Source organism: Alexandromys fortis, unplaced genomic scaffold (assembly GCF_014885135.2).
Source record: "Alexandromys fortis isolate MF-2015 unplaced genomic scaffold, M_Fortis_MF-2015_v1.1 scaffold_212, whole genome shotgun sequence".
In the NCBI taxonomy this organism is placed as follows: domain Eukaryota; kingdom Metazoa; phylum Chordata; class Mammalia; order Rodentia; family Cricetidae; genus Alexandromys; species Alexandromys fortis.
Genome location: NW_026068091.1, coordinates 877453 through 1006751, shown reverse-complemented (window position 1 = coordinate 1006751; position 129299 = coordinate 877453). Strand labels below are relative to the sequence as shown.

The 129299-nt window shown below is 51.7% G+C and overlaps 6 protein-coding genes across 9 annotated transcripts in view; 5 read left to right on the top strand and 1 right to left on the bottom strand.

The window, feature by feature from the left end:
- Ptk7 (protein tyrosine kinase 7 (inactive)) overlaps positions 1-2388 on the top strand; it is a 66433-nt gene extending 64045 nt beyond the window's left edge. Inside the window, exons 18-19 of the mRNA XM_050122817.1 lie at positions 515-693; positions 1408-2388. Of these exons, the coding sequence (XP_049978774.1) occupies positions 515-693; positions 1408-1568 (340 nt within the window). The 3' untranslated portion in view covers positions 1569-2388. The remainder of the gene's footprint in view (positions 1-514; positions 694-1407) is intronic.
- Positions 2389-8152: 5764 nt separating this feature from the next.
- Srf (serum response factor) lies at positions 8153-17245 on the top strand. 2 transcript variants are annotated; one of them, XM_050122859.1, is made up of 7 exons: positions 8156-9006; positions 10514-10780; positions 12421-12682; positions 13192-13311; positions 14125-14316; positions 14694-14770; positions 14945-17245. In XM_050122859.1, the coding sequence occupies exons 1-7, from the start codon at positions 8488-8490 to the stop codon at positions 15038-15040; spliced, it is 1533 nt and encodes a 510-aa protein (XP_049978816.1). In that variant the 5' UTR covers positions 8156-8487; the 3' UTR covers positions 15041-17245. The 2 variants fall into 2 exon arrangements, with proteins under 2 accessions (XP_049978818.1, XP_049978816.1); XM_050122861.1 differs by lacking the exon at positions 14125-14316 and having other exon boundaries at positions 8153-9006.
- A 459-nt stretch (positions 17246-17704) lies between these two features.
- On the top strand, positions 17705-56383 carry Cul9 (cullin 9). The gene is made up of 41 exons (XM_050122827.1): positions 17705-17819; positions 19620-20223; positions 21141-21295; positions 22747-23247; positions 23985-24120; positions 24232-24425; positions 24697-25102; positions 25465-25657; positions 30706-30913; positions 34086-34282; positions 34621-34838; positions 35535-35781; positions 35859-35964; positions 36359-36586; positions 36853-36943; positions 37065-37236; positions 39274-39379; positions 39851-39946; positions 40131-40306; positions 40551-40684; positions 41026-41202; positions 41375-41484; positions 41565-41747; positions 41883-42043; positions 42271-42499; positions 42578-42767; positions 47335-47480; positions 47565-47694; positions 47845-48044; positions 48747-48997; positions 49994-50339; positions 52951-53091; positions 53192-53356; positions 53501-53664; positions 53944-54037; positions 54434-54508; positions 54628-54738; positions 54882-54999; positions 55318-55451; positions 55911-55984; positions 56062-56383. The coding sequence occupies exons 2-41, from the start codon at positions 19629-19631 to the stop codon at positions 56249-56251; spliced, it is 7548 nt and encodes a 2515-aa protein (XP_049978784.1). The 5' UTR covers positions 17705-17819; positions 19620-19628; the 3' UTR covers positions 56252-56383.
- An 850-nt stretch (positions 56384-57233) lies between these two features.
- On the bottom strand, positions 57234-60496 carry Dnph1 (2'-deoxynucleoside 5'-phosphate N-hydrolase 1). Its single transcript, XM_050122888.1, has 4 exons — positions 60261-60496; positions 57829-57897; positions 57557-57667; positions 57234-57419 (listed from the first exon to the last, which is right to left on the bottom strand). Exons 1-4 carry the CDS (start codon positions 60424-60426, stop codon positions 57271-57273), a joined length of 495 nt encoding a protein of 164 aa, XP_049978845.1. The 5' UTR covers positions 60427-60496; the 3' UTR covers positions 57234-57270.
- An 11839-nt stretch (positions 60497-72335) lies between these two features.
- Ttbk1 (tau tubulin kinase 1) lies at positions 72336-108681 on the top strand. Its single transcript, XM_050122820.1, has 14 exons — positions 72336-72443; positions 76707-76854; positions 77308-77381; positions 77577-77717; positions 78399-78503; positions 78735-78800; positions 79213-79305; positions 79390-79515; positions 81823-81977; positions 84468-84699; positions 84874-85052; positions 87619-88180; positions 105507-107062; positions 107657-108681. Exons 1-14 carry the CDS (start codon positions 72336-72338, stop codon positions 108036-108038), a joined length of 3927 nt encoding a protein of 1308 aa, XP_049978777.1. The 3' UTR covers positions 108039-108681.
- Positions 108682-126896: 18215 nt separating this feature from the next.
- Positions 126897-129299, top strand: part of Slc22a7 (solute carrier family 22 member 7) — a 5686-nt gene continuing 3283 nt past the window's right edge. The window contains exons 1-5 of one of the 3 annotated variants that reach the window (XM_050122736.1): positions 126900-127012; positions 127247-127378; positions 127979-128082; positions 128167-128321; positions 128444-128612. In XM_050122736.1, the coding sequence (XP_049978693.1) occupies positions 126986-127012; positions 127247-127378; positions 127979-128082; positions 128167-128321; positions 128444-128612 (587 nt within the window). In that variant the 5' untranslated portion in view covers positions 126900-126985. Of the gene's footprint in view, positions 127379-127978; positions 128083-128166; positions 128322-128443; positions 128613-129299 lie in introns of all 3 variants that reach the window. The other 2 variants (XM_050122735.1, XM_050122737.1) reach the window with 2 other exon arrangements.

Below are 129299 nucleotides of genomic sequence, written 5' to 3'. Positions count from 1 at the left end.
GAGATGGCTGTGAGCCACCATCTGAGTGCTAGGAATTGAACTCATGTCCTCTGGAAGAGTAGCCAGTGCTCTTAACCTTGAGCCATCTCTCCAACCCCTCTTAATGGAATATTTATTATTTTACATGATGCTTTTTTGTCTGCATGTATGTCTGAGCACCAGTGTGGTATTTTGTGTTCATGGAGGCCAGAAGAGAGAGTTGAGCTGGGCCCCTGGAAGTGGAGGTTGTGAACCACCATGTGGGTGCTGGGAATTGAACCTGAGACCTCTGGAAGAGCAGCCAGTGCTCTTACCCAGGGAGCCATCTCTCCAGCCCCTCTTAAAGGAATTTCTAAACCTTCAAACCTCAACTCAAATGGATCCACGTCCAGAGTTGATCCAGCATACCCCTGTGCTCAGCGTACGCTTTACTGATTCCTTTGAAGTCGGTGTTGGGGGAGGCCTAGTCTGAGATGAGGCCGGGCCAGCCTTGGCCCTCTCTGACCTCCTTCCCTGTGTTGCTTCTCTGCTTCAGTGAGTACTACCACTTCCGCCAGGCCTGGGTGCCTCTGCGTTGGATGTCCCCAGAGGCCATCCTGGAGGGCGACTTCTCCACTAAGTCTGATGTCTGGGCCTTCGGTGTGCTGATGTGGGAGGTGTTCACTCACGGAGAGATGCCCCATAGCGGACAGGCAGATGATGAAGTGCTGGCAGGTAAGTAGCCGTGTCTGAGAGATGATTCTGGATGGGACCCCAACTTCCCCATCCCACCTCTGCTTGCTTAGCCCCCAGCGCTATTGAGGCTACTTCCTCCCTTAGGGGTGGTACTTACCAGTTAGGAAGATCTGACTTCTCCAATTGTTAGAAGTACGTAAATATGGGCCAGTTAGAAGGCTCACCAATAAATGAGTAATTTTAACTAGGTGTGGTGGAGTATGCCTCTAATCCCAGTACTAGAAAGGCACAGGCAAGCGGATCTCTGTGAGTTCGAGGACAGCCTGGTCTACAAAATCAAGTTCAGGAAATCCAGAGTTAGACAGAAAAACCCTGTCTCAAACAAACAAACAAAGTAGTTTTAAAAAATACTGAGAAGCAGGCTCAGGTTGAATGGGAAGAGATAAACCCTGGCTAGAATATGAGAAGCCCTAGGTTCTTCCCCAGTCTACAAAACACAAAACTAACTTACTGGGATACTTTCATACTGGGTAGCAAATAACACTTACCTTCAGTGCCTCTGTCAGTCACTTCAGCTCTGCCAGAGTGAACTGGGGAGCAGGGTTATCTCTGTCTATGCAATGTCTTCCATACTCCTTAGAATGTGGTACCCACCCATCATTGACCACTACTCCCCAGAGCAGCGACCCATGCATGGCTGCTGGGGGAACTGCACACTTCACGCTAACACTCTGCCTCCTGTCTGCCCTGCAGACCTGCAGGCTGGGAAGGCTCGACTTCCACAGCCCGAAGGCTGCCCCTCTAAGCTCTATCGGCTGATGCAGCGCTGCTGGGCCCTGAACCCCAAGGACCGACCCTCCTTCAGTGAGATCGCCAGCACCCTGGGAGACAGCCCTGCAGACAGCAAGCAGTGAGGAAGCCTTGCAGGCTGCGCTTCAGGATGGCATGGACAGGGAAGAGCATCTCTTGAGGGGAGCCTGAAGCATGATGGACTAGAGTACCCCGTTCTTCTTGGCCTGGGGTCCCTACCCAAGCACAAAGCATTGTCGTGGACAGGCAGTGCCTAGGCGGTTCTTTGCCTCAGCCCCTGGGGAGGCTGATGCAAACCCAGGCTGGATGTCTAGGACATTGGACTGGGCATCTTTCTTTGCCACCCCTTTCCTCATCAGGGACAGTATGGGTGCCTCAGGTAACCCTGATTTCTGGTCTGAGACTTCTTTTGGCCGGGTCCAGCTCTGCCACTCATCTGCCAATGTTGCCTAGGGAGGGCTGGGCTTGGGCCGAGCTAGGTCTGGGGAACTTCTTTACTATACTAATATACGCGAGTTCCTGCATAGCTCGGGCACACCGGACCAACAGGCCGCTTGGCTCATGGGTCCCACCTGGGGGTCTAGCAGGTTGTGGAGGACATAGCAGTTGAGTCCTCCCCACTGTGGACTTGTGCACACTAACCAGACCTGTGCCCCCATTTCCTTTCCTCATCCCAAGTGCCTGGCAGATGAAGTGTTCAGGGGCTTTTGACACTTATATAGCCCGCCCTTTTTGTATGCACCGTGGGCGGCTTTTTTATGTAACTGCAGCGTTGGGTGGGTGGGCATGGGGAGGTCTGGGTGAACCCTAGAGGAATTGGGGAGGGTGGGCCACCCCTGCCTCATACTTTTATTGTTGTTGTTGTTATTGTTTGTTTTTTTTTTTTTTACACTCGCTGCTCTCAATAAAGAAGCCTTTTTTACAGTCTGTTTGTAAGATTCTACTTCTTCCTTTGCTCATGAAAGATAATCTTTTTTCTTCTCTTCGCTGATGAGAAGGGGTGGTGTGATTTCATTTAGTCAGGTGTGGACAGGACTGGCTAGTAGATACTGGCCCTGCTTTCCAGTTTCCAGATGTTTTGTGATCCGTCTTAACCTGTGTGTCAGCCGTTTATTCTTTGCCAGTGACTTGGTCCCCACACTCAGGGATGTAGATGGACGATGGGGGACTATCAAAACAGAAAAAGGGGTTAATGACATAAACAGGCTCTGAGTCCCTTTAAAACTAGGAAGGCCAGGGCTGGAGAGATAATGGCTCAGGGGTTAAGAGCACTGGCTGCTCTTGCAGAGGACCTGGGTTCAGTTCCCAGCACCCACATAAGCAGCAGTTCACAACTGGCTGTAACTCCAGTTCCAGGGAGGCCAATACCCTCTTTTGGCACCTGTGGGGTAAAATGGTACCAGGCACACGCTTACACACATAATGGTAAAACACTTACACACATGAAATAAAAATAAATCTTGAGAAAAAAAGATGAGCTGGGAAATAGCTCAGTGGTTAAGATCCCTTGTTTGCTGTTGTTGAAGAGGACCCAGGTTCAGTTCCCAGCACCCACAACACAGCTCACAACTATTTGTAACTCCAGTTCCAGGGAGCAAGACTCCCTCTTCTGTCCTCCTCAGGTGTCAGGCACACATCCATCCATTCAGGCAAAACACTGGTATACACAAATTGCGCGCGTGCGTGTGTGTATATGTAAAGAATAGTATATATACGTAAAGAATATCTAGAGTATATATTATATTATATTAATTATATTATATTTGGAAAGTACCTCAGGAGGCAGAGGCTAGAGAATTGTGAGCTCCAGGCCAGCCTGAGCTACATACCAGGCTCTGTCCCAAAGAAAACAAAAATCAGAGCGCTCCATTGGTAGGGTGCTTGCCTGGCATGCATGAAACCCTGTTAGAGCTCCAGCCAGAGACTAAGCATGGAGATACATTCCTGTAATCCTAGAATCTGGTTGGTAGAGGCCAGGATCAAGGCCAAGGACTGGACAGATGGCTCAGCCATTAAGAGCACATACTGGCTGCTCTTCCAGAGCACCCGGTGGCAATTCTCAGTACCCACTTGGCTGCTCACAACTATCTCCAACTTTAGTTCTAGAGTATCTGGCCTCCTTGGCACCAGGCATACACAGAGAACACCCACATATCAGCTACATAAAAAAAGGTAGCTCCTGGATCTTCTTCCGTGATCACTACCTCAGTCTCCATAGCCATTTTCTTCTTGATGTTTCCTTCCCTCTACCTGCATGGACCGACTCTGTGTCTCTCACACACACACACAGACACACACACACACAGTCTCTGAAGGCCACCAGTGTTAGGAAAGTCAGCCTTATTTGGAGGTAAAACTGACTTTAGTATTGTTAGTTTGTGTGTGACAGGAACTCACATGGCCCAAAATAATGGCCCAAAAATAATCGTCAAGCTGCGGTTGCTCTTGAACTCTGATCTTCCTGCCTCTACCTCCCAAGTGCTGGGATGACAGGCATGTGTTGCCATTCCCAATTCAAAATCTTAACCCTGATTTTTGTGTGTGTGTGTGTGTGTGTAGCCAACATCAAAGCCCATTTAACTCACCTCTGCTTTGTTTCTTGAGTTTTGCTTGAACGTAAGAGAAAATAGGTAAAAGTGTAATTCTGATGAGAAACCGACTGGTGGTAGGTACAGTGTATGTAAAGTACACTGTACTTTTCGTCCCAGACCTAGTCTAGAGCTAAGTACTGCTAGTGCTTGCACCACGGCTTTCTAGAATCTGCCTTTCTAGGAAGGCAGTGGGGACAAAAGTCAGTGTGGACGAAGTCATCCTAAATAGGTTGGGACACAACACAGTAGCCCAGGAGAAAGCAGCTCCTTGGAAGGAAAGCTGAGGACAGAGTAGGGTTTTTCCCAGGACCTCCCACTGTGGATGTGATGGGGTACCGCCTTGCTCCACTGTGGGTGTGATGGGGTACCGCCTTGCTCCACTATGGGTGTGGTGGGGAACCGCCTTGGTCCACTGTGGATGTGGTGGGGTACCACCTTGCTCTACTGTGGGTGTGATGGGGTACCGCATTGCTCCACTGTGGGTGTGATGGGGTACCGCCTTGGTCCACTGTGGATGTGGTGGGGTACCGCCTTGCTCCACTGTGGGTGTGGTGGGGTACCGCATTGCTCCATTGTGGGTGTGATGGGGTACCCCCTTGCTCCACTGTGGGTGTGATGGGGTACCGCATTGTTCCACTGTGGGTGTGATGGGGTACCGCCTTGCTCAACTGTGGATGTGGTGGGGTACCGCCTTGCTCAACTGTGGATGTGGTGGGGTACCGCCTTGCTCAACTGTGGATGTGGTGGGGTACCGCCTTGGTCCACTGTGGTCCACTGTGGATATGGTGGGGTACCGCCTTGGTCCACTGTGGATGTGGTGGGGTACCGCCTTGGTCCACTGTGGATATGGTGGGGTACCGCCTTGGTTCACTGTGGTCCACTGTGGGTGTGATGGGGTACCGCCTTGCTCAACTATGGATGTAGTGGGGTAGCGCCTTGCTCCACTGTGGATGTGGTGGGGTAGCGCCTTGCAGTATAGGACTTAAAATTCTTTGGAAGCTGAGTGGGGCTGCTGTGGATTTCAGGCTCTCCCACCTCCATGTCCCCACCCCCACTCTATCTGTGGCCCATGAATCCTTCCAGAATCTAGGTATTTGACCTATTCTGCCTCTTTTTTTTAATATTTATTTATTTATTATGTATACAATATTCTGTGTCTATGCCTGCATGCCAGAAGAGGGCACCAGACCCCATTACAGATGGTTGTGAGCCACCATGTGGTTGCTGGGAATTGAACTCAGGACCTTTGAAAGAGCAGGCAATGCTCTTACCCTCTGAGCCATCTCTCCAGCCTATTCTGCCTCTTAAGCTAATGCATTCCTAGGTTTAGTACCTGTGGAGCAAATTAGAGGGGAAATGGGAGCCAGGAGTGATCCTAGTTCCTGTTTTCAGAGATTTAGTGACTAAACCTATATTGTCTGTACATGTATAGACATACTTTATCGCAAATCTCTTGATATTTCTATGGTTTGGACTGTGATTCATCATAAGCAATGCGATGAACACTGTCGCCCAGTGCAAACATAAAGATGAAATCAACAATTTTATACCCTCTTGACCTATAAAATAGCACTTCTATATGGCTCAACTTGTATATAATTGAAACAAAGTGGTTGGTTTATACTTGTGTGTGTGTGTGCACGCACGTGCATGCACGTGTTTTGAGAAAGGATCTCACTTTGTAGCTCGGGCTGGTCTGGAACTCACAGATCGGTGCACGGTCATGCTCCACCACACCCAACCCATGCAGAAGGTTTTTGCAGCTGGGTGTGCTCCCGCTCTTTCTGGGAGCAGTAGAGGGCTGGAGTCGGGGAGGAGTAGATGTTCAAAGTCCCCCTCAGCTTTATAGTAAGTTCAATACCAGCCTGTGAGCACTGAGACTTCCATACTTCACTTTGCTCTTTGTTTCTGTATGTCTGGGAGAGGGTGTGAAGCCATAGGATAGTCTTGATTGCCGTTCCTCAGAATCTGCCCACTGTGGGTTTTTTTTTTTTAATTTATTATATTTTATTTGTGTGTGTGCACAGTGTTTATGCGAGGACGGAGGACAACTTTCAAGAGTTGGTTCTTTCCTTCCACCATGTTGTCCCAGGGGTTGAACTCAGGCTTGGCAGTAATTGCCTTTACCCACTGAGCCATGTCACCAACTCAGACTTGTTTTTAAAGACATTGTCTCTCACTCAACTGCCAAGTTGGGTAGCCTGAATGACCAGGGTCCCCAGGTGTCTGCCTGTATCCTTCCAGCACTGAAATAGATACAACTATGTGCCACCCATAGCTGCTCCCTGCCCCCCAAACAGGTTTCTCCATGTAGCCCTGGTTGCCCTGGGACTTGTTCTGTAGACCAGGCTGGCCTCTAACTCAGAGATCTGCCTGCCTCTGCCTCCAAAGTGCTGGGATTCAATGCATGCACCACCTGCTTCTCCTAACTTATAGCTGACTTTTTTGACGTGAGTTCTGGGGCTTAAACTCAGAGCTTCATGCTTTCTAAGCAAGCATTTAACTGACTGAGCTGTCACCTAGGTCTTTAATCTCATGGGGGGGGGGATGGTGAGCCATCACCAAAATCCTTAATCTCGTGGGCTGGTCTATTTCTAAGTCTATTATTAGTCTATTACTAAGACCAGCCTTTGCACCCACAATCATCCTTCTGATGACCCTGCCTTGGCCTCCTCAGTGTTGCAGCCACCACATCTGGCTAACTTGTTTGTTCAATACTTGTGCTGACACCAGTATAACGAACTAACCACTTTATCTTCTTCCCAAGGGCACTTAAAGGAAACCCATGCCATTGAACACACCAGGATGTTCCATTCATGGGCTGGGGAGACTCTCGACGGGCAGCTCCACGGAACTAGCCCCAGAAAACTATTGTAGTTTCCTTTACTCCCACCGTCGTTAAATCTGTACTCAGAACCTGAGGGATGGGTAAACAACGCCAGAGATGGACCAGGTCTCTTGTTCCAGCACAGGCCTACCAAAAGGCAGACAGACTTCATATTTCAATACTTTTTTTTTTTTTTTTTTGAGTAGTTTTGCTGTGTGGTCCTGGCTGGCTTGGCACTCACTACATAGGTCAGGCTGGTCTTGAACTCGGGGCAATCCCCCTGCCTCAACCTCAGGAAAAGTTGGAATTAAATGTGTGCACCATCCCCTTCAGCCAGATTTGAGTAATCTCAGTAACAGGCGTTCAAGCTATCTTCTCTATCTTGGAGCAAAGACTCAAGACTCTCAGACCCTTAACGTGGGCTTTGTAACGCCCACGTTTCAACCTTTACGTCTTTTCTCCTTACTCCTCCTATCCGCACTGGCCTGGGTGTGCTGTATCCTCTAGAACACCCCCTTTTCAGCGCAGCCGGCAGCTGGAAGTCTTCACTGACCTCTCGCTCTCCGCCCTGCCCCCATCATGGATGGGAGGCCGTCTCTGTACCTCCTCCTCTTCCAGATGTGTGCCAAAGACCCCCCCCAGTGGAGAGGATGAGGAATGATGTGACCTCGCAGCTAGACTTGTGGGAAAGTGTTGATCCTTTGAAAGGAGAGAAGGGGAAGTGGGGGGGGCGGGATGGGACGAGTGGAGCCGCTGGGCTGGAGGAGTCTAAACACTCACACTCCCTTGGCTCCAACCACTTTACCTTCCCCAGGAAGTGATGGAAGCGCTCCAGTCTATTCCTACACTCCTTCGCTGGAATTAGGAAGTGTTTTTCCTCATTTGCTTCCAACCCCCAATCCAGTCAGGGGTTCCCTCTTCCCGGCGAGCCAGTATTCCAGTCCTCTCCTAGGCTTCCTCGGTGCCAGCCCCTCTCAATACACCACGCTTCACCCCTTGGAGGCGGAGCTGGCTCGCCCCGACTGTTCCTTTAAGGAGTTGTCCCCGCCCCTCTCGGAATCGCTGTCTGACGCGGGATGACAGCAGCGAGTTCGGTATGTCTATGCAAATAAGTGTCCCCTTCGGGCCAATGGGGAGCGGAGGTGCCGGAAGCGCGGACCAATAGGGCGGGGGCGCTGGGGCTCACCATATAAGGAGCGGCCTCGCCATAAAAGGAAACATTGTATCTCTTTATATGGGGGGGGGAAGGGTTGGGGGATACCTCCGCCGCCAGCGCGTGGTCCCGGCCCCCTCCACCCGCGGTCTCGGCCGCGGCCAGCAGCCCCTGCCCCCCGGGGGACGCTGACGGCCGCAGGGCGCGCCTCCCCAGCACACGGACAGGGGGCGCTGCGCGCGGCCTGGGGCAACCCAGGCCATAGGGGCAGGAAAGTAAGGGCCCAGGTCGGCCCGGGCGTGCAGGGGCCGTGGGTTCGCAGCGGCGGCCGCGGCAGCGAGAGCGGCTCTAGCAGCGACGGGAGTGAGTGCCCGGTGGATCCGGGAAGCCGATGGCGGCGGCGGCCCCGATTCCTCGCTGACTTGCCTGTCCGCCCTCCTGCATTGAGCGCCATGTTACCGAGCCAAGCTGGGGCCGCGGCGGCTCTGGGCCGGGGCTCAGCCCTGGGGGGCAGCCTGAACCGGACCCCGACGGGGCGGCCGGGCGGCGGAGGCGGCGGTGGGACTCGCGGGGCAAACGGGGGCCGGGTTCCCGGGAACGGCGCGGGGCTCGGCCCGGGCCGTCTGGAGCGGGAGGCTGCAGCGGCAGCGGCGCCCACCCCGGCGCCCACCGCCGGGGCCCTCTACAGCGGCAGCGAGGGCGACTCGGAGTCCGGCGAGGAGGAGGAGCTGGGCGCCGAGCGGCGCGGCCTCAAGCGGAGCCTGAGCGAGATGGAGCTCGGCGTGGTGGTCGGTGGGCCCGAGGCAGCGGCGGCAGCCGCCGGGGGCTACGGGCCGGTGAGCGGTGCGGTGAGCGGAGCCAAGCCGGGGAAGAAGACCCGGGGCCGCGTGAAGATCAAGATGGAGTTCATCGACAACAAGCTGCGGCGCTATACGACCTTCAGCAAGAGGAAGACGGGCATCATGAAGAAGGTACCGGAGCCGGAGGTTGGCGCGCCCCGGGGGGACCCGGAGGGTGGGTGCGCGCTAGGGTAGCCCGGGAGCGAGACAGAGCCGAGGCGGAGGTGAGAGGCGGCGAGTCCGCAGAAGGTGTGTAGGAGGGGATGGTTGTTCACGGACCGAGCGAAAGGGGAGGGGCCGCCGGGGAAAAGTGGGGAGAGGGGAGATGCTGCGAACGTCCGGAATCCAGGGCTAAGGCGCCGAGGTGGGAGTGACCAGCGCGCGGGAGAAAGAGGGACCTGGAGGAGTGCCGGAGTGAAGAGGGGCCGGCAGGAAGGTGGATAACCAGGCGCGGGGGTCAGCCGATCCACTGTGTCCTGGTGTGCGGGAAGGGCGGTGGGAAAGGGAGCAGAAGGTTTTGAGATGAGCGGGCTGGAGTTGGATGACAGCAGTGAGCGAGCGTGAGTGGGAGGAAAGGTGGGCATCGCTGAGTTGTGCGGGCTTGAAGGACAGGCAGGGTTAGGGACCAGGTAGGAAGGCTGGGCGGGAGAACTGCTACTGCCTTGAGGACCGGCAAGCAGGGACCAAGTCCCGCCCTGGCCATGTGTCTTCCGCTGCTTTCTCTGGAAATCTCATGCTGCCCGCAGGACTGGCTACAGAATCACCGTTCTTCGGGACAAGTAGGGTTTCCAGCTCTAGAGCGAATCAGTGCATGCAGTGTTGGGGACAGAAAGATCTGTAGAGGTATCTTTTGCCAGTCAATAGCCTGTGAAAAGTGGTGAGGAAAGGGGTCGTCCTGGAGTCTAGGAGATACAGGAAGGGATGAAAGCAGAGGAACTGGAAGACAACCTATAACCTGGGAACCAGTCTTGTTATCTGTTCCTTGTAGAAGCTGGAACAGCTTCCAAGGTGGGTTGTGCAATTTAGCAGGGGATCCCATCCCTGGGCTCAAGGCAGAGTATCTGTTGCAAACTTGGTCTCATCGTTTTGGGCACTATCTTATCAGTAACCCTTGATCAGGTTTTGGGAGAAGGTAATAAGTACCGTGGGTCCTCCCTTGTCCTTCTATCCCAAGGCAAAGGAAAAGGCCAGTATAGCATTACAGGGCAAAAGGAGTTTGGCTGTGGCAACAGGTTAGAGCCCGTGCAGTGTCCTGGCAGGAAGCATGGGCAGTTGCACACTTAGATGACTGTTGTTACTAATACGATGTGTGAATTCAGCATGGTAGGGTCTCACAGTGAGGAGGAAGAGCACACCAGGTAGTGTTAGGGGATAGCTAACTGGGTCTTTCTGTGTCCCCTCGAGGTTATATGCTCAATCCCTGGAAGCTATTTCTGTTTGCTTCGGGTGTCTGCAGTCCCTGGGACAGCGTCTTCAAGGACATAGGTAGCTTTGCCACTGGCAGCTCACCTCCAGATATCTAGATAGGACCCTGCTTCAGTCACTAGAGGCGAAGGTCATCGCTGGAGATCACCACATAATTTCCCCAGGGAAGTAGAGAGGAGATTCTGACCTGCCCATCTCCCTCCCAACTCCCCAGGCCTATGAGCTGTCCACGCTGACAGGGACACAGGTGCTGTTGCTGGTGGCCAGTGAGACAGGCCATGTGTATACCTTTGCCACCCGCAAACTGCAGCCCATGATCACCAGTGAGACCGGCAAGGCGCTGATTCAGACCTGCCTCAACTCGCCAGATTCTCCACCCCGCTCAGACCCCACCACAGACCAGAGAATGAGTGCCACTGGCTTTGAAGAGCCGGATCTCACCTACCAGGTGTCGGAATCCGACAGCAGTGGGGAAACCAAGGTGTGTTGTTGGGGTCACCTGTGTAAAGGAGGGAAGAAAAGAAGGTCCCTTTCCTTTCTTGGCCTAGTACAGGTAAACAGATATTCTTTGGGATGTGGAGTGGACCAGGTTAATGGTCCTTATCCTAGGAGACAGGTGTCCATCCTCCATTCCTGACAGGAGGCCGTCCCCCTAGATAAGCGGGCGGCCTCCGTGCCCATATAAGGCCGGCTCGGGCTCCACGCCGGCCTCCCGCCCGCAGCCCGCCTGCCTGGCAAGGCCTTTGCATTCCTCCCGCCAGCTGTCTCCCCGCTGGGGGCGGGGGTGTAGTTTAGCCCTGCCCTCCTGGCAGGCTGGGAATAGGAAGGGAGCCCCCGAATCTAGGGTCCTGGGAACCCACTGCTGTTGCCAAGAGGCTGTCAGATTGGGCAAGGAACTACCATAATAGCGAGCCTCATCCCGGGTGTTAGGGATACCCGGGCCTGGGCTGTTAGGGAGAGCTCTGGCCTGCTACTAAGGATGCCTGCTCCTAGTTACGCCGCCTCCCCCTTATTCCTGGTAAGGAGAGAGGGGCGGGTCTTCCTGCTTGCTGTCTGTGGAGCTCCACCTTCCGGGTGCTTAACTAACTGACCAATGGAAGGAAGCGGCACTGTTTGCCTTAGCAACGCCTCTACCAACCAAAGGCCTTGAGGCCGGTTGCTTAGCAAACATCCCGGGCTGACCCACCCCGGGTTTTTGAATCAAGTCGGATCTAGCCTGGAGGCTTGTTTCTCATCTCCTGGTTTCTTCCCTACTAGAAGAACAGAGGCCCTTAGAGGAGAGAGTCAATACTCCAGGTGTCCCCTTGTTTTACTTACCTGTTATCTGCAGTCATTTTCTGGTGTGTAGGCCTCATTTCTGTCCTGTGGGTAAGTCCCCTGGTAGTTGGTCTTTGGCTAAAGTGCATCACTGTCAAACCTTCATGAGCTTTCTTTGAAGATCCCGATCCCTGCCATAGAGCCCGTCAGTTCAGAACCATAAGAACCCTTTTGAAGAGAACTTAAGTCCGACCCTCTCAGGTTTTGAAGAGGATATTAAAGCTCATAAAAGGGTCACCCAGACAGTCACTGCCAGAGCTGAAAACAGACCATGAGTGAGATTCGTGCAAGTCCCTGGAGTGGAGAACACGCAAGAGTTCTCACTGTGTTTGTTTTTATCTTGACGTGAGCTTAGATGCTTCTCTCTGAGTGATTTCGGGAATTCCACCCCGCTTAATCTTCTTAACAGCCTCCAAGTTAAGTAATTGTAGTTTTTCATTGTTTGTTTGTAATATTTATTTATATTGTCCTGGAACTCATTATGTAGACCAGACTGGCCTTGAACTCACAGATCTGCCTCCTCTGCCTCACAAGTGCTGGGATCAAAGGCAAGCGCCATCACACCTGGTGTTATTTTTAAGTTTTGAGACAAGGTTGCACTGTGTAGATGAGACTAGACAACTGTTAGACTTAGGCCATGCCATCGTACCCAACAGCATTATGACTTGCATGGTGCAAGTAAATGGTATAACTAGGGTTTTAACTGACTGAAACACAGTTTCTGCCTGAGTTCTCAATTCACACAAAGCTACTGCAGGGATGAAGTCTTAGAAGCTCACTGCTCCATCTTCACTCTGGGTATAGGACACACTGAAGCCAGCATTCACAGTCACCAACCTGCCGGGTACCACCTCCACCATCCAAACAGCACCCAGCACCTCAACCACCATGCAAGTCAGCAGCGGCCCCTCCTTCCCCATCACCAACTACCTGGCACCAGTGTCTGCTAGCGTCAGCCCCAGTGCTGTCAGCAGTGCCAACGGGACTGTGCTCAAGAGTACAGGCAGTGGTCCTGTTTCCTCTGGGGGCCTGATGCAGCTGCCTACCAGCTTCACCCTCATGCCTGGTGAGTTACGAGGGGCAGGGAGAGGTTGGTTCTCCCTGGGACAGATTGAGGCTATAAGAGTGACTTTAGGGCTAGCCCCAGGAGGACCTCTTTCTTTGCTAAGAGAAGGTGGACATGGGTTAGAGTCAAAGAGAATCCTCCTATGTCCAGTGAGTCCCTGCTGGTGGGGTAGGCAATTTGAGCTCTTCAGTCTGGTCTGGTCTGGCTAGCTCACCCCTAGACCTCTGTCACTGTGGAGATAGTTGTTCTGCGGCTTCTCTGATGTGACTGGAGGGCAGGTTATGTCCTTGATGGGTTAAGGATAGCTCTGGGTCAGCTGAGGAAGACGGAAGCAGGAGAAAGAGGGAAGTCACTTCATTCGGGACGTGAAGGACCTTTTCAGGTCCCAGGGGAAAGTGATAGATTTGGGAACAACTGTGCGGGTCCCTGGGACTATAGTACTCCAGCATGTTTGGTGAAGGCGACAACCTGCATGGGATGGAGCCCGAGTAAAACACTGTGTCTTGTAGGTGGGGCAGTGGCCCAGCAGGTCCCTGTGCAGGCCATTCAGGTGCACCAGGCCCCACAGCAAGCGTCTCCCTCTCGTGACAGCAGCACAGACCTCACGCAGACCTCCTCCAGCGGGACAGGTATAACTCCTTGTCACCCCCTCCCCTCCATGTCCTACCTTCCCACAGGAAGTCTAGCAGAAGGTGCTTAGCAGTCTGGCTTCTGTATTGAGGAGCCCAAGGGAATTTACTAAAGTTAGGAACTGGGGTTTTGGTCTCTTGTTTATAGAAAAGCCAAGTGAGTGGGGCTGGGGTTTGAACCCTGCTGCAGTGGGGATGTGGAGTCAAGGAAGAACTTAGGAAGTGCTGGGAAATTATTTGGTCACTGCCAAGGAAGAGGCAGTTGTATTCGTCACCAGATGGGAGGGCATTGCAGGTCTTAAGTGGCTGTGATTTCCCTCAGCTGTCTCTGGTCATTTCAGAAATTAGAGCGAACTCTCACGTGTAAGTTACTGCCGTTCCAACCTTACTTACTACAGTGTGGTCTAGGACCCAAGTACCTAAGAACTTGGGGTTTTCAGAAGCTCCAGTGTTACCTCAAACCCAGTGAGTCAGAATTTGCACTTTAACAGGTTCCTGTGTTGGCTTTGGAGACATGATTGTCTCAAGGATGGACTGGTTAGGTGTAAGTTCAGGAAGGGGAGAGGAAAGAGCAGGTGGAAATGCAGTGAGCAGTGCAGTCCCCGGGAGAGGGAACAGAGAATCGGATCCTAGCATCCCGCTCAGAAGAAAACGTCAGGCTCTTTTTCAGTTGATGGCAGGGAACAAAGAAACAATCTTTTGTCAAAGTTGTGACGCAGAGCATGGTCCACAGATCCTAGAGGCTGGACTCCTGGGGCAGGATGAGAGAGAGCAGTGGGAATCAGCTCCCTGATGTGTATCTGTGTTTTCCAGTGACGTTGCCCGCCACCATCATGACGTCGTCTATACCCACAACTGTGGGTGGCCACATGATGTACCCTAGTCCCCATGCAGTGATGTATGCCCCCACCTCGGGCCTGGCTGATGGCAGCCTCACCGTGCTCAATGCCTTCTCCCAGGCACCATCCACCATGCAGGTGTCCCACAGCCAGGTCCAGGAGCAAGGTGAGGGAAGGGTCAGGGCTGAAGACAGTAGGACCATTTTCCCTTCTACAGGCACTCAGATGTGCCCAGCTCCAACACTGAGATGCATTCTCCCCTCCTATTTATGTCTCTCCCCAATGCCCACTTATATTCCTGCACAAATACACAAACTTGGATATTCTCACACTCACTGGACAATTGTACTTGTTCATTTGGACACTCACGCACACTTAAACGCTCGCACTACAGGCACCCTCATGCATTGCATGAGACACTTTGGGGCACACATCCTTTGCCACATGTCTGAAGCTCCCCAGTCACTTATATATATCACACCTCCGCTATCTAGAGATCCTCCTGAGCACGAAAATGAGTATTTCCCGTGCTTTTCGATGCAGGTGGTGTCCCTCAGGTGTTCCTGACAGCACCCTCTGGGACCGTGCAGATCCCTGTTTCTGCAGTTCAGCTTCACCAGGTAAGTGGGCGAGGTGGACCGCCACCCCCTCTCACCCCTTCCCACTCAGCCAGTCTTCCCTAGCCAAGGGGCCCAACTGTTTCTGCTCAGGCCTGTGTTGGACGGCAGGCCAGCAGGGGGCGCCTGAACCTGCTTGTCTTCCCTACTCCCTCTCATACTCCTCCCTCCCTGCAGATGGCTGTGATAGGGCAGCAAGCTGGGAGCAGCAGCAACCTCACCGAGCTCCAGGTGGTGAACTTGGACGCCACCCACAGCACCAAGAGTGAATGATCCGCCCGCCACCCTGGACAGACGGCCACGGGACGGCACCACTTATTTATTGTTGCCTTTTCACGTTTTCTTTACACACATTGACTGGCTGAAGGAGGGGGCAGGGAGGAGGAGTGGGCAGCCACAGGACTATGCCCTCTCACTCCAGCCAAAGAAATGGGCCTGCCTGCCCTCCACCTGCCCTCCCTCACCCTCCCCTCTTTCCTGCTCCACCAGTCATGCTGTTGATGGTAGAGCCATCCTCCCTCCTCAGACCCCTTGCCAGCTTGGCTCAATGTTTGCTATGAGTATTCGCTTACCCAGTGGGACTGTGCCCACCTTCCCACTCACAGGCCTTCTGTGGGACTGGGCACAATGTTGCCCTCTGAGGAAGCATTTGGGGCCCTCTCTCCAGCCTCTTTGGTGACCTCTGGTTAGTTCTGTGTGCCACAGTCTGGGTCAAAAGAGCCCTGCCCCTGCCCCTCAGGGAGCCAAGTGGGAGAGATGGGGGTTTCTTCCCTCATGCCGCCACCCTCTGCCCCCTTCAGCTCCCGAATGACTGGGCCTGTGCACTGGACAGGTTACTGGGGCCACCTGCCCTGCCTTGCCGCTCTTGGGTTGGAGGGAACCTCCTACGTTCTCTCTTCCCCTTTGTCTTCCCCCTTCTCCCAGCTGCTTTACTTAAAAGTTGATTTTGAACTTTTTATTTGAGGAGATGAAGTGAAAACAAATCTATAAATATATATTTTTAAAATATTTAACTTTTTTTTAATGGCGTTTTTCTCATCCCCCCTCCCTGCCCAAACTCCCCTTTCCTGGGAAGCCCTTAGGCTCTCTAAAGCTGGCTGGGCCCCTGGGGACAGCCACCCCATGAGCTCGGGGTCCACCAGTGTGTATGGGGGAGACTGGGTTTGCCCACATCCTGGCTTCTTTCCAGGAGAAAGCTGGGGGAGGGGCCCTCAGGCCATGCCCCCAAAGTGGGGGGAGGGTGACCCACAACCGTAGGCCTCTTTTGTCCTGTAGGGTTGTGACTAGGAAGAGGGAGACCAAAAGTGGGGCAGGGTGGGGGTCAGACAGAGGAGATTTCATTTGTGCCACAGCATGGTCATTGCAGTCTTGCGGTTCCCCAGACTTGCAGCTACCTGGGGCCCAAGTTGCAGTGAGCAGGATGGGGTCTGGGAGGTGGGGAGACAGAGGAATGGGGGTCATATAGGAGCAGCTCTTGTGCTGAGCGCAGCAATGGAGAGCCAGAAGTGGGCAGCTCTCCCAGGGAGTGAGCAGCTACTGTAACTTTTTTAAATTAAGACAAAAAGCCTTGAAGAAAATGACTTTATTTTTCTAAGTGTAACCTCAGTATTTATGTAATTTGTACAGGGCCATGCCCCACCCCCGTAGAACCTGCTTGGGGACCTTGAGGGTGGGCTAGCATAGCGGGAGGGTATTTTACCCTGTGTCAGAGCCAGCCTAAACCACCTGCTTCCAGTGAGGGAGCTTTTTCAGGATGGCACTTGGGGTGGAGTGTTGTTAATCCCTTGCTACTGCCCTCAGTAGGCACATACCTGCTTCTGAGGTTAAGTGAGGGGTGGGAAGGGGTTATGCACAGCCTAGGTATCCCGGGTATGATCTGCTGACATGTTGGAGAACCTCCCAACCTCTAATTCCCATTTCTATCTTCCCCAGCTGGGGATGCCACCATTCTGGGCTTTCTCCTGGAAATAGCTGGGGCCTCGGGTGGCTTTCAAGACTGGGGCATGGTAAATCAGGGGTCAGAGTGGGGGAGCTTGGGACTCAGGTCTGTAACTGCCCAGCCCCTTTCTCTGCTTTTGTCCACTCCACCACCCCCTCTCACTCACCACTCCCCCAACACATAGGAGGAGATGTTAGTTCCTCCTCACAAAAGGTAGATCCAGTGAGTGAATCAGGCAAAGTGCTTAGAACGCGTGCTGTGTGACTGTGGCCTTGGGAGAACCTGCTTGTCGGGATTGAGGTGGCATTTATATGTGCAGCAACCCTTGGTGTTTCCCTTCCTAAGTGGCTCTGGGGTGTGTGTGCTTATGTTTGAGTGAATGTCTGTGTGAATGTGGGGTGTATGTGGGTATATCAGTGGTTTCTACTTCCCTGGGATGTTGACCCAGGAATAGTGGACATGGTCACATCCTATGTACAGAGCTTTCTTTTGTATTAAAAAAATACTCTTTCAATAAATGTATCATTTTTGTGCACAGACTGGGATCTTTGACTGTGTCTCTGGGATCTTCGCAGCATAGGGAGGGAGGAGGGAATGCAAACTCGCCTAAATTCTGCTCCCAACTGAAGAAATCTGGGCTAGGGACTTTCTTGCTATGCATGGTTTTGCTAGCAGCTCAGGGCAGTTCAGTGGTTTTACCTGAAAGTCAAAGCGGAAGAACTAACAATACCTACCGCAGGGTTTGGGTAGTGCTGGGAAACTTAAGAACACAAAAACCATTGGAAGGACATAGGGTGGTGGGAATATGGGTAAACAATCCAGGAGTGGGTGCTAACCATAGGTGGATGAGAAAAATGGATCCCCCGTAGAGAAAGGTTGCTTCACACCTGACTAGCTGGAAAGGACACTGGCTGCGGGCTCCCTCGGCTAGTACGCATGCTCCATTCACGCGCTGTTTTGCCACGCTCGTAGTGGGCCACGGTGGGACCCGTAGCCGCCGCCGGGCTTGTGCGTGTACCCGGCGTGTGACCCGGAAAGGAGTTGTGGAGGAGGCGAGCCGAGCTGTGGAACCTGCTGCTGGATGCCAGAGAGGGTCGAGCCCGGCGGTGAGAGGTAAGAGAGTTCTGCGCCGACCGATCCCTTCCCCTTCCCCAGCCTCACCCCCTCTCCCTGGGACTGGAGAGGGAAGTGAGGTCTCGCTGGTCCTGTCAGCTCGCGCGCCAGCCATCCTCACCCCCTCCCCCCAGACCATTCCCAGAGCGGTGCTGGGCCAGCTCCTCCATCTCTGGAGTCTAGCACCGGGGACGCGGTCCCGAGGCCAGGCGTCACCTTCACGCCGGTCTGGGCGCTCCTGGTCTAGGTCCTCTCTCTGCCGTCCCCGCCCCCCAGGCCAAGCGGGTAACTGACTAATGAACAGCCGCTGTGGCATCAATGATTATCCCCTAGCCTCCCTGCCATGCTAAGTGGATCCATCCCCATTGAGGCTCACGTCTTACTTGACTCCTCCTCCTTTCTTCTTTCTGTGTATCCTGGCATGCCGGCCTGCTCTGATCACCATTTCTTCATCGTGGTTGCCTTCCATTCTACTCGCCCCATTGCATCTACACTGCTTCAAATCACACAAACCTTTTTTCTCATCATTTTATTCCCAATAATAGTCTGCCTCAATACCCATTCCCATCTGCTGCCTGCTGCCTACTGTCTCCATCAAAGAATAATATTAGATTATGTAGATTATGTAGTAGCTTTTAGTGAGCACTTATGGGCTTGACTATGTGCAGTATTTTTTTTTTTTTTTAAAGATGGTCTTACTATGTAGTTGGGGTTGGCCTGGAACTTTTTGTGTAGCCCAGCCTAGCTTCAAAATGGTGATTTTCTTGCCTCAGCCTATAGGCATGTGCCAGCACACCATGCTTAAATTCATAGCCTTTAAATAAGAGATTTATGGGACGGGAGGTGTAGTTCAGTTGTTAGAGTGCTTTCCTAGCATCTATGAAGCTCTTACTCAGTCCCCAGCACCCATATAGTTCTGACAACATCTGTAACTATAGTTCCAGGGGATCTAATTCCCTCTTCTGGCCTCCAAGGTCACCAGGCAAGCACGGGGTTCACAAACATACAGGCAAAACACACACATACACACACACACGCATATCACATACAATAGATCATAAACAAATATTTTTAAATAATAAATATGTGAATGAATGTTTTGTATGTATGTATGTATGTATGTGCACCATGTGTATGCAGTGCCTTGGAAGTCAGAAGAGGGTATCAGACCTCTAGAACTGGAGTTACAGATGGTCTTGAGCTGCCACGTAGGTGCTGGGTACTGACCCTAGTCATCTCATATGGTAGCAAGTGCTTTTTTTTAAAAAAAAGATTTTACTTATTTATTATGTATACAATATTCTGCCTGCATGTATGCCTGCAGGCCAGAAGAGGACATCAGATCTCATTACAGATGGTTGTGGGCCACCATGTGGTTGCTGGGAATTAAACTCAGGACCTCTGGAAGAGCAGCCAGTGCTCTTAACCTCTGGGCCATCTCTCCAACCCTGCGGCAAGTGTTTTTAACCCCTGTGCCATTTCTTCAGTACTCATAGCCCCTCCCCCAGTGCGCAGCCTCTCACATGCTAGACAGGGCCACTACTTTTGAGCTCTAGCCCCAGCCCTCTTCCATTCCTGAAATGCTTCATCTCCTTGCTCTTTTCATTGTAATCTCCTCTCATGGAATATATATCTTATATAAATATAGCTGCTTATTTTATCCTGTCCTATACTTTGTCTTTTCTGCCCGTGTTCTAAATTTCGTCCCAACCTACCCCATTTTGCTGCACAGTCCCATCATGTTCCATGTGGGGGTTGTCTCTTTCACATCCTGCCTATCTTTCTCCCTGTGTATTCCAGGGGGTCAGGATGGTAGGGGAACAACGAGCAGGGAACCCCATGGTACCCCTGGGGCCCCAACTGCAGGCATACCCTGAAGAGCTCATTCGACAGAGGCCTGGACATGATGGACATCCCGAATACCTGATCCGATGGCGTGTCCTCAAGGGTGGAGAAGAGGGCAAAGTAAACGGAGAGGAAGACAAGCCGGAGCACCTCCTCATGTGGCTGTCAGCCCCAGAGGTCTATGCCAACTGCCCCTTGCTATTGCGAGAGCGAACACTATCTAAAGGACCTCAGGATGATTCTGCCGGAGAGTTAGGAAGCTTCCCACAAGATCCAGGAGACCTGGATGAGTTGGCAGTGGCAGAGATGGAGGCTGATGTGCGGGCACTGGTACGCAGGGCCACCCGGCAGCTGGCAGAAGGTGGGAGCTCAAGCCTGGTGGCTGCTGTGCTCCACACTGTCCACGTGCTGAGTGCCTATGCCAGCATTGGGCCCCTCGCTGGAGTCTTCAGGGAGACCGGAGCCCTCGATCTGCTTATGCGTATGCTGTGCAGTCCTGAGCCTCAGATCCGCCGGAGTGCGGGCAAGATGCTGCAGGCTCTGGCAGCCCATGATGCTGGTGAGGGAAAGTGCCGGGGGCGGGGGCAGCGGGGAGAGAAGGGGCCTATGAGAGGAAGGAAAGAGCTGCGGACAGTTACAGTTCCCAGCCGTTACTAATGAGAGCAGCTCAAGGTAAAGGAAATATAATGAATGGTTACACACAGGACAAAAAGACGTGGGGTTTATCTGTCACTGTGTGGTAGAGAGTAAAGTGGGCAGACTAGCATTTGTTGAATATTTGAGATGTATTAGTTGGTTATAAAATTAGTATGGGGAGGGGTTACAGCCAACTTAAAATATTAAAATATCTGTATACAGTTTGGTATAAGGGCACATGTCTTTAATCTTAGCACTTGGAAGAGGCAGTTGGGTCTCTGTGAGTTTAAGACCAGCCTAGTCTGGTAAGGGATCCAGGACAGTCAGGGCTACATAGTAGGACCCTGTCTTGAAAAAAACAAAACAGAGAAAAAAAATGTGTGTATGTATGTATCAGTACACAGAATTTAGTAATTTTTAATTACTAAAAGTTAAAAAAATATTTATTTAAATATTAAAAAATATTTATTTATTGTCTATAGTGTTCTGACTGCATGTTTGCCTACAGGCTAGAAGAGGACACCAGATCTCATTACAGATGGTTGTGAGCCACCATGTGGGTGCTGGGAATCGAACCCAGGACCTCTGGAAGAGCAGCCAGCGCTCTTAACCTCTGAACCATCTCTCCAGCCCTGAATTTAGTAATTTTAAGTTTAATAATGTGGTGTTATGTTTCAGTTCTGTGTGTGTATATGTTTGTGCTAGGTTACATATAAAGTGTATTTCTTGCCTTGGGTCTCAGTCACAGAGAAGTTTAAAGCCTCTGGGGAAGGAAAAGCCTAGGATAGGCAGGGAAAAGCAATGAGGACTGAGAAGATCTGGACTGCGTGTGGCTTGCAGGGAGTCGGGCTCACGTCCTTCTGTCACTGAGCCAGCAGGACGGCATCGAGCAGCACATGGATTTTGACAGCCGCTACACCTTACTAGCGTTGTTTGCAGAGAGCACCTCCACTGAAGAGCGCTGCATGGCCTTTGAGGGCATCCACCTTCCTCAGGTACTCTGCCAGTTGTGCAGGAATGCTGGGTACATGGCGCTGTTTCTCAAGCTGTATCCAGGACTGTGGACTAGCACCTGAGCACCCTGAAGGGCTAGTCAGAGTAAAGGGTCAGCCTCCCCCATTGAGGATTTCTGATACCAGGAGCTAAGGCTAGAATCTGGGGAAGCAGACCAACAAGAACCCACGTAAAGCTGGGTGGTTTATGGCAGCCTGCCTCCAGTCCAGCCAGCAAGTGAAAGAGCTAGCCAGATGAGCTAAAATGGGGAGCTCTAGGTTCAGGGAGAGGTTTTGTATGTAAGGTGAACCGTGATCAGGAGAGATACCTGATGTCTACCTTGGGCTACTTCAGTTGTGTGCACACATGCACATGTACCCCCCCACACACACGAGTGTCACAATGCAGACAACACACACAAATATACACAAAAGCAAATACAAGAATCTGTGTTTTAAGATAATTACTTTGTCAGCTAGAGAGATGGTTCTGTGATTCAGAGCACTGACTGCTCTTCCAGAGGACCCAGGTTCAATTCCCAGCGCTCATGTATTAGCTAACAATCACCTGTAACTCTAGTTCCAACAGATCTGATTACCCTCTTCTTGCTTCTACAGGCACTAGATACAAACATCCTACACAGACATACATACAGGCAAAATACCCATGCACATAAATAATTTTTTTAAAAGGTAATTCTTTTTTTGTTTGTTTGTTTTTTAAATTTTTTTAGTTATTTTCTTAATTAATTAATTAAAGATTTCTGCCTCCTCCCCGCCACCGCCTCCCATTTCCCTCCCCCTTCTCTGATCAAGTCCCCCTCCCCTGATCAAGTCCCCCTCCCTCATCAGCCCAAAGAGCAATCAGGGTTCCCTGACCTGTGGGAAGTCCAAGGACCACCCACCTCCATCTAGGTCTAGTAAGGTGAGCATCCAAACTGTCTAGGCTCCCCCAAAGCCAGTACGTGCAGTAGGATCAAAAACCCGTTGCCATTGTTCTTGAGTTCTCATCAGTCCTCATTGTCCTCTATGTTCAGCAAGTCCGGTTTTATCCCATGCTTTTTCAGACCCAGGCCAGCTGGCCTTGGTGAGTTCCCGATAGAACATCCCCATTGTCTCAGTGTGTGGGTGCACCCCTCGTGGTCCTGAGTTCCTTGCTCGTGCTCTCTCTCCTTCTGCTCCTGATTTGGACCTTGAGATTTCAGTCCGGTGCTCCAATGTGGGTCTCTGTCTCTGTCTCCTTTCATCGCCTGATGAAGGTTAATATTCAGGAGGATGCCTGTATGTTTTTCTTTGGGTTCAAAAAGGTAATTCTTTTGTGTTTCTTAGACAAATCAACCTGAGAAGTGCAGGCTGAGGAGTGAGGCTTCCTCATTTGTCTGTAGAGGAAGATACCGAGGGACAAGGAGATGACTGAGCAGGAGAAGACTTAAACCAAGGCTTGTGTCTTGCAGATCCCTGGGAAGCTGCTCTTCTCCCTGGTGAAGCGCTACCTGTGTGTTACTTCCCTGCTGGATCAGCTGAATAATAGTCCAGAGCCGGGAGCTGGAGACCAAAGCTCTCCGTGTCTCTCAAAGGAAAAGAGCCTGGGCCAGCGGGAACTAGAGTTCAGTATGGCAGTGGGCAACCTTATTTCAGAGCTGGTGCGGAGCATGGGCTGGGCCCGGAACCTTAGTGAGCAGGGCACTGTGCCACCCCGGCCATCCCGGTCCATCTTTCAGCCCTGCATTTCAGGCCTTCCACTGTTACTGCCCACCATTGTCACTACTCCCAGGAAGCAAGGGCGGGCCTTCCGCCATCGCTCTGAATTTTCTAGCCGTAGTGGTTATGGTGAATATGTTCAGCAGACAGTGCAGCCTGGCATGCGAGTTCGGATCCTCGATGACTACGAGGAAATCAGTGCTGGTGATGAGGGCGAGTTCCAGCAGAGCAACAATGGTGTGCCCCCTGTGCAGGTGGGGGTCAAACAGTGGCGGGCATAGCCTGAAAATACAGCTCAGTAGATAGAGTGTTTGCCTAGCATAGCTGAGGCCCTGGGTTTAATCCCCACCACCATATAAAGCTGGGAATGGGTCCATGTTTGTAATCTCAGCACTGGAGAAATGGAGGCAGGGGGATTAGAAGTTTAAAGTCATCCTTGGCTACATAGCAAGTTGGAGGGCTAGTCTTGGCTACGTGAGACCCTGCTTCAACAACAAAAAGACATAAAGGAGGGCCAGGCGTGGTGGAATGACTTCAAGCTCAGCTCTCAAGAGGCAGAGGCAGGTAGATCTCTAGTTTTGAGGCCAGCCTGTTCAACATGGCAAGTCCCAGGACAGCCAGGATGTGTAGAGAGACCCATAAATGATGATGATGATGGTGGTGATGATGATGATGAAGAGAAACCCCCTAGATGTGGAGTAGTTATTAAAACAAAAGAATCTGTACACAAGAGGGCCGAGGAGGTTTGGTGGCATAGGTGGGCTGTGAGGTCACAGGGTCAGGAAGCGGAATATAACATGCTGAGATGCCCCCATTGCTGTCAGCAGGGAGAATGCCAAGCAGTGTGGGAGCAGAGGCCATGAAGGATAAAAGACAGGGCCCACTCGCCCCCCATGTTGTCAGGAAGCCGTTAGTCATGTGTTTCCTGTAGGCCTAGCCACTTGTGGTCTGGCCAGAGGGCTGAGTCCTCTCAACTCTTCCCTTCTACCAGGTCTTCTGGCAGTCAACTGGCCGCACCTACTGGGTACACTGGCACATGCTGGAGATCCTGGGGCCTAAGGAGGCTACTGGGGATTCTGCTGCAGCAGTTATGGAGAAGAGAGAAGGGGCCACTGTATCAGGCACAGGTGAGCCTTGGAGAGGTCATGTTGCAGAACCAAGGGGCACTGGCTAGCACTAAGCCATTTCTGAGTGGGGCCTGCCCCGGAGGTTCAGAAACTGACTTCCTACATCCTTAGCATTTCCCTCCTGGGACCGGAAACCTCCAGATGGCCTGTACTCACTGCCATATCTCCAGCCGGAGCCCCGCAAGAGTGAGGAGTCAGGATGCCTGACCCAGGCAGAGTGGTGGGAACTGCTTTTCTTCATCAAGAAGTTAGACTTGTGTGAGCAGCAGCCCATTTTCCAGAATTTGCGTGAGAAACTGGATAAGGTACCAGAAGCCTGAGGTGTCTGGATTGAGGGATGTTGTGCGTTAGAGCTGGGCACTCCGGGGGAAATTCTAACCGTGAAATGTCACCTGGGTGGGGGTGGGGTTGGGGCGGAGAGCTAATGGTTGAAGCCTATGGAGGTTCCACTAATGGAGGAGGCGTACTTTGAGGGTCTAGCATGTAGGAGAACGGGACGAGTGGCAGGGGGACACTTCCCATGATGTTCCTAGGAACTTTGTGTCGTCCCTGAAATGAATACCCTTTGATTGACAGGCCCTGGGTGAAAAAGCCCTAGGTGAACTCTCTGTACCCATAGAGATGGCTGAGGGGGTGCTGCAGGTTCTCAGTAAGCGATTTGAGGGCAGCAACCTCTGTGACCTGCTCAACTCCCAAATCTACACCAAGTATGGACTAATGCCTGAGGAACTGAACAGCTTGTCTTCTTCCTGGAGTCACTCCTGTACCCCAGAGCCAGAGGAGGAGTCAAAGTCGGCAGCCAGCTTCTCAGAGGAAGAAGCTGAGTCCTGCAAGGCCAACACTGAGCCCTCAAAGGCAGAGGCAGAGCCTGCCGGTGCAAAGACTGAGTCCTCCAAAGCCCAGAGTGACTCACAGCTCTTCAGTCAGCTTCTGGTGACAGAGGGGATGACCCTGTCCCCTGAAACACAAGAGGCAGCTGCTGGTGAGTTGAGTTCTGGGAGGGGAAGGCAAGGGCATTAGAACAAGACATGCATTGGCCCAGGTGAAGTGGGTAGAGTGGAGGGAGAACCATGGAGGAAGGGCCCTTTCTTGGCAGAAAAGCCTTGAAAGCTCACGTGTCTGCTCATGAACGTGATTATAATGGACAGCCCCCCTTTCTTCAGTATCTTTGGTTTCACAGGCATCTCCTCTTTGGGTGTGATCTTTACGTGCTCTGGCTCAGCCAGGAGTGCTGAGCTGCAGTGGTGAACATCGCTGCTAACAGAGCCGGGCTTGACTCTAAAAACGTCCAGCTTGGAGGAGTCACCGTTGTTTTAGCTCCTGCCTTTCCCTCACTGATTACAGAAATGGCCAGAGCCTTGCGGGGTCCTGGTCCACGCAGCGCCCTGGATCAGCATGTGGCAGCGGTCCTGGCCACTGTGCAGATCTCCAGCCTGGACATAGACCTGCAGCTCTCGGGGCTCTGTGCCCTCTCCCAGGCTGTGGAGGAGGTCACTGAGCGGGACCACCCGCTGGTCCGTCCTGACAGAACATTGAGGTTAGCATGTTGCCGAGGGAAGAGGTTGGCTTGAAGCTGTAGCTGTTCAGGGTGATGGTAGGAGGGAAGGAAGGAGTGATGAAGTCAAAAGGCGGAAAGGCGGGGGATGAAGGAAATGTGGGGCCTGAGGAAGCGTGGAGCAGGAGACTGGGTGATAGCATGCTCTTTGAGTGTTCCCATTAATTTACATGCGTGCTCTCATTAAATCAGTCTGCCACCACAGAAACAATGGTGCCATTAGTCCTGTAGTAATATTAGTATTAGAGTTTACATGAAAAAACTGAGAATTCAGCTCATGAAAATAAAATTATTATATATAATTTTAATATATATTAATAACGAAATTTTAATATATAATTAAACATAATTATATATTATTATATTTTACATGAAAAAGGCTCAGAATTCTGCAGATAGCAGAGCTAGGATCCAAACCCAGGGCCTCTGGCCCTATTTAAAAATTCTTTTCAAGCCAAGTGTGGTGGCACAGGCCTAATCCTAGGACTTGGGAAGCTGAGGCAGGGGGATCATGAGCTTGAGGCCAGCCTGGGTTGCATAATAAGATCTTGTCTAAAAAATTTTTTTTCTTTTCTTTTGCTTCTGTTCCTACTTTCTTTTTATTTTTCAAGTTTCTCCTGATTTTGTTATTACACGAGTACACTCTCATTTTAAAAAGGGTCCTGTGAAGGGATATTGAATGAGAGCCTGCTGGGATGTGGTGACACAAACCTGTAATCACAGAATGTAGAAGCCAAACAAATCTGAGTTCCTCCGGAAAGAAAGAGAAAGACTTGGAGTGGGTTAGTAAGAGGAGAGGGGGAGAGAGAGGAATGGAAGGAGGTAGCGCTATAGTCTGGGCCACAGCTTGTAACAGAACAATGTCCCCTTCTTTCTCTGTTGTCAGATGTACCCTCAGGCTACCTATGTCACTGCACTGTATGACTAGAGAGATGTTTTTCCGAGGACCTGGGTTCGCTTCCCAGCACCCACTTGCGCAGCTCACAAGCGTCTGTGACTGCTGCTCCAGGGGCTCCACGCACCTGCCCCGAGTGTGCATGTCCACAGAGTCACACACGTACAATCAGACATTTAAAATAAATAGTAAAACATAGGTAATTTTTGTTTGTAAAGATTTTTATAATATTTTAAAGGTATAAATTAGATTTTTTGGAAACATGGTGCATAAAAACATTAAAATTGTGTGTACTAGCCTGGCGGTGGTGGCGCATGCCCTTAATCCCCAACACTTAGGAAGCAGAGGCAGGAGGAGTTCTATGAGTTCTCATCCAGCCAGTCTACAGAGCGAGTGCAAGGACAGCCAGGGCTGTTAAAAAACCAAAAAGAAAAAAGAAGAAAAAAATTGTGTGTATTATTTGTGAAATTGCATGTGATGTATTTGTATTTGTGTTTTAGCGTCTGTGGTCACACTCTTTGGCATTTCTTTAGGACTTTTGCAAGTCATTATTTTCACCGTTGCATAGAGCTACGATGTGGCTGCAGCCAACTTCAAGTCCCGTACCGTGGCCAGCACAGCTTTGCTTTCTAATGGATCAGACTGGCGTGTGTGTGTGTGTGCGTGTGTGCACATGCGTGTGTGTGTGTGTGTGTGTGTGTGTGTTGCGCGCGCTGTGGCATGTATGTGGAGGTCAGAGGATAGCTTGAGCAAGCTGGTTCTCTCCTTCCACCATGTGGCTGCTGCTCCAACTCAGGCCAGACTTGGCAGCAGGTGTCGTTACCCCCTGGGCCATCTGGGAGGCCCAAGTCAACAAGATTTTGACTTATCAGTGGCTGTCTCTGTTAACTTCTGATGACATTAGACGTATTTGTGTGAATTTGTTTCTGCCTCCATAAATGTCCTGTTTATGGAGTATCCTACCTTTCCCCACTTTTTATTGAGCTGTTCCTTTTTTTCTTAAAGATTTAGAGGCATTCTTAAATTGTTATCTGTGTTAAATATTTTGTTTGTTTTTAAACCATGTTAGCTTTATTTTTGTGACCACAGGAGAATCACTATCAGTATAAGAAGGTAAAAACTAGACATGGTGGTTATGCTTGTAGTCTCAGCCTCGAGGCAAAGGCAGGCAAATCCTGCAAGTTCATGGCTAGTGAGTTTCAGGCTAGCCAAGACTACATGGAAAGACACTGTCTAAAAAAGGAGGAGGAAGAAGGAAGGAAGGAAGGAAGGAAGGAAGGAAGGAAGGAAGGAAGGAAGGAAGGAAGGAAGGAAGGAAAGAAGGAAGGAAGGAAGGATGAGTAGAATCAGATAAAGATTATCCAGAAAGGCTTTTCTGCAGGGATACCCAGCTAACACTTTGGTGAACATTCCAACTTCTGTTTTACCTTGTTCACAGGTATCATCCGTGTTAGATTACGTAATCATAACCAGTCCTGGTTTGCAGCTGGGTGTGGTGAGCATATCTCTAATCCTCACCCTGGGAAGCAGAGGCAGGGGGACAGAGAGTATGAGACTGGCCCTGTATCAAATATAGTGACGTCCAACTACAGAAACAGCTGTGCACTTAGTCACCAGTTCATGGTTTGCTTACTGTAAGGTTCTGATGAGGTAGGTCAGGACTTGTGCTCCTTCCAAGAGGATCTCTGCTTGGGTTGTTTCTCTGAGTAGTTCCTGGCCTCTCACCTGTGTTGGCCACTGTGTGACAAGAGTTAGCCTTCACCACTTTGTGACAAGGGTTAGCCTTCCCCATGGTGTGACAAGAGTTAACCTTCATCACAGTGTGACAAGGGTTAGCCTTCACCACTTTGTGACAAGGGTTAGCCTTCACCACGGTGTGACAAGAGTTAGCCTTCACCACGGTGTGACAAGAGTTAGCCTTCACCACAGTGTGACAAGAGTTAACCTTCATCACAGTGTGACAGGGGTTAGCCTTCCCCACTGTGTGACAAGGGTTAGCCTTCCCCACTTTGTGACAAGGGTTAGCCTTCACCACAGTGTGACAAGGGCTAGCCTTCACTCTCAGGACTCGCAGCTCTCTGGCTCACAACCAACATTTTGGTTTTATTTTTTGTTTTTTCTATGAAAAGGAGAGTTGTATTTTGAGACAGAGTCTCATACTGCAGTGCCTGGACTGACATTGAACTCGTGATCCCCCTACCTTCACATCTCAGTGTTGAGATTATAGCTAGCTGGGATTGCAGACATAAACCTCCATGTCTTGCTCTGTCAGTGTTTCTCTTGGACATCTTCTCCAGCTCGTATTGTTTCCCTCTTAATCTTATTTGTAGTGTCTTTCGACGTGCTAAAGTTTTTAGTTTGCTATAGTTTTCAGCTTTTTATAGCTTCAAAAATTTTCTGTCCTATTAAGAGAGTCCATTCTTTCCAGGTGTTGGTGGCACACATCTTTAATCCCAGCATTCGGGAGGCAGAGGCAGGCGGATCTCTGTGAGTTCGAGGCTAGCCTGGTCTACAAAACTAATTCCAGGACAGCTAGGACTGTTACACAGAGACACCCTGTCTCAAAAATTAAAAAGAAAGAAAGGAAGGAAGGAAGGAAGGAAGGAAGGAAGGAAGGAAGGAAGGAAGGAAGGAAGGAAGGAAGGAAGGAAGAAAGAAAGGAAGAAAGAAAGTCCATTCTTCAGTTTAGCTCAAAGCATTCACATCATGAGGCTCACAATCTTCTGTAAACTCCAGCTCCAGGGGATCCAATGCCCTCTTCTGGCCTCTGCACATGTGTGTATGCACATAGCGCACACACACATAATTAAAAATAAAAGTGTAAAAGAAAGGTCCATCCTATTCCAGGATGCTCTTGGCACATGGGGTCAAATGTTGGCCTCTCACCCAGCCTCTCTTCGTCTTAGTTTCTGAGAACGAGTCGCTCACTGAAGCCAGACCTCACTCATTTGGCTTGACTGGTTGCCCAGCCGCAAGCCCAGGCGTCCCCTGTCTCTGCCTCCTCAGTGCCCAGCTCTTTTTATGTCGGTTCAAGAGCTCTAGATTCAAGTCTTGATGTTTGTCAAGCAAGTGCTTTACCAACTGAGTCATCCAGCCTCTGAAAAAAATTTTTATTATTTTTCTAACATCTATTATTTCTGTTTTTGTTTTTTATATTCATTTCAAATTCAAGGGCTGGAGAGATGGCTTGGTGGTAAAGAACACTGACTGCTCTTCCAGCACCCACATGGCAGCTCACAACTGTCTGAAGATCTAGTTCCAGGGGATCTGACACCTTCACACCAATGCACATAAAATAAAGTTAAATAAACCATAAAAATATTTTAAAAATTCAACTGCAAATTTATTTTTGCAAGTGGCATGAAGCAAGCCTAACCTCTTTTTCAAGTGGATAGCAGGGTGCTGTCTTTCTAGGTGCTAGGAACTGAACCCCAGGCTTAACACACACCAAGTTCACGCTCTGTCCCTGAGCTACAACCCCAGCAACATCAGGGTGGGCTTGTTGTTTGTTTGAAGAATTTTGATTTTATTCTTTTGCATTTTGGCTTTTTAACTTTTGAAGATGAAGTGTGTTTATCACACTGTGCTTACGGCTGCCCTTGGATTCTTGGCAGTTCTTTCTCCATCTCCTAGATGCTGGGATTGCAGCATGAGCTACCTTGCCCAGCTCCACCATCCACTTTTCAGTAGTCTGTTCTTGCTCACTGGCTGAGACCTGTCTGCCATCACTTCTTTAGTCTCCTCGTCTCTTTGGCCCCCGTCTTCACTCCAGAGTTTCAGTCAAATACTTTTGGTTATATTTGACTAACTAGGAACAAAGCTACTGTGATTTTTTTTCCAAACAAACCTTGACCATTCCTACGTACTGTTCCCCCTCTTCCTGAATCTACCTGCCATTTTTTCTTTTTTTTTTTTTTAACTTTTAAGCCATTTGAATTGAGAAACTGGGGAGCAGTTAGACTGCAGAGGGGAGGGCTCAGGAGTGAGACTAAAGTCAGGAAACAGGTCAGGTTAGGGTAGAAGAGCAGACTGAATCTTGATGGATGGAGTTGGCAGGGGGTCAGAGAGCATCATGTCAGGAAAGTAAGGCAAGGTTGCTTGGGATGGGGGTTCTCAGTGTCTCCTCTTTTCCCAGAGAGAAGCTAGTGAAGACACTGGTGGAGCTGCTGACCAACCAGGTGGGAGAGAAGATGGTGGTGGTGCTGGCCCTACGCCTCCTTTACCTGCTCATGACCAAGCACGAATGGCGTCCACTCTTTGCCAGGGAGGGTGGCATCTACGCTGTGCTGGTTTGCATGCAAGAATATAAGACATCGGTTTTGGTACAGCAGGCAGGACTGGCGGTGAGTACACGGGCAGAACTGGGGAGAGCGATGAGTAAGACAGGTAGGTGGGGAGGATGGCCACCGACCTTGGAAACCTACTGTACTGACTTAGACTAAGTGGGAAAACACAGATAGCTCTAAGAATGGGCTCTGGGTGGTTTTGGAGCTTGAGTGCATGACTGGAGAAAGGTACAATGGAGTTTTTAAGAATAATACTCAAGCTGGCCAGTGGTAGTGCACACATTTAATCCTAGCATTTAATCCTAGGCAGAGGCAGGTGGATCTCTGTGAGTTGGAGGCCAGCCTGGTTTACAGAGTAAGTTCCAGGGCAGCCAGGGCTACACAGAGAAACCCTGTCTTGGGAAACAAAACAACAACAAAAAGGAATGATATTTAATAGGTAGTGCTGGAGTCACCAGCTCTATTATGTACAGTGTTCTGCCTGCATGTGTCCCTGCAGACCAGAAGAGGGCACCAGATCTCATTAATATGGTTGTGCTCTTAACCTCTGAGCCATCTCTCCAGCCCAAGGCTACATCTTTTATAGTCTGTAATTGCACATAGGCTTAGATGGGAGAAAGGGGGTGTGTGAGCTGTGTGTGGCCTGTGATCAGGGATTGACAAGTTAATAGGTACCACAGTTATATATTAATAATGGTCTACAAATTCTTCTTGCCAGAGATAAGAATGACTCCCTTTTTAGCAAGCAGGAACTTTCTTCAAGCCCCTGAGAGAATGGGGCTTTTGTCTAAATGCCTGACCTTGGGAAAAGGACTTTTTCGGGGACCAGACACTCCAATATAGAATATTGCAGTTTTTTACATGGCTTGGTTTATCCAAATAGCTAAAGCCTGAACGTGAACAAACCAGAAACTAGACAAATGTAGACCTTAGAATTTATAAATCGTGATCATCAAGGATACCTTATTTATCAGGCATATGTTACTATCTAGCGGCTTTGGTGTTAACTTGTGTGGGAACAGGCAGAGTTATCACCCTATATGTGAAAGAATAGAACATGCCGCACCACGGAGTTAGGTCAGGTATTTGGGCGGGGTGGGGGTGGGGGAGTGAAAGAAGAAAAGGCCTCAAGAGTGGGGACGTGAGAGGCAGGCAGACAAGAGAGGCAGGCAGACAAGAGAGGGACTGGAAGAGACAAGAAAGGGCAAGAGAAGCAAGAGTGACAGCCGGGCACTTTTAAGGGGGTTGAAAAACTGACATTGGGAAGGCACCCCGTGGCAGGTGGTGACATAACTACCTCTCTTGCCGCTCAGGCAGGCTGGCCACTGCTGCCTCAGAGCTGGAAACTAACAATGTGGTTCCACAGTGGCAGAATTTTTTTCCAAAGAATTATTTTTGTTTAAAGAGGCTGCCATTTTATGTGTTTTCATCCTTCAAAACCCACACAAAATTTCCCAAAAGAAAAAGCACAAGGGAACTCCCGTAACACATAGCGAGGATCATTAAAAGTGAAAGTGAAAGGTGCTGGAGACAGTGATCTGAACGTCAGAATGTTGGAGCTTGGTCAAGCAGCTGTGACTGCCATGTGGTCCACGCTGTCCTTGTGAGTGGCTTAGTAGTAAAGGAGCCTGTTTCCAAGCCGGGCAGCCCGCGTTCAGTCCCTGGAGCCCCCGTGCTGAAGGGAGCCGACTCACATGAGAGAGGGCTGCTAACTGGGGTGTGTTACAGGGACAGGGGCCTGAGAATACGAGAGTTTAGCTTTTAGGTGTGTTGACTCCTCCACACTTGATTCCGGGTAGGTGTAGTCTGCAAGACTAGCATCCTAGATATGATGATAGAGGGTATTTTTTGGGGTGGGGGTGGTTTTTTGTTTTTTCTTTGTAAACTGAGTGGACCCATGTATAGAAATAGCCCCTCCCTGAATTTGTGTGAAACAAAGGTAACACTGCCATTGCTCTGCCACCTGGGTCAGGCAGCAGGGAAGGAAGGCCTGTCCAGAGACCTTGAGAAGATTGGCTCTAACCACTCAGTACCAGAGTGCTTCCGCTACTGTGGCTGCATGTAGCCTCATCCAGAGCCCTTCTGACAGTGGCTTCTCACAGTACAGTGGGCACATAGACAAGATCACAGGTCCTCTCAGAGCTGGCTAATCCAGGAAGGCCAGGACACAGTTCCGCAACAGGGTTATTTGGGTCTTCTCCTTCAAAAAGTAGCCAGACATTATCTAGACCACTGATATGCAAAAATATTTTCTGGTTCTTCTCAAATTGCATGACCAAAAATATAGCATTTACTCCTAAATTCATATTCTTGCCCATGACAGAATTACAGCATTTTGCTTGTAGCTTGAAGTCTCTAGACTCCAGCTCTGTGGGCTACACTGGAGCAATCAGAAGCTGAGAGCTTTGCTTGGGGGGCCTGCGCCTCTTCTGAGTTTCCCGAGTGCTGCTTCTAGACCAGTTCATTCCCTGGGCATTTGTTTCAGAGAGACAGCCTTCCCTCTGAGGCATGATGTTTGTTTTTAATTTATTCCCTCTGTAATACCAGCAAATAAGATTTCACATCACAAGTGTTTTTCCTATAATTCCCACTACTGTGGTGTGAGACAGCTGAACAGCCTTGGGCCAGACAGATGCTGGCCAGGGCCCGGGGGCATAGGTTTGAGTGGATATTGGTCTTACAGGAGTCGATGAGGTTGCCTAAGAAGGAGGAGAGAAAGGAGAAAAGGGACTGTATTTGAGGACCAGGAGAGAAATACAGAAAGAGGAATGCCAGGAGGCTGTGAGAGGAGGAACTCAGGAAAGAGGGGTGGGTGTCATCGAGATGGGTGCGACCTCAAGGACTTGCTCAGAAGTTAGCTGCGGGCTGTCAAAGGGCAGCATCCTGTGGGAGAAACAGAAAGGGCAGCTTGGGAGCCGAGAGAGCATCAGCCTGTGGGTTTACTACCCACTCTTCAGTTGCTCTGTTTGCAGCTTCCTCTTTGCTCCCCTCTCTCCTACCCACATCTCCCCCTTCCCTCAGGCCCCATCACCCCTGTTTGCCAGTAGTCCAGCTGCGCCAGAGCAAGATGTCTAGGACGATGACAGCAGCTTCCCAGCTTCTCTTGGGGAGGGTCTGGGTGCTGACCCCAGGGCCATGCACATGCTAAACAAGTACTCTATCTACCACTGTGCCATATCCTTTGTGGATGGTTCTGTTCACCCCTAACTCTGCTGCATTCTTCCTTCAGGCACTAAAGATGCTAGCCATTGCCAGTTCTTCAGAGATCCCCACTTATGTGACCAGCCGAGATTCCATCCAACCTCTGTTTGATACCCAGATGACCAGAGAGATCTTCGCCAGCATTGACTCAGCTACACGTCCAGGGTCTGAGAGCTTGCTCCTTAGTGTCCCTGCAGCTGTGGTCCTGATGCTGAACACTGAGGGGTCAGATACTACCCTCCAGACTCTAGATCCTTGCTGTGTCCCTAAGCCCCACTTCTCCTATGGCCCAGGCTCGTGTGCTCAGCAAAAATTGTACTGATGTTGTCCCCTTTGAGTAAACACTGGTGGCCTTCTCAGAATGTCACTGGAGGAGAGGCTAAGTGGTTGACGTAGGGGATTTCCAGGGAAGGCAGAAAAACTAACTTTCATTCATGGGATTGGGAGTAGTGGCCCAAGGTCCAGTAGTCAGGAGTTCTTCCTCAGAGGGACCACTGGAGCACAGTACAACCTAGCTGCTCTTGTCTCCCTGCCTCTTGCATTCACTGTCGCCTTCCTCCTAGGTGCGCCTCTGCAGTGAGAAATGGTCTGCTTCTCATCAACCTGCTCTTGTGCAACCATCACACTTTGGGAGACCAGATCATAACCCAAGAGTTAAGAGACACCTTGTTTAGGCACTCAGGGATAGCACCAGGGACAGAGCCGATGCCCACCACACGCACCATCCTCATGATGCTTCTCAACCGCTACTCAGAGCCTCGGGGAAGTCCTGAACGAGCAGGTACCCTTGTGGAGGGAATGTTCTATTGACAGGTGACAAGTGCCACCCTGTGACCAGTCCTTTACTGAAGGGTACAGAAATGACTGAAACCTTAAATGTTCAAGCTAGACATTTTTTCAGGGTCGGGGAGTGTAATATGTATGAGGTTATGTGGCCCAGGCTGACCTCAAACTCAAGGGCTTCTTGCCTCGGTCTCCCAAGTGTTAGCAGTATCAGTGTGCTTATACCCCAAGTTAGACCCCAAACAGAACTTCTGGACCCAAAGGAGAACTGCTGATGTCATAACAAATCCTCTGTGTTTTAAAAAACGGGTGAAACCCAAGACCTACGGATACTGAAATAAGCAACGTGTGTCCTTGAGTGTGTGTAACAAAAGCCTCCAAACTTTGGAGGTATCATTATAAGAGTATTGCTTATTATAGCTAGCATTTAATAGTAAAAGGAACTGACCGAGATTTGCAATGTGTTGTATTTAACTCAGCAATGTTCCTTATACTGTATTTTTTTCAAGTGTAGTTAGGTCAAGATTGGAGACCAGAAAAGAAAAATTCTTATACTTTGATAAGCTATGACATAGACATCCTCAATGTGGGAAGAAAGTTTAGGGGGTGGTTCCTCGGGTGTCCATTTCTTGGTTTGACTGACTTCTAAGGTGCCTCTCATGCACATTTTCCGTATGGTGTGTCTGGCCTACAGCACTGGAGAGCCCAAGCACCCAGGGTCAGGATGGATCCCCTGAGTTACTCATCCGCTCTCTGGTGGGAGGCCCTTCTGCAGAACTCTTCCTGGACTTGGAGCGTGTGCTGTGCCGTGAAGGCAGCCCTCAGGGTACCATGAAGCCTCTCCTCAAGCGCCTCCAGCAGGAAACCCAGCCTTTCCTCCTGTTGCTGCGGACACTTGATGCCCCTGGGCCCAACAGAACTCTGCTGCTCACGGTCCTCAGGTAAGGGTCTGTCCAGGCATCTGTGCACAGGGACTAAGGGAGTTCTGGAGCTTTATCTGTTTCCGTCCCTTTACCAGGGTCATGACACGACTGCTGGATTATCCTGAGGCAATGGTCCTCCCCTGGCACGAGGTCTTGGAGCCCTGCCTCAACTGCCTGAGTGGTCTAAGCAGTGACTCTGAGGTACCAGAGCCCTGGCAGCGATTGGAGGAGGGAAAGCAAAAGTTGGGCACCATGTGCCTGGTGAGGCTGTAGCTGTGTGGTGAGCAGAGCATGTAGGTCTGAGGGTCTGAGTGCACTGGGAACTAGAGGAGAAGAGGAAGGCTGATGTCATCCTAAAGTCTTTGAACCTCCTGGAGTGACGTCAGACAAAGGCTAGCTCTTGGGATAGTTTGCACAGGTAGAAAGAAGCTTGCAAAACCACTCAGACCCCGAACTGCCTGCTGGCTCTGGAGTCCTAGCACCTCAGTATGCTGTTCCACTCTCCTTGACCCTTCCCGGCTTTGCAGACTTCCTCAGTCTCTGCCACTGTGCTTCCTTGCCCTGACACGTTCTGTTCTTTCTTTCTCTGGGTCAGATGACTCAGGAGCTGATCTGCTTCTTGCATCGCCTGGCTCTGATGCATAAAGATTATGCAGTAGTCCTTTGCTGCCTGGGGGCAATAGAGGCCCTCTCCAAAGTGATGGACAAGCACTCTGCACAGCTCCTGCTGGCCTCTGAGCTCCGTGACCTGGTGACAGAGTGTGAGAAATATGCCCAGCTCTACAGTAACCTCACCTCAAGCATTCTGGCTGGCTGCATTCAGGTGAGGAGGGGTTGTGGGTGTACAGCTGAGAAAATAGACCGGAAGCGAGGGCTGGGCTCTTGCTCTTCATGGGTGTCTGTGGAATCCTCATGTGGCAGAAGTGGCAGCAAGTCTGGGCACATGCTCCCTAACTTTTCCCAACATGGTCCTATTCGAATTTGGCAAGAAAAGGGTTGAAGGCTCTGTTGCCTCTTGGCCCCCTTCTCTTCATGTGTGTTTCTGATTTCTCCTCTGTATTCCCTCCCTGCTCCATGTTCTGACTGCAGATGGTTCTGGGCCAGATTGAAGACCATAGACGAACCTACCAACCCATCAACATCCCCTTTTTTGATGTGTTCCTCAGGCATCTCTGCCAGGGTAGGTGCCCTCCTCCACTTTCCCCCGGGTTCCCAGCCAGCATCTCCTCTCCCCACTCTCCAGGCCTTTTCCTTATCCCTGACCATGCTGTGGTCTCCCCACCCCTTCCCACTTTCTCCAGGCTCCAGTGTGGAAGTGAAGGAAGACAAGTGCTGGGAGAAGGTGGAGGTGTCCTCCAACCCTCACCGGGCCAGCAAGCTGACAGACCGCAACCCCAAGACCTACTGGGAGTCCAACGGCAGCAGCGGCTCCCACTCCATCACCTTGCACATGCACCGCGGTGTTCTTATTAGGTGTGAACCCATTTGTATGTGTGTGTTAAGTGCACCAGTGTGTCTCCCCAGAAGCATTGTCCCACAACTCCACGAGGAACCCTGTTCTTGGGGACATTCTCAAACTCATTCTGTGCAGTGAAAGCGTGATTGGCACACTGGGCTGTCTGTGCTGGGCTGTGCAGACATCTCACTGTCTGAACCCAGGGACTGGTATTCTGACAGATACAGACGTCACCGTCTTGTGCTCAGAGATCAACAATTCACTTACCTGTTCTTTCCATGAGTGTTTATTCAATGTCAAGAGTGCCAAGTGTTGTACAAGGCTCTGGGGGTACAAGGACAATCAGATACAAGGAAATTGTAGTCTAGTTGGGGAGCCAGGCTAGCGAGCCAATCAAGAGAATCAGGCTTGATGATGTATGCCTATAATCTCATCACTCAGGAGGCTGAGGCAGGAGGATCAAGAGTTCAAGCCTGGGCTACATATTGAAACCCTGTCTCAAGGGGGGACTAAAAAAAGCAGAGAAATTGCATAAAGAGAAAGAAAGCACCATGGTCCAGGCACAGTGACATGGCTGTCCCACTCCTTGGGAAGCTGGGGTAGGAGGATCTCTTGAACCCAAGCAAAGCCATTAAGGTCAGCGTGAAGAGGAAGAGCCTGTCAGAGAGAGAGAGATGGCCAGGAGAAAGGATCCTGGGACCAATGAGGATCAGAGAAGGTTCCCTCAGCAATGTGTTGACTGAGCTGAAATTTGAAATTGAAATTAGCTAGATAATGAGAACTCAGTGATATTCCAGGCAGAGAGGCAGCATGCAAAGGGAGAATCAGGATGCTGTGTTGGGTGCATTTTTTAAAATGCTGTTAGGTGAAATGAGGGGTGCATCCCAGTGGCAGGGTGAAACCAGGCAGGTGCAGACTGTAGAGTGTGTTAACTAGGAACTTTGAACTTTGTTCTGAAACTTGGAGAGTTGTAGTTGATTTTTTTTTCCTCTTTGTTCTTTGGGGACTCGCTACTCCGAACCCAAATAAATACAGGGAGACTTGTTCTTTGTTTTGAATGCCCATCTTATTTCTAGCTAGCTTTTCTTAAATTAACCTGTTTACCTTTTGCCCCTGGGCTTTTATCTTCCTTTAATCTATATACCTTTCTTTCCTTACTCCATTGCTGGTTGTGTGGCTGGGTGGCTGGCCCCTGGTGTCCTCCTCTCCTCTTCTCACCCCTTCATCTTCTCTACTCTCTCTCTTCTCTCTGCCTGCCAGCCCTGCCTAGCCTTTCTCCTGCTCAGCTATTGGCATTCAGCTCTTTATTAGATCATCAGGTGTTTTAGGCAGACAGAGTAACACAATTTCACAGAGTTAAGTGTAACAGTAGCGCACACCTTTAATCCCAGCACTTGGGAGAGACACAGGCTGATCTCTGTGAGTTGGAGATGAGCCTGGTATACAAGAGCTACTTTCAGGACAGCCAGGGCTGTTACACAGAAATCCTGTCTCAAAAACAAACAAAAAAAAGCACCATATCTTTGCACCATTAAACAGATGTTCCACATTCTACAACAGGGAGTCCTCCACGGTTTGTAAGAAGGAAAGAAACTAGCTTGTTTTTCAGCTGATACTCAGGCTATCATGAAAATTTGGGTTGGAGGCCAAAAAAGGTTTTGGAAAGTGCATGTGATCTAGTAGAGAATGTTCAGTGTTAAGAAGAGAGACTGTAGTGTGTTCAAGACTTGCCATTGGTTGTTGAGGGGACCTGTGGCCAGGTAGGTAGCCTGTTTCAAATAAAAAGGGGTGGGCTTCTGTGGACAGATGATTGTCCCATGTGGTCATGTTGGCCTTGAGGAACCTGCTGGTTATGACATGGGAATGGGAATGTCTGTTACGTGCACAGCATGGCATTAATTTTTCATTGAATCTAGGGATTTAAGTAAAACCACTTTGAAGGGATATAAAGGGGAAAGCTGAGGGTCTGGGGAAGGCAGGCATGTCAGGAGCTAGAGGAGGAAGTGGAGGATGAAGTGGCCCTAGTTTTCACTGACTCCTTTCTCTTCCCTCAGGCAGCTGACTCTGCTTGTGGCCAGTGAGGACTCAAGTTACATGCCAGCCAGGGTGGTGGTGTTTGGGGGTGACAGTGTCAGCTGCATCAACACCGAACTTAACACGGTGGGGACCCTTGTACCGCCCCTTACTGTGTGCCCCCCGTCCCCCCATTTTTTAGTTTTCATCCCTCATTTTTTTTGGGTGGGGAAGACCCAGTCTCTGGGGAAGGGCTCTCTTGGTCCCTTCTGGGAAGGCCTCACCACTTGAAGTGCAGCTGGGCTCAGTGCACAAGTGAGAACACGGGCTGTGCTGGTCTGGATTGCTGTCAGCGTTGCTTCCAGCTCTACTTGTTTCTGTTCTGCTTCCTTTTTATTCTGTGTCTAAGCATGTATCCGTGTGTGTGTGTGAGTGCAAGTGCTCGTAAATGCCGAAGAGGGCATCAGATCCCGAGAGCAAGGTTCAGGAAGTTGTACGACACCAGCATAGGTGCTGGGGGGTCAGTCTCGGGTCCTCTGGTTTTGTAACTGCTGAGACCTGTGTCCAGCTCCGCCTCACTGCTTAGTGAGCTCTGCCTCCTCTCTCCTACCCTGTCAGGTAAATGTGATTCCCTCCGCCAGCCGGGTAACCCTCCTGGAGAACCTGAACCGTTTCTGGCCCATCATCCAGATCCGCATAAAGCGCTGCCAGCAGGTGGGCTCAGGAAGAAGTGCAGGCTCTCCATAGTGGGTGGGTTCTCCAACAGCTTCAGTAGGACATTAGCTAGGGCTCCTCCGTGGCCAGCTTGGAGATGGCCTAGAAATCTTGGGGATTCAGGGTGTGGAACATGTCTTTGGAGTACAGAATAGCTCAGGTAAGAAGTCTGTGTATACTGCAGGGTGGCATCGACACTCGGGTTCGGGGTGTGGAGGTGCTGGGCCCCAAGCCCACTTTCTGGCCATTGTTCCGTGAGCAACTATGTCGACGTACTTGTCTCTTCTACACAATTCGGGCACAAGCATGGAGCCAGGACATAGCAGAGGACCGCCGGCGCCTCCTTCAGCTCTGTCCCAGGTGGGTGCAGCACAGGAGGGCAGAAGGTTAGGAACTGACACTGTAGGAAGCAGGAGTCTGAGCAGTGAAGCTGCAGCCGTCCTTGAGGTGAAGTTGACCACCAGCCAGGTGTGCTGGCAGATTGCAGGAGGACCCCAGAAGCCGGCTTGGGAGTAGATCAGCACTTGTGCAGAGGCCGCAGTGAAATTGCCTTTTGGCAGGTAGGGAGCCTGCCATTAATCTGCCATATGCTTTCTGTTTCCAGACTTAACAGAGTTTTGCGCCATGAGCAGAATTTTGCTGATCGCTTCCTCCCTGATGACGAGGCCGCTCAAGCACTGGGCAAGACCTGCTGGGAGGCCCTGGTCAGCCCGCTGGTGCAGAACATTACCTCTCCAGGTAATCGCCCCGCCCCGGTCCCCACACCAGCCCCTCACAAGTCTCAGGTCACCTGTGTTGATATTTTGGTCCTCTTAATTCCTATATTTGTCCTTCAAGGCCTGTCGCCTCAGTGTTCCTCTCTTCCCTCCCACTTGAGGGACTGCTTCCTGAGAGTGACTTGAACCCCCCCCACACACACACACCATCCTCACCCTGCTACCCTGCTCCCAGGCTCCAACAGAAGCCGACTGTGGTGGGGAAGGACTAGAGCTCTGCTTCCTTTTTGTATAATAGAACCTGTGCCTCAACTCTTGTCCCCCTCTTCCCACAGAACCCATTCCTGACTTGACTTGTTTCAGATGCTGAGGGTATAAGTTCCCTGGGATGGCTGCTAGACCGGTACTTAGAGCAGAGGGAGAAAGTGCGGAGCTCCCAGAGTCAAGCAGCATCCTTTGCTTCACGAGTTCGGCGCCTGTGCCACTTGTTGGTGCATGTGGAACCCCCTCCTGGGCCTTCTGAGCCATCCACACAGCCCCGTGAGTCACTGCAGCCTGCTGAGCTGGGTCTGTACTGTGGGGCTACCTAGCTCCGTCCTCTGCAGCTCCTCTGGGTCTCTGAAACGTGGTGACCTTTCCAGGAGACAAACACCCAAGACCCCAGGCCCACACAGGCTGGAGTGAAGCTCACTCTTGCCCCCTGTCTCCACAGTCAGCAAGAACAGTAAGAGCCAGGATGGAAACCCCGTGCCATCTACAGTCCTTCCCAGCAGCAGCCTTAGGAACATCACCCAGTGCTGGCAGAGTGTGGTGCAGGAACAGGTAGGCAGATTCAAGTCTGCAGGGCAGGATGGAGCACAAGTGGTCTCTCCTTTATGTCGCTTCTTACTCTGTCACTTTAGGTCAGCAGATTCCTGGCTGCAGCCTGGAGGGCCTCTGACTTTGTGCCTCGTTACTGTAATCTCTATGAGCGCTTGCAGAGAGCAGGCTGGGAGCTGTTTGGGCCTCGAGCAGCCTTTACTCTGGCTCTGCGCAGCGGCTTCTCTGGAGCCCTGCTGCAGCAATCCTTCCTCACCTCTGCCCACGTGAGTCACGCCAAGGGCCAGGCATGGGCATGCCCTCTCCCCTCCTTCTCCTTTGCCCTTGTGCTTCCTTCATCCCACTTTCCCACACTGATCCCTTGTCCGTGGCTTGTCTGATGTTCTTTCTGTTGTCCTCAGATGACTGAGCAGTTTGCTAGGCACATTGACCAACAAATCCAGGGTGGTTTGCTTGGTGGAGCTTCTGGAGTGGAAATGTTGGGGCAGCTTCAGCGGTGCCTGGAACCCATCATGGTCCTTTCTGGCCTAGAGCTGGCCACTACTTTTGAGCACTTCTATCGGTGAGTCACATTCTGGAGAGGTTGGGAACAGGAGACTTAGAGACCAGAGGAAGGGAAGATTTGAGTTAAGGAGAGATGAAGGAGGAGGAGTGGGGAAATTAAGGCAGAGATAAAGTGGGTCCTGTGGCTTAGGTGAGCTGTAATACAGAGACTTACTTCTTGAGGGGAAGGCTGGGCCTGGGCCAAGCTGGCCCCACTGAGACCTGGCCCGACTGTGTGTGCTGCAGGCATTACATGGCTGACCGTCTCCTGAGCTTGGGCTCGAGCTGGCTGGAGGGGGCTGTGCTGGAGCAGATTGGCCTCTGCTTCCCCAACCGCTTCCCTCAGCTGATGCTACAGAGCCTGCGCACCTCAGAGGAGCTGCAGCGCCAGTTCCACGTCTACCAGCTCCAGCAGCTTGACAGGCAACTCTTGGAGCAGGAGGACCAGGAAGAATGGAGGCTAGAGGAAGTGGAGGTGAGGAAGGGGAGGAACAGCAGAAAGGGAGAGCAGGCCCACTAGGAGAGCTCATGGGCTCATCCCTCTGCTCCTCAGGAGGAAGACCAGGTACAGGAGACCAGAAAGGAGCTCTCTGTAGAAGCCCCAGGTCCAGAAGTTTCTGTACTGGTTCTGTCACCACGCTGCTGGCCCGTCTCGCCACTCTGCTACCTGCACGGTCTCAGACAGCTCCTTCCCACAGAGTTTTGCGATGCCCTGGGCCGCTTCTCCAGCTTCTACAGCCACAGTGAGGAACTAGGGACAGGGACCTGGAGATGGGGATGCATTCTGGGTAGCAGCCCAGGAAAGGAGTGGATAGATAGGAAGGGGAGGGTCCAGACGAATGGGAATAGCCTCATTAATGCTTGCTCTCTCCTTCAACTTCCTGGGAACTGGGCCTGTTTTTCTGTCTTCAGGTTGTGCTCACTTCGTTCTCAGTCTTAAGAACTTCTTTTCAAGTAAAAATATTTAAGACTATTTATCCCCATCATTTTAACCGCATCCTATGTTTTTTTTTTTTTTTTGGAACAGTTTTACTGGTATATAATTAGTATTCAGTAGAAGGCTTAAGGAGTTTATATACCTGGATACAGCCATGTACCCATCTGCTGGATCAAGATGCAGAACAGTCTGGCACCCAGTGTTATCAGTGATGGCGCACACCTTTAATCCCAGCACTAGGGAGGCAGGGGCAGACGGATCTCTGAGTTTGAGGCCAGCCTGGTCTACAGACCAAGTTCCAGGCTAGCCAGGGCTACACAGAGACACTTGGTCTCAAAAAAACAAAAACAAACAAACAGAACATTTTTTTCCTGAACTTTTCAATGTGCTAACTGTTCCTGGCCATTCTAAGCACTTGAATTTGTAAATATGACTGAGGACAATTCATTTTAAATCTAAAATTGAACTACATGTAGCTAGTGATTGTGTCGGTTCCTAGTTTGTTGATAAATTAAGCATTGTTATTACTGTTTCCCTTTGATGACACGCATGCGCTAGCTTGTTTTAGATAATGTTTTCCTTTGATGACACGCATGCGCTAGCGTGTTTTAGATAATGTTTTCCTTTGATGACACGCATGCGCTAGCGTGTTGTAGATGATGTTCCCTTTACTTTGGCTTTCACACTGAGAGAAGTCTTTGTGTTTGAGGCAGGTCTCATGGAGTCCAGGCTGGCCTCATGCTCGCTAGGTAGAAGACGAGGACCTTAATTGTTGATCCTTTTTACCTTCTCTGTACCGGAGTTCCTAGGGGTTTGTGTGGTGCTGGGCTCAAACCTAGGGTTTCACACTGTACACACTGGTGCGCCTGCTTCTGACTCCCTGTTGCCTGCATGCACCAGTATCATAAAAAACCACTTTCTTGTCTTTACAAAAGGGTTTATCAGGAGGCACTCCGGAATGATTTTAAATGTGCACCTGAGAACAGAGCCAAGATAATGTGAGCAGCTGGGCGTCCATCCCACAAGTGGGCTACATCTCCAGTCCTTGGGTTTCTTCTTTCTTTCCATTACCTCTCTCCCTCTCTATTTATGTATTCATGTGTGTATACATGTTTGTGGGGAGGTGTAAATTGGCATGGCTATACAGGTTCATGTGTGTGGTATGTTTTTTGTGTGCAGGTACCAGAGGTCAACACAGGGTGTGCTCTTTAGTCCTATTTTATTTATGTATGTATTCATGTGTGTATACATGTTTGTGGGGAGGTGTGAATTGGCATGGCTATACATGTACGTGTGTGTAGCATATGTTTTTTGTGCAGGTACCAGAGGTCAACACAGGGTGTGCTCTTTAGTCCTATTTTATTTTGGAGACAGGTCTTTCATTGAATCTGGAACTCACCAGTTTACCTAGACTGGCTGGCCAGTGAGCCCTGAGGACACCTCCTCTCAGCCTCCCGGGTGCTGGGATCGTAGAGTTCTGGAACTTCAGCTCCTGGCAGTTATGTGCTGCTGGGCCACACGCAGCTCACTGTGCTTATTTGGCACACACTCTACCCACTGAGCAGTCTTCCAGGCCTGACTTTGTTTCTTGTTTCTACTTTTTTTATTGTGGTAAAATATGTCTGGAATAGCATTTCCCCTTCTAACAGCTTTAAGCATACAGTTTCAGACACCCTTCTGTATTTTTTTTCCCAAGACAGGGTTTCTCTGTGTAGCTCTAGCTGTTCTGGAACTTACTCTGTAGACCAGGGGGGCCTTGAACTTAGAGATCTGCCTGCCTCTGCCTTCTGAGTACTGGGATTAAAGGCATGTGCCACTGCCTGGTCCCTAATTATTTTTTAATTTAGAAATAATTTCAAGTTTACAGAAAAATTAAAGTTGTAATGCAAGGAACTCCCATGGAAACTCTATCCAAGTTACCTTTTGTCAACACTTGGCTTTTTATTTTTTTCTTTGGAAGAAAAGGCCTGACTGTGGCGGTGACCAGGCACTCACCGTTTGAACCTTGCAGGGAGGCTCCTCTGGTGGGTGTGTATCACTGTGCTGGCTTTTGTTAGCACTGACGTTTTTTCTTTTCAAATGGTTTCCCTCTGTAGCCTGGACTGGGCTTCAGCTCCCAGACCCCTCGCCTTCACCTCTCAAGTGCTGGGTGGGATTACAGGCATGTGCCAGCACACCTGACTCATTTGCCCTTTGCATGCACATGTGTGTATATCTGTGCGAACACATACATGTTATTTTTTAGAACCATTGAGAGAAATTTCCTTTTTCCTGGTCCTTTTCTTCTAAATATATTACCTAGGCATGAAGGTGTTCTGACACATGGGGATTAAGTCAGTACCTTAATTCACCTTCTGAATTGCAGTTTTGTCAACTGATCCATAAAGTAAGTCGTCTGTAACCTTGCTTTCCATCCAGGAGAGGATCCAGGCATATGTCACTGCTGGTTCAGGTCTCAGGTGTCTTCCTTTAATCTGGAATAGTCCTCAGTCATCTTTGTCTCTGAACACTGACGTGTTTTGAAGAATCCAGTCCTCTAAAACTTTAGCCAGGCTGTAGTGGCACATGGCTTTAATCTCAGCATTGGGAGGCAGAGGCAGATGGATCTCTGTGAGTTCAAGGCCAGCCTGGTCTACATAGTGAATACTAGGACAGCCAGGGATACACAGAGAAATCGTCTTGAAAAAAAAAAAAACTGTTTTTCAGTAGTTGCTCACTTTGTATGGGTTAGGACTCAGGCTCTGTGATCATCACACTGATAACTGTCAAAATATTTATCTCCTGTCTTCCCGCCCTACCTCAGTTCTGGGTTTAAACTGGGGACTTTTAGTCTTAAGCATATGCTCAAACACTAAAATTCCCATCCCCAGTGATGTTAAGTCTGAAAACCTGGCCAAGGACAGTTAATACTTGTTCCTTGCCTCTGTTAACAAGCTGTAGGCAGGGGAGCTATTCACAGCAGGCTAGTCATTCTCAGGACACTTCCTTTTACTCTCCTTTAGACAGGTTTCACACACCCCAGGCTGGCCTCAAGCTTTACGTGTCTGAGGATGACCTTGAACTTGTTCCCTGCACCTTACTCCTGTGCAGCGGTTACTTACCGTGCTCAGTTTTGTGCTGTATGGGGATGAAACCATGGGCTTCGTGCATGGCAGGCCCGCACTCTACCAGCTGGGCTACATCCCTAGCTCTCTTTCATTTAAAATATTTTTCCTAAAGGGGCTGGAGACGTGGCTCAGCAGTTAAGAGCACTGGCTGCTCTTACAGAGGACCTGGGTTCAATTACCAGTATCTCCACAGCTGCTCAAAACCATCTGTAACTCCAGTTTCCCAGGATCTGATGCTCTTTGCAGCCTCTTGAGGGGACCACACACACAAGCAGTGCACAGACATACATGCAGACAAAATACTCATGCACATAAAAAAGATAAATTTTAAAGTATTTTCACAATGATAAATTTCAAACATATACAAACAACATAAATTCCAGAACACCAAGATATGGCCCAGCGTCACGTTCTCCTCCTCTTTCTAAAGACAAAGGTGCCATCACTCTCAAATTCCTTAGACGTCACAGGCCGTCCCAGTGTCATCAGCTGTGCATGTTCCTGTTCCCCTGGCTGTCCTGAGTCTCTGTCTTATTCTTGCTGCAAAGTTAGTATTTGTTTAGTGGGGATCCACACGAGCCCAGGCCACTAAGATGTGGTCAGTTTCACATCTCCAGTCTAGGTCCTGCTGTCCCCCTCTCCCTTCATGGCTGTTTGTGAGGAAGTGGGGTTGCAGGCATGCCTCATGTATGTGGTGTAGAGTGGGACCCAGGGCCCTGTGTATACTAGGCTCGGCATTCCACCAACCGAGTGCCATCCCCAGTTCCTTATGTCAGCCACTGCATTGGCACTTATGAAAGAGTGAAACTCTAGTTTGTCATTGTTCCTTTGTGTGTGAGCAGGATGCTGTCTTTCTAGAGAAGCTAGCTTTTAGCTAACTGCTAGGCTCTTCTTTGCCAGGAAAGCCTGGGCCTGCCCTCCTCCCTCTAGATCTGTTTTTGTTTTGGGTTTCTTTGGTAGCTCTGGCTAGCCTGGATTACTCTGTGTAGAGCAGCCTGGCTTTGAACCCAGGGATCCTCATGCCTCTGCCTCCTGAGTGCTGGGATTAAAGTCATTTACCACCATACCTAACAGCTATTTTTGTTTGTTTGTTTTTAATGATGAACTGACTCTCTGGAACACTCCAAAGCTGACCAGTGAGGTCTTTGACTATATAGCGGTGTCATCACAAACCCACAAACGTACAGTGCTACGCTTGTTTTTACACCTCAGCCCTAGCCCCTTTCTCCCCCACTCTCTGACTCTGTCTCCTCCACACCTCCTTAGGTCAGAACTACGCAGTCTTGGACATGGGACCACATCGGCGACTTCAGTGGACATGGCTGGGCCGGGCTGAGCTGCAGTTTGGGGACCAAATCCTGCATGTGTCCACTGTGCAGATGTGGCTGCTGTTGAGTTTCAACAAGACTGAGGTTCCTCAGCCCCTCCTCCCTTTGTCCCCTCCCTCCCCTATTTCCTTTCCTCTTCACCCCATGGGCACTGTTTCTCCTCACCAGGAGGTGTCAGTAGAGACCTTGTTGGAGACCTCTGACCTCTCTCCAGAGCTTCTGCAGCAGGCACTTCTGCCCCTTATCGCTGACAATGGTCCTTTGACCCTGGAGGAGGCTCAGCGCTTTCCACAGGCTGGTAGGTCAGCAGGGCCTGGGCTGAGCCTCCGAGGCATGGTAGAAGGAGGTCCAGAGGGTGGGGGAGTACCTGGGGAATGAGAGTGTGGTGGGACCCTCATTCATGTGTCCCTCCCTGTCCTTGGGTACCTGATTTGGGACCGGATTCCAGGGATGCTGCGGCTTCGTGAGCCTAGGTCCCAGCCCCATGAAGAGGTCCTGTGGCTGATACCTCCCCAGACGTATTTCAGTGTAGAAAAGGATGAGGGCCGGACCCTGGAACAGAAGAGGAACCTCTTGAGCTGTCTTCTTGTCCGCATACTCAAAGCCTATGGGGAAAAAGGCCTCCACGTTGATCAGCTGGTTTGTCTGGTAGGCAGAAAGGACCACATCCTGAGGGCAGGGTCATGGCTGGGGTTGAAGATGGGACCAGAGGTCAGTACAAGAGAACTTAACCTCTTTCAGTATGAAACATCCTTGGGGTGACATTCCCACCTGGTTCTTTTTGTTAAGTGTGTGTGACATTTGTATGTGTACCCTCGTGTGTGTGTGCATGCTTGCACACGTGCAAGTGCAGATCAGAAGACAATCTGAGTGTCTGTCCTCACCTTCCAGTCTTGTTTGGCACCAGCTTTCTTGTTTGTTGCTGCATGTGTGAGTGCCTGGCTCCTCTGTTTCTGTCTCTCCTCTCTCCTTCAGAGCACCTGGGGTTCACACATGCTGCTCTCCCAGACTTTGTATAGGTTCTAGGGATTTGAACTCAGGGCACACCTTTGAGGAGCAAGCACTTTATTCCACTGCCTCTGCAGCCCTCCATCTGGGTTCTCTATTCTGACATGAGTGCTTACCATGTGTGTGATTGAGTAACTTGGTCCTCAACAATAGTATAAATAAAATTAATATGAATATTAACCTAATACAACTACTAACTTTTGTTGTTGGATAGATGAGAAAAGTGAGCATGAGAAGGCCTTACGTGGTCTCATGACCAGTAAGAACTGGTGGCGCCAGGCATTGAACCCGTGCAGGCTGGCTCCTTGGGTAAGGGTGATCTGCTTGTTTCTTCCCATCCAGGTTCTGGAGGCCTGGAGAAAGGGTCCAAATCCACCTGGGAGCCTGGGCCACACTGTTGCCGGAAGTGTGGCCTGTTCCAGCACTGATGTTCTCTCTTGCATCCTGCATCTCCTGGGCCAGGGCTATGTGGAACGGCGTGATGACCGGCCCCAGGTCCTGATATATGCTACCCCAGAGCCCATGGGGCCCTGCCGGGGTCAGGCAGATGTTCCCTTTTGTGGCAAACAGAGCACTGAGACCTCCAGACCTAGGTAGCCATCCCTCCCTCTATCCACTTTCTATGGGTGAGGAGGATTATGGGGCCAAAGCCCTGCAAAAGTCACTTGTATAAAAACATTTTCCTGATAATCCCAGCACTTGATAGCCAGAAGCAGGCAGATCTCTGTGAGTTTGAGGCCAGCCAGACCTACAGAGTGACACCTGTCTCAAAAAAACACCAAACTAATCAAACAAAACATCACTTCCAGTCTGTCCTGCCCGTTTTCCTATCTCTATTTCTCCTACTTGCTAATTTTCACCGTCCCCTTCTCCATCCACCCCCCCCCCCCCCCCCCCCCCCNCCCCCCCCCCCCCGCGCTCAGTGCCTTGCCAATCAAGGGTCTTGACATCTGTCTCATCCTCCTGGAGCCAGCCCTTGGGCAGGAGACCCAGATGTGTTGATGTCACTTCTGAGCAGATTTGGTCTGTGCGGTAAATATGTACAGAGCACCAGCTGTGTGCTTGCCTGGGGGGTTTGCCAAGCTCCAGGCAGTTGTTCTGCTGGGGAGTTTGCTGGAGGCTGTTTTAGGTTGCCAGCACCCCTGAAACTTCCAACCTCAAGTGCATCCCCCTAGTGTGTTACAGCATTGTTGTTGGTCCGTGGTGCCTGCCTGAGGGGTGGAATGAGTTCTCTGACTTGTCATACCTTATGAGTGTTACGTGTGGCCGAGTGTGGATGTGACTCAGCCGCTCCTGTGATGCCCAGACTGTTGGTGCACAGGTTACACTTGGCGTAGGAAGGCTTTAGACATGCTGCTTGCATTCTGGGCAATGGACTGTCCCCTTCATGAGAAGTCATTTATCACTCTCAGCCCTACCCATGGGCCTACAATGCCACTAGTCATTGTGCAGCCAGCCAACCCCACAGCTACCCAGTGCTTCTAGGAAGGTTCAGGTGATACGTAGGCTGCTGAGACAAGTGTAAGCACTGGGTCCTCTGTGGGGAGCTGGGGGCAGCGGGAGACACTAACCACTGTTCTCTCCCTCAGCCCTGAAGCTGTGTTGGCCCTGGCATCTCTACAGCTGCCTGCAGGCCGTACCATGAGTCCCCAGGAGGTAGAAGGATTGATGGCGCAGACGGTGCGGCAGGTGCAGGAGACGCTGAACTTGGAGCCAGATGTAGCCCAACACCTTCTGGCACATGCCCACTGGGGCACTGAGCAGCTGCTGCAGAGCTACAGTGATGACCCAGAGCCCCTGCTTCTTGCAGCTGGGCTGCGAGTGCCCCAGGCGCAGGTTGTCCTCATGCGCCCAGACCACTGCCCTGTCTGTATCAGCCCCTTAGGACCCAGTGACGACTCTCCCTCCCTCTGCTGCCAGCACTGCTGCTGCAAGGTGAGCACCCAGCCTCTCCTTCCCTGCCTCTCCTTCCCTGCCTCTCCTTCCCTGCCTCTCCTTCCCTGCCTCTCCTTCCCTGCCTCTCCAAACTTAGGATCTCCAAACTTTGATGATAAACTGAGGAAAGCAGATACGTTTGGGTGATGTCATACAAAGTGGCTTTCCCTTTACATCGAGGAGATCAAGGGAGGCCTAGGAGGTGACATCGTAGGAGAGAGGGCTCCAGCCAGAGAACAGCTGGCTGTGTGTGGCAGCTAATGCTGTCTGTTTAGGTGGTGATTTGGGGAAACCATGATGGTTTTAAGCAAGGTGATGATATCTTATTTACACTTTTTTTTTTTTGAAGACAAGGTTTCTCTGTGTAGCTTTGGAGCCTGTCCTGGAACTCACTCTGCAGACCAGGCTGGCCTCGAACTCACAGAAATGCGCCTGCCTCTGCTTCCCGAGTTTGGGACTAAAGGTATGCGCTACCATTGGCCTGCTTTATTTACACTTTTTTAAAAAAATATTTATTTATTTATTATGTATACAATATTCTGTCTATGTGTATGCCTGAAGGCCAGAAGAGGGCACCAGATCCCATTACAGATGGTTGTGAGCCACCATGTGGTTGCTGGGAATTGAACTCAAGACCTTTGGAAGAGCAGGCAATGCTCTTAACCTCTGAGCCATCTCTCCACCCCTTTATTTACACTTTTGAAAACTTACTTAGGAGCTGGGGAGATAGCTCAGCAGATAAACATGCTTACCATGCAGCTTGAGAACCAGAGTTCAGATCCCCAGAACCCACGCAGAAGCCAGTTTAGTAAAGCAAGGGTAGGCATGGCAGGCTGCCTGTTACCACAGCACTCCAGAGGCAGAGACAAGATCCCTCGTCAGGGGCAAACTGACGAGCTAAACTAGTCAGGATTGCTGAGCTCCAGGCTCAGTGAGAGACCCTGCCTCAGTGAAGAAAGTGAAAAGATCAAAGATGTCACCAGATGTCATCTTTGGGCTTATCCCCCGATATGAACAGACACCATACAGATGTTCCTGTACCCATACAGACACGTAAGTACCCATACAGATGTTCCTGCACCCGTGCAGACACACGAGCACCTGTACAGACATAATAACACCCACACAGACACACCTGTATCCATATAGACACACAAACACCCATATAGACACACACCTGTAGAGATACACATCCGTATAGACACACAAGCACCCATATAGACAAGTAACACCCAGACAGATGTACCTACACCCATACAGACACACGAGCACCTGTATAGACACAGGCATACCCGTACAGACACAAGAACACCTGTACAGACACACATACCCATACAGACAGACACACGTTCACCCACCCACCAAAAACAAAGCAAACCCTGTAGCTGCTATGTGGAGAGTGTTGTGTAAAGACATACATGCTTTTTGGACTTGTGTCGTGTTGACAAGGCAAGTAGATGGGCTTTGATGTGTTTGCAAGTAGAGCCCTCAATACTCAGTGTGGTAGATGTACAGGCTTCAGGTAGGGGGATCAAGACAGGCCTCTGTTTTTGAGCTAAGCATCTGGCTGCATAAAATGTGCCACTTTTACTATGTTTGAGAGGATTTGGGGGCAGCATGTGGATGAAGGGTGGGGTGTTGAGTGGAAACTCAGTCACAGCTGTGTAAAGTCTGAGTTGCTCACTGGGCAGTGTGTGGGAAAGGGAGCTAGCCAGTGGGATTTGGGATTCAGTGGCAACACTACAGAAAAAGAGTGGACTCCCCAGCAGAGATGCAGAGATAGGAAGTCTGCAAAATGTACCTGAGAAAAACAAGCTGAGGTGGTGGTGGCGCTCATCTTTAATCCCAGCACTCAGGAGGCAGAGACAGGTGGATCTCCATGAGTTCGAGGCCAGCCTGGTCTACAGAGTTAGTTAGTGTCTTTAATTCATGTTTATGAGTGCATTGTATACATGCCTGGTGCCTGCAGATCTCCTGGAACTGGAGTTACAGACAATTATAAGCACTGTATGTGTGCTGGGAATTGAACCTGGATTCTCTTAACCACTGAGCCACTCTGAAGCTCCGTTTTCCCCTTCTTGCTTGTGCTAACCATATACGACTGTGACAAATGCCTGTGAGAACCAGCTTAAGGGAGGAAGACGGGGTTTTAGTCTGCAGTTGGCCGCCTCCATTGTTTTCAGCCTGTAACAAGGCAGAAACATCATGGTGGAAGGCAGGAGGATAGCTGCTCACCTCACACTGGTCAGGAAGCCCACCAGGCAGAAAAGGAACAAGGGACAAGTCACCCTTGGGAGACACAGCCCCAGTGATCTGTGGCCAGCCACCAGTGGAATAAACTGTTGGTCAAGACAGAACCCTCATGAGGCAGCCCCCTCACCAAAGCCTCACCGCTGAGCATGGCTTCCATCAGGGACCAATCCCTGAGCCCCATATGTCCTCAAAAACAGCTGCGATTTGGTCTCATCCCCCAAACCGTGGCATCTGTAAGACAGGGTCCTGCAAGGTAGGTCTAGGAGCCTGCTGTCTCTGGCCTCCCATGAAGCCATGACGTGTGTGAGGCTGGTGGCCAGGGCACCTGCCTGCATCAGCCCCTCCTCTGTCCTGGTAGTCTTGCTGGAACGAGTACCTGACGACCCGGATCGAACAGAACTTTGTGCAGAATTGTACCTGCCCCATTGCTGACTGTCCTGCTCAGCCCACAGGAGCCTTCATCCGTGACATGGTCTCCTCCCCAGAAGTCATCTCCAAGGTATCCCGTCCTGCCTGAGGCCCCAGAGGACAGGCTGGCCTCCAGATGCAAGGAGCCTCCTGCTCTCCCAGCATTCATAGCAACTTGCCTTTGCCCGCAGTACGAGAAGGCCCTCCTGCGAGGCTATGTGGAGAGCTGCTCCAACCTGACATGGTGCACCAACCCGCAGGGCTGCGATCGCATCCTGTGCCGCCAGGGCCTGGGCAGTGGGACCACCTGCTCTAAGTGTGGCTGGGCCTCTTGCTTCAGCTGTAACTTCCCCGAGGTAGGCACCCACTCCTTCCCTGCCTAGCACCTCAACACACACACACACACACACACACACACACACACACACACACACGAGGGGGCTTCCTTGTCTCCTGCTACCTGACTGAGTTGGCTGTGTCTTCACACTCCTCCCACCTAGGCACACTATCCTGCCAGCTGTGGCCACATGTCCCAGTGGGTGGACGACGGTGGCTACTACGATGGCATGAGTGTGGAGGCCCAGAGCAAACACCTGGCCAAGCTCATCTCCAAACGCTGTCCCAGCTGTCAGGCGCCCATTGAGAAGAATGAGGGGTGTCTGCAGTAAGAAGGGGTACAGGGGGCTCTGGGAGCATGATGTAAGGAAGAAATTCAAGCTTACTGTGAAGTGCAGCAAATCCATTGCCCTCACTCACCGTCCCCCAGGGTCACCTCTTGGATTCTTCCACCCAGGTTTTAAGTTCACTGTGTTGGGAAGCCCAAATCAAGGTGTCCTTAGCAGTGCTTGAGAAGATGGCACCTTGTCAGTGTGCACAGCCCCTGGGCACTCTGGGCACCTGTATCCAGAGGTAGGCCCCACTGACCAGCTCGAATCCTCCACAGCATGACTTGTGCCAGATGTAACCATGGCTTCTGCTGGCGCTGCCTCAAGTCCTGGAAGCCAAGCCACAAGGACTACTACAACTGCTCTGCCATGGTAAGGGGCTAGGCATGTCGGAGTCTGAGGCCCAGCCAGCCAGGACCAGCTGCCGTGGGCCCTGGGACAGAGTTGTATGCCCTGAACAGTGGTAGAGCAGTCAGGACAAAGGTTCAGTGGGGACAGGCAGGAGCCTCTGAGCCTGAGATTCTGGAAACTCTGTACTTGAAGGACTGCCCCACCCAGGTGACCAAAGAAAGCCCAGGAAGAACAGGGCAGGGTGTTCTCGGCAGGTACCAGAGCAGAGAAAGGAGTGTTGAGTGGGCCTGCCCTCACTGTGGCCAGGGACAACCCTTGGCATTCCCACGTACAGGAAGGCTGGTAAAGACTGTCAGTCTTCTGGGTGAAGTGTGGAGGAAGCACAGCACTCAGCAACCCTTCCTTGTATCCTTACAGGTGAGCAAAGCCGCTCGCCAGGAGAAGCGGTTTCAGGACTACAATGAGAGGTGCACTTTCCATCACCAGGCCCGGGTGAGCAGTGGGCAGTGGTGGGCGGTAAAGTCAGGGAGCTGGTGACTGCACTCAGAGGGCCAGCTGGAAGCTGCATGGCCTGCGGCCTCACAGGCTGGGACTGCACTGTCCTCCTATAGGAGTTTGCTGTGAACCTGCGGAACCAGGCCTCTGCCATCCACGAGGTGCCCCCACCCAGATCCTTCACCTTCCTTCACGATGCCTGCTGGGCCCTCGAGCAGGCTCGAAAGGTTGTAGCAGTGGGGGAGGCAGACGGAAGAGGTATGCCAAGGGGGCTGAGTGGGCTTGGACGGAGGAGCCGGAAGAGAGGAAGTGGAGGTGGAGTTGCCGGGGCCTCAGGCTGGATGCACTGACCTGACGGGGTCTCCTCTAGGTGCTGGCCTACGCCTGTGTCTACAGCTTCTACAGCCAGGACACAGAGTACATGGATGTGGTAGAGCAGCAGACCGAGAACCTGGAGCTGCACACAAATGCCCTGCAGATCCTCCTCGGTGAGCTGGCGCACCGACCCCTGCCATCCTCTCCCCTTGTGCTAAGCATCCCATGCCCATCCAGACAGTTATCCAGGGCCCTTACCCCCAGCACTTTTCCTTTCCTCCCCTCATTGTGTGGCCTCCCTCTCTCGGGTCTAAAGCCCATGACATAGGGTTCTGCGTGCTTTTGGCAGTCTGCTCCGCACCCTGCCCTTGGCAGGTGAGCTCCATGAGTTTTGACAGCCATGCCCGGTACTTGGGAGATGCTCCATAAACATTTGTGGGAGGAAGGACTGGATGGGAGAAGAGAGCGGGCCTTGTGTTTGCCCTCTGCAGAGGAGACCCTGCTGCGCTGCCAGGACCTGGCCTCCTCCCTGCGCCTCCTTCGGGCTGATTGCCTCAGCACAGGCACGGAGCTGCTCCGGAGGATCCAGGAGAGGCTGCTGGCCATCCTGCAGCACTCCACCCAGGTAGGGCCTTGCTCAGTCCTGCCTGGGGGCGGTCTGGACGGGGAAAGGGGTATTGGGAGGCCTGGGCCAGTCTGCAGTGTCACCTAAACTCCTGGGGTTTCTTACAAAGGAGTTGGTTTCCCCAGATCAGGGAAAGATTAGGGCCAGGTGCTCATCAGAATTAGTCTGCACTTTCTCAGACCAGACCCCTGCACGTGGGGTCAGCAGTTGCTGGAGTAAGGGATCTCCAAGAGTCTTGCCAGCTCTGGTACACAGGTGTGGGTCATTTGCTGCCTGCTTAGTACTGGGCAGAGATTGCTGGGTGCCCCCACTGTCCTCTCTCCTGGAGCCTCGGGGAGGTAGACGGCTGGAGTGCTCATGGGAGGCTGACTCTCAGGAAGCATGAGTGGAAGCAATACCAGGCCAGAGGCCTGGTGCCCTCTGCTCTTCTGTTCCTCAGGCCCCCTGTCTCCTTGTCAGGACTTCCGGGTTGGACTGCAGAGTCCATCTGCAGAGGCCCAGGAGGTGAAAGGATCCAACTTGCCCAGCAGTCAGTGAGTAGCTGGACAGAACCCGGGAGAGGGCAGCAAGAGTGCAGGCTTCTCAGGCTGAGTGTGGTGGCTCTCTCTAGGCCCCAGGGCTCCTCAGGGCTTGAAGCAGAAGATGAGGAGGAAGAGGAGGAGGATGTGCCCGAGTGGCAGCACGAGTTTGATGAGGAACTAGATAATGACAGCTTCTCCTACGATGAAGAGTCTGAGAACCTGGACCGAGAGACTTTCTTCTTCGGTGATGAGGATGACGACGATGAGTCTTATGACTGAGGGGGACAGGAAACACCTGGAGCGCCCCAGGCAGGGCCACGGGTGGGGAGTTCACCCCTCCACTGTCATGTGAGGGGGATTCCCAGTGTCTGCAGCACCTTCTGTTTACTGAATAAACTTCTTTTTCACAGAGGTCTCTGGGAGCAGGCCAAGCACTCCCCTGGTGTTCTCAGATACCCACTCTCTGTAAAATAGCCTTTTAATAGTGTGTGTGTGTGTACACATGCTGTGGAGGTGTGTATGGAGATTGGAGAACACCTTTAGGGGGTCAGTTCTCTTTTCCATGTAGGTGCTTGGGCTAGAACTCATGTCTTCAGGCTTGGTGGGAAACTCCTGCACCAGCTGGGCCATCTCATCAGCCCGCCTTCATCTTTACTGCTTTCTTTAGAACTCCAGACTTTTCTCTCCTCAGGAAAACCCCAAGCACTCATTTGGCCTAAACTCACAGGTAAGATGAGAAGAATGATGGCCCACCCACCTGTCCTCCTCCCATAGTTTTAAATGTTCCCCAGGGACCCAAAAGGCATGACAGGGTACTCTCCTCTTGGGGACCACTTTAAAGGGTCTTTCAGCATCCTAAAGAGAAGTGAGACCTGCCCCACCCCCTCCACTCTAGATTGGTTTTTGTTTTTGAGTCTAACTGTCCTGAACTCGCTACATAGACCACATTGACCTCTAATTCAGAAATCCACCTGCCTGTGTCTCCAGCAGGCTGGGACTGAAGGTGTGTGCCACCACTTCCGGCTAAACAAACCTCTTTTACTACTGAGACTGTGGCCAGATGATTGGGGGGGGGGGGGGTTAACCAGGTGGGCCAGGGCCAGAGAAGGTTCAGCAGCTAAGAGCACTTGTTGCTTTTGCAGAGGTCATAGTTCACTCACATGGTGGCTTATAACCATCTCTAATGCCAATACCAGAGATTCTGATGCCCTCTTTGGCCTCTGTGGGTGCCAGGTATGCACGCATTCAAAACACACACACAGAAAATCTTAAATTTATTTTAATAAAGTTGAGTTAGGTCAGGTGCTTGGGTTACTGGAGGGAGCCTTCCCCCCAGGAGGATAAGCCTCAAAGTATCGATCGAGCATGGCATCCACCTCTCCTTCTGTGTAGTCCCAAACCTGGATCCTCGAGCCATCTGCTGCACCCCGAATCATGGCAGAGAGCACTGGGGAGAGGGGAAGGAGAACTGGCCCCACTCTCCCCACCGTGCCCCCTGCCCCAGCCCACTGGGAAAGGAAGAAACGGGTATGGGGTTCCCAGAAAGCCAGGAATAGGTAAGCTACCCCGGGCTGGGCTACTCACCTCGGCCAGACTGTGGTCGGAACAGGCACAGTATTTGCTTACCAAGAGCTACTGCCCAGCCTAGTTCATAGCCAACACCCAAGGATGGCTGTGTCACTTCGGCCACAACCACTGGAGAGAAAGCCAGAAAGATTTAATACCTGACACTTGTAAGCACAATGGGATGAGTGTATCTGTAGTGGGGAAGGGGTTCCTTCTAGGTACTGAAGCCAGGGATATCCCAGGAATTGGCACCACAGAGGAGCCTGCACTGAGGAGGGAGGACTGCTTACCATCTGCCTGCTGCAGCCAGGCCAGGTCTTGCTCGTGAATGAGGTGGTCGCCCCCAGCAGCCTCTTCTCCTGTGGTTAAGGGAAAGCTGGTCAAGAATGTTCCCACCCTCTGTACCCGGAACCTTGCTGCTCTTAATATCTCCTTCGCTTGGGGAAGGCAGAGGGGGCAGGTGCGTGCTCAGGTACCTCCCCACGCCAGCCCAGGAAAGGGGTGAAGAAGGAACCCAAGCCTTTGCAAGGTGGCACTAGGAATCCAAGCAACTGCGCTTGCTCAGAGGGTCAGGATCACAGCTCCCAGCTTGAATAAATGCTACTGCTCAGGACGATAAGACCATGCTGATGGCAGAGCAGAAACACCTTGTCAAAAAAGTTCACTTGTGATCTGAGGATAGCGACACACATCAATAATCCCAGCCTCAGGAGGCAGAAGCTGGCAGGCCTCCGTGAGTTCCACAACAGCCAGGGACATACAGACAGACCCTGTCTCAAAAACAAAACAAGCAGGGTGGTAGTGACACACCTTCAATCCCTGGAGACAGAGGCAGGTGGATCTCTGATTCTGAGGTCAGCCTGGTCAGCTGGAACAGAGCCAGTTCCGGGTTTCCAGGACAGCCAGGGTTATTCAGAGAAAGTGTCTCAAAAAGAAACAAAAACAGAAGTAACAAGCTGGGTGTGGTGGCATTTGAGGGGCAGAGGCAGGAGAAAGGGGAGGTCAACACCATCCTCTGCTGCATGGCCAGTCAGAGGTCACTGGGTTTACATGAGAAACCCAGTTCTCAAAATAAGCAAGAAAAGTAACAAGTGAGAAACAACAACAAAAAGCAGATTGGAAGGCTTTCCCCAGGCTATCGCTAATCGCTAATTGCACTTGTTTTTCTTTGAGACACTGTCTAACTATTGTAGCCCAGGCTGGCCTGGAGCTCTACCTGCCTCAACCTCCAGAGCGCTGGGATTAGAACTGAAGGTTGAAGCCCAGCAACCAAATGCACCATGAGCTTGCCAAACACTGCATAAACAGGTCCTTTTCAATTCCCTAGCATCTTTGCCTTGTGATTCTGTTATTATTATTATTATTTTGGTTTTTCAAGACAGGACTTCTCTGTAGCTTTGGGGCCTATTCTAGAACTAGCTCTTGTAGCCCAGGCTGGCTCCAAACTCACAGAGAGCTGCCTGCCTCTGCCTCCCAAGTGCTGGAATTAAAGGTGTGTGTGCTACCACTGCCCGGCCTAAAAAAAAAAAAAAAGGTTCTCCCACAATTGCTTTAGACCCCACAGACTATGAATCTGTTTTTGAGTGGGACAAAGAAAAACCACTTCAAAGTTTTCTGAGCAGAAATGTGAGTTCTAGGTACAACTTTGAAAAGTTGGAGTGAGTGGCCGTGGTCCAGGCCAACCCATCAAAGCCTCGCAGGCCATATGCAAGGGTGTATAGCCATATACCTATGGGTGTAAGCATTGCAGCTCAGATGGAAAGGAATCCTGACAGTCTGGAGCCAAGGAACACCACAGGTCACAGCCTAACAGCTCACAGCCCTGCTCCATGGAGAGATAACAGTTCGATTCTCGCAGGGGAGGGTTTCCCCAGCGAAGTATCTGCAGCTCCGTTCAGGTCCTCCCGAGTGTATCAACTCCGCTCCTCCAGGGGAAGGTTTCCCCAGTGAGGTGTTACAGCCCTGCTCTGGTGAGAAGTTCCTTCTCTGCTCCATTCCCGCGAATAAAGGTCTCACCCAAACCTCATTCATTTATTGGGAGGGAAGAATCCGGAGAATGGCTGCCTCTGCCAGGGAAAAAAGGCAGAGAGAAACTGTACAGGTCTACGCTTATATAGGGCTTCTTAGGAGCGGAGCTTTCACAGGGAGAAAGAAGATTTTCAGGGTGGGAATTGGTCAGATTTCGGTCCCTTGAGCCAAGATTAGCTAGATCCCATCCTCGGGGATTGGTTGGTTTTCTGCTCTGTTGGTCTGAGGCAGATTTGGCTCTGGTTTCAGGGCCAAAGTGTGTTTCTTTCACTGGCCCTTTTTAGCCTTTTGGCTCTAATTTCAGTGCCGGGGCGTATTTCTTTTACTAAACTCTGATTCTTCAGCCAAGGTGTGTTTCTTTGGCACTGATTTCAGGGTTAGGGTGTATGCCTTTGGCTCTGGCTATAGAGCCAAAGTGTTTCTTTGCCTGGTCCTTTTTCTCTACACTGGGTCTGGGCTCTCATTGGGTTTCAGGGTGCTGGGACTGGCATGGTCAGCTCCCGCCAGAGTGCTGGATGGGGTGTACTTGCAGGAGTGTAAGCCAGGGCCTTCCTCAGCCAGAGGTCCTAGCCTGCCGGTATCCTAGGCTGCAGGTCCTTTAACTTTCAAGTCCTGAGCCAGCCAGTCCCCTTAACCTAAAGACCCTGTAGCCTGCAGGTCCCCAGTCTGCGGGTCTCCAGCTCGGCCGCCTCACCTCGCGGGTCCGGCTCTGCAGCAGCCACGTGCTCAGTGAGCACCTTTCCGTAGCGCCGCAGCCGCGATACGATCCGCGCATACAGTGCCTGGTCCTCGCGCCCACCGCGGATGCTCCCGCAGAAGTACACGGAGCAGCGGCCCTGCTCCGCCACCTCCGCCGCCATCGCCGCCCGCACCCGCACCCACCGGCGCCAGGGGCGCAGTCCAGACCACGTGATCTGGGAATGCGACTCGCGGCGGAAACGGGGAGCGCCTTTTGCACGCTCGCTCTTCCCGGATTGGCTCTTCCTGAGACAACCCGCCCCCAGGCTCCTCCCCCGAGACCTGCCCCTCCCCGGCTCCCAGCGGCCTGTTCAGGACTCAGCTGGATGCCCTCAAGCTCTGTAGTGGGTCCTTGGGAAATAGATAGCTTCTCACTAATCTTTTCACAATTTAAAAAATTGTTAATTTCTTAAAACATTTTATTGTTAGCCAGGCAGTGATGGCACACACCTTTAATCCTAGCACTCTGGAGTGAGGGAAGAGGATCTTTGTGAGTTCGAGACCAGCCTGGTCTACAAAGTGAGTTCCAAGGCAGCCAAAGCTACACAGAGAAACCCTGTTGAAAAACAAAAACAAAACAAAATTCACCATGTATGTACTGTGATTTAATCAAATCCACCCCCAGTCTCTCCCCTGCAATCCCTCCTCTATCCCCTATACCATCTTTGTGTACTCTTTTATTATTATTATTATTATTATATTTTATGTGTGCAAGTGTTTTGTCTGTGTGTGTGTGTGTGCGCGCACTGTGGTGCATGCCTGGTGCCCCCAAGAGGCCAAAAGAGCACAATGGCCATCCCGGAACTGGAGTTACAGATGGTGTGAGCCATCACGCAGGTGCTGAGAATCAAACCAGGGTCCTCTGGGAAAGCAGACATGCGTGCTATTGAGCACTGAGCCTCCTCCCCAGACCCCCTTAATTTACTACTCACTGAGTCCATCGGGTGTTGCCTCTGTGTGCAGGGGTACGGAGCTGTCTACTGGAGGAAGGACAGGCCGTCTCTCAGGGCCTGCATCCCTGAAGAAAAACGTCTCTGCTGCCCCAGCAGCCCTTCATTGTCAGCAACTCCTAGCTACTGTCATGGCTCCCCTTCTCCACACAAACTGGGATTGGGCCAGCTTGATCTTGGGCAGGCAGTCATGTGAGCCCGTGTCACGTCCAGGAATCCTGTTTCATGACAGTCTGTCCCCTCTGTCCGGTACAATCTTCCCGCCCACTCTTCCGGAATGACCCCTGAAGCTCGGAGGGAGGGGCGATGGCCTGTGGAGATGGCGCCCTCACGTCATACTCTCTGTATTAATCTGTATTAATTACTCTGTACCGACAGGGTGTATTAAAGCACTCTTCACAGTGTGGATCTGCTACAAAAGCAGCATCTGATGAGGGACGAGACATGCGCTAATCTGTGGGTGCCTTTAGGGATGAGAAACTGGGCAGACTCCCCACCACCTGCATGGCAACCTCCTTGGCCCTAGCCCTCTCCAGATCTGCTCCCACCTCTTCCTGCCACGGTCTGCTAGTCACTTTGTGGCTGTGCAGAGAACATTGAAAAGATGAGAAACCCTCGGTGACCCCATCTTAGTTGGGATATAACCAAAAGGGAAAACAAAATACAATCCAGTGGCCCACAGGTTAGGGAAGAGCTGTGGCTACCAGGCTCTGGTAACTCACAGCCATGGCCGTCACCAGCCTGGCCTGCAGAGGAATGCCGAGGCTATCAACAGCCTGGATGGACCGATGGACGGATGGACGGACGGACGGACGGACGGACGGATGGACGGACGGACGGATGGACGGACGGACAGATGGATGGATGGATGGAGGGCCCCACCTTCACTGCCAAACTAACAGCTGAGGGAAAAGAGGAGTCACCGCTGTCAGCCATGTAGCGACTGGTGGCCCACCAGGCCCCACTTAGGAGTCCTAATTCAATGGCCCTAGCTAAACTAAATGGTCACAAAACCAAACCAAAAGTCATGAATTTAGAAAAAGCCATTGGTGTGTGTGGGAGAGAGAGGTGGGAAGGAGATTAGAGAGAATAAGGGCTGGGTGATGCAGGAGCATGACCTTAATCCCAGCACTCACAGGCAGAGGCAGGCTGGTCTCTGTGGAGTTTGAGGCCAGCCTGGTCTACAAAACGAGTTTCAGGACAGCCAGGGCTACACAGAGAAACCCTGTCTGGAGAAACCAAGAGCCAGGGGAAAAAGTAATCCAAATGCATTCTATACAGGTATGAGATTGTCAAAGAACAATTTCAAAGGGAAGTACATGACAGGAAATTCCGAAGGAAAATCCACACGTGTCTCAAAGGTCCTCCAGGGATGACTGACTTCAGTGAGTTAGAATGTTATGGATTGGCAGCCATATTTCCTTGGGCTATTTTAAGTTTCCTTAATGGCCTTGCAAGGTCCGCTTCTGTGTCTGCTCTATTATCTTGGTGACTGCTAGCAAATCTTTTAGCAGGCTGGCAGGCGCTAAGGGGAGCATCAAGGCTTTGTGCTTCTAGACAAGCACTCTATCAACTTGACTAGAACCCCAGTCCCAGATCCCGGATCCCGTCTCAATTACCTCATAGTACGAACGTGCTCCTTGCCCCTGCGTGGGTCGAGACGTACAAAGATTAAAGTCATCCACCACCCAGCTGAAAAGTTATTTTTATTTATTTTAAAAATTTTATGTGGCCAGGCAGTGGTGGCACATGCCTTTAATCCCAGCACTTGGGAGGCAGAGGCAGGCGGATCTCTGTGAGTTCAAGTCCAGCCTGGTCTACAAGAGCTAGTTCCAGGACAGGCTCCAAAACCATAGAGAAACCCTGTCTCGAAAAATCAAAAACCAAAAACAAACAAACAAAAAAATTTATGTGTATGGGTGATAGGCCTGGATGTAGATCTGTGAATCATGTGGGTACCTGGTACCCAAGAAGACCAGCAGAGAATTCTGGATCCTCTGGTATTCAAATGAAAGGCAGTTGCAAGCCACCATGCAGGTGCTAGGAACAAACCTGGGTCTTCTGCAACAACAGTCAATGCTCCTAACTACTGAGCCATCTCTAGTCCCATCATCTTTCTTCCTCTCTCCCTCCCTCCCTCCCTCCCTCTCTCCCTCCCTTCCTCCCCCCCCCCCTTGAAGATTTATTTTCTTGCAAGACATGATGGTCACACACCTTTAACGCCAGCAATTCAGGAGATGCAGACAGACAGATCTCTATGAGTTTCAGACCAGTCATTGCTCTAGAGTGAGACCTGTCTTGTTCTTGTTTTAAGATTCATTTTCTTTTTATGTTTGTGAGCATTGTGTTTGCATGTATGTATGTGTGCCACATATGTACAGTGCCTGAACAGACCAGAAATGGGTAGTTTGTTCCTGGAACTGGAATGACAGGCAGCTCAAAACAGCCTGAGGTGAGTGCTGGAAACCGAGCCTCAGTCCTCTAAAGAACAGCAATGTCTTTACCACTGAGGCATCTCTCCAGTCCTTACTAGTGTGTGTATGTATGTGTGTGTGTGTGGTATGTGGTGTGTGAGTGGTGTGTGTTCAGTGTGTGTGCAGTGTGTGTGGTGTATGCGCAGTGTGTCTATGGTGTGCAGTATGTGTGATGTGTGTGCATTGTGTGGTGTGTATGTGCAGTGTGTGCAATGTGTATGTGATGTGCAGTGTGTGCAGTATGCGTGGTGTGTGTGCAGTATGTATGTGGTGTGCAGTGTGTGTGGTGTATGTGTGCTGTGTGTGCAGTGTGCACAGTGTGTGGTATGTACAGTGTGTGCAGTGTGCGTGGTGTGTGTGGTGTCTGTGCAGTGTGTTTGGGTGTGCAGTATGTGTGATGTGTGTGGTGTGTGTGTAGTGTGTGTTGTGCTGTGTGTTTTGTGTGTGTGGTGTGTGTTCAGTGTGTGTGGTGTGCAGTGTGTAGTGTGTGTGCAGTGTGTATGTGGTGTGCAGTGTGTGTGGCGTGTGTGCAGTGTGCAGTGTGTGGTGTGTGCAGTGTGTATGTGTGTGCTGTGTGTATGTGGTGTGTGTGCAGTATGCAGTGTCTATGTGGTATGCAGTGTATGTGCAGTGTGTGTGTGGTGTGTGTGCAGTGTGTGTACAGTGTGTGGTGTGTGTGGTGTGTGTGCAGTGTGTGTACAGTGTGTGTGTGCATGTGTTTGTGTGTGTAGATTAGAGGACAACATGTGGGGATAGGCTTTCTCCTACTTCAGTGTGAGTCTCAGGTTCCAGTTCAGGTTGTTAGGCTCACAGCAGGGATCTCACCAAGGGCCCCATATTATAATAGTCTTTTAATTCTCCTTTAATATACAAATCAGGGCACCTTTTTAAAGTGTTTGTTTTGTGTGAGACACCCTTGGACAGTGAAGAACTGTGGAGAAGGAGCACTGAGGACACCATGGGCAGTGAGGGACTGTGGAGGAGGAACACTGAGGGAGGACTCCCATGGGCAGTAAGGATCTTTGGAGAAGGAGCATTGAGGGAGGACTCCACTGCGCAGTGAGGAACTGTGGAGGAGGAGCACTTAGGGGGACTCCCATGGGCAGTGAGGAACTGTGGAGGAGGAGCACTGAGGGAGGACTCCCACGGGCAGTGGAGGAATGAGCCTTCACGCTCTTCTTGGCTTTGGGAAGACTGAGCCCCAGCTCAAGAACAGGAAGAACTGGAATGATGTATGCAGTGCTCATGGCTGTGCAGTGAAGTGACCATGTGCTCACACAGAAACAACACACGAAGAAGGTTCCTTCCAGTTTATCTTTACATCTTTGCCATTTGACAGCCAGACTAGATGTGGAAGAAGCAGCCAGATATAAAACACAAAAAGCTAGAATGAATATGGTCAACCAGCTGGTGTCAGGTAGTCTAGGGTCAGGTGTGAGCAGAAGACCAAGCAAGCAGTGGGCTTGACATCGGCCCAGCTTGCCCCTTGTTGGGGTCCAGACCACAGCGGAGCACGTCAGGCTGAGAGGGCAGAGTCAGAACTCCATAATGCTGGTTCAGTGTTTGACACACAATAAAAGGCTGCTCCTGCACAGGACATGAGTCTGGTTCCCTGGGAACCCAACGCCTGCTTTTGGCCTCTGCCAGCACCAGTCAGGCATGTGGTGCTCAGACATCATACATACATAGAGATGAAATAGCCGTACACATGAGTATGGTGCTCAGACATCATACATACAGATGAAACAGTCATACATGAATAAATAAACATTAAAAATAAGTGAAAACCAAAACATCAGCTCGTCTGTTAGAATAGATTTTATTAAAAGAAAATTGTGAACCAGGTGTGGTGGCATATGCCTATAATCTCAGACTTCAGAGATGGAGGCAGGAAGATCAGGAGTTCAAGGCCAGCCTCAGCTACATAGAAAATCTGAGGTCAGCCTGGACTCCAGGAGGCCATGCCTCAAACAATAACGATAACAAAGCAACAACTAAAAATCAACCCAAAATGATAGATAAGTGCTGGCTGGGCCACGAGGGGCTGGGTCCTCTGGGCACGGCGAGCGGGGATGTGTGATTAGGAGCTATGAAGAAAGAGTGAGGTTTCTCAGAGGATTAGAAAGAGCTCCACATGGGCCAAGGATCAAGGCTATGGGTGTGAACTAAGGAATTTAAATCAAGAGGCTGGAGAGATGGCTCAGCAGTAAAGCACGCTCACTGCTCTTCCAGAGGACCAGAGTTCATATCCCAGAACCCACATGGTGGCTCAAAACCGCCTGTGACTCCAGTTCCAGGGGTTTAGATCTGGTTTCAACTGTGCACCAGGAGTCTGCATAGACTTACATGCAGACAAAATAACCTTCCACATAAAATAAATAAGCAAAATCTTTTTTATGTGAAATCTTTTTACCGTGTGTGTTTTGAAACAGGGGTTCTCTGTGTAATCGTGGCTGTCCTGGAACTCGCTTGGTAGACCGGGCTGGCCTTGAATTCACAGAGATCCACCTGCTTCTGCGTCTGAAGTGCTAGGATTAAAGGAGTGTGCCACCACTGTCCGGCACAAAATCTTTTTTTTTTTTTTGAGGCATTTAAATTGAACTGTTAGGCAGCACGTGCATTTCATGTGCTCTGCGGTGCCAGGCACAGCGGATCAGCACCAGTGAGTGACGTGCGGCTGGGAAAGTGTTCAGAGAAAGGCAAATGGTAACAACAAAAGAAAAACCAGAAAAACAGCAGTAACACAAACAAGAGCAACGCTTGCGGCCCACCCCTCCAGCCGCAAGACCCTGACATTTGCTTTATTTGTATTTTTTAAACAAATTTAAATGCTAAGTATGGAAATAAACAGAAAAATATATGACCGATTGTCAGAAGATAAGTTAAAACTGAATTACCCAGAAATTACTCAGACAATGAAGTTAGTAGATAAGTACATTAAAACAGTAATAACCACTTCATTTTTTGAAAGTTACAAGAAAAATTGGATGTACTAAGATATGTAGATGATCTGGGAAGGAGGATCAGGGATTTCACCTAGAGCCTTGAGCACACAAAGTAGGTATCCTACTGCCTGAGCTACATTCCACAGCCCGTGAGACGTAGAAGACTTTTTCTAAAGACAGGGTCTCGTTCTGCAGTCCTTGCTGGTCTGGAACTCACTGTGTAGACCAAGCTGTCTCTAATACACAGATATCTGCCCACATCTGCCTCCCCAGTGCTGGGGTTAAAAGTGTGTACCAGCTCACTGGCCTTGACTTTTTCCCTCCGTTCTCATTCTCTTTCTGTCTCTCTGTCCTTCGTGTGTGTGTATCTGTGAGTGTGTGTAGTGTGGATGTATCTATATCTTTGTGTGTGTATCCCTGTTGAGTGTGAGTCTGTGTGTATCTGTGGGTGTATCTCTGTGTGAGTGTGCATGTGTGTGTGAGTGTGTATGTGTGTGTGTGTGTAACCATGTGTACCTGCATGCCACGGAACATATACGAGGTCAGGGGACAACCTTTGGTACTTGTTTCTCTTCTTCCACCATGTGGATTCTGGGGAGTGAATTCAAGCCATCGGGTTCTGTCACAGGATCCTTTTCACACTGCCAAACAAGGTCCTGCATTTGACATAAAACATGAAGAATTTGTCTTTTTGAGTCTGCTTGTTCACTAACATGATAATTTCCAGTGGCATCCACATTCCTGAAAATGTCATGATTTCATCTTCCTTTTTAAATGTATTGTTATTGTTATATTACTAATTATATACTAATGTGTGTGTATGATGTATACACATGAGTTTGGGAGTGTGTGTGCCAGGTTGCACAATGCTTTGTGCATACGTGGGGGCTGGAAGACAACTTTTGGGAGTTGTTTCTCGCCTTCCATCATGTGCTCTAGGGTTAGAACTTAGGTTTTCAGGCCTTGGAGGCGAACATTTTACCCGTTAAGCCATCTTACCAGCTGTGTGTGTGCCTGTGCACAGATGTACACACAGATGTGGGGGCCGGAGGATCTCCTCTTTAGTAGCTCTGTGATAGGCTGTCTTCTTTCACTGAACCTGAAGCCAGATTGGCCAATGAGCTTCGAGGCCTCGCCTGTCTGCTCCCCCCGGGCTATGTCTGAAATGCATGGCTCCTGGCGTTTTACAAGGGTGCTAAGATCCAAACTCGGATCACTATGCTAAGTGCTCTTACTCCAAGGAGTGCTTACAAGATATTAAATGAGCGAGTGTATATGGCAGGTGTAGCTGCTGCTATTATTGCTGTTGTTGAAGATGCTCCCTCTGCGTTTGCTGAAGATATAAGCGATGGAAGAAGGAACCTAGAGATGCAGGGTGTAGAGTATATTCAGAGAATACTGAGTAATCCCATCTGTCAGAACAGTAATATCCTTATGGGTGCATGTTGAGAAGTTTTTAATGTCACAATAAAGAGTGTGTATCTTGTTTGGTAAGCAATAAGAAACAATGACAGAATTTGTCAGTAGTTGGAAGAAAGGGCCAAAGAAAGAGAAGATAAACTGGGAGAGAAGGCACGTGCAAGATGAGGAGAGGGTTACAGGTGGTGTTTCCGAATGTGGAGGGGGGTGTCAGAAGAGACCATGACAGAGACATATGGAAGGATGGGTACAGGGAGAAGAAGGGCTTAAGAAGGAAGTACCTTGGCTATGTAGAGGATGGAATCTGGGGTCAGGTGAGGGTAAAGAAGTAATGGGGATATTCTGGGAATCGGGGGAGATAAAAGGTGATGGAGACAAGTGAGGTTTCTGGGGACAGGTAAGGAGCCTGTGGGCAAGTGAACTGCATAGATGAGTTAAGAAGCCCCGGTAGCTCTTACAGGATCATCTGAGAGTGCTCAGACTGGGTCTCGGGGCGGGGGGGGGGGGGGGGGGGGGGGGGGGGGGGGGGGGGGGGGGGGGGGGGGGGGGCAGAGTGGAACGTGATGTCAGAAAAATGGCAGTGATGTAAGGGCTGGGCGGTGGGGCGGTGATGTCAGGGCTGGTGCTGATGCTGGCGGCGCAGTGCATTGTGGGCAGCTCCCCACTCCGCTGCTACTGCTGCTGCTGCTGCTGCTGCTGCCGCTGCCGCCCGCCGCCCGCCGCCACCGTCGCCCGAGAAGGATCGGGGCCGGGCCGGGCCGGGATGGTTGGGGTCGGGAGGCCGCCGCCGCCGCGGGAGAGAGTGGGTCGCCCAGCGCCGCACTGAGCCGCCCCCGCCCCGCCCCGGCCCCGGGGGATGCGCCGCCCCGTGCCGCTGTCTTCACCGCCGCAGCCGCAGCCGCAGCCGCAGCGGACACCGAGCAGGTGAGGTGGGGCGGGGCCGGGCAGGCGGGCTGGGGTCCCTTCTGGGGTTCATCGGGCCTCCCGCCGGGCTCACCTCCATGGCTCGGCTACCATCCAGCAGCGGTCTTCGCCACCGCCGCCAGGAGATGGGACGCTGGCCTACACTCCCTGGGCCGCAGCCTGAGGCCTGGAGCCGCTCCCTGCCCCCGCACAGACCCACCCTCCCCAGCCCATCCTTCTTGCCTCCCCCACAACCCCTCCCCCAGCCCTCGTCCTTATGATTTCCCTCCTCAGTCTTCTGTCAGCTCTGACAGGTCACCCAGCTGTCTCTAGACCCTTACTCCCATCCTCAGTTCCTCCCTTCCACCCACCAGCCTCCCTTTTCTTTCTCCATCTGTGCCCAGAAGTCCCTCCCGTGGTCCTGTCGCTCCATCACTCCGTCCCTGCCACCATGATCTCCGTCTCTTGTCTACCTACCCCCTCCCCTCATCCTGTCACTCCACTCCGACAGGCCCTGTTCCCTGCACTCTCCTCCTCTCCTCTTTCCTCCTCTTCCCATTGCTCCTCATGGCTTTGCCTCTCCTGTCCTGGCCTCTAAGATTCCTCACACCTTGCATAGCCACACATCAACTCTTCTGTTTCCAAACCACAATATACTTCTAAACACTTACCTGTCTCTGTCTCTGTCTCTGTCTCTCTCTCTCTCTGTCTCTGTCTCTCTCTTTCTCCTTACAACACATTCTCATGCATACACACAGGCATGCCTACACACACACACACACACACACACACACAAAGGGGCCTCAGAGGACAGTAACCAAGCAGCCAAGCTTGTCAACCCAGTCTGGGATAACTTAGGTCCACGGAGGCATCCACTGGGAAGGGTGGTGGATAGGGTGGTCAGGTCTTTTCCCCTCAACCAATTCCAATTTTCCCAAGTATCAAGTGTAAGCCGCAGACAGATTGTCCTCATCCACCTGCAGAGACCACCAGACAGGACCGAGATCCCTCCAACTCTTCAACTTTTTAAAATTATTATTTTTTCTTCAGTACTGGGAACTGAATGTAGGACCTTGTGCTGATTGAGCTATATCGAGATATCTCAAATGCTGACTGAGATACATCAAGATCTCTCAACCCTCCTTTGGAGTCCTTTTATTCACTTTGTGTGTGGAAGGTGTATGCATGCCACCGTGCACACGTGGGCGTCAGAGGACAAGTTGCAGGGGTCTGGTTCCCTCTTTTCAACACACGGCTATCAGGAATCAAACTCAAGCTATCAGATTAGACGGTGAGGGTCTTTTTCCACAGGACTGCCTTGGCAGGTCCCAGCCCCTTTTTATTAAAAAGTACATTTTTGGTGGTGTTGGGAGTTGAAGCTGGTGCCTTGACCATATTGGACATGTACTCAAACACTCAGTTTCCTCCCCAGCCTGAATTTAACTTTTTCCCTTTCCCCTGTGCTGGGGCTGGGGCTGGGACCCATAGCTTCCTCCACACAAGGATTAAGCTGCAGCCCAGTTCCAGCAGAGGCCTCCTCCACACAAGTTTGATTGCTTCTCCAGTCTCTTTTGCTTAGTTTTGGTTCTGTTTTGTTTTCTTGTTTTCAGCCAGGGTATCTTGTAGCCCAGGTTGGCCTTGAACTTGCTGTGTAGCCAAGATTAGTCTTGAAATCCCTCATCCTCCTGCCCCCTCCCAAGAGTACTGGGGTCACAGGTGCATGGTACCATGCTCAGCTGCCCCAGTCTGGTCTCTACCTATATTCCAGAACCCCATTCCAGTTCCTCTCGTCTTGTCATTGTCCTTCCTGCCTTGCAAACTCTTGGTAGCCCATAGCCCTGGCGTTGTGTGGATTGGGGAAAACAATTCAGCTCAGATGTTTCAAAGAAAGATAAAAGGGAGTGGCAATGTTTTTCCCCACGGAGATTGTTTCTCTTCATGTCCCTGGTGGAGCACTGTGACCTGAAGATGTCTCAGGTCCCTTCCAGCCCACCCTGCCCTTGTTAGGGTGTCTAGACGCAGGACCTGAGAAGTTAGCCATCTCAAGGAGTTTCGGGTCCATGAGATAATTATAATGTCATTTCCCCCCATTTACAAAGAAGTTAGCCACAATTAGTAACTTTGGTGTTCCAGCCCATTTACAAAGAACTTAGCCCCTTCCAGCCTCTCCCGTGCCCAGTCCCCAGCCTGAATGATTTCCTTCACTCCTGTGTGTGGCTCTCCAGGGTCATGGTTAGAGTGTGGCACAGAACACATAGAGTATCTGTTGATGAAAGATGAGATGGTTCCCAGTTCTGGGCTGGCTTGGAAGAAATACCAGAAAGTCACCTTTGCTGGTCCCTTCTCTACACATGTGCACACAAAGCAAGAATCCACTCATACAGAGGGGTCCATGAACACAGCACACACATCTTTGGATAACTTGTGTCTTAGTCCTCTGTCGCTTGGGATACTGTCTCCCATGTCAACTTTTATCCACTTAAGCACAGCAGAAGCTGCCTTCCTCCTGGCTGACTCCACATAGATGTGAAAATGGACTTGCTCATCCCCGCCTTCCCAGACCTGTGATTCTCTGTCACCCTGCCTCCCCTCAGACAGCACCCACTACTCTGCTCGCCCCCAGTTCAGTCTGCCTTGGCCCCTGTGGAGCGGACACTGGGATACCATTCCTCTGAAGTCCATAGCTCGAGTCCATGGTCTTGTGGTCACTGTTGGCACATATCCTGGCCAGCGGGGTCAGCCTCCACTCGCTACAATCCATCTGCCTTCATGCCACCCTTAAGGTCCTCATTTTTCTTGATGGTCACATCTCTCTGGTTGGCTGGCCGGCCACTCTGATGAGGGTATCTCATGGCTTACCCGTAGGTCTTTCCGTTCAGCCAACCAGCAAAGCACAGCTCCTCAGGAGTTTTGTGACACTGTCTAGGTGTAGATGCTTGGGACCACAGGTAGAATGAGTGACTCAGGCTTGTCATTCTTGGGTCTCAGCCTAGGATGCCCACTGGCTAGCACATCTTCCCCTCATTAGTTTGGAATGTCTCTATGGTAAACCCATGGCTTGGTCACACATCACTGCCCTCTCCTGTTTTCATCTTGTGTGTCCTGTTGCTGATTTTCACACCTCCCTTCCCCTGACCTCCATCATATCTCCCCCAGCATCAGCTCCCCCCCGCACACAATCCGGCTTGGGAAGGATGCCTGCCAGCAGGATGGGGGTTCTTTCCATAGCTGTCAGGTGGTCTAGGGGGTCCGCCAGGCTGTTTACTGCCCTTCCTCACTCTCCCAGGTAGATGGCCCCCCAAGGGCAGGCCCTGCGGACACCCCTCCCTCCGGCTGGCGGATGCAGTGCCTAGCGGCTGCTCTTAAGGACGAAACCAACATGAGTGGGGGAGGGGAGCAGGCCGACATCCTGCCGGCCAACTACGTGGTCAAAGATCGCTGGAAGGTGGTGAGTGACCTAGCAGAGGGAGGGGTCTGGGAAAGGAGAAGCAGAGATCTGGAGACTTCCCAAGACTGGTGCCCTTGGAGCCCTTACCCTAAGTGGGAGGTGTCCTCGATCTCCTTTGCATACTGATCAAATGTTATTTTTTGTCCACACATTCTCCCAGTATCCTCTCTCCAACCCGGCTCCCTCTCACCCCTTCCTCGTGTTGGTCCAGCCTAGCCTGAACAACTCCTGGTTGGATGCCTAGGTGTGAGCTGCAGAGCCCGTGGTGCGGAGGAGGATGGTGGGGGAGGGGGCTCCTTCTCTGCCGCACCTTGGGGAAGGACATTGAGTGAGCATGTGTTCCTTTGCTTTCGCAGAGGACGGAAAGGCTTGGTTCTGAGGAAAGAGGCCCTTTAGGCTGCTCCCTCCGCATCCGCACTCCCTCTTCTCCATCCACCCTCCTCCCTTGCCGGGTTCCTGCGGCAGGTGCAGCACGCCGAGACTCCATCTCCCAGCGTGCCCTGTTCCTCCAACCCAGGACTTCAGGCTCCTGGGCCTGCTGGGAGTTGTAGTCCGCGTTTCTTTGTCGGGGGAGAATGATATCCTGGGTGGGAGGGGGCTATGTAAGGGTTGGAGCAGTGGTTGTGTCTAGGGAACCAGACCTACTGCCAGTCAGCCTCGACCAAATCCTTTTTTCTCCATCGCTGTAAAGCACCCTGGTGTCCTCTTTATTGTAGGGCGGGGTGATGTAGGATGGTATAGTGTGGGAAAAGTGTGTGCGGGTACGTGGGGTCTGCGCGGAAATGGGGATCCAGAGGGGAAGAAAGAACCATAGAGGTCAGATGTGTTTCACTGTATAGAGTTGTGTTCGTGTGTGCGCGTCCCTGGGCTCTGGTGTGGTGAAGCTCAGCTTGCTCACTAGGGCTGCTGGGTTGGAGAGGAGGGTGGGGTCTGGGTGCCGGTGGATCTCCATGGTAACAGTCACCCGGCCGCGCAGGTCCTCAGAGGTCCAAGGAGAGCATTTTCAGGAATTGGGAGTTGGGGTGTTAGGGAGGAGATTCTTAGGGCCCCGAAGGGGGATTCCTGAGAGGGAGAGTAACTGGAGGAGCCAGGGCAACCGTAAAAGGAAGGGGTGTTTGGCAAAGTGAGGAGCACCCCTTCAAGACCCCCGGGTCCCTGGCACATGGACTTGGTGTCTGGCAGATGGCAGACTGAATAACATTTGTACTGAAAAGGCTAGAAAAAGACTGTTCACACACAGAGTTTAGACTAAAGACCTTGTTGTGCTCTATGAAGGATGGAAGTGTACGGGGAGAGAGGAGACAGAGGGAGGGGGAGGGGCCATGGAGGGGGCAAGTACGCCAGACCTGGACTGTCCTTCTGTTCCTTCCCAGGAGAGCTGGAGAGACCCGGGAGGGGTGGGGCTGATGTGGGAATGAGGGAACCGGGAATCATGGATCAGAGATGGACTGCAACCCGGAGAAATGGGGGGGGGTGTCAGTGATTAGGATCACTGTAAGTTGTAAATAAATTTCTTTTCCCTAAAAAAACAAAAGATAAAATGAGCAAATTGTTCTCTAGGGGTGATCCTTGCAAGCCACATAACAAACAGCAGAAATAAAAGTCTTAGTGTTTGTTCTGTGCCTTTTAAAAAATAATTTATTTTATGTGCATTGATGTTTTGCCTGCATGTGTGTCTGTGTGAGGGTGTCAGATCTTGGAGCTACAGACAGTTGTGAGCTGTCATGTGGGTGCTGAGTATTTAACCCAGGTCCTCTGGAAGGACAGCCAAGTCCCCTTACCCCTGAGCCATCTCTCCAGCCTCTCTGGACACTTCTCATCCTCAGAGGCTGTGAAGATGTCCTCTGTAGGTTATCTCGGGCACTGATGGAGTAGATACAGCAATTACCAGCACGCCTGTTTCATAGATGTGATTAGCTAACTTGCCAAGTTCTGCGATCAGAAGGCAGGCTGAGGTCTGTCTGCTGGTGCAACGCAGTCAGCAAAACTCAGCCCATGCAAGAACTGGAGTCCAGGGGCTGAAAAGGTCTTTGTGGTTTGTTTCAATTCGACTCTCTCTTATTGAGGGAAAAAGAAGAGGCCCAAATAGTTTTTGAAATTGAGATGACTTTAGTTGCCCAGAGTGGAGGCAAGAAAAGGGTGTCCATCCCAAATAAACCGAGGCTCCATTGGGCTGGGCTTCTTCTCTGCTTTGGGGGGGGGGTCCTTTGATGTGGTGGGATCATTAGAACATACAGAAGAGGAGAAATGGCCTGAAAGGGTCCAAAGGGGAATCTCTCAAGGGTCTGCCTCGTGGAGTTCATCGGCCTAGGTGCTTTCGGCTCATGACACCTTCTTACTACCTTAGGGTAGTAAGCATAGCATCTTATGGCTTCATTGTTATAGAAAGTAATACATTCATATTCTAGACCGAGTTTTCCTCTGTGGTTCTAAAGTAAATTTATGTTTTGATTGTGAGCCTAGCCATTAATGGCTAAGCCATCTCTCCAGCCCCACTGTATCTTTTGATGAATAAGCATGCCGTCATTACGGAGCAGGAGGAAAGGATACTGGATGGATGGGTGCCACAACTAGACCCCTGCCCTAGGGATGGGTGGCAAATCAGGAAAGAAATGGGCTTAGTTTGAGGAAAAGGCCAATAAAGAAGCCGGGACCCTGGGAAACTGGGGAGTAGGTGTTAGGTATGGTCCCACCATCAGGGATTCTGGGGGCTTCAACATCAGCTCCCGCACTTGGCAGTGCCAAGCGGCTCATGTCCTGGAACCTTAAAGGTTCTACACTCACAGGTTCTGTCTCCAGTTGATGGAGTTTAGAGAAAATGCAGGCCCGTTATTTACAGCCAAGGCATTACAGGTCCTGGGCCCTGTGGCTTTCCCGTGTGCACCGTGGGGAGTCAGATGGTCCTCACATGTGTTGTGGAGCCTGGGAAACTGTGCCTGTGAGCCCTGTCTTACCTACCCTGCCGTCTGTGCTTACACACAGCGTGCTGTGAAAGGGTGTGGACAGGTTACTGGCTCCCAAGGTTAGCGCTCCCCTGGGCCGTCCCCACCGGGTTGTTAGGCTTCTGTTGTCCGGTAGTGTCTGTCAGAGTAGGACAGTTTTGCTTCTTTCTCCTCCTTTCCCTTCCTCTTTCCTTGTTTCCTACCCTGGCTCAAGAAACTTCTCCCTTCCTCATAGCTTTGGCTCCTCTTCCGTCTTTTACTGTTATTATTTTCTTTTTATATTTATTGATGTGCGGTGTGGCTCTGTGTGCCAAGATGTGTGTGTAGAAGTCAGAGGACAGCTTGAGGCCATTGGCTCGCTCCTTTTATGTGGGTCTTGGGGATCAAACTCAGGATGTCAGATTTGGCAGGAAGCACCTACCCTTGTGTCTCTCCCTCTCTCTTTTCCTCCCTCCCCTTCTTTGGAGACAGGGCCTCAGATATCCCAGGCTAGCCCTACTATGTAGCACAGGCTGGTACTGAGCCTTTACTTCCTTCCCCAGTGTGCACCACCAGGCCTGGTGGATGTGGTACTAGGGATCTAGCCTGGGGCTTCATGCATGCTAAGCAGGCACTGTCCTAACTGATCTACACCCCTGGCCCCACTCTCCTTTTAGAGAAGAGATGTGGGACGAGCCACAATCTCTAAAACTCTGTACCATCAGGGCTGTTTCATGTCTGCCTGAAGCCACATGCCTCTTCTCTTCTGCTCCTATTCAGATACCTGTCTGGTCCTGTGTGTGTGAGTGTGTGTGAATGTGTGTGAGAGAGTATGTGTATGTGAGTGAGTGTGTATGAGTGTGTGTGTGAGAGTGTGTGTATGTGAATGTGTGTATGTGAAATGTGAGTTTTTGTGTGTATGTGTGTGTGAGTGAATGTGTGTATGGTGTGTATGTGAGTATGTGTATGTGAATGTGTGAGAGTATATGTGTGTGAATGTGTGTGAGTGTGTGTATGTGAATGTGTGAGAGTATATGTGTGTGAATGTGTGTGAGTGTGTGTGTATGTGTGTGTGAGTGAGTGTGTGTATGTGAATGTGTGTGAGTATATGTGTGTGAGTGTGTGTATGTGTGTGTGAGTGAGTTTGTGTTGGAAGAGATCTATACTCATGGGCTGAGCTGTCTGTCTCAGAGGAGAGGAGGTGTGGGCACTGACTGGGTGGGGCAGGTGGTTCTTCCCTTCAAGAATGCATCCACCCATCAGTGGAGAATATGACCAGCAGAAGTGGGTTAAGGAACTGTCCAGCTTGATCCCTGAGCACAGTTCTTTCCCTCATCCACAGCTGAAAAAGATCGGGGGTGGGGGCTTTGGTGAGATCTACGAGGCCATGGATCTGCTGACAAGGGAGAATGTGGCCCTCAAGGTGGAATCAGCCCAGCAGCCTAAGCAGGTTCTCAAGATGGAGGTGGCTGTGCTCAAAAAGCTTCAAGGTACCACTCTGGGGCTGGGGCATGGGAAGGAAGGAGGTGATGGAGCCAGGATCTAAGAAAATGGGGCCAGAGCTTAGGAGAGGGATGGAGAGCAATGAGGGAGTCTGTGGGGCCAACTGAGGCGGGTCATGGCTTACAGACAACAGTGGGGCCAGAGAAGGCAGAACTAGGGTGGGGGTTGTAGGCCCTTAAAGAGGCGTTCCTGGAACCAGGGCTGGGGAAGGATTCAAGAGTGTTCCAGAGGGATGGCTAAGTGGCTCCAAGGTTAAAACGCTTCAGATTCTCGTAACCCTCATAAGAGCTAGGTGGGCACAAATAGTGTGTGTGTGTGTGTGTGTGTGTGTGTGTGTGTGTGTGTGTGTGTGTGTGTGAGGTGGGGCACGCCAGAGCCTGTCTGTGGCTGATGAGGAGGAAGGAATGGGACTTGGGAGGCCCTGTTTCTGTGCCCTGCAGGGAAGGACCACGTGTGCAGGTTCATTGGCTGTGGCCGGAACGAGAAGTTTAACTACGTGGTGATGCAGCTGCAGGTATGTCCCTACCTACCTCTTTCCCCAGAGCTAGCGTGTGACTTGGGCGGAGCATGGGGAAGGGAGGTTTCTGTTCCTGATGCAATGGGTAGAGGTAGGCATAACCCTTTGGGGGCAAGGCTGGGTGGCCGTCACAGTGGCAGCTGGAAAGTTCCCCTCCTATCTCATCTTGTCCATCTCGCCCACCCCACCCAGGGTCGGAACCTGGCTGACCTGCGTCGCAGCCAGCCGAGGGGTACTTTCACGCTAAGCACTACACTGCGGCTGGGCAAGCAGATCCTGGAGTCCATCGAAGCCATTCACTCCGTGGGCTTCCTGCACCGGGACATCAAGCCGGTGAGCGATGCGCCTGAGCCCTCCAGTGCCGGAGCCTGGCTGCTCCGCTCCAGTGCCGGAGCCTCTTGTACTTGAGCATTTCTAGATCTACACCGAACCCCATCTCCTCTTTCTCACCTTTCGGCCATGCCAGGCCTAGTGCCCGGCTCTCATCTCTGCCCTCCATTCTGCATCTCTCACCCTCGACCCCGTGTAGTCCCTCAGTCTAGAGGTGAGGAGGTCAGGAGAGGCCACCTGACTTTCTGTGGCATCTTGGATCTTGGTGCTAGAAAAATAAAGTACAGTCCTCTAACCTAAAGGGGTAAAGCTGGGTGAACGGCCTAAGAGCACGTGGCAAGAAAAGGCACAGGGCAGCTGATTTTGAGCCAGGCAGCCATACCAAACCCCTCTGCCCCTGTAGGGAGCTGAGGGTTTGGAGCAGGGTGGACCGGCACTCAAAGCCTGTTTTCACCAGTTCTGATTGAGGGGGCATCTCACCCCCTCAGCCTTTGACCCTCCCTTCCTGTGTTTCTAAATTGAGGATAGCCATACCTGCTCTATTGCTGAGATGCGCAGCCGTCCTCCTATGAATGTGGGTGGATGTAAGATCCATGGGTGGGGGGCCCGTCAATGCTGGCACAGCAGTGTCTTAGTGGGTCTGGGGGTGCTGGACCCCAGTTCACAGCTGCTATCTTCCCACAGTCCAACTTTGCCATGGGCCGGCTGCCTTCCACCTACAGAAAGTGCTACATGTTGGACTTTGGTCTGGCCCGGCAGTACACTAACACTACAGGGGACGTCCGGCCCGTGAGTACCACTAGGCATGAGAATGGTGGGGGCTCTAAGGATTCTCTGGTCTGGGAACACTTCACCGTTTTCCTTGTGGCTGCCTAAGCAGGCTTGGGTTCTTTTCAGTTATCAGTACATCCCACCCTGGGATGACAGCCTGGGCTCCTGGGTATCGGGATGAAGTGGGCAGTTAGTCTTGGTGGTGGGAGGGTTGACAGTGTGGCCTGAGCTGTTGTCTCTTTTGCGCAGCCTCGGAATGTGGCCGGGTTCCGGGGGACTGTTCGCTATGCCTCGGTCAATGCCCACAAGAACCGGGTGAGTGAGCAGCCTAGCCTGAGTTAAGGACTAAGGGCTGCAGGACAAAGTTGGGTATGAAGTGGGCCGTGGATGTCGAGGTGGGGAGAAAAGAAAGGGGTGTGGGCTGTAGCCAGTCAGCCCCTGAAACTTGGAGTGGGAGGCAAGTGTCACCGCTGGCTTCCCGTGATGTCCTTCTCTTCTGGGCTCTCATCATTTCTCTTCCCACTGAAAATCCCTGGTAAATGGACAGAACAGGCACAGAACCATTTATTGTGGTGTCTGCGTGCTGAGGTATAGGACGAGCCACAGTCAGAGAGATCCCAGCTTTGTCTGTCTGGGTCCAGGTGTCAGACGTCCCCAGAAAAGGGTCCACTACCCCTTCTCAGAGGAGGGCGTGAGAACTGCAGGTAACGCTCTCCATACCTCTCAGGAGATGGGCCGCCACGATGACCTGTGGTCCCTCTTCTACATGTTGGTGGAGTTTGCAGTGGGCCAGCTACCTTGGAGGAAGATCAAGGACAAGGTGAGGCTCCTGCTGCTGGGTGGAAGAGGCAGAGGGTAAAACAGCTGGGCCTCACCTGCTGTGTCTGTGTCCGCACCCCTCCAGGAGCAGGTGGGGATGATCAAGGAGAAGTACGAACACCGGATGCTGCTGAAGCACATGCCCTCGGAGTTCCATCTCTTTCTGGACCACATCGCCAGCCTTGACTACTTCACCAAGCCTGATTACCAGGTACCCCCAGCCTGGGGCACAACTGAGAAGCTTCTGGCTCCCAGCAGTGATGCCCCCTTGTAGCCTGGCATAATTCAAGATTGCCCCTGTGTCTGTCCCCTTGATCTACCTGCATCAAACTGTTTAAAGCAGTCTCTGCTCAGCCTTTTCAAGAGTCGACCCTCCCCAGTATACGTAGTGTTCTTGTGTTATCACAGTCAAGCATCTGAGGCAGGGGCATGGTCATACACACCTTTAATTCTAGCACTTGGGGCAGGGGGCAGATGTCTTTGTGAGTTTGAGGACAGGCCAGCTGGGTGACATAATGAGACCCTGGGAGGGGAGTGACCATCATGTGTTTGACAGCAGAACTCTGCGGGAAGCTAACTGGGATGATTGTTCATAGATGGGAAACTGAGGGTAGATAGACCTCGTGGTTAAGAGAAGGGCTGGGCTCAGAGACAGTGATGCATCCCTTGTTGACAGGGTACAGACCATCCTTAAAATGTCCCTGAATGCCATGTAAGAGTTCACTTCCCAAACCTGGACAGGACCTCCCCTTCATACCCCTGGTCCTACAGCATGGCAAACAAGATGAGATTAAGTAAAACTCAAGAGAAAAATGACCCAAGTAAGAGACCAGTAAACACGAGCCTCCCAAGCTGTAGCAGATTACAGTGCTGGTGTTTTTGAGACAAGGTCTCATGTAGACCAGCTGTCCGCAAACTCACTGTGTAGCTGAAGATGACCTTGAACTTCTGACCCTCCTGCCTCCACCTCCCAGATGCTGGGATTTAGGACGCGTGCCACCGTGCCCAGTGCTGTGCTGTGCCTGAGACTGAACCCAGGGCTTCCTGCATGGCAAACACGCAGACATTCTACCAACATAGCCGCATAACCAACCTCAGTCAACTTTTTTTTTTTTTAAGTAGAGGGTGTATGTTCTAAAATAGTGATTTAAAAACTAGTGTTGCCAGGTGTGGTGATACTCAGCTATAGTCCCAGAACCCATGAGATAGAAGCAGGAGAATCATGAATTTGAGGTCAGCCTGGGCTGCACAGGGAGACCCTGTCTCAGTAACAACAGGGCTAGGAAAACGCTGCGTTGGTCAACAGCGCTTGCTGATCCTGCAGAGGACCCGAGTTCAGTTCCCAGCACCATGTCAGGAGTTTCACAACTACATACAAGCCAGCTCCAGGGAAGCTGACAGCATCTTCTGGCCCACGGCACCTGCATTCATATGTATACCCCCCACACACATATACACATAATTAAAAAAAATAAACACACAACCCAAAGTCAAGCACATAGTGTTATGTACTATACATAATTGTGTGTCACGTTGTGTATGTGACTGAGGGTGCCAGCATCACTGCACCCTGGAGTACGCTGTAGCACAGTCACAATGACTGTGACATGACCAGGTGGTACATCACGCCACCACCCTCATCGACATCCCTGTTGGGAGGGATGCTTGCCTGACTCCAGGTCTAACCCTCCCCACAGCTCCGTCACTACACCTCATGGCACCTGTCGCTCTGTTTGGAGACTGTAGACACACATCATCGGTGTTTACCCAGAAACCGCTGTGCATGAGGCACAGTGGTGCCCACTGCAGGGACTCGGTCTCCTTCACGCAGTAGACACCAAAGCAAGTCTGGCTCTGAAGAGAGCCAGCCCAACCTTAAATGGCCTGGGCTGCTCAGAGGTTTTGTAGCCACTTGCTACCTCTTGAACCCAGCATCCCAGTTGCTGGTGAGCTGACATCCCACTTCTTGCCCTGGCTTGGCCTCATTGAGTCCCTTGGTCCACACAGTTACACACACCTACATACTAAAGCCCCGTGATGACTGCCAGAGGTGAAGAATGGGCAGAGAAGCATGGAAATAATGCAGAAGGAAGGTTCTGTGCCCAGTGATGAGGGGGAGCTGTATGGGAGGGTGAGGCAGGTGTCAGGGAGGAGGGTGGGAAAGGCACCCCATCAGAGGCAGCAGCCTGCAGAGAGGCCTAAGACCATGAGGGAACCCAGTGGTTCAGGGCCATTGATGTGCCTGTTAAGATGACAGGAATGGCGGAAGAGTCTGGAGACTGTCCTCAGGGGACTAGTGTCCATCTGGTGGGCTTCATCCAAGATGCTCATTTGCATAGGGCTTTGTGCTTTGTTTTCCTTTGAAACCCATGTGCCCTTCTCCTTCCAGTGCCCCCCGAGGCCCGTCTCTGAGCCGGAAGTCCCCATCTTCCCCCCACTGCTATCCCAGCCATTGCCCCTTTCACCTGGCTAGCCCCGGGGTCACCTCTCTGTCCTCCTGCCACCCCCACCCCTGCAGTTGATCATGTCGGTGTTTGAGAACAGCATGAAGGAACGGGGCATTGCTGAGAATGAGGCCTTTGACTGGGAGAAGGCAGGCACTGATACCCTCCTGTCCACAAGCACCTCCACCCCACCCCAGCAGAACACCCGGCAGACAGCAGCCATGTTCGGGTGAGTCTGAGCGGGGGCATCACGGTGCGTGGGGCGGTCACCCAGGAGGCCAGCCCCTCTCATCCTCCTTGGACCCTGGTTGTGTCTTCATGTTGGGTTCTTGAGCTATCCCGTCACGGTCTGCGCTGAATCTGAGCTGGAGTGGGTATCTTCTTGGAGCTTTTTTGTTGTTTATTTTCAAGACAGGGTTTCTCTGCAGCCTTGGCTAGCCTGGGACTCGCCCTGTAGACCAGGCTGACCTCAAACTCACAGAGATCCGCTTGTGTCTGCCTCCCAAGTGCTGGGATTAAAGGTGTGCGCCACCACCGCCCGGCTCATTTAGATCTTTTGACTAAGGAAGAGATCCTGGGTGAAGCGACTTGAGCCGCAGCCTCCCTTCCTCATTGTAGACGACGAACTTGTATATCTCACATCCAGACGCCACGGGGCTCAGAGGGACAATGACCCCTGTCTTCATAGGGCCTCGGCCAATGCTGGGAGGTGGCCAGTGATTTCAGAACCGTGTGAGGCACATGGAAGGGTGTCTGGGGGAGAATCCTGACTAAAGGGTCCCACCTCTACCAGTCAGGGTTCCCTAGGGAAACAAAACTTATAGAATGAATATATTTATTAAGATGGCTTATAGGCTGTGATCCAGTTAGTCCAACAACGGCTGTCTATCAATGTCCAGGAATTGGTAGTTATTCAGTCCATGAGGCTGGATGTCTCTGCTGGTCTTCAGTATACACTGAAGTAGGCTCTAAGGCCAGTGAAAGAATGGACTTGCCAGTGACAGCAAGAACAAGCAGGCAAAGGAGAGCAAGTTTCTGTCCTCCGTGTCCTTTATAAGGCTAAAGGCAGAAGGCATGGCTCAGATTAAAGGTGGATTTCTGACTTCGAAAGGTCTGGATTCAAGGTGGATCTTCTCACCTTAAAGATAGATCCAGGTTAGAAGTGGGTCTTCCCACTTCACACGATTTAAGAACACTCCCTCACAGGTGTGCCTGGCCGTTTAGGTTTTAGTTAAATGCAGACGTGGTCAAGTCGACAGACAGCCAAGACTGGCCGTCGCAACACCTAATCCAGGGCCGCCTTTGGGAGGAAGATGTCACAGAAATTGCTGGCACACCACAGTGGCCCAGTTCTGTACTAAGGTTACTCGGAGAAGTGGGGCATGAGGGTACATATCTAATTGCAGGATGAGGCAGGAGTATTATGAGTTTGAGACTAGCTTGGGCTACACAGGGAGACTTTGTTTTAAAAACAGAAAGAAGAGACTGGGGATGTGGCTCAGTGGATAAATCACCTGCAGGCCAAGTGTGAGGACCTGAGGTAGGGCCCACAGCACCCACAGAAAGGAGACACAGTACTGCACCTCTGGAATCTATGTGTCCCTGTGGCGAGACAGAAACCCCTGAGTGTAGGGACAGAAACCCCTGAACTTGCAGCTCAGCTAACCTGATGCACATGAGAACCTTACCTCAGTGGACCCGGGGGTCAGCCGGCCAGTCAGTCCAGCTGAAATGGCGAGTTCCAGGTCCATTAAGAGACCCTGTCTCAAAACACAGGGTGAGGGCTAGGTGGGGTGGCACACACCTTTGATCCCAGTACTCAGGTGGCAGAGGCAGGCAGATCTCTGGGAATTTGAGACCAGCCTGGTTTACATAGCAAGTTCCAGACCAGGCAGGATGACATAGTAAGACACTCTCTCAAAAAAACAAAGAAATGAACAAAAACAAAAAACAAGGTGAAGAACCTTAGAGGAAGACATTCCCACACCAACCCTTGGGCTCCACATGCATGTGCACAGGTGAACACACACACACACACGCCACAGCTGCGTCTCAAGGTGGAAGGAGAGCCAGCCACTAAGGTTGTCATCCAACCACCACATTCATTCGGTATCATGTACTCTTGTGTACACACAGAGATAAAAATAAACAACAAAAATAGAAAATGAAATGTATTAAGGAGCTGAAACATGAAACTTAAGAGAGGGCTCGGCAGTTAAAAACACTGGCCACTCTTGCAGAGGACCTGGGTTAGATTCCCAGCATACACATGGTGGTTCACAGTTGTCTGTAACTCCAGACCAGGGGATCCAGCGCTCTCTAATGTCTTTCTCAGGCACTGCACACACATGGTGTATATACATACATGCAGGCAAAACACTCATACGTATAAAAGTAAATGCATCTTTTTAAAAAGATCTCTGGATAAGGAGTATATAGGGTCTTTTCAGACTTCTCTGGGGTCTGGAAGGAGCGAGGCACTGACAATGGGCTGCAGCAAGGGCTGGGAAACTCACGGGTCCCCTAAAAAGGAGGGGCTCAGTGGGGATGTGCCAGTCCCTGCCAGCGTGAGGATGGTCTGGTCTCAGAGGCCTGTGGGTCAGGGATGGCAATGGAGCGTCCACTCTGGAGATTTCCCCAGGGCCTGTGCTGGCAGGAAGTCAAAGAGACAAAAGGACGTCCCTTCCAGTCCTGCCCATGACTCTCCTGTTCTCCCCAGAGTGGTCAACGTGACACCAGTACCAGGGGACCTGCTTCGCGAGAACACTGAGGACGTGCTCCAGGGCGAGCACCTGAGTGACCAGGAGAATGCACCCCCGATCCTGCCTGGGAGGCCGCCAGAGGGCTTGGGCCCTGGTCCCCACCTTGTCCCCCACACTGGGGGTCCTGAGGCTGAAGTGTGGGAGGAGACAGATGTCAACCGCAACAAACTGCGCATCAACATTGGCAAAGTAATTGCATCCAGGCAGAAGGGTGTGGGTAGCCATCCCCATCTGGGTTCCCAGCCCTTGGCCCTATCCTCCCAACCTGCCACCAACCTGCCTCATGTCTCTTTTAAACGTGAGAAAGCCTCTGACCCATAGCCAGCTTGTGAACCCCAACTCACTGTATCCTCTCTTCCACAGACCCCCTGTGTGGAGGAAGAGCAGAGTCGAGGAGTAGGGGTCCCCAGTTCCCCAGTGCGTGCCCCTCCAGACTCCCCAACAACCCCAGTACGGTCTCTACGCTACCGGAGGGTCAACAGCCCAGAGTCAGAGAGACTATCTACAGCAGCTGATGGGCGGGCAGACCTGCATGAGAGGAGGTGAGTTTGTAGACAGGACTCGGGTGACAGAGGCCTTCTGGTCCCATCTGCCCTCATCAGCGTGGCTGGTCCGTGGAAGGTCATCTATGAGGCAGTAGTTAGGGAACTCTAGAAAGCATGGTGAAGGCTGCGCTTGATTTGGGGTCAGTTGGTGGCCTCTGGTAGGACATCCATGGAGGAAAGAATGGGACAGGCCAGTGTCTGGACCCAGGTCGTGGTTCTGCGTGACGTTTTCCTAGACAACAATTCACAGGTGCCCAAAGAGCAGCAGAGGCGGGTTTCCTTTGACCTGCAGGCAGAGAGCCCGAGAGAAGTTTAAGGGACTGCTGGTGGCAGGGTGAGACAGATTTGGGGGCCTAAGAGGTGTGAACCGAGAGCAGAGGGACCCAGCAGAAACGGCTGGTGAGAGGAAGGGTTGCAGGGGGTGCTGAGGGAATTGGCTTTTGGAAGGTGGGATGAGGTAAAGTTGGCCGTGGTGGGTGTAGCTGGCAGGGGTTAGCCAGGCCATCACCTGAGTGGATGGGACACCAGGTGGGGAGCTCCTGGAAGATGAAAGTCACTGATTTTCCTTAGCATCTGAGGACCTTTGCTCCAGAGTAGACCAGGGCCTTCTCTGCACTGGAAAGAGAAAAGAGGCTCTCGGCCCTGCAGGAAGATGGCATCCTTTCTGATGCCCACTCAGTATCTTTCCTGATGACCCACACCAGCCACGGCCCCTCCCCTGGACCTTGCCCTAAACTGTCCCAATCTTCCAGATCGGACACGGTGCCAGTTTGGGGGCTAGACAAACCCAAGACAGGTCTGGGTCCCTCCGTGTGTGACAGCACACACTCGCTTACCTGGGCTGTCCTGCCAGGCACCATCAGAGACCTCATCTTCACCCGTGGCAGCATGGAGTCCCATGGACACGGAGAAGCAAGGAAGGGACATGATGGAGACCAGAGGGCAAGTGTCCCTAGTTTGGAAGAGCTACCGGCTCAGGAGCAGTCGGGGAAACAATGGCAGTTTCCCCCGAGACTGGCAGGAAGGGGTGGGTGAGGAGAGTTTCTGCTACAGAAGGTTCAGGATGCTGCCATAGGGAAGGAGTAGGATGGCTTGGTGGCACTTGGGGCACAAGGGCAGATAAGGCTGGGGTGTCCCAATTCTCACCCTTGTCTTCTAGACACACAGGAACACACACGTGCAGAGCTCACCTCCTGTTTTCTTACCTTCTGTCCTTCCTGTCCCTCAGAACAAACTGTGCTCTCAGGGAATGTGATCATCCACGTGCAGGGAGTTCCAGGGCGGCCTCTGTCAATGATGTTTTGTTTTAAGCCTTACTAACAAATCGATTCAAATACGGTGTAGAATGGGTTATGCGGTGGCCATGCAGGTAGGGCAGGGTCTTTTAGAAAGGCTAATGGGAGTTCTGCTCCGCGCATCTTTCCTCTGCAGCGGAGTCACTGACCCCACATGAGTTAGGCCTGGTGCTTTTCTTGCTGTTCTGGGGCCAGGAGCCAACACTTCTTCCTTACGTAGCATCTTCCTTTACCACACACAACCACACGGTATAAGAGACACCTCCCTTTGGGGCTGCTGCCACACCGAACAGAGACCTTCTGAGTGCTGATCGAGAGTCAAAGGCACAGTTCAGGATGATGACAGAAGTCCCAGCAGGATCTGTGCCCTGAGTTTAGACGTTAGAGGAACCAGGCCCTGCCAGGCGAAGGCCACAGTCTATCTGTAAGGAAGACAGATACACCAGCTGGTCTGAGGTCCATGGTGTGGTGGGGGCTCGGGGTGCCTTGTGGGGACAAGTAACTGCCCGTGTAGGGAAGGGGGACTCACCACAGGAAGTTCTTCAGAGTAAGGTGGGAGAAGAGGATGGAGGCACAGGCCTTTGAGGTGAGGGTGAACTGATAAAGAAAAGCGAGTGAGGCCGGGCAGTGGCTCACGCCTTTAATCCCAGCACTTGGGAGGCAGAGGCAGGTGGATCTCTGTGAGTTCGAGGCCAACCTGGTCTACAAGAGTTAGTTCCAGGACAGGCTCCAAAGCTAGAAAAACGAGTGGATCTGATAGGCCTGGCTAGGGAAAGAGCAAAACGGTTAGGTTGAGAGGCCCTGGGTACAGGCTAAGGAATGCAGACTCAGGTTTGTGGCTAGGGACTGCAAGGCCCAGCCTGCCTGGGGTTATAAAGTGCCAGCTGGGCAGGACCGGAGGGTGTCAGAAGTGGAGCTCGGAGCCATCTGTAAACTCAGGTGTCAGGGTACATATGCCCTGGGTGCAGCAGGAGGGAACCACAGATGGAGCGTAAGTACCTGCTGAGTGTTGGAAAGGCTGGATTCCCCAGAGTAGCCCAGAGGAGATGGATGAGTTCGCTTTCTGCACGCTCATCTTCCTGGAAGATGGTAAGCATTAAGGAATATTTATTTGCTAAATGAATGACAGGTGGATAGGTAAGTGAAGTGTTTCTAGAAAGTGATGTTGATGCAGTCACACAGTCACACTCTTGATGTGACTGCCACTGGCTTGATGTCCTCGGGGCTTCAGAGGCCAGCACTGAGCTCCCTTCGGGTGACTCTTGCAGGTCACGGATGGATTTGCCTGGGTCACCCTCACGACAGGCCTGCTCCTCACAGCCAGCTCAGATGTTGTCAGTGGACACAGGCCATGCGGACAGGCAGGCCAGCGGCCGCATGGACGTGTCAGCCTCCGTGGAGCAGGAGGCCCTGAGCAACGCCTTCCGCTCGGTGCCTCTGGCTGAGGAGGAAGACTTTGACAGCAAGGAATGGGTTATTATTGACAAAGAGACAGAGCTCAAGGACTTCCCTCCTGGGGCCGAGCCGAGCACGTCAGGTACCACGGATGAGGAGCCTGAGGAGCTGCGGCCTTTGCCTGACGAGGGTGAGGAAAGGAGACGCCTAGGGACAGAGCCCACTGTCAGGCCCCGAGGACGTGGCATGCAGACGCTGGCAGAGGAGGACCTGCGGCAGATGCTGCCCCAGCCTGCACCACCTCAGCTTAGCCAGGCTGATGGCCGGTCAGAGACATCCCAGCCACCCACGCCTGGCAGCCTTTCCCACTCTCCCCTGCACTCGGGACCCCGCCCTCGACGGAGAGAGTCGGACCCCACGGGCCCTCAGAGACAGGTAAGACTTGTGTATGACTCTCCTATCCCGAGACCCCTAGAGCCGTGCAGGCAGGCCTAGTGTGTTCCACTGTTGCCCCTCTGGCCTAGGAACCCAGCAGTGACAGGGCCATGGTGGAGACAGACAGGTGTAAGTGGGGACAGACAAGGCTTAAGTTGTGGGCTAAGTCTTATGAGTCCAGCTAGGTGACAAAGCAGGAGAAAGGCCTCCGGAGCCCCGAGGAGAGCATACACAGACCTTGTGGGGGCAGTCTTCAGCACGGTACCGATGAGGATGGGAAGCAGGGCCTAGGGTAACTCATCGAAGGCTTTTAAATAGGAGTATGACACTGTGGTGGCTTTGAGACTTTAGACATCTCTTGGGCTACTTTGTAGTAAGTGAATTGAAAGGGTAAAAGTTTAGAAGCAAGAAGGCCAATGTCTTTAGTAGCCAGAGTACCCTGGTGGCCTAGGCCAGGAAGTAGACTGTGACATGGGGCAAGGCCGATGGAAGGAAGGGCTATGGTGAAGGGCAGGTTGCGGGGTGGAAATATCTCATCAGATGCCTGGTACTCTGAGGGCATGTGTGTGGGTTCAGACTGGACGCAGTCATCTCTCGCTAGCTGAAGGATGGCCATGTTGTGTCATCCATTGCTCAGGAAAGAGATATCACCTGGTCTCATAGGAACCATGGGAGTGGGTGCTGGTACCCAAGAGAACCATGCAGGAGAGGGAGGTCCAAGAGTTGGGGCAGAACCTAAGAAATGCTCTTAGATGCACACTGAGGGACGAGAGAGAGAGGAGTCCTTAATCCTGACCAGGAGGGACCAGAGCAGGGGAGAAGAAATAGGGAGAGAGTTGAGCAAAACCAGGGTGGGAGAGCACTGACGGCAACCCATCGTTCCCAGCAGGGGGATGCTCCAGGGAGGGAAGCGTGATCAAAGCCCTGGGTTCAGTTCCCAGGGCCACATAAAACTAGGGTGTTGTGCACACTCCTGTAATCCCAGGACTTGGGCAGTTGGGGCAGGAAGACTGGAAGGTTAGGGTCATCCTAAGCGAGCTCACAAGAATAGGCATGTTGGGAGCCCTGTCTGGCTGCAGTGGCGCCTCCTCCTCTAGGTGTTTTGAGGCAAGGTCCCACCGTGTAGGCCATGCTGGTTTCCAGTCCTTTGCACGGTCTTCAGCATGTGTGTGATCTTACGGGCCTGCACAATTGTACCTAGTGTAGATGGACAGATTGAAGAAGTATGGAGAGATAAAGGATTTGGAAATGCTGATCTGGGGATCGGAAGCATGCCTCACTGTAGTAATGGTGGGGTGTGAGTGTGTGTGTGTGTGTGTGTGTGTGTGTGTGTCCTTCTAAGGACACCCTGTCAGAACAGGATTGTGAAGCCACCGTCCTGGCCAAGCTCCTCTATGTGGGATGCCAGCTGACCTCTGACTGAGAAGTGACCGTCAGCTCTTGCAACGTCTCAGAGCTTGCAGCTTGTTCCACTTGTGATCTAATGGTGGGGCTGTGTGTGGTGCCTGGGTATAGCCCAGGAGCCGGCTTTGACACTCACTCAGGTTGGGATGGCTGGGTGGACAGGGCAGCTCTGGTCATGTCAGGAGGACTTTTCTAGAAGTGATTCTTTGATCCCCAATCCTGGAGAATATCTATCTGGTCTTGCCTTGTACCCGTATATAGTAATGAGAAACTGGGGACCTTGAGTCCCCACCCACAGAGGCCCTAGCTCCCTGATGTGGAGGCTTCACCCTGGCAGTATGCGGGCTGGTATGATTCAGCCACGACCACTGTTCCCACAAATGGCTCTGGGGAAAGTGGGGGCAAACGAGATGTTCTCAGAACTTCTCACGCCCTGTTCTCCCTCATCAGCACCCCAAACCAAAGGGACTGGCGCAATGGGTGGGGTCCCCAGGAAATGTCAACTTGGTACAAGGTCATAGACAGTGGTCCTGGAGTGGAAGGAAACACGGATAAAAGTCGGCTTTCTGTTCTGTTCCTTCCTGGTCACTGTGGGCCAGCCACTGATTCCTTCCGGTCTCAGAACAAGAGGACCAGGAATCCTTGCAGGTTGCTCTCTCCTGCAGATATTGTGTGCATCCTAGGTGTCGTGCTAATGCTGGGGACTCTTTCAGAACCAGCGACAGGCCTGCTGTGCAGACATGGACAGGAAGTGAACTGTGTCTGTGGGGAAGAGGGGTGTTTGCCAGTCTCGGTTTCCCCATACTATGCAGAATTGAGGTGTCTTAACATTCTACAACTACGTGTGTATTTTTCTGAGCCCCCTGATCTTGAGTGTGCTTTGACGTGTGGATGTGGACATATGTGCACACATCACTGTCTTTGGAACCAGAGCAGGGAGGATAATGACAGAAACGGTGATGATGGCAGCCAGCACGGCACACTGCAAATGCATGTGCAGATTTATGTGACTGGTCCAGTATACACGGTGACCTTGACTTACCAGGTGGGGAAACAGCCTCAAAGCAGTAACCTACAATAAACGAGCAAGCTTTCTGGCCTGCCAATGGTAGAGCCGGGACACGACACCAGGCAGTTGGGTCAGCGTCTCTGTTGGGAACCCTATCTAAGGCATGTGTGTCGAACATGCAGAGTATCAATGCAGGTCAGAGAAGCAGACGGTCTGCGCAGGGTCAGAGTGCCTGGAGCAGTCCAGTGTGTGTGTGTGCGCGCGCGCGCGTGCACGCGGCTGGCACACCAGCTGGCTAGGCTCATTGGCAGATGTGCCTGCATGTGCAGTGTCTTTGGTTGCCTATGGGTGAAACAGATGGAACAGGACATGTTCTGTGTGTATTTCAGGACACCAGGGTGAGGTAAAACCTTTGTTCTCCGAGGCAGAGGGAACAAACCGGACTGGCGTGTGTTTACTTCGTTGTTGTTGGGGGGCATGCTTTGGGCTAGGCTGGGGCTGTATGCTTTGTTACACATTGTGGTAAACCTGTGAGAGTCTTCCCTATTCCTGGATTCTCCGAGGAATCCCTCCGAGACCTGGTGTCGCACATTCAGAGTTGGATGTGTGAACTGTCCCTGTAGAAGTCATTACCACACAAACACAGTAACCTGTCACCAACAGCCGTGGGAGCAGATGTGGAGCTAGGCACTGGGTTGTCCCTTGGTGCGCATAGTGTGGCTATGTGAACGCCTGGCTCCCTTCTCAGGGGGTGGTTCAGGTGCAAATTGGCAGGAGCCAAGGAGATAGCTCAGCTTGGGCAAAGGGAACGTTTGTGTCTTGGTTAGATGTCTGAGGTCAACAGCACAGCACATTAACACTCCTTACACATATAGACATGTGCTGGAAAGCCACCCAAACACTACTGTGTTACAAGCTGGACAGTGTACTGGGCCTGGGGGACAAGGATTAGCAAGGCCTCATTTTCAGTCCTCGGGTCAGAGCTTGCAGTCAAGAGGAATGGGCTGGGAGGACAGGCGGGAAGATACGCACTTACCATCAGGGCCATCAAAAGGATGGAGAATTTTTGTCTGCTCTAGGGCCTTGTGGGGGGAAGCTAGGATGTGCTCACAAAGGTGACTTCATATGGGTATTGAGGACAGATGGGTGGTCACTGTGAGCCTGGAGCAGAGACCATGCTGGGATCCAGCTCCAGCTTCTAAGACCTCTTTGATGGAGAACAAACTCTGATATTGTACTCAAGGCCCCTCATGTGCTCTGAGAGCGGCTGTGGGCGCCTTAGCCCTCTCTCACTGCAAACTAAAAAATAAGGAGCCCAAATTTGGCCACCAGAGAAGCTGACAGAGGGATCAGACTGGTGTGGGGTGGAGCAGATGATGAAGTTAGAATGTTAACCTTGCCTCCTCGCTGAAGGAGGTCTCTCGTGACCCCCTCCCGGCTGACATCAGCAAGGCATACCGGAGCAGGGTGGCTACAGCCCCCTTCCCCTCTCCTCCATCACTCAGTCCTCAGAGCCACCAAGAGAGCCAGGGGTAAGGAGAGGCAAAGTCTGTGGACACCAGGCCACCATGCCCATTCCCGTGTGCCTGGAACGTGTTCCCTGTCCCCCTGGAGACAGGAGGCACAGAGATAGGGTTCCTATGGCCACCACCAACTTTGTAGCTGCCCTATCCCAGCTCAGCAACCTCCGGGGCTGCCATTCTGAGGACTGTCTTCTACGGGCTCCTGAACACACAGTCCCTCACGGCTGTAAGTGCCCTGCATATCTGGTCCTCAAAGCCTAGGAGGTGGCAGCCATTTTGACCCCATCTTAAGGGGAAGACCTTGAGGCACAGAGAACTGAAGTCAAGGGTCACCCAGCTGTGGGTGACAGAGTTGGGGTTAAGACATCTTTGGGTTGATGCCCCGTACCTGTCATGCTGCTGCCTGGAAGGCAGACCCAGGAGGAGTACTAAGAGTTAGAGGCCAGCCTGGGCTAAATAGTGAGTTTTAGGCTAGTGTGGGCTACAGAATGAGACCCTATCTCAAAAACAAAACAAAAACCAAAAAGCTTTCCTGGTAGAGGTTTTGCCTAGCAAGCTCAGGGCCCTAGGTTTGGTCCCCAGGACTGCAAAACAAACAAAACACTCTTTTGACTTCTTGCAAATAAGACGTGAGTATTTGGACGCCAGAGTCCACCCACACTGACCCTGAGACCCCAACACCTCCCATAAGGAGGCTGAGGGTGACAAGGAGGGAGCAGCAGCTGTTTTAAATCTCTTGAGGCGGGTTGGGGGTCATTGCTCATTGACAAAGCACTTGCTTAGCAAGCAGGAGACCCCGACTGAAGCTCCAGCACCACAAATATGTTAAAAATGATCTGGAGGAGTGTGGAATGTGGTTAGGTTAGCGGCCTTGGGTGGGGGCTTGACTAAAAGATGCAACAAAAGGGCCTTCCTGACAGGAAGGTTCCAGCCCAGTGGGAGCCCAGTGCTAGATGGGGCTAAGCCCAGAAGGCTTCCGGGAGGAGGTGAGTGAACGAGGTCTCTCACCCAGAGACCACGCTGTGAAAGGAGGAGGTGGGCAGGGCGCTGGCAGTTCCAAGGCTGGACCTTGGGTGGGCAGCTTGCAGCCTCCTCCTCCAGCGCCATCTGCCCCCTGCCAGGGACGCCGGTGCCGCAGGGGCTGTGAGCGGTGGGTGGCCCCCGAGAAGAGCTGTCCAGTCTGTGCCTGATGCCTCTTTTTCCTCCACTCTCTTGGTCTCTTTCAGTTGGAGGAGGACAGACTCTCGGGGCACTCCCTCCCGCGGTACAGCCCCCTGCGACGACTGGCGTCCTCCGTGTTCTCCTCCTCCACGCTGGAGACGGAGCACTACCCTCACCCCGGCGGCGGCGGCTCCTCGGGCTCCTCCGGTTCCCTCATTCAGCGCAGCCGCTCGGCCGAGAGCAGCCCCGTGCGTGCTCCCCATCGGCGCCACGCGCCCCTGGCCGCCGGCAACCACAGACTCGTGCCCTCGGTGCTCCGCATCTCGCGGTCCCAGCTGCAGCAGGTGTGGGCACGGTTCACCCACAAGACCTAGGCTGGGCCCCCCCCCTCCTGGAGGGGGCAGGTGGGGGGGGGGCTGGGGAGCAGACAGAGACCATGGTTCCTTCCCAGGATGCAATAATCACAGGCCACACAGCCCATCCCACCCACGTGCAATACGCTCCCTAGAAGGTCGGCCCGAGATACTGTAAAACTCCCGCCCCACCAGAGGCTCTGTCCCCAGAGACTCGGTCCCGGGTGGGCTCCTTTGCTAGGGGCCAGACAAAATGGTGCAGGGAGGGATGGTGTGCTGGTGCAGCTGAACAGGACGGGGGCTCTGAGATGGAGCTACCAGCGGCTCCAGAGTCCAGGGGAAACCAAGATGTGCGGGAGCTGAGGGGCAATCTGGCTGTGGGGTCAGGTTCTGTTTACTCTGTGTCTTGGCGGGTCTGGGTCGGATCCACCCCTAAGGGGTTGGCCCGAGTCGCACCTTAGCAGATGTGCGCCTGCGTCTGTTTAGTTGCTCTGGAATAGGAATGTGATGGAGGCTGGTCAAAGCCAGCTTGGGGTGTGGTGGGGAAATGTCTTTACTCAGTGATGGAGAGTGGACAGCCCTGCGACCTAGTGAACATTTCCCATGGCACCACCAAGTCAGAGTCCCTTTTCTTCCACATCTTACCCCACAGGCGCAGGCTGGGTTCATGGTCACCACGGCATCCCCAAGACCCCATGTGTCTCTCCCCGAGAGACTTGACTGCTCTGTCCTCAGATCTGGGCATGGACAGAGGGGTTCCCAGTGACCTGCAGGCAATATGGAGAATGGGGTAAAGGAGATTCTGGGTATAGGGACGTCTCTCAGAACAGATCCCAGACAGACAGCTCAGATCTGCCACTCTCAGGGGTGTGGTGCAGACTGGACACAAGGTAGGCAGCCAGAAGGGGACCTAGACACTCTTGGGCAAGTACCCTACTGTCCCCTTACCTTTTGTGCACTCCTCAGTTCCCCAGCCTGTCACTGCAGGGACCCCACCTTTTCCCATCTTCATTCCTGCCCATGGCAGCCAGCGAGGCTTAGGGAACGGCGGTGAGGAGGCTGCCAGAAAGGGTAATGCCTGGCTGGAGAGGAGAGGAGGCTAAGGAGTTTTCAGACCATGCTTGCAGGGATACATGTACCCATGTGAGTGTGCTAATCCATGCGTGTGCACACAGCAGGGCTGTCAGGGGTGAATGTTCAGGCTGTGTCGTGCACAATTCCAGAGAATGCTATTTACATAGATCCTGGTATGACCAGCACCTACTGAAGTTACACGGTGCTGCAGCTGTGCGTGCGTGTGTGTGTGTGTGCATGCGCATGTGTGCTTGCGTGTGTATGCGCGTGCGTGTGCCTGTGTGCTTGTGTAGTGTGTGTCTGCGTGTGTGTATGTGTGTGTAGTGTGTCCTTGGTAGCTTCCTAGGTCCCTAGTCTTGCTTCTGCTCTACTCTTCTCTTTATGTATTTTCTCTCTAACCTGTTTTTTTCCCAACCTTGTGGCCCATCAATTTCTTTAAATACCCCTGATTTTAGTAGCGGTCTTAGGGCCCCTGAACCAATATGGGGACACTTCTATCTAGTGGGCGGTGGCCAGGAATCGAACTCTCCACGTATGCACTTGGCCAGCATTGTGCTATGGCTCAGCAGCCTGAGCGTGGTTCCTACAGTTTTAAACACTAATGCCTGGGCCAAGAGCATCGTTTCCATGTAGCAACCAAACCAGATCCTAGTTCTAATTATGTCTTCCTCAAGCCAGGCTGCTCACTTTTCAATGTCCGCAATCCCGGGGCTCTCTTGTCCTCTTGGCTCTTCTGGATGGCTTTGCCTTCTGCCCAGGCAGGAGTTAGGGGAGGGAGTCCAGGGAGACTCCTAGAGAAAGAACAGAAACACAAAGCACAAGGGAGAGGGGCAGGGCTACACAGCAGCCCCTCCCTGCTTCCAGCACTGCTTCCCCTTCCCCTTAACCTTTGCCCTCCACACCACCCTCTTTCACCCCCGTGATGGCAGGGGCTCTCTTCCTTAGCACTGGGATTTCATGGCACCAAGTACTTTGCTATCTGGCATTCCTTTCCAGAGGCCTCCACCACCAGACCTGAACAGAGTTTCACCTCAGTGACTGGAATTGTCCCTGAGGTGTTCCGAGATCCCCAAGTGCCTTAAGGCTTATCAAAGATAATGGCTTGACTTGAGTCTCAGTTTTAGCATTATATAACATATAACTGTTTCCCAAGCTTCTGTCCCCATCTCTCAGTCACAAAGGACAACACTTGTAGGTAGGCAGGTGTCCTTGAAAGCCAGGCCACCATTCAAAATGTCTGGCCCTCCAGAAGGCATCCTTGTGAACTGGCCTTTGTGGTGGAGGACTTTGTAAACACCCCAGTGGTGATCTTGCTAGAGCTGTGTTTGGGGCGGGGCTGCTCTGACCTGTGTTAGTTAGAACGGTGTCGTGTGGAACTGGGTGGAGGGCTGCACGGTCTGGGGCCAAGTCTCTGGGTCCCATGCATGGAGGGACTAGCTGAAGCCTATAGCGGTGTCAGACCCTTTCCCTCTGTAGAATTTCCCAGAGTGTTGGAAAAGTGAGTGTCCGCTGGGGGGCGGACACAGCTTCTCCAACGCCAGCTTTGCCAGTGGGCAGCACCCCTGGCCACGCTCAGAGCGTGGTGTTTTCGCACTCACACCCTGCACACAGTGTGTCTGCGGGCATTTTGTAGTTCATCTCGTCGTCACACAGCCAGGCCATGATCTGAGCACTTGACAAAATTAACTCACTTGAACCCCATACTAACCTATGAGATAGATCCCAGTGTTACCACTTTTAATGGATTAATCATATATTCCCTTTACAGGAACATAAATTAATAGAAAAGCCACCTGATGCTGAGTAACTGAGCTCTCGTTCCCTGGGAATATTTAGCTGTTTTAGTCTGGATGTTGCTTTCCTGCTGGTCCCCCGGCATCTTTCCTTCCTTCCCAGTCACCGCATTCAGCTCTGAGGCAGCCCAGAGCAGCGGGCTCCGTTCGCTAGACTCTGTCTTCATCCCACGACCACCATTGATCTCACATTGCCCAAGGGTTGGATAGCAGCACTGAAGATTAGGTGGGCAGACTAAGATACCGTAAGAACCCTGACTTTAGTCCCGCTGGAGGGGCGCTAGGGGTCAGGCTCAGCAGAAATGGGCATCACTCGCTGAGTACGGACAGGGGACTTTGAGAGGGTGCACCAACTCACACAGGAGGCCAAACGGCAGTAAATTTACCATAAATCCAACTCCCACCCTCCGCAGCTCAACCAGCTGTTGTCACTGTCTTCCAGTCTTTGTGACCTCTCCAGCTATTGTACACACACACACACACACACACACACACACACACACACACACACGGCAGTTTCTGGGAAGAGAGAGCGGGTGACCTAACTCTGAGAACTTCCCACTGCAACCTCTGCCCAGGATCGCAGCTCTCAAAGCAACTCAAGCCAGGCAACTGCTTAGAAAGGTAGCTGCTAGGGGGGCGTGGTGTTGGTGGTGTGTGCTAGTGTGTGTGTGTGTGTGTGTGTGTGTGCTAGTGTGCATGTTGCCGTGGTGAACTCCGTGTGTGGAGCCATTGGATTTTTTCATTGTGAGTGGAGTAGATAGGGCCAGTATTTTCTAAATGGGAGAAGGTGTGTCCTGAGGACTGTAGGTCAGTGAAAAATGCTATATTAAATTCTTCGTAATTAATACTTACCCCATACACTCAAGGCAGCTTGGGTCACAGCAATAACCACTCAGCATCCAGCCCAACACTAACCCTGAGCCCAATAATCTCTCTCCTCATTTCTAGTTAAAGGGAAAACAGACCCAGTCCTTCTCAGTGGGTTGTAGGGTGGCACCTCTGAGCCAGCCTGGTCCCAGCACCCTCCTTCCTACCTCTGTCCTCTGCCCTGTCTTGGTCTCTTTCTGGGGCAGGGCGGTGCTGTCTGTTCAGGCAGGGGTGGGGGAGCCTGGGCCTTTGAGGATAGAAGAAGCTGTCAGTGTTAATGGGTGGTTTGGGGAGAAACCACGCTTGGGGAAGATGTAGCTCCCATTGGAGGTTGGGGAGCTCTGTTGAGACTGGGGACACAGATGATTGTTCTCTGCTGTCCTTGAGTTGATATGGCAATTGGGGTGCAAGTGTAGACATCTAAGGGTAATTTCTGCTGTACCTCAATCTCCACTTAGATACGACACAGTCCTAACTGCAGGGCAGGAGCCATGCCCACCCCATACCGTCTGACATTTAAGGTATCCTTCTCCCTAAGGGAGAGGCCCCAAGGCTGAGGACCATCTCCCTCAGATAACCCCACACATACTCAGTGGACTTCCCAACCTGGGAGGCCTCTGAGCCCACCTAAGAAGAGGTGGGGGAAGGAATTGGGGTACCTTCCTTAGCCCTCTCCTTTCCCTGGGTTTTCCTTCACTCCACCACTTGCCCTCGGATCCCGCACAGGCTGTCGGTGGGGAGAATGACCACCCACGGACACGCACGCTCACACTCCGCAGCCTCTCGTACACTTCACCCACTCTCCGGACAGCAAACTTAGCAGCCCCGACCCGGAGCACACCCGAACCCCTGTTGCGGATTTCTAACTGTAAGGGACGTCTGTTGCCCCCTCCAGCACTGTCCCCGCCCCGGGGCCCGTCCTCCCACCCACCCCACCCCAACCCTTGCAGTCGCGCCGCACCTCGAATGTACGTTCGGTCTTTTTAACCAGCTGCTACTTGGCGTGCCCCAGGTACCTCCGGCCTCGGAGTCCCCGCCCTGCCCCGCCCCGCGCCCCGCCTGGCCGGGACCCCAGCTGGTCTCCGCCCCGCCAAGCTGCCTGCTGCTAAAATTCTTCTCTTGGGTTAGCGCCCCCGCCGTCCGCCTTCGCTCACAGTTTTGTTTGCTTTTCATTTCTGCCGGCTCGCGGCCGCTGGATCCCTGGCCTGGACGGCAAGGTGGGGACGAGTGGGGGACTCGCCCCTGAGTGCTTCCAGGGTTAGGGTGCAGACCAGGGGCGGGGGGAGGGGATGTGGGAAAAGCTGGCTCCAAGAGCCCAATCCCACTATCCCCATTCCGGTTACCTCACCGCCCATAGGGCTGTCCCCACCCTTGGCCTTGCAAATGGATGCCAAAGAGCCCAGAGTTGAGGGGGGATCCAAACTTTGAGCCTAGGTCTCTCAGAGCCACACAACCCCACTTCCTTTTGCCCATGTCCAGTCCGTGTCCCTTGTCCCATCCCACCCCATATGCTACTAAGGGCCCTGGGGGGCTCCCCAAACATGCCCCCACTTCCAACTCCCCCCCACCCCCATCCCCGAAAATAAAACTCAGGGACCAACATCTGCTTCCTTTGCACTTGCTCCGTCGACCCCCTCCCCCAGATGGAGGGGCTTCCGTGGGGGAAGGGGCGGGTTCCAGGGCCCTAGAGTTGACAGAGAGGGTCTGGCCCCTGCCCCGTGAAAGGTGGGACTGGTGGTTTGGGGAAACTCAGCCCCAGGACCTAACTGAGCTCCCTCCCTACAAACACCCCTTATTCCCCTCCCGGGGATGGGGTGAAGCGAGGGTTGGGAGGGTGGTTGACAAGAAGACCCTCCCGGAGGTCTCCAGTCCCAGCCGGTTTAAACCGGATTAATCCTGAGCACCCCTCCCTCTCATCCCGTCTTTCCTCAACTCCCTTTTGTATTGCAATAATACTGTATTATACGCTTGCACTATTCCCTTACCCCGGCCAGCCTAAGCATGCACGAGAAACTCACAACCACACACACGAAGATGGACGCTTTTTCTTTTCTTTCTTTTCTTCGTTTTCTTTTTCTTTTCTCTTTTTTTCCCTCTTTCTCTCCGGGGTGCGTCCTCCTTAGTGTATATAGCGGCGTCAGGGGCCCCGGACCCGGGTAGAAAAGCATGCACTGAGCCCCCCACCCCCACCCCAGACTGCGAGTACTGTACAAATCCAACACTTGAAACCGACACGCACACGCGCGACGCCGCCACGGGGGTGGGACACGGACACGCACCCACGCGCACACGGCTGGGCACGGGCGGGGGTGGGGGCGCCCCGCCGTCAGGCGTCGCTGTGCGAGGGATCTTGTGCCTTTTAAAGTCCCTGTGTGTTCATGCAGACAATCCGGAGAGCTTGTGTACTACCAAATCCTAATTAAAGACGCCTTCCAGGAACCTTTGCCTTGGCCTGCTTTCTTTCACCACCCCACTCAGGTCCATGAGGACCTCAGCTCCGGGAGCAGAGTGGAGGGCAAGAGTTGGGCTGGTTGTTGAAGGACTGGGCATGCCGATCAGCTGGGCTCGAGTTGCCCCTCCTCCCTCCCCGCGCCTCCTTTCGTGGGAGAAAGTGATGAATGACCTCTGGTTTCTGGGACCCAGCCTCTGTTGCTAACTGGTCAGAAAGGAATGCGATTGGAAGTAGGTTAGGTCCCACTTGCGGGAATGCCCGAGAGCCCCTTGCCGAAGGAGCAGGAGCGCGGCTACAAGTCCTTGCTCCCCTTCTGCCCGAGGGAGGGAGTGGTCGGTGGCGAAGGGGCAGCACCCGTGCAGATTTAGCTTAGGGCGTGGAGGCAGTGAAAGGGCCTGGACCCTAAGAAGGCCAGAACCACAGAAGTAGGCTGACTCTCCTCTCTGTCCTCCCTCTTTTGTCCCTCACCTTGGCTGGGCAGAAGACAGGAGCTAGTACATTGACGCCCAAGGCTGGCTGGGACAGGTTCTGGCTAGTGGGTGAGTTCCTCCGGACAACCAAAGTTCCTACTTCCCAGGGGCTTCAGAAGCCCCTCCCCCACATACTTGTTGGCTCTGGGTCCTAGAGCAGATGAGGGGATCATGTGGAGGGAGGCATTGAGATCTAGTCATGTGTGTGAGGTCTGAGTAGACCTGGTAGCCTTGTTTCCATCGTCCTCCTCCCTGGCCAGAGTAGCCATCTTGGGGGCAGGGTTTCTTTCTTGGGGGGGTGGAGTGGAGGGAGGGCTCTTTGCATTCGGAAACACTCAGGGGGGAGAGAAGGTAGACTGAGGCAGGCCAGTGAGGCAGCAGATGTGGTGGAAGAGCTGCCAGTGACTAGGTGGTCTTCATGGCCTTTCCTCTCAGGCCTGGCATTGCTGCATGGCTGAGGGCCAGGGTGGAGGAGCATGTTCCACCTTCTGGAACAGAGGCAGCCCTAAAAGGCACACATCCCTCCCCTGGTCAGTGGGGGGGGGGGGGGTGCCAGCTAACCCTTTGGCTTTTGTCGCTCAGCCTGTTTCACACCCCACAACACTGGGACTTTGAGCTGGAGTGTATTTCCAGGTATGGCTTGGCCAGGATCCAGGCAAGAGAGTCACCTCGTGTACCCTGTGTGAGCTTTGGAATGAGCTGGAATGAAAGGCCTCTAGGGCCATTGTCACAAGTTCTCCCTGGGCAAACAGAGATCAACTCCATCAGTAGGAAAGGGAGACCGGGTCTAGCCATTTCCCCTTCTTTGCAGGTGACCCAGAGGGAGTGGACATTGACTTCAAAGGGGAGAGCTTCAGGCCTCAGGGGACAGTGGAGAGAGCAGAAACCTGGGGCTTTTGCTTGCTCTGAGGATCTAGGCTTGAATGGCCTGCTTCCCCACAGGTCATAAAGCAGCCCACACCACCTTCTGATGAACTCTGGGTCACCCAGAGCTGGGGTTTTTGTTTTGTTGCCTTTGAAACAGTCTCACTCTCGCTATGGGGTCTTGTTTGGTCTGGAACTTTCTAAGTAGACCAGGCTGACCTTGCACTCACTAGAGACCCCTGGCCTCAGCCTCCCCAGTACTAGGATTAAAGCTGTGTGCCACCATACCCGGCAACCAGGGAGCTTCAAATCAGCAGGGTGAGTAGTGCCAGGGCAGGGCCTGGGCGCCTACACAAACGAGGGAGAATCATAAAGGTCACTGCCCTGGTGAAAGATGTGCTCTCCTGAAGCCAGCTGCCACTGGCCAGCACTCCTCAGAGCTGGGCTGCAGCCTCCTCACCATACTGCCTCTCCCCCAGTTTCCTCAGGCTCCCATGGCCAAGCACAGTGTCCTGGACACCAGCAGACTGGTAGCTAAGAGGGCAAATAGCTCACTAGCCATCCCGGGAGAGGCAGGAAGAGTGTTCTGGTCTTGTCTGAGGCAGGAACTCCTTCCTAACAGGATAGTAGGCGGGAGAGGGGCCAGAAGGATATAAACAGAAAACCCAGTGTACCCAGGCTAGTGTGGGTGGCCCTGATCATGTTGGCATGGCTCTGATATCTGCAGCTCCTTCCCCGACCTCCAAATGCAGAAGGTCCTCCATTCTCCTGAGTGAGACAGGCATTAGGGAATTCAGGGTCTTGGTAGCCCTTGTCAACACATTTTCCAGTTTGACCATGCTTGGGCAGTGCCTCTTGCTGCCTCGCTGGTCTGGTTGGCCCTCAGTTCTCCTCCTTCCCAGACAACTAGGGTAAAGGGGCCCAGATGGAAGGCGAGGACTTTTCCTGCGTTATCCAGCTGCTGTGAGGGGTGGGTATCACCCACTTGGGACCAGGTGTAGGAGAAAGGTGGTCCTAACAGAATCATTCAAGACCTCAGAAATGGGGTAAGAAAAGTCAGCAGCTGTTCAGTAGGGAGGTGCTGAGGGGTCGGGCAAGTCTGGTGCTGGGTGGGAAGGCCTGCGTGAAGCTCCCAAGTATCTTCCTGTCCTTGGCTGTCAGTGCATTTGCCTGGCCGTGATCCCCATCGCCCCTGGAGCAGCTCTGCCCACTTGCCCAGCTGTTCTCCATAGCTCTAACACTGGCAAGGCGTATCATGGGGGCACAGCACAGTCAGTACCTTGGTGTGTTTGCTAGGTGAGTGGATGACATGAAGAATGGAAAGATAGTGTGGACAAAAAGAAAACAGCTACTGGGGACTTCAGCAGGGATGTAAGAGCACAGTGACCAAGGCACAGGTGTTTACACAACAGTGCACACATGAATGTGGAGGTCAGAGGTCAAAGTCAGGCATTTTCCTCTATCACTTTCCAACTTACTTTAAGAACAAAACCCGGATTTATTTATTCTATGTGCATGAGTGTTTGCCTGCATGTATGTATGTGCACCGTGTGTGCCTGAAGCCCACAGAGGTCAGAAGAGGGCACCAGATTCCCTGGAACTGGAGCTATGGATGGCCAGCCTGGGTTCTCCGCAAGAGCAGCAAGTGCTCCCAACTGCTGAGCCATCTCTCCAGACCCTCCACCTAATTTTTCAAGGCAGGGTTTCTCTCTGAATCTAGAGCTCATCTATTGGTTAGACTGATTGGTCAGCCAGCTAGGGAAGTTTCCCTGTCTCCATCCACCCTCCAGGCAGGTGCCACTACATGCTGGGTTTTTGCTTGGGCACTAGTGATCAGTCAGGTCCCCATGTCTATGCAAGCATGTTACCACTGAGCCCTCTCCCCATCCCCTCTTTTGGTGTTCTTAAGACAGTCCCACTATCTAGCCTTGGCTGTCCTTGATTTCACTAAGTAGCCCAGGTTGCCTGCAGACTCCCAGCAATCTTCCAGCCTTGGTGTCCTCAGTGTTAGGGTTACAGGTGTGTGCGGCACACCTGCCCTAGGCTATCTTCCTACTGTTACTCCCACACTGAGTCCTCAGAGACAGTAGATTATGCAGCAGATGGTGGGAGCTGAGGAGGGGAAGCCACCAGTTGGGCGGATGCTCAGCCTTGAAGACCCCAGTCTCATTCTCCGCCAGCCTCAGAGCCAAATGCACCAATGCTACCGCCTGGGCATCTCCTTTGCCTACACTCCAAAAGTCATGGTGAGGTTGGGAGGGGTCGTGGTCCATAAACCAGGGTGAGCAGAGCAAAGGGGAGTGGGCAGATAATCTGAGCTGTCTGCAAGCCTGACCCCCTTTATGCTCAGAACCTTTGTGGGGGTGTGCATTACGCCCGGTTCTTTTCCTTGTGTGGCGATCCCTTGCTCCACTCAAATAAATGCATGTCTGCCTTACTCACTACCTGACCCAGAGATTTCTAACGTAAAACGCAGCAACCAGTACACTTTGTGTATGTGTGCAAGCTGGAGATCAACCTTAGTCATCATTCCTGAGCAATCCAGTGTGGGTTTGGGGACAGGGTCTCTCACTGGGTCTGGGACTTGCAGACTAGGCTGGGCAGGCTAGCCAGTGAGATCCAGAAACCCACCCGTCTCTATCTCCCCAGCACTGGGATTACAAGCGCACACCACGCACCTGGCTCAAGCTTAGGTGACAAACACTTTACCAACTGAATCATCTGCCCCCAGTCCCCACTCTTTTTTTTAAAAAATATTGAAATAAAATTACATCATTTCCCCTTCCCTTTCCTCCCTCCAATTCCTCCTGTATCCCATCTTACTCTTTTAAATTGATGGCCTAGTTTCTTTGACCTTTTTTCTTATACACACATGTGCACACACACATGAATATAGAAATTTTATTTAGCATTGCCTGTCTGTTCAGGGCTGGCTGTTTTGTATCAGATAGTCAATCTGAGCTGATGCCTGGGAAAGAGCAATTCTGCCTCTCAGCTGTCTTTAGTTGTCTACAGTTCTCTGTTTAGGGGTGGATCCCCATGACCCCCAGTCATTTTAAAAACACAGTCGGGGATAGCTCAGGCTGACCTCAAGGTCACTCTGCTGCCAAGTCTAGCCTTGAACTCCTGCTCTGCTTCCTGAGAGAGAGCTGGGGTTACTAGTGTGTGCCACTTCAGGCGGTTAAGGAATGAATGAACAACAAGAAACCCCCCCAGGGACTTCATTTACAAGAGAAGGATCTGCAAACAGGGAGAAAGGGAAGCTGATGAACAGGAAGGCTTTGGAGAGCTGTTGAAAGACAATGGGGATTTGTCATGAGGACCCAAGTGTGAGACACATGACCCACCCAGGGAGATGCTGATAATGTCCAATGGCTAGAGCTTAAATGGGGCAGGGGCGGGGTAGTAAGGAGAAGGTAGGATGCAGGGTGGGGGTGAGAGGTGGCCACCGTCCTGCATGCATCATCATGACCACTGCAGAGATCAATGGGATCTGAGTTTCAGGAATTTCTATCAGGCAGTTGTAAGGAAGATGGCTGGCCAGGCCAGGACTGAGACAACAGGTTGGTGGCTGTGGAATACTAGACCGGCAGGGAAAAGGTCCATGGGCGCTCTGTGGGGGCAGACACTGAGATGGTTATATAGTTCTGTGATGTGGGAGGGGGCACATCCTCGTCTGAGGATGCTGTGGAATGGCCTGGGGGCACAGACAGAGGGGACCAAGTGTGTAGGAGAGTCAGTTCTGCCAAGGAGGCCAGGCCTTTCCAGAAGAGAGGAAATAGAGAGGATATGGGGGAAGTCTAACAGCCGGAGGAGGTTTAGCCATGATGGGGTTGCCAAAGGATCCATCCACAGAGAGGAAAACTTAACTGAGTTCCTGGGAGATAGGGCTGAACATAGTTCTCGCTGACAGGCCAGAGGCGGGCAGGAGGAAGAGGGCAGGAGCATACTTGCACCACAGTATGGGAGGATGGTGGCTACAGAGGCCCCGCCCTGGACATCTGTGAGCATAGAGAAGTCCCAGAAAGTGACGCAGTCGGGGGGGCCCCAGTTTCTCAGATGCTCCCTCTTTTTGGCTATTTTTCTGCTATTTTCATACCCTAAAGTTGACTTTGTCTGATGAGGGGAGGAGAGAGCAGGGAGAGAGAAGAGTCATTGGGATCTGTCCCTCAGACAGGGATTCCCTGAGCCTTACTGGGAGCCAGGGATCATTCTAGGGCCTGAGGACCCATTGTCTACCTTCTGGCAGGTATCCCTGGGGGGGGGTATCTCCTGATGTAGGGTACAGGTGAGGCCTCCTGGGGCCCAGGAGGGTGGGTGACCTCAGTGGGTCCCTGTGTGTGCCCCTTACAGGTGTTCTCTGTGGCGCCCCCACTTGAGGTGAATGGACTCCCCCGAGCTGCGCCTCTGGGCTTGCCCTACCAGGACTTCAAGAGAGACCTCTCTGATTATCGAGAACGGGCCCGGCTGCTGAACAGGGTCCGGAGGGTGGGCTTCTCGCACATGCTGCTTACCGCCCCACAAGTCCCCTCGGCTCCCTTTCAGCCTCAGGCCAATGGAAAGGAGGGAGAAGAGGAGGAGGAGGAAGAAGAGGAGGAGGAGGGAGAAGACGAAGAAGAAGAGGAAGAAGAGGAGGAAGAGGAGGAGGAAGATGAAGAAGAGGAGGAGGAGGCAGGGGCTCTGGGGGAGGTGCTGGGGCCTCGGAGTGGTTCTAGCAGTGAGGCCAGCGAGCGGAGCACTGAACGGAGCCAGGAGGGGGCCCCATCCACACTGCTGGCTGATGATCAGAAAGAGGCTAGGGGCCGGTCCGTGGCTGATGGGGACCTGGAGCCTGAGGAGGGCTCCAAAACGCTGGTGCTCGTCTCCCCTGGCGACATGAAGAAGTCGCCAGTCACTGCCGAACTGGCCCCTGACCCTGATCTGGGCACCTTGGCCGCACTCACCCCTCAGCAGGAGCAGCCCCAGCCTACTGGAAGTCAGCTGGATGTATCGGAGCCGGGCACCCTGTCCTCTATCCTCAAGTCTGAACCCAAGCCCTCAGGACCTGGAGCAGGGCTTGTGGTTGGGCCAGTGGCCACTGGTGGGGCGGTGGCAGTCACCTCCTCACCCTTCACCAAAGTCGAGAGGACCTTTGTTCACATTGCGGAGAAATCCCACCTCAATGTCATGTCTTCCGGAGGGCAGGCCTCCAGGCCAGACGAGTTCAGCACTGGGGGTGAGCTGGGCCTGGAGATGCTCTCTGAGGGGGCCACTGCAGAGGAGGGGGCCCCAGTGCCTCTGGAGAATGGCCTGGCTTTGTCAGGGCTGGATGGAACTGAGACAGAGAGTTGTGTCCTGTCTGGCTTTCCAGGAGAAACACCCTCAGAAGTAGTCACAGACTCGTTGCCCAATGGCGCAGCCCTTGCTGAGGGGCCAGCTCCGGCATCCCCACTGGAGCCAGTCACCAAGAAAGGGACCACTGTCTCCCCAAGCCGCCTTGCTATGCCAGGTTCTCGCCCCAGGAGCCGCATTCCTGTCTTGTTGTCTGAAGAGGACACAGGCTCAGAGCCTTCGGGCTCCCTGTCAGCCAAAGAGCGGTGGGGCAAGAGGGCCAGGCCCCAGCAGGACCTGGCACGGCTGGTGATGGAGAAGAGGCAGGGCCGCCTGTTGCTGAGGCTGGCCTCAGGAGCCTCGTCCTCTTCTAGCGAGGAGCAGCGCCGTGCCTCTGAGACACTCTCTGGCACCGGCTCTGAGGAGGATACACCTGCCTCAGAGCCCACGGCAGCCTTGCCTAGGAAGGCTGGGCGGGCAGTGACCACCCGGAGCCGGATTCCACGCCCCATCGGTGTGCCCACGCCTGTGGAAGGGCAGCAGCTTCCTGGCAGACCCCATGGTGCCGCCTCAGCGGCTGACGTGGCCATTACCAGCAGGTGAGAAACGGTGCCAGGACTGGTTGTGGGTAGAGTGGCCACAGAAGGCTTCCAGAAACTTCTCAGAACCAACGTTAGGGGCTATAACACCCTCAGATACCTCTCCCATCTGGGCACTGTTACTTGTGACTTAAGTGTCAGCTCTGTCACTGGGCTCAAGGGAACAGGAACAGTGTGATCAGCGGGGATACTGTGAGGTGGGACCAGGGGAGGCTGCAGGAGACCAGCGAGCCCACATACAGTTCCTGGTATGCCATGGGACATTGGAAACCAAAGGGTAAAAGTCTTGGGCCTCCAGTAACTGGCATGAAATAGTATTTTGTATTGATATTAACATAAGCACATTCTAGATTAGAATGCAAAGCCCATGGGAATTTTAAAGATGACACATGACTCTTAAGGAAAACCTCCAGTCATAGCCCAAAAGGTCCCGCACTGCAGGGTGGAACACAGGCCGGTTTATTCATCTGTGCCTGGCCTCTTCCATCCCTCCCAGCTTGGACGATGCAGGGCTCAGTGCTCAAAGACATTCTGAAAATGTCCCTCCTTGTCCCTCACCCCGGTCCTTTTCTCTTGCCTTCTGCCCCTCAGCAGGCTCCAGCTACAGAAGCCCTCAGGGTTGGCCACTGCTGCTGACCTCCGTCCAAAACACTCCGCGAGCCGGGGTCCCGGCCCAGTTCGCGCCCAAGTCTCCAAGCCTGCAGCGCCCCGCAGTCCCGGCCTCCCCGCCTCCACCTCGCGCCACCCCAGCGGGTCCCCGCGGAGCCAGTCCCTGCCCCGCAAAGAGAGCTCCGCTCCGTCGCATCAAGCCCGGCCCAGCGCCCCTCCCTCTCGGGGGGTTCTCCAGGCCAGATCTCAGCCCGAGGCCTCCCCAGGGGCCCCCAAGAAAGGACCCAGAGGGAAACAACTGCAGACTCAGCGCGCAGCAACCAAAGGCCGGGCGGCAGGCTCGGAGGGTCGGCCCGGGAACAGATAATGACACCGGCCTGCGGCTCTCTGCGGCGCCCCCTACCCTCACCCCGGTCCCCACCCGCAGCTGGCCACACTGGAGCAGCTTCCAGCACAGCCTTACGCGCCCGCGCGCCACCGCGGCCCCAGCTTCCCGCCTGCACTCGCCAGGACGCACGTGAGCAGCCCAGCCAGCCCACTGACCCCGGAGGGTGCGTGTCTCGGTTCGTCTCTCTGCGTCCTCCCTCCCTCCTACCGCCCCACTGCAGGGACAGGCTCACAGCAGATCCTCTGCCCCGGGAAGGCTCAGCACTTATCGCCTGAAGACTCAGCTTTTAGGGCCTGTCCCCTTCTCCTACCAGGTCTTGGCTGATCTCTATGCCCCCCACCCAAGGGGCTTACATCTGCTTACACCTCTTGCGGCCCACCTTGTCCTCATCCCCGTCTTCTTCAGCCTCCAACCCTACCCAACAGGAGCAACAGCCTCAAATTCCAGAAGTGTGCGGTCTCTAGACCGCCCACGGTCCCTTGGAGCCATGGTGGCCACGAAAGGCCAAGCTGGGATTGGGAATGTGGAAGTCAGAGGTCGTTGGCTTATTTAGGTTTAAGGGGACACCTCTAGTCGGGCTAAAGTCAGCTCTATGAGAGGCACAGGTCGTAAGAGGGGTTGCTGCCTGGGTCTCTCGACCTTTGCTGAATAGGAATGAAGGGGACCTCTGGAAGTTTGCCTCCCTGTGAGTGTTTCCCAGTGGGAGTTTGGAACTGGGCTTTGCGGTTACATGCTCTCGGGTCCTCTGGTTCTCAGGACCCCTTGCCATCAGGAATTCCTTCCTCTGTCTAACCTCAGCTTCACTCAGCTCTCCTCTCAGAATCCCACGCGGGTGGGGTGGCTGCTTATCGCCTCCTGTGTGTTGGTCATCTGAAGATTCAGGGACTCAGTCTGGTCACCCTGCCATCTCTGCTGTGGGCGGTGGGCTGGCTCAGGCGTCCTCCCCCTACTCAGCAGAGGAAGCAGGATGAGGCAGACTGGCTCCCGGAGGCAGAAGACCCTTCTCACTTTAGACTGTGTGTGATGCTAACTGGTGCCCACCCCCACCACACCCCAGTTCACCCTGGGCCCCTCTTGCTCTGAGCCAGCCCACACAGCTGAGCTGCTGAGCCTGACATGGGGCCTCCTCCTGCATGTTGGCTTCTGCACAGCTCGCCCGCCCACCGCATCAGGAGCCTGCTAACATCTGGGGCAAGCAGCACCCTGACTGCAGAAGGGACAGGCAGCCCCTCCTGTCTGGGACAGGGACTGCCTCCAGGCCTCCTGTAAAGCACCCACAGCCTCTATCCCCTGTTCTGGTCCTCCTGTCCTTCCCTGAGCCACAGAGAGCAAACCAAGACATTCAGGAGAAAGAGAGGCCTCAGAGGACCAGCGGTCTGGCCACATCTACACCCAAGATGACCGACTGGGAGCTGCTTGATGCCGGCTGAACTCCTCATGGAGTTCTGAGGGTCTGGGCAGTTGCTTCTGTGCCAAGAAGGCTGTTCTGCAGACCAGTTTGGGGAGGACACCAGGGTGGATAGTCTTTGCGGTCTATCCCACACTGATGTAGAAGCTCCCAGAACACTCAGGAAACCTCTCTGGATTCAGTTATCTTTGTCACCCCGAGGCCCCCTCCAGTCGCCCTCTAGCCCAGCAGCGGAGTAGAGGGTTCACTTCCTCCTACCCAGGGCTTTTATGAATGACAATCAGCTCATGCCAGGTGGGGACCAGGGCATGACCCTTGGTGCCCAGGTCCTGGGCCTGCTCCTTGCCACCAACCGAACCGTGAATGTAGGGCTCCCCACAGTCTCACTTCTGCTGGAGGGCCAACAACACCCTGGCTTGGAAATGGGAGGAAAGGGAGGCCTGAGAAAGCCCCAGGCTCACCCCAGTGGGATTCCAGACCCCCACAGGGCTCCACCCAACCTCAGGCCTCCAGTCTACCCTTGGGATTCCAGACCCTTACAGGGCTCCACCCAACCTCAGGCCTCTGAGTCAATAGTATCATCAGATGAGGAGGAAGGAGGGACAGAGGACCAGCAGAGGTGGGTGGTGAGGGGACTAAGTGCTTCTCCCAGGAAGGAACCAGGGCAGAGGAAGCCAATGTCCCGCCCCCAGCTGAAGCCTGTTCTTTGAGAATCATCCACCCTGCAGTAGGCCCTTCAGGCTCCTACCCCTCCTCTCTGATAGTGTCAAGCGACCACCACCATCCCTTATGTCCCCATCCTGACTGCTTAAGTCACTGGCTCAGATGTGGGGTGTATTCACCTTAATGCGCCTTCCCTCCCCAGCCGTACCATGTGCAGAGGGGTCCAGGAGAAGGGCCCTGCCCCAGGCACATGGCTCTCTGGCTTTCCAGCTCCTCCTGAGGGGCCTGGCTTGCTCAGTCTCCTGAGCCCCTTGAGCATATGTTGGGGCACAGGGAGTTGCCCTCCCCCTCCCTGGGAAGCAACAGAAGAATGTTTACATGCCAAACAGAATGTACCAGTCCTTGGCCACCCCTCCCAGTCATTGCATGGCCTCTGCCCACCCTGTGCCCGCCCACTCCCCTGACATCAACGCCTTGGAAGTCGCTGTCATAACTAGGTGGGGGTCTCGAAAGGGAAGTAGCCATTACACCATTAAAAAGCCTGTGGACCTTTTTGTTGGTCTGGACTCTTTTTCCCTTTAGGGAGGGCAGGGCAAAGCCCAGCCCCTGAGGGCGGGGGTGGGCAGGAGAGAAACTGTCGGATGGTTCCAAGTGGGCAGTGATGTCATCTCCACAGAGAAGGAAACGGAAGTGTAGGTCTGGTATAGATAACGTGTTCAGGGTCTCACAGAAGGAAGAGCTATCCTGGCAAAGCTTGCACTCGGCTCCTTGGCTGACTTTGCTGAAGGCTGTAGACTCCATTTGGGCTGGCACAGAGAGAAGAGAGAAGCAAAGCTATCGTTGCCCTAGAAGAAGCAGATAGGAGTGAGCTTCTGGAGAGGCAGAAGGCGTAGCGGCTCACAGGCAACAAACGCCATAGCGAAACCCGCCCTGACCAATGCCTGTGACTCGGCCTCTGCCTGTCTGCAAGTTTATCCTACAGGTACACTCGCAAAACGACACACGTCCAAAGTCACCCACCGTGTCTGCAGAGCCTTGTCTACGCATCTGAAACCCAAGCAGAGAAAACAGTGGGAGCTTGCCTTGGGCGGTACCTGCTCGCTTGGCATCAATGCCCAGTGGAGAAGCCAGGCTCGGTGGCCTTCGCCTTGGGTGTCAAGGCCCAACAGAGAATCCAGGCATGGTGACCTCAGGCCTGTAATCCTAGTAGCCACAGGACCTAAAAGCAGGGGGATTTTTTGAAAGTTCAAGGTCAGCCTTGACCACACAGTAAGTTCCAGGCCAGCCTAGGCTAAATGCAAGACTGTCTCAAAAAAGAAAAAAGAAACCAAAAGCCATGGCAAGCTGTTTATATTTATTAATTTCACTTATACATGTTTTCAGTGAAAAAAAAATTGAGACAAAGTCTTGCCAGGTAGCCCAGGCTGCCCTCAATGTGCCATCCTCCTGCTTCAACCTCCCAAGTGCTGGGACCCCAGGTGAGTACCACTATGCTTAGTTAGGTGGTGTTATTAATGTCTTTGATTATGAGACACTGCTCTTGACCCTATTTATAATATATGGACTATGCATGGAACTGCTTTTCTTCCTTTAAAAAAAAGTATTTCATCTATCTTTCTTCTGTGATGGCAATGGTTTTGGTAAGAGATTGTGGACCAGAAAAAGAAATGATTCGAGCGATCTTAATGGCCGTTGGTTGGGACTGTGGTACATGTGACAGGGACTCCACTGTGGGGTGTCAAGGGATTCAAACTGAAGGAAGCAGCTCATGTTCTTACGGGCCAGTCCCACAGCTCAGAAATGTGTGAGGCCATGAGGCTCTTGGAACAGCAAGGCAGTTGGACGCCCGACAGGAGGTGGGCTGGATGAGGGAGGTTTACATGGGGAGAGACAGGAAGTACCCTTTGTATTCTGAATCCTAAGTTCACCATAAGTGAGTCTTTTTGCTTAGTGTACAAAAAACGGTTTCTCGCCAGGCCTGGCTCTGGGCCACACGGCTGGGAAGTGAGACCATCCAGGTTAGAAAGCCTACTCTCCCTGGGGTGCTGCTCTTGGCTATCCAGAACCTCAGCCTCCTGGGACCCCTTTCCTCTAACTTGAATGCCAGTGGACTCTGGGGCCTTTGGCAGGGCCCGATGTACTTTCTCTTTCCTTCTTGTTTAACATGTCCGGAGCAGGACATACTCGTAGTAAATGCTAAAAGCATATCAAATACAGACAACCCTGTGCATGACCCTGACCAGCCAGAGCCCTGTGAGCAGTTTGGTGTGGACCGTCACGGACCTTTTTTTATGTTTGTAACAATACCTTTCTCTTTCTGTCCATATATATTTCTTATAAATAAAAGAGGAGCATATTATATCTGCTGTCCAGAAACATGGCTTTCTCTCCAGCAGTGTGCACTGAAGCACACTTCCTCCCCGACCTGCGACCCCGGGAGCGAATTCAGAGTCTTATGCAGGCTAGGCACGTGCTCTCCTGCTGAGCATTCTCCAGCTTCACTCCATTTCAAAGCTGTTAATTTATAAAACAGGCCAGAGAGCGGTGGCACACGCCTTTAATCCCAGCACTGAGGAGGGAGAGACAGGCAGATCTCTGTGAGTTTGAGGCCAGCTTGGTCTACAGAGCGAGTTCCAGAACAGGCTCCAAAGCTACACAGAGAAACCCTGTCTCAAAAAAATCAAAAATAAATAAATAAAATAAAGAGAAACTAAAACAAAAGCATGTAAATATACATATTTGTACATATTAAAATATGTAATATATAAATGTGTGTGTGCACATGTGTGCCAAAGTGTGCATGTACAACCTACAGGGATCAGCTCTCTCCTACCACGTGGGTCCCCAGAATTTAAACTCAGGTGGTCATTGCAGCAAGTACCTTTACCATCTGAGCCATCTTTCCCACCCTCCTCCATCTTTCGAAAGTTATTTTGGGCTGAGCAGTGGTGGTGCACATCTTTAATTCCAGCACTTGGGAGGCAGAGGCAGGCAGATCTCTGAGTTCAAGGCCAGCCTGGTCTACACAGCAAGTTCCAGGACAGGCTCCAAAGCTACACAGAGAAACCGTCTCTGAAAAAAAAAAAAAAGTATTTTGTTGTTATATAACTTACATATAGCTTTCCAACTTAAGACACACTACACAGCGTTTACCACCAGTCTACTTTCTGTTTATAGATGGGGGGGGCTTGGGATGCAGCTCATTTTGGTAGAGTGCTTGTCCATGACACACAGACATTGGGTTTGAATCCTGGCACTGCGTACACTGGGTGTGTTGACCTACACTCAGAGGGCAGAGGCAGGAGGATTAGAATTTCAAGGTCATCTTCAGACTGTTAGTCAGTTCCAGGCCAGTCTGGGCACAGGAAACTTTTATCTCGAAACAGTAACAACAACAAAACTCCAACTGCTGATTTTAGACATTTTATAGACATAAAATCTATAGGATCGTCTTGAGATCTTTCAGTTAGCATAGTTTGTCTTTATAATTAATAAATAATGTCCTACACAACGCAATTTACTTTTCCACTCATAAATTGATGAACTCTTTATTATCACAAATAATGCTACTAAGTGAAGTTTTTGAGTGTGTTTCATGACTGCGTGCATGTGTGTATCTCTGTGTGTGTGTTGAATTGCTAGGTCATGTGATAATGCCACACTTACATTTTAAGGAATCACTAATTTTCCATTTGTACCAACAATGGCAATGACCCCCGTGTTCTTTTTAATGACTATATAATGTCACACCACACAAACATGTTGTTTCTAACTTCCCCGCTTCCCCATGGGCTTCTCATCATACTGTGTCCCACACATACCCGGTGAACATCAGGGTTCTGAAGTCCCCTTATTCCCAGAATAAGCAAACAGATGGAAAGCAGTATTTTCTTCTACTTTCAAATTGCTTGTTATTGATTGACTGATTGAATGAATGCTACAGATTACGTGTTAATTATATTGATATCCATAAATAATTCCCTCAGCCCATATCTTTTCTGAGATAGGATTTTGTGCAGCCCAGAGTGGCCTCAAACTCTCTATGTAGCTAAGGGCGACTTTTGCATGTCTGTTCCTCCTGCCTCCATCCTCTGAGTGCTGGGGTTTAGGTGTGCCCCATCACGCTGGTTCCCTCGTCCCATTTATCCAGCAAACTCTCTGGGCCATTGCTGAGCTGCACCTTCCTAGAGGTGTATCAGCAGCACGCGGTCTCCTGTGCAGGACAAATGAGGACAGAGGCTGGGAACAAGCTTCTGTTTCCCATGTGGTATGTGCCCTGACACCTGAAGCTCAGCCTGGGAGCACGAAGAACAACCCTTTGTTGGATGTGCCTCTTTAAAAAAAATTATATTTTATGTTTGAAAGTTTTCAAAGAAGCTGAACTGTGGTGGCGCATGCCTTTAATCCCAGCACCTGGGAGGCAGAGGCAGGTGGGTCTCTGTGAATTCAAGGCCAATGTGGTCCATGTAGTGTAGGTAGCAAGTTCCAGGACCGCTAGGGTTACAAAGAGATATCATGTCTCCAAAAGAAAAAAAAAGGTGTTCAAGGGACTGGAGAGATGGTTCAGCAGCTGAGAGTATTGGCTGTTCTTCCAGAGGACCTGGTTTCAATTCCCAGAAGCCACATGACAGTTTACAATTGTGCTGCCAACTGTAGAGGGAGCTGAGGCCCCTTTCTGGCCTCTGCAGGCTCTAGGTGTGCACAAGATACAAAGACACAGGCAGGCACAACACCTGTACACATAAAAGAGTTTTATAACTGAAAAGTTGGGTGGAGTGGTGGCCACTAAAGCGTGAAGATCGAGTCAGGTCCTCAGCCAGACACTCATTGAGCATCTGCAGACTCAGCGGCATGAGATGGGATCAGCTGGCATGGCGTGCCCTGTGGTAAACAAGAGAAGGAAAGTGAGGACTAATGTCCCGGGTTGTCCTCTGACTTCCACATATGTGCCTTCATCCTACACACACACATGCGTGGGCACAAGCATGCATTCAAGTGCGCGTGCAGACACACACACACCATACACAGACACACATGCAAAGATTTAAAATTACCTTTCAAAATACATATGTACAACAAATTAGTCAGGATTTCAGGAGGCATAGATAGGCAGATCTTTGTGAATTCAAAGCTAGCCTGGTCTTCATAGTGAGTTCCAGCCCAGCCAGGGCAATATAGTGAGCCTCTGTCTCAAAAAACAAGCAAATGAATGAATAAACTATATTTTAGGGATTAACTGTGTAGCAAAAATATATTTATACAATGAATTTTATAGGATACAAAAATTATCAAATCCAAAGAGAAAAAGAAAAGCAAACAGTTGAGACTGCTGTGTTTAAGAACCATGGATGAAGTGAGGCTGGAGGACCCCGAGGCGGATGTGGCTGTACTTCCGTCTTCAGCGGCCGCTGTTCCTGTCTGGCGTGCGTCTCTGTCCACTGTCCGGCATTCATGAGGAAGACTGGCTTATCATATTTGAACAGTGAGGTCACCATCCGTGGGTCACCAGGGCAGGTCTGACAGGAGCAGCTGAACGGAGCTAAGTATGATCTCAGGGTGGGGACAGTCTCCACATGGAGGTCAGTAAGACCCTGGGGTGGGGGACGGTCTTCACGTACCTCTTGTTGGTGGGATGAGATCATTTAGACAAATCCTTCTGCCAGAACCAGTTGTTGGAGGATTGGAATCAGAAGTCAGATCTGTGGAGGTTCAAATGAATGCCTCTTGGGGACGGGAGCTGCCAGCTGGAGCACACCTTTCTCTCCTGAGGTCTTCCTATGAGCTCACCGATTACCAGCTTGCTCCTCATCCTGCCAGCATGGGTGTCTGGGTGTCTGGCTTCCTCTGTGCTGCTCTGAGCATACCTGAAGCAGGACTTGCGGTTTCAGGTTTCTCAGGAAGAGTCGGCTGGGCTTCCCTGCACACCCTCACCCTAGCTTCCCTGCGCACCTTCACCTGGCTGCAGCACCACCTGCATCTGAATGTGTCTCTCAAACCAAATCCTGGACAGATAAAAGTGGGCAGCTGAAGAGGATGGGGCATTCCCAGCTGAGGCAGCAGCATGAGCAATGTGCAGGGGTGTGTGTTACACAGAGATGGCCCCTTGCTTGTCCCGGCCATCCGGCTAGCTTACACCCGAAATAACCACACAGAAACTGTATTAATTAAAACACTGCTTGGCCATTAGCTCTAACTTCTTATTGGCTATCTCTTACATATTTAACCATTAATTTGTATATCGCCATGTGGCAGTGGCTTACCGGAGATTCTAAACCGCACCCATCTCAGGCAGAAGATCCATAGCTTCTCCCTGACTCTGCCCTTATTCCTCCCAGCATTCAGTTCTGTTTTCTCCGCCTACCTAAGTTCTGCCCTATCAACTAGGCCAAGGCCGTTTCTTTATTCATTATCCAATGAAAGCAGCACATTAACAGAAGGACCTCCCACACCAGGTGTGAGAGTGTAGCTTATTGGTCACAGGCAAAAACCACAGAGCACAAGATGGGAGGAGAGGCGGAGCAGGCCCAGGCCCTGGAAGGGTAGGCTACACCACCTAAGACAGCTAAGGGGACTCTACTCCGCTCAGCCCTTTCCCTAGGATCTCAGAACATGCCAAAGTCACTTGCCAAAGTCTAGCTCAGTTGTAGGAACTCCCTGATGTCCACAGATAAGAATTTGTTCATCGTGGGGGGCAGTGGAGGCGCTGGCCTTTAATCCCAATAGTCCGGAGGCAGAGGCAGTTGTTATGTCTGAGTTTGAGGCCAGCCTGATCTACAGAGTGAGTTTCAGGACAGCCAGGACTACACAGTGAAACCCTGTCTTGGGGGTCGAGGGCAGAGTGCAAAATCCCTGGTGCATCTCCTAACTCTCCCTAAGAAAGATTTCTCTTTTCTGTTCCATGGCCAAAGACAAGACTGAGTGAGACAGGGACCCAGAGAGGAAATTGGCTTCGACAAGGTCATCTCGGCAGGGTCTAGATGGAGACAAAGAACAGTGGGAGGGGCTTTTTAAATAGATTTATTTTTGCCAGGTGGTGGTGGCACACATCTTTAATCCCAGTACTCAGGAGGGAGAGGCTAGAGAATCTCTGAGTTCTAGGTCATCTCGGTCTACAGAGGGAGTTCCAGAACAGTTAGGTCTACATAGAGAAATCCTGGCTCAAAAAAACAAAAAATAGAAACTATTAATTTTTATTTTATATGTGTGAATATCAATACCTGCATCTATATGTGCATGCAGTGCCTGTGGAGACCAGATGAGGGCATTGGACCCCCTAGAATTGGAGTTACAGATGGTTGTGAGCTACCATGTGGAGGCCAAGAACTGAACCCATGTCCTCTGCAAGAGCAGCAAGTGCTCTTAGCCACTGACTGGTCTCTCCAACCCCAGGAGGCACTCCTGTCAAGCAGAGGGAACATCAGAGGGAAACTGAGATGTCCCTGACCACAGGGTGCAGGTTCTGCTGAGATTTCTCCACTGGCTTCTCATGGTCAAGGCCAGAACAAGAACTATGACTGAAGCCAGCATTGTTTGCACCTGCAACCCCAGTATTCCTTCTGCAGCTAAGGGAGGAGAATTACCCTGGGTTCACGGCCAGCCTGGGCTACAGAGTGAGATGCTATCTCAAAATAAGGGAGAGAAGGAGGGGAGGAGATAAAGGGAGGAAGAGGAGGAAGATAGGTAAGAAAAAAATGCTGAGGGCAACCAGGCCATGGCTAAAGGAGGTCAGGCTGTCCCTTTTCAGTTCTCAGCAATGTTGGGCACTGTACGAGGTGATGGGAAGGGCACGCAAGGCTCTGAGATTCATCCATGGGTGAGAGGGAACTAGGAGACAAGCCCAGTCTCAGCAGCTCAACACACACACACACACACACACACACACACACACACACCTATACACACTTACATACACTCAATACACACATAACCCCACATACCTATACACACTTACACACTCAATAAAATCCCCACACACTTACACACACTCAATAAACCCCCACACACTTACACACACTCAATACACACATAATCCCTCACACACACTCAATTCACACTTAACCACACACACCAATGCACACTTACACACATACACACTCAATAAGACATAAACCCACACACACTCATTATACACATAACCCCACACACCTATGCACACTTACATACACCCACACACCTATGCACACTTACACACATACACACGCAATACAGACATAACCCCACACACATGCACACACACACACACAACTGTTGGGGACCAGCCTCGACAAAGATACCACTTGCCAGGGAGGAGTGTAGGGATTTAGAAATATTAGTAAAGACCAGTTGAAGGTCACAGGCTATATCCATAGTTCAACATTCTGTTGTGAGGACGTCATGCTTACACCCTAGACCAAAACATTCTGTAGGTAAACCACTTTCTAGGTGGAATCCAGTGTTACCTCCATAAGAGAACTGGAACTTATTTGGATCCTTAGACTTTTGTTTGAGGTAGGACCTTCTCTATTCCTGAAATACAAGCTCTGGATATTAGCCACACCTGTTGACAATAATCTTGAGAGAGCAGAACTCTGATCTAAATCTTGGTGGGACCTTTGTCTGAGGTAGAAACACAATAACCTTGAAGAATAGAAGTATGTTCCAACTCTCACCTTTGGTCAAGGTGAAAATAGGCTCACATTTTTGGACCTCCACAATTTCTCCATTTTTAAAAATTAATTTTAATAAAGCCAGTGCTTCTACAACAGGACGGATTACCGTGTCTACCTTAGGTGAACATTTTCTGTTTCTCAGACTCACCCACCATTGGAACATGCATTCTAATCACATATGCCCACATCTTAAGCACCTGGGAGGGAAAAAGGATCAAATCTATCTCTGCCGACCTCTGCAATCAAAGGGTTAATGGAGAAAGTACCTTTGGCCTCTGTGTCTCTGATCTAAGTTTCTGTCAAGAGAGTTCATCAGCAATGAGCTAATGGTAAGCAAGCCGATAATACTTGGTGCTATGCATAGTTCTGTGGCTATAGTATTTCCCAATTAAAGGAGTGGAGAAGCACCAGGGCTTGGAATAGTATTCAGCTGTATCAAAATCTAAATTTGTCTTATCAAACACGTCAAATTCAAGAATTCATTGGTAATGTCAAACTTTTCTTAGACAAGCTCTAATCTTTTTCTAGTCATTAACATACATCATATAGTGAACAAAAGCATTAGCAGGTCAATCCATAACACAATTTGTCAAATCATGATTCTCTTCAGTCCATTCTAACCAAAAGACAGGAAAGGGGTTTTGTAATGGGTGAAAGTCTAGTTGCAATGCTACTTTTAAGCAATTGTCCCAGTCTCTGAGCAGCAGCAAAACCCTTAGGCTACCCTTCTCATATCTGGAGGGGCTTCAGTCACTCCTTGTAACGAATCTTTTTTCCTCTGAGGGGAAAATTGAGGTCTCAGTTCTCAGGTCCTTTCAACAGCAGATTGAGTACCTCATTGACAATCTGAGTTCTGTGTCTGAAAGTATAAAACAGTCAAATGTTCAGTCTGCATTTCTGGTCTGGCTCCAAGGTAAACAGGACTCAGTAGGTCTGGAAGTGTTCGCATCACCACAATCTTCTTTCCCTTCCCAGACTTAAGCATGACGTTGTGAGTCAGGAGCATTGGTTCAGGTACCCCTTTCCTCAGCCTGCAGCATGGATCACAGGCTCTCACTCCAACTCTCTGTGGGGGGGCATTAGCAGCTACAACGTGATCAGTGTAGTAATCTGTTCTGTCTCTTTAAGAGACAACCCACGCCCACCTGTCTGCTGAGGCAGGCAGATCCTTCCTGCTTGCAGCCTAAGTCTTTTCCTTTTTCTGTCTCCCTCTCGAAGAGGTAGTAGCTTCCATCTCTCCCTCCTCTCTCTCTCTCTCTCTCTCTCTCTCTCTCTCTCTCTCTTTCTCTCTGCACTCTTCTCCTTCTCCCCTTCCCCTCAATACTTCCATACCCACTAAATAAATATCCAACCTCATTCTGCATGGTGTGCCTATCCATCTATTTCTCGCCCACCATTGCATGGTTCCCTGAGGTGTGGTCTCGTGGCATGCCTATCTGTCTGTCTCTCCTCGTGGCCTGCTGCACTTTATCTAAACCATTACAGCTGATTCTCTGCCAAAATATCTCCTAGATTCCATCCTGTTCTTATTTTGAAGCTAATGCTGCTTCAAAATAAGGGTTTAATACCTCAACTGGTGACACAGGAAGGTATAGCCATAAAAGTAAACTGTTTGCCATAAAACTGCTGAAGGAGTAAGTTTTGTAGGTAATATGCATGCTTGCCAAGGCTGATCATAATTAATATAATGTACTTGCTGGTTTGTATAGCATACTCTACCTGTGTGAGTACCTGTCTGGAGCTTCTGCAAGCTGTCTAGTGGAATTTGATTCACTGTTCCCTTTAAGGATTTTACTTAGTGGCTCAAGATCTCCCATAGGAAATTTTAAATAAGTTCAGCCATTGTTTTCTTAAAAGTTCATTTTCTTAAAAGTTTGTAAACTATTTTTTAATCCAAATTGCAAGTCTGCCTAGCTGACAGACCTAACTTGCTCATTTACATTTTCACACACACCCGTCTGGGCCCCGGGCTACAGTTCCTCCAAGGCTACTTTTTTTGCACCTTGACTGTCAGGCTTGAAACGGGGATCTGGGCTTGAAGCTGGGCAGTGCATGGGGTGCAAGCCATGCTCCCTCTGCCTCTTGGTCATCCTGCCTGGGTACTTAGGACCAAGTGGCCAGTCCCTCATTGCCTGCTGTGCCTGAGCAGGACACAGGCTATGTTCAGCGGTCCCAAGGTCCCACTCCAGATTATGACCAGCTGGCAAATCTAGCTCAGGTTCCCAGGTGCTTGCCATTGTAGCAGCTTTGAAACTGTCTTGTGAGACCATAAGCTTAGGCAGGTATAGCCATGTCGGGTTGTTTTTAATGATAAACTGACTGGCCCATTAGCTCAGGCTTCTTATTAGCTCTTATAACTTATATTAACCAATTATTCTTATCTATGTTAGCCACATGGCTTGGTACCTTTGTCAGCGGGGTAGGTCACATCTTCCTTTTTCTGTGTCTGGGCAGAATTGGGGAGGAATGGGCTTCCTCATTCCCAGAATTCTCCTGTTCTCATTGACCTGCCTCTACTTCTTATCTGGTTGTCCCGCCTCTACTTCCTGCCTGGCTAATCGCCAATTAGCATTTATTTAAAACATAATTGACAGAATATAGACAATTGTCCCGCACCACTTCTTCTTCTTCTTCTTCTTCTTCTTCTTCTTCTTCTTCTTCTTCTTCTTCTTCTTCTTCTTCTTCTTCTTCTTCTTCTTCTTCTTCTTCTTCTTCTTCTTCTTCTTCTTCTTCTTCTTCTTCTTCTTCTTCTTCTTCTTTAAAAAAAAAAAACCAAGAACATCCATAGTCCATTTGGGAGAGTGTGGGCATAGTTTTCCAGGCTACTTCCTGCTGGTTGGGGGTGCTGATAATCTTATGGGGGCCTAAAGAAAATTTAGAATTATGATAAAGTCCTGACTGAAGTATCCTGTGAGGCTTGATCATCTCAAACAGCATCTTGAACCTGTTCTGGATGTAGAACTCAGACATCCGGGCCATCTGTTCATACCGGAGATTTCTCAGGCAGTCTTCCTTGATGAAACCTGATTTTTCTTAACTCAGAATGAATCCACAGCCTCTCATTTCCTTTGGAAACAAAAGCAAAATCTCTTCTCCAAAGTAACTTACCCTTTGACTTCAATTTTGAAGTCAAGGTATTTTTAAAATACCTTTCTTGGATTAATTCAGCAGCATTTATAAGCAAATATCTTTTAGCAGCTGTTGCTCCTTCCTCAGCATTCAAACAATTCAAAGAGAGCATAATAATATACAGTACCAAAATTCTCTGTGCATTTTTCATCTTTACGTGGCCTTATTTTAACCTCTATTTCTTTTATTTTTACTTTTAATTTTTGAGACAGGTTCTCTGTATATCTTTGGCTATCCTGGAAATCCCTCTGTAGACCAGGCTGTCTTTGAACTCACAGAGATCCACCTGCTTCTGCCTCCCAAGTACTGGGATTAAAGATGTGTACCACCATACCTTGAATTCACAGAGGTTTCTCTGCCTCTGCCACCCAAGCATTGGGATTAAAAGCTTGTGCTACCACACCTTGAAATCACAGAGGACTGCCTGCCTCTGTCTCCCAAGTGTTGGGATTAAAGGTGTGTGCCACCACACCCAACTACTCTCTTTCTTTTCTATTTTAAGGATTTTAACCTTTTTCTTCATTCTCCCAAGCTTGCAAATATTTTTAACACACTGTAAACCACTTAGAAGTTTTCTTCATCTTTGAATCTCTCTTTACTGTATATCTCTCTTTTTCTGACCAGATGACTTTTTATTTGCTAAGCAATATGAAGAAGATTAAAGCCATGGCTTTAATGGCTGGATCCAGCCCATTCCTTAGCTTTCTGAGATTCCAGCCTCATGGCAGAGGTACTGGCTATAGCCATGTTTATTGCCACAACTCTATGGCGTTTCAAGGTCCCTGCAAGCAAGCAAGCAAGCTGTAGCAGTCTGCTCACAAACCACACTCAAATGTAGCTGTGCCTCCTTCCTTTTTTTTTTTGAGACAGGGTTTCTCTGTGGTTTTGGAGCCTGTCCTGGAACTAGCTTTTGTAGACCAGGCTGGTCTCAAACTCACAGAGATCTGCCTGCCTCTGCCTCCCAAGTGCTGGGATTAAAGGCTTGCGCCACCACTGCCCAGCTGTGTACCTCCTTCCTGAAAGAGTCAGAGTTTGTGCTGGCAGGACAGCCCAGAAAGTCAGCATTTTAAAACAGTGTAGCTTTTTTTCCTGCTACAGTTGAAAACCAAAAAGCATGTGGTCAGCTTTTCATCAACACCTTTTAAGTGTTTCGTGGCAGGACCTCTTAAAGAGCTGCAGGGTTTTGCAGCTAAAGCTGAGTCAGGAAGCCTCTCTTAAATGAGAGAACAGACAATTATAACATCTAACAGTAAACATAGGTGTATTTAAGTTTTATGTATGTACACACAGTGAAAAGGAATTGGGCAAAGTGGATGCTTTTGGTGGGCCCTACCAAAGACATGCCTCTGCACGAAACACACATGTAACAGAGTCAGCACCAGGGAACCAGGCAGGGAATACCTCAGAAAAGATGGCAGGACTTGGTCACCTGACCTGGCTCTCAGTTAAGATGGCGATAAAGTCACTTAACCTCAGTCAAAATTGTGGCAGCCACATGCTGTATGGAGAAGCCACTTTTTTTGAACTGTGGGAGTTTTATCTAGAGGTGTGATTTGCTCTGTTGCCAAGCCACCATGCCTCAAGCCACGGTGGGGAGCAAAGGCTGGAATTGAAAACAGCTGCCTCATGGATCCAACCAATCTTGTTTGTAGCGGTGGTAGGGACAGTCTGAGAAAAGGCAGAACTGGTGGGACACCAGCAAAGCATAGTTTGAAGGTTTATACCATAGCTGGAAACATGAAACCCTGCGAAAATCACTGCAGGGCCTGTAGAAGAGTGTCCTCTCTCTATAGGCGGGGTGTGAAATGGCGGCAAACACCACAGGGCCTATAGAAGAGCGTCCTCTCTCTACAAGCGGGGCATTAAAGCCTGACTTGCTCCAGTCTGGGAGACTTGGAAGCCAGAGAGGCTTAGAGGCTGCTCTGAGCCGTGTCTCTATCTCTCTCTCTCACGGCAGGAACAACTTATAGGTGGTCCAAAAGAAAAGAAAAAAAGCAAGGAGAAAGACAAATGAATGCACCACACAGCGTGTGCAGTGCCAGCACAGGAGGACCAACCCTGGGTCATCTGGTCATACTTTTAGCTATGGGAAGCAACCAGAGATGAATGTTAGCGAAGGGCTCAACCGTAGCCATGAAGGTTGTGGTTGGGAGTTGGAAGGGGAAAACTCACCACCAAAGCCACTGGTGTGCGTGGAGGTCGGCATTTAGGCAGATAGAACACAGAGCTGCTGTGAAGAAACCTGGTTCCCAAGCCCAGGGGTCCACTTGTCCGCAGCCAGCCCTCCCATGGGCGGGAGGGAATGTGGAGAGCCTGGCCGAGTCACAAGCCCCAGTATTATGATCATTGTAGCCGTCATTCTCAATGACATTAGAGAAGAATGCTGCCATGCTGAGTGGGGTCAGGAAAGATGAAACCAGTCCAAATCAGTCCTAAATTTCTCCCTGAAAAAGACTTACGCGTTTAGATTTACCAAGAGGGAGAGGAGACCACTGTGCTATTATTTATTCAATATTATTATTATAGTATAACAGTAAATCACCCAAATAAAACATCTGAACTAGGCATTGCAGTTCTTGCCTTGAATCCCAACTTGGGATGTAGACAAGAGGATCATGGATTCAAGGTCATCTTAAGCAACACAGTGAGTATAAGGTTAACCTGGACTACACACCATGCCTGCCTGCACACTGCCGTACTTCCCACCATGATGATGATGCACTAAACCTCGAAACTGTAAGCAAGCCCTTCAATTAAATGTTTTCCTTATAAGAGTTGCCATGGTCATGGTGTCTCTTCACAGTCATAGAAACCCTAAGACAGGCAGAAAGTCCAGGTCTTTAGCTGAGCCTCTTTTTGCCTCCCAAGACCCACTTGTGACCCCCTTTTCAACACACACACACACACACTCCTCCAGGTTTGTACGACCTGTCTGAACTTTCTTATTGATTCTGATTCTGAAAGGTCAGAACTGTCTGTAGTACCTCTGTGTCCCGCCAGGGTGCCTGAGTTGCACAAGACTAAGCAAACATCTGTGCTTTTATCACCCTGCCCCGCCCCTCTTTCCTGCTTCCCAGGTCAGGGAATGACCCGACCCTCACTGTGGTGTGTCTGTCAATCAGCACCCATCAAACACTGCAGATCGAGTCTCCTCTGAGCTTTCTCTGTGTGTGTGTGTCTGGGGGTGCCTGGAGCTGACTGGGACATAACCAGTCAGCAGCTTGGACCTGGGTGTGTGTGTGTCTGGGTTTCTGGTCCTTTCTTGACTCTGTGGCTTTGTCACTGTACAACCCCAGTGTCCCCACCCTGTCTTTGGTTTCTTTATCTGTTCAAAGTGAGAGATAGTTTAGATCAGTGCTTTGCAACTTTTGTCTTGTTTTGTTTGAGACAGGGTTTGTCTGAGTAGCCTTGGCTGTCCTAGAACTAACTCTGTAGACCAGGCTGGCCTCGAACTCACAGAGATCTGCCTGCCTCTGCTTTCCAAGTGCTGGGATTTGGGGAATCAACTTAGGATATGTGTGACAGTGTTGGCTTTTGCCCTGCTTTTGTTACAGGGCAGGTGACTTAGTTGTCTATTATTCCACTGAAACACCACAACCAAAAGCAACTTGGGGAGGAAAGGGCATATTTCATTTATACTTTTACATTGCTGTTCATCACTGAAGGAAGTCAATACAGGAACTCAAACAGGGCAGGATCCCAGCTGATCCCAGCCATAGAGGGGTGCTGCTTACTGCTTGCTCCCCATGGCTTGCTCAGCCTGCTTTCTTATAGAACCCAGGACCATCAGCACAAGGTTGGCACCACGAGGGATGGCACCTTTAACACCCGATTCTGTGTTACCCTCTCGGTACAGTTTGCGCGCCACTGTACTGTGCGCTAGTCAGGTAAAGGCCTGGAGATTGAAAGAACACACAAAGAGACCCGGGTCATTCGAAAGGAGATCAGCCGAATGCCGTTTATTCAACCTTGGGGAAATCCTTATGTACTTAGCTGCTGCACACGGATTTCCACCCAGGCAGGTGGGAAATTACCACACCAAAGATGGAGCCAACAATGCCCTACAGCTAATCACCAGGCCGGGCAGAGGGAGCACAGGAACAAACAGAATGTTTTACTTAGCTGACCAGAAACTGTCCTCAAGATGAACCCCAGGAGCAGGGGTAGACCCGGGCCCTACAGGCACCACCCACAATGGGCTGGGCCCTCCCCAGATGATCAGCAATTATGAAAATGTTCTATAGGCTTTCCTGTCTACTGCTGGTAGATGAGTCATTTTCTCAGTTAAGTACAGGTTATGACAAGTTAACAGAAAACTAACTGGCCAGTAAATGAGAACACTGGAGTGTCAGCAGGAACAAACCCTTCCGCAGGTACTACCTGAACTCTTGGCGACACTGAGGACAGCTTCTCTAGGACGCTCTTGAAAAGAGGCAGACTGGGGGGCTGGAGAGTGTTCCTAAGACCCCAAGAGGGGCTAGCACAGTCCCTGGGCTGACTTAAGTCAGAGCATCCTCTCCATCCATGTGTGGGAGGTATAAGGAAAACTTGGGGTTCAGTGGATGATTCCCTTATATAAGGAAGTCCAGCCCTCATCCTGAATCCTGAGCTGTGGGCCAAGCTCTGCTTTGGCTGCGAATAGTCAACGTTAACCAAAGAGTCACAGTACAAAGGCCATCCAGGACACCAGGCACAGTGTCCAGGGGACGTCCTCCTCTTAGACAACAAGTAGCTAAGGTCTCCATGTCTCCTCTATACCCAGCTGCCCTGCTATGCTGGTCCTTGGCTCTCCTGCCTGGTTTCTGAGGCTCAGTGTATACAGGCCAGCTCCATAGACACTATGGTCTCTGGTGGACGGTAGCCCTTCCCTGTAGGCACGACTAGCAAGGTAAAAATCTGCAGAAGTATGGATGATGGGGGAGGGCCCAGGCCTGGGCCAGCCCCTGGGGGCTGGATTCTGGCTACAGACTCTCCCCTTGTCAGTATAACCATTTCCACCTCCAGAGTCCAAGGGTCCATGTCTCAAACAGTCTGAGCTGTGCTAGGCACGACAGAGGGACACCTGGTGGGTGGGCAGCATGGGCTTTGAGGAGCTCCTGGACAAGGTGGGTGGCTTTGGCCCCTTCCAGCTGCGGAATCTGGTGCTGATGGCCCTGCCCCGGGTGCTGCTGCCCATGCATTTCCTCCTGCCCGTCTTCATGGCCGCTGTGCCTGTCCACCACTGTGCCTTGCCTGGTGCCCCTGCCAACCTCACTCACCAGGACATGTGGCTGGAGGCCCATCTACCCCGGGAAACTGACGGCAGCTTTAGCTCCTGCCTCCGTTTTGCCCATCCCAAGGCTCTCCCCAATACCACCTTGGCGACAGAGGCACACAGCTCTGGGGAGCCTGAGGGTGAACCCACCACAGTACCCTGCTCTCAGGGCTGGGAGTATGACCGCTCAGAATTCTCCTCCACCATTGCAACTGAGGTACTTGAGCCCAGGGGGTGTGGGATGTGTTAGTGCCTGTCACTACCTTGGGGGTTGTTGTGTGGGTGTGAGATAACCTTCCTCTGCTCTGAGAGTTTTTGCTTGCCTGTGTGTAGAGTCTATGGATGGAAAGCCCTGAGTTGAGGTCTGGGTTTGGACTGAGAAATTCATCTGTTATATTCACTGGGAGCTGATGAAGGCAGGGGAGGGCTAAGGTGGCTCCAGAGTGTTGGAACAGAAAGCCGAGGAGGATGTCCTTGCAGTAAGAGATGGATAAACTACAAAGGCCTCCATTTCTTCCCTTTCCCTCATTTCCAGGACCAGGTCTGAGATTTACATGATTCATCCAGAAAGGAAGGGTGGGTGGAGATAGAGTCTCCTGGGGTTGGGGGTGGGGGAGGGAGAGGACAGCAGGATTCCTGGGCAGTGGTGATGGTCCAGGGAGAGGCAAAGCCTTCCCTTTCTGATGCTGAGGTTGCTAGCCAGGGATGGGGTATCTTCCGGAATGTCAGAGTTGCCCTGGAGCCTGGAGAGGAGAGACTGGTGCTGGCTGGAGAGGGACTCACCCACATGAATCGCCCCTTCCTCGCTTGTCTGCAGTGGGACCTGGTGTGCGAGCAGAGAGGGCTAAACAAGATTACCTCCACCTGCTTCTTTGTCGGGGTGCTGCTGGGGGCTGTGGTGTATGGACACTTGGCTGACAGGTTAGACAGGCACAAGATAAATAAGGGACCAGGCGGAGGGAGCTCCCTCCCAATGGGATCTGACCTTGCAACGGCCCTTTGCAGGTTTGGCCGGCGCCAGCTTTTGCTGGTGGCTTATGTGAGCTCCCTGGTCCTGGCCCTGGCATCTGCCGCCTCAGTCAACTATATCATGTTTGTCATCACCCGAACTCTCACTGGCTCAGCCCTGGCTGGTTTCACCATCATTGTGTTGCCACTGGGTGAGGCGGATAAACACGGGAAGGCTTGCAGGGCCGGTGGGAGGCTGATAGAATTAGATGGACCCATCTGGCCCTTGCTAACTGTCTTCCTGTCTCCGATGGCTCCATGGCTCCGGGTCTAGAGCTGGAATGGCTGGATGTGGAGCACCGCACTGTGGCTGGTGTCATCAGCACCATCTTCTGGACAGGAGGAGTGCTGCTGCTAGCACTGGTTGGGTACCTGATCCGGAGCTGGCGGTGGCTTCTGCTAGCTGCCACCCTGCCATGCGTCCCAGGCATCATCAGCATCTGGTGAGAGCTGCAAGCAGCTGGGAGTGACAGATGCATGCAACCAAGACAAAATTAACTAGACTAAGGTTCTAAAACAGGCTGAGGAGATGGCTTACCTGGTAACAGCACACACTGGAGGACCCAAGTTCAATTCCCAGGACATACATCAGGCAGCATGCAAGCCCAGCTCTAGGGGATCAAACACCTCTGGCCTCTGTGTACATATGTGCACACATACAAACATGTACACATGCATATACCACACACATACACACACACACACAAAGAAACTAAGAGATGCAGAAACAGAGTCGGGGACCAAGAGACAAAATGATTTCAAGAGAAGCCAGAAAAACAGAAATCAATAGAAAGAAGATGGCACAAGACACAGGCATGGTGAGACCGAGACTGAGCCAGAGAGAGGTAGTGATAACAGACCGTAACTGAAAGGCAAATGCCAAGGGTCCGATGAAGACACACAGGCACAGGTAGTAAGAAACAGACAGGAAAAACAGTGGTCAGAGTCAGACACTGCCAAGTGGAGGCTGGGGTTTGCCTTCAAGGGACAAGGATGGGACGCGGCCTGCATGGTGGTGGAAACTGAGGCAGGAGAATGGAGGGCCTGGCAAGGTGGGTGCTTTATTGCCTCCTAATGGGGACCTGTGTATCAGTATGTTTCTTCAGCCCTCATCCTGCATCTTCCTGCCA

Coding starts and splice junctions, on each gene's coding strand:
- Srf (XM_050122859.1), top strand. CDS start 8,488: ATGTTACCGAGCCAAGCTGGGGCCGCGGCGGCTCTGGGCCGGGGCTCA. Junction 9,007..10,513: donor AGACGGGCATCATGAAGAAG/GTACCGGAGCCG, acceptor CCAACTCCCCAG/GCCTATGAGCTGTCCACGCT. Junction 13,312..14,124: donor GACCTCCTCCAGCGGGACAG/GTATAACTCCTT, acceptor TGTGTTTTCCAG/TGACGTTGCCCGCCACCATC.
- Cul9 (XM_050122827.1), top strand. CDS start 19,629: ATGGTAGGGGAACAACGAGCAGGGAACCCCATGGTACCCCTGGGGCCC. Junction 23,248..23,984: donor ATGGTGTGCCCCCTGTGCAG/GTGGGGGTCAAA, acceptor CCCTTCTACCAG/GTCTTCTGGCAGTCAACTGG. Junction 34,839..35,534: donor GGGAAGTCCTGAACGAGCAG/GTACCCTTGTGG, acceptor TCTGGCCTACAG/CACTGGAGAGCCCAAGCACC.
- Dnph1 (XM_050122888.1), bottom strand. CDS start 60,426: ATGGCGGCGGAGGTGGCGGAGCAGGGCCGCTGCTCCGTGTACTTCTGC. Junction 57,898..60,260: donor TGCAGAGCCGGACCCGCGAG/GTGAGGCGGCCG, acceptor CCTTAACCACAG/GAGAAGAGGCTGCTGGGGGC. Junction 57,668..57,828: donor CTGGCTGCAGCAGGCAGATG/GTAAGCAGTCCT, acceptor CTTTCTCTCCAG/TGGTTGTGGCCGAAGTGACA.
- Ttbk1 (XM_050122820.1), top strand. CDS start 72,336: ATGCAGTGCCTAGCGGCTGCTCTTAAGGACGAAACCAACATGAGTGGG. Junction 72,444..76,706: donor TCAAAGATCGCTGGAAGGTG/GTGAGTGACCTA, acceptor CCTCATCCACAG/CTGAAAAAGATCGGGGGTGG. Junction 78,504..78,734: donor CTACAGGGGACGTCCGGCCC/GTGAGTACCACT, acceptor TCTTTTGCGCAG/CCTCGGAATGTGGCCGGGTT.